This window comes from Anomalospiza imberbis, chromosome 12 (assembly GCF_031753505.1).
Source record: "Anomalospiza imberbis isolate Cuckoo-Finch-1a 21T00152 chromosome 12, ASM3175350v1, whole genome shotgun sequence".
NCBI classification, from domain to species: domain Eukaryota; kingdom Metazoa; phylum Chordata; class Aves; order Passeriformes; family Viduidae; genus Anomalospiza; species Anomalospiza imberbis.
The window spans coordinates 3,255,488-3,397,745 of record NC_089692.1 but is presented as its reverse complement, the minus strand read 5'-3'; the positions used below and the strand labels follow the sequence as shown (position 1 = coordinate 3,397,745).

General features: G+C 42.1%; 5 protein-coding genes and 2 long non-coding RNA genes across 11 annotated transcripts; 2 read left to right on the top strand and 5 right to left on the bottom strand.

Annotated features, from left to right (window-relative positions):
• Positions 1–8,447: 8,447 nt before the first annotated feature.
• On the bottom strand, positions 8,448–20,882 carry SLC7A9 (solute carrier family 7 member 9). Of its 2 annotated transcripts, XM_068202504.1 has the most exons (14): positions 20,771–20,882; positions 19,836–20,179; positions 19,474–19,599; positions 18,078–18,225; positions 16,897–17,139; positions 16,215–16,340; positions 15,777–15,876; positions 14,379–14,423; positions 13,867–13,990; positions 12,610–12,713; positions 11,733–11,829; positions 10,329–10,478; positions 9,596–9,770; positions 8,448–8,683 (listed from the first exon to the last, which is right to left on the bottom strand). In XM_068202504.1, exons 3-14 carry the CDS (start codon positions 19,576–19,578, stop codon positions 8,619–8,621), a joined length of 1,482 nt encoding a protein of 493 aa, XP_068058605.1. In that variant the 5' UTR covers positions 19,579–19,599; positions 19,836–20,179; positions 20,771–20,882; the 3' UTR covers positions 8,448–8,618. The 2 variants fall into 2 exon arrangements, with proteins under 2 accessions (XP_068058605.1, XP_068058606.1); XM_068202505.1 differs by lacking the exon at positions 19,836–20,179 and having other exon boundaries at positions 20,771–20,872.
• Positions 20,883–37,493: 16,611 nt separating this feature from the next.
• Positions 37,494–68,959, bottom strand: CEP89 (centrosomal protein 89). 3 transcript variants are annotated; one of them, XM_068202518.1, is made up of 19 exons: positions 68,742–68,959; positions 66,377–66,483; positions 65,037–65,192; positions 64,033–64,234; positions 62,671–62,776; positions 60,630–60,658; positions 59,391–59,445; positions 57,881–58,099; positions 57,351–57,493; positions 56,945–56,995; positions 55,783–55,866; positions 54,809–54,910; positions 53,549–53,660; positions 52,734–52,914; positions 51,684–51,851; positions 50,725–50,866; positions 49,375–49,464; positions 44,687–44,856; positions 37,494–39,691 (listed from the first exon to the last, which is right to left on the bottom strand). In XM_068202518.1, exons 1-19 carry the CDS (start codon positions 68,778–68,780, stop codon positions 39,466–39,468), a joined length of 2,382 nt encoding a protein of 793 aa, XP_068058619.1. In that variant the 5' UTR covers positions 68,781–68,959; the 3' UTR covers positions 37,494–39,465. The 3 variants fall into 3 exon arrangements, with proteins under 3 accessions (XP_068058619.1, XP_068058617.1, XP_068058618.1); XM_068202516.1 differs by lacking the exon at positions 55,783–55,866 and having other exon boundaries at positions 68,742–68,958; XM_068202517.1 differs by lacking the exons at positions 55,783–55,866; positions 66,377–66,483 and having other exon boundaries at positions 68,742–68,957.
• Positions 68,960–69,657: 698 nt separating this feature from the next.
• On the top strand, positions 69,658–72,195 carry FAAP24 (FA core complex associated protein 24). Its single transcript, XM_068202503.1, has 4 exons — positions 69,658–69,840; positions 70,459–70,598; positions 70,906–71,058; positions 71,712–72,195. The coding sequence occupies exons 1-4, from the start codon at positions 69,729–69,731 to the stop codon at positions 71,952–71,954; spliced, it is 648 nt and encodes a 215-aa protein (XP_068058604.1). The 5' UTR covers positions 69,658–69,728; the 3' UTR covers positions 71,955–72,195.
• Positions 72,196–76,229: 4,034 nt separating this feature from the next.
• On the bottom strand, positions 76,230–78,544 carry LOC137481052 (uncharacterized). Of its 2 annotated transcripts, XR_011003274.1 has the most exons (3): positions 77,572–78,534; positions 76,948–77,079; positions 76,230–76,412 (listed from the first exon to the last, which is right to left on the bottom strand). It is a non-coding gene; the product is annotated as an uncharacterized lncRNA (long non-coding RNA). The 2 variants fall into 2 exon arrangements; XR_011003273.1 differs by having other exon boundaries at positions 76,948–78,544.
• Positions 78,545–79,933: 1,389 nt separating this feature from the next.
• On the bottom strand, positions 79,934–101,440 carry LOC137481156 (hydrocephalus-inducing protein homolog). Its single transcript, XM_068202675.1, has 24 exons — positions 101,270–101,440; positions 100,898–101,017; positions 100,630–100,764; positions 100,229–100,428; positions 98,272–98,396; positions 97,496–97,697; positions 96,885–97,068; positions 96,429–96,528; positions 95,815–95,933; positions 94,550–94,773; positions 94,012–94,079; positions 92,994–93,229; positions 92,144–92,244; positions 91,626–91,761; positions 91,013–91,177; positions 88,656–88,808; positions 86,580–86,818; positions 85,959–86,214; positions 84,839–84,982; positions 84,528–84,671; positions 83,725–84,038; positions 82,150–83,542; positions 81,250–81,459; positions 79,934–80,026 (listed from the first exon to the last, which is right to left on the bottom strand). The coding sequence occupies exons 1-22, from the start codon at positions 101,438–101,440 to the stop codon at positions 83,266–83,268; spliced, it is 3,813 nt and encodes a 1,270-aa protein (XP_068058776.1). The 3' UTR covers positions 79,934–80,026; positions 81,250–81,459; positions 82,150–83,265.
• A 10,061-nt stretch (positions 101,441–111,501) lies between these two features.
• Positions 111,502–142,050, bottom strand: RHPN2 (rhophilin Rho GTPase binding protein 2). The gene is made up of 15 exons (XM_068202502.1): positions 141,786–142,050; positions 131,148–131,263; positions 127,898–128,026; positions 125,100–125,175; positions 124,043–124,120; positions 123,239–123,363; positions 122,146–122,312; positions 119,647–119,834; positions 118,167–118,323; positions 117,580–117,699; positions 117,289–117,483; positions 116,077–116,153; positions 115,192–115,338; positions 114,221–114,376; positions 111,502–112,952 (listed from the first exon to the last, which is right to left on the bottom strand). Exons 1-15 carry the CDS (start codon positions 141,846–141,848, stop codon positions 112,701–112,703), a joined length of 2,046 nt encoding a protein of 681 aa, XP_068058603.1. The 5' UTR covers positions 141,849–142,050; the 3' UTR covers positions 111,502–112,700.
• Positions 136,465–141,342, top strand: LOC137480950 (uncharacterized). Its single transcript, XR_011003202.1, has 3 exons — positions 136,465–137,112; positions 138,255–138,415; positions 140,945–141,342. It is a non-coding gene; the product is annotated as an uncharacterized lncRNA (long non-coding RNA).
• Positions 142,051–142,258: the final 208 nt, after the last annotated feature.

The following is a 142,258-nucleotide window of genomic DNA, read 5'->3' as shown; positions in this document are numbered from 1 at the left end:
AAATTTAATTTAGATCAGAGCAAAGCTGGGACAGAAGTTGGTTGCTTTGCCATCTTCTTGTTCACAGAAATAAAATAGGATTATAAAATATAAAGCATAAATTTACAATCAAACCTTGCTGACCTTATTTAAAACATTTAATTTTTTCAGCTGTTCATTGATACAGTAGAATTTCTGCTACATGATATGCTGTGAACATTTCTCTTCCTTCCCTCTATCCAAGTTCTCTAAGTCCATGAAGGGTCCAAGTTGAAATATTTTGACCATTCATATTTCTCACAGGTCTGTATGAATGTTTGCTTGAAGTTAAGCACTTGAATTAAACTCCTAATATTCAGTGATGCTAAACCTGTCCCAGTATGGCAAACTGATGGCAAATAGGTCTTTCTCCAAAGAATGTGGACTATTTATTTAATACCTCTCACATTTAAAAATATATTTCTGAGAGCTTATTCCTGTATGCTGCTACATTTTGAAACTTTTCAATTGCATCAAAAGCAAAACAATTTTTTTTTTAAATCCACACAAACACATATTACATTAAAAAATGGGGGGATCTATATTTAGATTTTTTTGTCTTTTTTTTTTAAGAAATGCTCTCTAATCAAAACTCTTTATCAAATTTAGTAACTAAATGAAAGACTAGAGCTGGTAGTCCTTTTCTTCCAGTGCCTGAAGGAGCTGACAGGAAAGAGGTAGAGACACTATTTACAAGGGATGGAGGGACAGGACAAGGGGAAATGGATTCACACTGACAGAGAGCTGGTTTGGATTAAGTTTAGGAAGGAATTGTTCCCTGGCAGGGTGGGCAGGCCCTGGTACCGGGTACCAGAGCAGCTGTGGCTGCCCCTGGATCTCTGGAAGTGTCCAAGGCCAGGTTGGACATGGCCTGGAGCAACCTGGGACAGTGGAAGGTGTCCCTACCCATGGCAGGGGGTGTGACTGGATGGTCTTTAAGATCTTTTTCAACCCAAACCATCCCATTAGTTTATGATTCATGATTTTGGACATGGAGAGTGCTGGTAGATTGATGTACCTAAGGTTTAGATGCCCATCACACCTGATGAGGAGCTCAATCCACCTGTCCAAACACAGGATTTCAGCATCTGAGCCCTCATCAACCTCTGGTCTGCCTCCATTTTGCAAAATGAGATGGAGGAAAGAAGTGAAAATGCTTGAAAACAACAGCTTCCATAGTCAGTAAGCACCTTGTGGTGTTAATGAGTTGCATCATTCCTGGGAGTTGCCTGTTCCACACTTGCAAATGACCTTGAGAGATAAAAAGGCACAATTACCACCATTCATTATTGCCACAAGCTTTGGGTTCACTGGCAGTCAAGTCTTCTGTAAATATCTGGAGACAGTCCTCAGCCTATTGGAGCTGCTTTGACTATTCCCTGTTCTGCTGTCAGAAACCCTTAATGACTCTTCAAAATTCAGCACTGCTGCAGAACAGCAGATTATCCACAGGTCTTATCCTAACACACATTTCCTGTGGGAATCCTTAAAATCAGAGGGTTTTGGGCAAGCTGCAAAAGGCAGACTTCAGAGACAGCAGAACTGAGATTAGAGCGAAGCAGTAGACATAAGATTTTTCAGCAGAAAAATTCCCAAGAAGTAGAAAGTAAGGACAAATAGTACAATGGTCAGTGTATTAACACTTGGCTAGAATAACTCCCTAAGCTACAGAAAAGTATATCTAGCGAGATATTTGGAAGTTCTAAGCTTAATAATGGAGCTCTGTGCATTGTATCTTAAGGCTTACAAGCAGGTATTGTATTGGAAATAAGCGAGCATTGTTTTAACCAAAGGTATGTGTGCTCATAGTGGTTGGATAGAACTACTGTCAATATGCTTTTGCTTTGTGTGATTGGTCAAAAAGCTTTTAAAATAAGTTGTAACACTGAGTTCTTTGTCTGCTGCCGGGGATGTGAGCTGCTGGCATTTTCCCATTGTCATAACCGCGCAATGAGGCTGATGCTGGAAAATGAACAGCTCGAGACGCGTTCCTCAGCAGTCCCTCCCCGTTGGTGATTTGTACATAGACCCCCGGCCACGATAATTTCCCACTACACTTCCAGAGCAATCCAAGCTGCCAGGACAAACCTCCCTTGGACTGCCTCACATGAGCTTCTGAAACACTGGGGGTACGTGAAGGGGTTCAGAGTCCTGGGAGGAACAGTCAGGGCAAGGCAAGGCCAAAAAATGCAGGAAAAACGGGGTGCTGAATTCAAGGTGGGGGAGGGCTGAGCAAGATAATGCAAGGCAAGGGTGCAAGGGCAAGGTAAGTCAAGTGGTGGCTTTGCAAAGCAAGGCAAGGGAGAGGTAGGCAAGGCAATGAGAGTCCTAGAAGGAGAAGTAAAGGAAAGGGAACAGCTATAAAAATGGGTAGGGAATTCAAGCTGGGTGATGGGTGAGCAAGTCAATGGAAGTGGTCGAAAGGGCAAGGGAAGGACATGGCAAAGGAAGGGGGTAGTCAGGAATGGCAAGGAAATGCAAAGGAGATAAAGGCCTGGCAATGCAAGGCCTGACAGTGAGACAAGAAAGCACTATGGGCAGGATGGGCATGCAAGGTAATGCAAGACGAGGGAGAGTTAGACGGACAGGCATGGAAGCCAACTTGGCAACTTGGGTTGCCAGGACAAGGCAAGGCAAGTGAGAAGTACATTCAAAATTGTTCCCAGGCCAGGAACAACTATTCTGTCCAGCCTTGATCTCACACTTAAAACACTGGAGCTACATGCTTTCATTCATATACTAAAAGAAGTGTGATTCTGGTCCCAGAACCCAAGGGCAAAATGTGGATGACCTGTCCAAAATTCAGTACATGCAAGAACTAGTACCAAACAAAAGCTGCCCAGAAAGATGGGTCTGACTTCAAATAGGCTCCTAAGGGCTTCCGCTCATGTACTCCTGAAACACTGGGGATATGTGAGATCCTTGAGGGTCCTAGGAAGAGCAGTTAAAGCAAGGGAAGGCTGGGAAAAGCTTGGAGAAAAAATGGGTCTTGAATTCCAGGTGGAGGAGAGGTGAGCAAGATAATGCAAGGCAAGGGAGGGCTTCAAAGGCAACTGCTGGGCTTGCCAGGCGTGGTAAGGGAGAGGTAGTCAAGGCAAGGAGAGTCCTGGAAGGAGAAGGAAAGGCAAGGCTGGACCTGGACAAATTGGAAGGAGAGTCAAAGTGGAGGATGGATAAGCAAGTCAGTGCAGGGCAGTGGAGAAAAGGAGAGCCAAGGAAAGGCTGTAGAGGGGTTAGCAAGGCAATTCAAGGTGTGGGGAAAGAAGGTAAAGGAAAGGAATGGTCAATAGTGGCAAGGAAATACAGGGTTGGGTAGGAAAGGCAATGGAAGGGAGGAGTGGGCAACACAATGGGTGTCTTAAGAGGAAAAGTCCATGCACAGCAAGGCCAAGAGAAAGCAGTAGAGGAGTCGAGGCTGGGATGGGTGAGCGCAGCTGAGAAAGTGCGTAGCTCCAAAGTGTGTGTGTGTGTGTGTGTGTGTGTGTGTGTGAAGGTTTTAGGATGTAAAGCGAAGAAAGCTGACTGCTGATTGCAGAATGGAAGTGGCAAGGTCTGAGCAACCTCTTCATTGAGCACACCTGTGCATCACAGATGTAGCCAGAAACTTCTCAGTTCCGATTCAGACTGCAAGCAGGACACAGAATGTGATGGTGCAATTAGCTGAACAGGAAAGCATCAGCATGTTTCAACAGAAGCAGTTTGTCTGTGAGAGAAGGAGATGGACAGGTTATAAATGAATGCTACAATTTATTAATTAAAGAAAATTTATTAGATGATAAAAATATAAATTTGGAAAAAAAAAGGAAAAGCCACAAAAGAATCAAAAAGGGTCAGTGCCGAGCCCAGTTATCAGCGCTGGGTGAGACACAGGTCTGACCGCTACAGCAGAGGGTCCCCAATGCTTCACACCGACTGTCCTGTCCCAGCGATTTTTATACGGTTTTTCCTGCCGAGGCAGAGTCTCTTTTCTTCCTTTTCGGACTGCACATAGTGATGTGGAGTTCTTTCTCTGTGACCAGCTGAACAAAACCATGTCCAGGAGTGATGAGCACCCATGATCACGTTCCTGGAATGCGGTGTTCCTCAGATCACCTTGAGGAATGACCCATCTCTGGGCTGGCCACATTAATTCGTTTGTAAATGAAGTTCTCCTTCCTCTTGTCCAGGTGGTTTCAACACTGTGATACAATCCCCAACACCGACTTGTGCACTTAAAATCCTTTTATAAGGGTATTTCTTACCAATACATATATAAAATATATGACAATTTTTATCTGCATGAATTATCCCATATACACATAACAGACACATGGGGCAAGAGGGCAGGTCAGCAAAAGCTTTCTGTCCTGGCACACTGAGCTGTTTCAAGTGGAGCTGCTGTTCGGTTTCACTAAGGACTCTGTGACACTGAAAGGATGTGCATTGCCATTTAGCTGAGAAGGAAAGTAAGACTCACCTGTACATCTGGCAGAGTTTGTAGGCTGCAAGGGCAAGGTGAAGGCCAGACCTGGCTTTTGGCTGTGGGACTTTTTGCAAGGAAGGAGCTGCTGGATGTTTTAAGCTTTTTGGTATCTGCGAGATTGAAAGACTATGCTGGTACCTAGAGCTTGAGGGAGGGCGCACATTTCAGAGGATGTGACACACTGGGTGCTGAGTCCAAGACTTTTTGCCTCTTCTTTTATATGCTTTTTATATACCTTTTATGTATCCTCAGTAGTCTTAGCATGCATACTTGTAATTCCTTAGGAAGCAATACGTGGAATAAATAAATAGACTCCACAACCTGGGGTAGTTATGAAGTGGGTATGTACTGGCGGCACCTGGCACAAGCGAGATAGCTCTCCAAAAACTTGTGCCCCGAGCCTCAGTCTGACCCACACCTTTATTCCCAAAGGTGTTCCATATGCAATACATTACACAACTTTCCATGCATATTCAACCCCTGGCTCCGCCTGTCCTCACCTCTCATGCTAAATAGGTCCACGCCCTTCTGGGCATGCGTGGTTTGCTGTGGTGGTCGTATGGGGGTCTATGGTGGTCTCCTGAGGCTGAAGATAGTGGTCTTCCTCATCACTGAACTTTTGAACTTTTCCTCTCTGCGCGTGCACTTTCCGTCCTTTGGTGCTTATCTGAGTACGTCTGTCAGTCTTGATAGGCTTGGAGACAGGGGAGCTTCTTTATCTGGGTTCTTTGCATCCTTGGTCCCCTCTGGTATTGTTTTTATGCAAGAGGCTTCCGAATTTTGCATTTTCTTATGCCCTTTGTATCATAGCAGAGGTTTCTTAAGTAAAAGGTTAAAATTTAACACATAACTCTACAAACTAGAATATAAATGCTTAATTCATTTTGTTAACTTAAGTGAACTCCAAAAATCTCTGTTTCACTTAAGTCTGATAATTTAGTATAGTCCTGGTATTCTGTTAGGCCAGGAGACCAAGCACCCTGGAGGTCTCGCAGTTGGAGGCCAGAAAGCCCTAAGCTATCTTGAGACACCAAGGTCCTCTCTAGAATACATCCTCTAAACTAAAAATTTGGCCCATCCAGGGCAATATTGCTTGAGATGGGAGGATATCATGCTCTTCAGCCAAGCCTCTCATTAGGGCATCTTTGTTAGGTATGCTAATTTGTAAGGTCTAGAAGTTGTATACACGTGATCTACCGTGTGTGTGCATTGTGGCGCATTCCACCTTGGCGAAGTGGTGCACCATAAGGATCCTTATTAAAATACTGAGGTAAAAACCCTTAACCATGTCTGCCTCTTAATTTTTAGGACCAAGGAAAAGGCATCAGTGCAAGCTAGATTTTGAGCAGGGAAGATCATTTTCAGCTGACACCCTGGTCCTAGAAGAGACTGGTGCTATGCACTTTCCTTCCCAGCTCTAGGATCTGTGGCCTTTGGGCATGCCTGCAGTCTGAGTCTAAACTGAAAGGCTTCCTGCTATGGTTCTGTGAAAGAATAAAAGGAAAGAATAAAATGAAAGAATGTTTCCCCACTGCCTCTCTAAAGATTAAAGTTGCCTCTAACAAAATCTTTAGAAAGTGTTTTGTTTTTTAGAAAATGAGGCACCCTGATGAAAGTTATTCCTAGAGCTTGTGGTTGATACACTAGACTTGCTAATACCATCCTTTGGATACAGCAGGTGAGAGCAGTAAAATGTTGATGCATTAAGCAAGCTAGCAGCAGACTTTCTATACATGAGGCGAGCAAAAAACAAATTTCTGATATACCTAGTGAGCTAGCAGTAAACGTTTCCATACATCCAGTGAGCCAATGAACTTTATGAAGTGGACGTGACAACTGTCACTCCCAAAACTCCCCTCAGCAGTCCCCAGTGCTGTTCCATTTGGATCCTGGCTTTGAGACTGAAGGCTTAGGGTGGTACCTAGAGCTGAGAAGGAAAGTGCAAATAGCAGGGTGTGTGCTGGGAGTTTCATGGGTTCTGTTGAAATTGTAGGCAGCAAGAGCTTTCTCAGCTGGCACTTTTGCGAGCTCTGTTTTTGCCAGATGTTTTCAGGTTTGTAGAAGGACTCTGCAAGAGTGAAAAGCTTTGTTAGAAAAAAGGAGTTCGTGTTGCCCTTTGAGTGTGGTGCAAAGAAGAGTAAGGGAGGGGGAAGATCAGCAGAATCTTTTTGTGCTGGCACATTAGATGGGAGAGCAGGGATGTTTCCGACCTGGCTCTGCCTTGGAGGTGGTTTCGAGCTGGGCTCGGAGCGTTTCGTTCTTTTGTGAGCAGAGGGTGCCATTGTGTGGTTGTTGTGATGAGCGCTGACAGTGCCCAGGAAAAGCCAAGTGCTTTCCTGGCCCGGCCCCGTTGGTGTGGGAGCAGTGGGGGAAGAGCTCCACTGTGGATCCTGGCTCTTGGGCACTGACAGCATGGGATCCTGCATCTGGTGAGGAAGGAAGAGGAATCCTTCCATTGATGGCAGTGCAGTTTCATAGGGGGCAAAATAAAAGTGAATTCGAGTGCAGCTTCTTTCTCCTAGAACCTTTTCTGTGGGACCAGCAGCTGAATGTTCTTAGTTTTGTTACTAGACTCCGTGAGGCTGAAAGTGCATGAGGGTGCGGAGAGTGGAGTGCACAGACCTGTGTGTGCTGCACTTCATAAGCTGCAAAGAGAAAGTGAAGGCCAGCACTTACTTTTTGTTCTAGCACCTTTGGACAGGGAGCAATTGCTGGACAGGGCAACTTTAGAAGCTGGGCTTGGCAAGGAGAAATGAATGTGACGATACATGCAGCAGATGGTAAAGTGCATCACTCCACGGGGTGTGTTGCTTTGCACATGATGCGAATTAAACATGGAGACAGCAACCATTTGCTGAGCAGGCACCTTTTTTGACCAGTATTTCTATTTGGTACAGTTAGTTTAGGTTCAGGAGCTCTGCATGATTTAAAGAATGTGACAGTACATAGTGTGAAAGGAGCTCATAGCCCCAGATTGCATGGTGGTGTTGATGTCCTTCGAAGTGAATGTGAAACTCAGCAGCCATTTACTCCTCTTTTGTTTCCAGATTAAGATCATAGATCTGGGCTCGGTGAGAGAGCAAAAATGTAAAGGTATATGCAGCTGAAATCAAAAAACATAACACCAATGTCTCTTGCACAGCTTAAAGCTGCATAGGAAAAATGATGCTCAGCACTGCCTTTCTGTTTTGTCCTAGGACCTTTTTTTAAGGCAGCAGACTCTGAATGTCTCTCTGTGAGACTGACATTATAGGATGCAATATCCAACTTCAAAGACTGATGTTTTGACAGCTAATATTTGGTCTAAGAACCTGAAGATAGAGCTAGAGTGGTGTCAATATGATTTTTGTCCTTTCTGTGATGCTGTAAGTAAGAGCTGTATCATTCTTTCCATAGTGTCATCAGAAGCGTCTTGACGCTGTTGCTGCTAAGTTTTGCCATCTTCATAACTGAAAAGGTTTTTTGATTAATTTTGTATGGAAAATCATGCTACGAAACGCCAGTGTCCTTAAAGGAGACAGAGTCCTGCAACTTCATTTGAATAATGGCAGAGTCCACCGGAGCACAGGCCCACAGGGGTTCTCTGTTGAGGTTTCAGAGGGCACAGCCTCCTTTTATCCCAAATTCCTGGCCACACGCTGCTCTCTTCCTTTCCCCATTGGCTGAGGTGCTCAAAAGGTGCAGCCTTCCCAAACCACCTACCCCATATCCCCCTGGAACCTGGCATTTCCCCACAAAGTTCCCAAACTCAGCCTCGTGCAGACCCCGTCTCTTTCAGGAGTCAGACTGGGCTCTGTAACAAACCTGTGGCTCGAAGCTGGGAGACATTGACACCCATTTCAAAGATGTTAACACCCATGGAATAGTTTGTAAAGACATAAAAACACATCTTTGCTAAAAATTTTAATTCCGAAAACAAGACACCATAACTTATTAACAATGAAACCAGCTTTGCTGGACACTGTAGTCTGGCTTATAAATCTTTTATTATATATATTTGATGCTTTGAAGTACTGAAATGTTGCAAAACTAATACACCAGTAGGAACATAACAATTTAGCAAGCATATGTGCGTGCCAAACTAAATTGAATATACTCCAACCAGCACTTAAAAACAACCTGCTGGGTATAAAAAACTTCATTCAGTAACTTCCTCTTCTGGAACAACTTCCAAAAGCATCTGGAGGTGCATAGTGATGGGCTCTGAGGAAAAGATTTATTGTTAGAGGCTTATAAGAGAACTTTCAATTCAAATTCTAAGTGAGAAAACTATCCTTCTGTGTAGTTGTTTTTTTTTAATCTGTATTCCTATTTCAAAATGAAAAATAAAGGGTGGGGAATAAACAGTCTTAAGATCCAAACTACAGCATTCCACATTTCCAAACTTCCATTAGAGTACAATGCTTCCAATTGCATAATTCAAATTATAATTAACTATAATTATTACATTATAATTAATCATCCTGGGGATAAGAGAGGCAGATGATAGATTTTTTAATGTCTGTAGAACTATTAATGCTGTTGCATTCAGCTAATTCCAGTTAGCCTCCTAGAAATACCTGTGTATCCTGTTTTACCTGAGATAATATCAGTTTCTCTAGGGACTGTGCAATCTGTTGATAAATGGTCATGCTGGGTTCTTGCAGCTTTCACTGTACTCAGCTCTGGGATTATTTTTTTATCTTAATGCTGTTAACATTTTCTTTAGTAAGGATAGTAAAATTAATAATCAGAGGTAAAAGCCCAGTGTTTGGTGGCATAAGAATTTGTCTGCTAATCTTCAGTTAATTGCTAAAGCAATGTTTTGAAATAGAGATAACTGAAAAACTAACATTACAGATTAATTAGTTCTGTTTCTCTGTGCTACTACAGTGATATATTGTTTTTTATGAATTCAGTTTAATTTTTCCTCAAGTCTGACATTACTTCTTTTCCACAGGAAGGAGTGAAATACAGTCTTCAGTAAAGCCCACTGCATGCTAGGGAAATTGCTTCCCTCCACATTCTGCTCCCATGCTTTAGAAGGGATTGACAAGACAGTGAACTTTATTATACTAATTAATCTCAAATTGAGCAAATGTTGAGTTTAGAGCTGGCTACCTGGGGTATACTTACTTGATATTTTTTGTGCCCAGCTGAATTTTAAATGAACAAAAAGTGCATAAACTATAAGTCCACTAAGTATAAATAAAGTACAGTACAAATAGGCCAGTTCAGGTGCACTGATGATTGGTGCCAATACCAGTAAAATTGACACCAGTGTCACAATGACGGGAATGATGATGGGTATCTGCAAGATACAAAGATAAAATCACTTCTTTGTTCTTTAGCTGTTTTTACAGAAGTTGCCTGTATGAAAGAATATTTTTATTGCCTTGTGCATTTTTTACTTTAAAATTTTCTGGAATCAGATGGGGCAACTGAAGGAGTAGCAGAAATATGGGCAGGGAAAACTCTTCTGCCGAATTATTCACTAATATCTCTTATTTCACATTGCAGTGTACAAGTTTGCCTTTTAATAAATGTGGGAACTGACTTACATGCAATGACCTGGGGTCTTATTTTGGATATTCTTTCAGTGGTAGTCTGCTGACTGCAATTACCCATCTCTGAAAATTTGGCTTGTGCCCTGTGGTCTGTGCAAGTGAAAATCAGCATTCTGTAATCTTTTCCCAGTCCTTTTGAGCTTAGTCCTAGTGCAGATCTGCTGTTAAATGGTTGGATTTCAGGTAAGGGGAGTAAAAAACAAGGATGCTGCCCAAGGGTGTTGTTTGAATAGCCAGATATATTTAGTGTGAATTCATGTTACAGCATCTATGGAATGGAGGAAAAGCCATACAGAACTTACCCTGATAGGTCTCTTGAGTTCCTTCCTTGTAAACCTCATAACAATTAGTGCAAGTACAGTTAAACCATAAAATATCCAGACTGCAAAACTAAAGTAATTTATGAGTGAATTAATGTCACCAGGAATAATATAAATAATAGTGATGGCCCCCTAAAAATGAAAACAAAAATTAGTGTAGTCTAATATAGAAGAAGGCTGAATTTTACTTCTGTTTCAATACAGCTGCATGGATAGTGTTCCAGAGTATGAACTGTGAATGCTTTTGCTTAAATATTTGGGTTTAAGTGTATTGCAGCACCTTTAAAGATTGTGACTGCTTCCTGCCAACATGTGGTTATTTTTGTGTGCAATCTTAATTTCATTTTAAGTCAAAATGCTTATAATTTTCATGCATTAATCTGTTTTATTGTTGACTGACTATCTTGAAGACACAAAAGATATTTTTAGGTTTTTAATGTTACTGGAATTGAAAGGAATGAGGAGGTGTCTTTACAAACAAACTGTGGGCCTGAGGGTAGAAAAGGCCAGATACAGAAACGTGAAAGAAGCAATGGGCAGAACCATCAATTCCACAGGAATTCCACTAATTGACACAGACTGTTACTCACTCAGGACTGTGCTGCATCTCTGGATGTAGAGAAAAAGAACAGAGACATAAAGAGAAAGAAAAAGCAGGGGGGGCACACATTAGAAAGGTGTGTATTAGGTGATGTGGGAAGCCTGTACACCTCATGTACCTCAGACAATGGGAAAAGAGAGGGAAATGTGACCAGGAAATTAGGATTAAAAAGGAGGCTGTGTCCTCTAATAAGTTGAGAGACACCAGGAGAAATGTTCCATGGCCTCTCCCTTTATTCAAATAAAGCTACAGGACTCCTCTCTCTCCTTTTTGGACATAAACTTCTAGTGTTTGTGCATTAATTTTCCTGACAAGATCGAACAGATCTTGTTTTGCCTTAAAGATAAGTGAGTAAAATAAAAATAACAACATGTTCTAGATTTATTCTTAAATGTATTTACTGACTGGACTTTTTTTAGTGAGATGTAAATTTTCTACATGAAGGAAATATTCCTACAAGGAGGAAACAGGGTAATGATAGCTTGCTTGCAAGCATCCTGTGAAGGGATTCCCTAATATTAACCATTCATTTAAGTTTTTGTTCTCATGCCATTTATTCTTAACCATTTTAATTTTTAAAGTCCAATTCTGGAATGAATATATTAAATTACAGAAGTTGGGGGTTTCATGCAGTCTTTTTTCCAAAACGCATTTAGCAATTTTCTTGCCTAGACGGTTAATGATAGGTGTCAAAACTGCTTGTAAGAAGCTGTGAAAGTATGTATTACTGGAGAACTTTTGGTGATAGGTGATAATAATTTTTCTGTATTTAAATATATACTTACATAAAATATGATAGCAGGTGCTGGTGTTAAGTGCTTAACACTAATGTAAGACAGTATCTTTAGCATGTGTCCTTCACGACCTGCAACATAAACAAGTCTGACAAAACAAAAGCAAGGCAATGCAGTTAGTGTGGCACCTAGACTTTAAACAGTGTTACTAAGAGTAGACATCCACTAATTTCATCAGTATTTTCTTTGATATGCATTGGGATTTAAAGAGTATTGTAGCAGTTAAAAATAAGGGAAATGAAATAACCAGTATCAAGCAGTGGACTAAAATAAATTTTGAACAGTATTAAAATAGTGCACTTGAAACTAATTTCAGAATCATTATTTTGCACATATAATTGAAAATTATTTTGGGAAATGCTACTGGCTGTGTCCCTTTTAATTAAATATTTCCTTTTTCATGTGTTTCATAGCAAAAAGCTCTATTGACAACCTTTTGTCAGAAAATGGTGTTTACAGCAGCATTGTATTCAGATGCTTTTGAAATCTTAAAATATTTTAAATAGTAAATGGAAGCACTGAACAACTGGTAGAAAGGAATGGCTTCTCAGTTACCTTTGCTGATGTAGTCATGTTTTTGCTAGTAGCTTTTAATTCTCAGCTTTAAAATTGATGAGAGTTTAAAAAAACCTTTTGTGCTATAGTGGTATACCTTCATTGAATTAAGAAGAGACCATGTTTTCTAATTTTTCAAACCTGAATAGCCACTGTTTATTCTTTGAAAATTAAACAATATAGCTAGATTTACAGGCAATTTCAAATTACATTTTGTGTAATGTGGATCAGAAGAACGTCCTTATGTACATGTATATAAATTTTTCCATCCTTCAAAAGCTTTCATGGGAAGATATTTAGAATGGGGACTTACCTGCCTGCAGTAAAACAGGTGCCATTGGCAGATCCAAGGGTCGAAAATACCACAAAGAGAGGAACTATCCAAGAGGCTGGATAAAGGACTCTATCTCCAAATGTCTGGGAAATGGGATTCAAATTAATCACTTTTATCATATTAACTACCATTTAGTATATTCAGTAATGTTAGAGCCTCTTTGTAAGTAAAGTAAATGGGTATCTGAGCTATGTTACCAACAAAACCATGTTGTCTATTTTGTGTAATTACTAAAGAATGCTCTGCCAAATTAATTCATTGACCACTATGAAACGAAGCATTATTGCCATGATGTTTAAGATGCAACATCTGTAGGAAACATTGGAAGGCAGATGTAAAAACTACACAAAAATTAAATTCTGTTAAAGACGCCTGCTCTGGGATGTGTCTGCAAAGACAGAAGGAAGGAAGATGGCAATGCTGCAGAGCACTGTCCACACAGAAAGCTGTTTTCAGCCTCTCTGGAAGGAGTAACATCAGTAGTGACAGCGTGACAGCCTGAGCCTGGCCGCACTTCTTCACTGGGCTAGACTGTATATTTAAATGCTTGTCACATATTGCTTGTTTTCCCCAAAAACTAGCATTAGGAAAATTGTTGAAGGACATCAACAGCTATTTCAGAGACACAGAAAATTTACTGAGTGGAACTGAAGGGGCAGATGTATTTTTTATGGTTTCAGAAACTTCTGTAATTTCTACTTTTACCTGTAAGAGTATGTCTTGCAAAAAATGTAAAAATCCTATCTTTCAAATTTGTTAAGGAAAAAAGCCCAAAAATAATAAGGTGGAGGTGAATGATGGACTATTTGCTGTTATCTCCATAGTAACAAACTTTGATCTACTGTCATTTGGCATGTGCTTCTTTGTCAGAAATACTGGAAACACAGAAAATGGCAAAGCAACTGTCAGATGTTATTTCTCTTTCCATCTTTTTGATGCCTGTGGAAAGCAGTCACCCTCTGACCTGCAATGTTTACAAAATCTTAGCTGAAGACTGCATTACTTTTGCTTCCTCCCTTTATTCCCATTTGGAGATGACAGAACTACTCTTTCAATTAGGCATTACTGAAATTTTAGATTAAGAAATGATAGTAGATAATGGGGGGAAAGGTAGCACTAACAGCTTAGACTAAAATTAATTTTATCCTACGAAAAATTAATGGAACTCAATGACTTAGATGACTTCAATGCACCCAGCATTCTTCAGATGTTCTATTACAAAATTAAGTAGCTTACCACAGCAACTGCCTGGGACTGCAGGAGCTCTGTTGAAGTCATCACGGTGAAATAGGAAACGTTTATCAGAACGTAACAAACCGTGACCAAGGGGATTCCAATAATTATAGACAGTGGTAGATTTCTAAAGAATGGAAAAGTAAGACCCTGTCAGCATTGCTGTATCACTGGTACAGTTGTCATAGTAAACTGTGGATTCTTACTTTTCCTGATATGCTCTTTAGGTGTGTTCAATAGGGTTTTTTTGTTTGTTTATTTGTGTTTTGGGGTTTTTTTTCTTACTGTAGAGCTATGGAAATCAGGATTGTACAAAAGGAAAAATACAAATTTTGCAAAGATACAAAGCCTGTAATAATAATTAGCTAATTAGCTTTGTCTGTTAGTGCTCAAACCTTGAATAATAGAATATTAGTGCATTTAAAAAACAAACCAAAATATACGCTTGCTTATAGAAAAATACATAGGGTTTGATTTCTTGCCAGTAAAAACACTGCTTTCCTACACAGTTTTACCTGTAAGGATTTTTAAGTTCTTCTGTGATGTAATTGAGTTGATTCCTGGAAGGAAAAACATTCATAGAGTATTTCAGCAGTCAGGGGTTTAAATACAACTACATTATGAGGTGAGGTGTTATTTCTTGTGTGATTGTTTTTAATCTTTCTGTTTAAAAAAGGGGGGAAAATGGTAAAATCAATCTTTTAAGCAGGACAAAACCTATGTGAGCTTCTTATCCAAAAGTCAGCCTCTTGATCCACCATCTCTTTTTGCATTATCTCCAGTATCTCTGAGACTCTAAACCTTGGATAAAATATCCCAGAATAATCAAACAAAAATTTGGCAGACATCCTAGGATTTACAAAATTACCTTTCAACTTCAAGCTTTGCAGTATCTGAGTCTTTTCAAATAGAAGCACAAAGAGAAAAGCAAATCTGCTGGTGTTTCACAGCAGTTCTGTAAGTCATACTGCCTTTAGAAAACAGGCATGAAAAGCTTTTTAAGGATTCTACCCATCTGAATTATCATTTCCAAATACCCATTTTTGCTGGAGCATGTAGACCAATTGAAACAAGGTTTTTATATTCATCCACTCTGAAAATCTGAAGAGTTAGTATTTACAGTTCAAAGGCAAATTTTCAAATGTTAGTGCCTGGGGGTTACATACACAAATAATTATTTAGGGATCAGCTTCTTTGCCTTCTTAAAAAGTCCATATGAATGCCTGAATTAGCAGACTTACATGCCTGAGTTGAGATACTCAAGCTTGGGAACAGCCTAAAAAAATAATCTATTTCAAATAAATTCAGTTTCAAAAGCTTTTAAATGGGAATTGCTATGTGGTAGATCAAGTTTATATTCTTATTTGCTATCAAAGCACTGACCTATATACAGACTTTTGCAGTTTGTACATTTAAGAATAACAGTGGATTTGTGCCAACAGACTCTATGCCAACAGACATTCCCTAAGAAAAAATCTGCAAGTTGAACCTTATAATTTCTGACACAATGCTCCTTTTTATGTTCTCCTGCAGTAATCAAACACCACTACATATTTCACAAGAAATGGAATTTGATGGGGTAACCTGCAGGGAAAGCTATTTTGTCTTACATAGTGGAATTAAACTGTTTTATATTCTCCTCATTACTGGAGTATCTAAGCACCTTCAGCACCAAAGCAGTAGTAGTCCTTTTGGGATCTAATATATTTTTTTTCCCTAATAAACAGCAACTAAAAGAGGGTGGAGTTCTGGGGGTTTTTTTTAACCAAAGTAGTGTTCATTCTCCAGAATTCATCAAGACATTCTTAATAACAAGTCAGTTGACTTCTTCAGAGAGTTCTACAGAGAGAGAGAGAGTAAACCAGTTAAAGGCTGTTAAAGTGTAACTGTGAAGGTTAATAAAGATTTCTTACCATCCATCATATGCCCAGAGTCCATTATAAAATGCCAAACTGATAGAGCTAACAGAAATTTTACTGCCCTTGAAAGAATCTTTGAAGTTATCAGTTTTTCCTGCAAATAAGAGGAAGATTATTGATCAGTGTTGAAATTAATTCTTGTAATATCCACCAGATGAAAAAACATTCCATCATATGTCTCATGTTTTGAAACTTTTGACTTACAAAATTAATGAAAACCCTTTTGTATTAATTGATCTCTAGTGTTGCATTTGCACCCATCCCCCTTGTCTGAAAGAAAATGCCATGGTTTCCAAGAGAGGCAGAACTAAAACCCTGAATGAAGAGATTCAGGGCTGTGCCTCATTGCTGTGTCACTTCTGTCAGTGGGGAATTTTTAATGATCATAGCAAAAGCGAAATAATTTTTTTCAAATAACATATAATTTATTACCTTGTGCAAGGAGAACAATTCCACTTACAATAATGATTGTGACAATGATCATTTTAGCAGCTGTGAGAAAATTCTGGAGGTAACTTCCCAGCTTCACGCTCAATGAATTCACAATTGTAATTACCACTACAAGAAATCAAATTATAAATTTTTGCACTGTTTCTCAGAATTTAAAGAAAATTGCCCCTCCCCTTATTTACTGTATTGCTTTTCTGTCACGCTTTTTGTCTATATTATATACAGTTTTTACTTACTGTGTTTGGATAACTTTTAAAACAGTGGGGGAAAACAGATTTATGAATTAGATTTTTATAGTATACCTTTAATAAAAAACATTTTGAAGTTGCACAGCATTCTGATAAATAAAGAAATAATATTTCAACAGTTATTTTTTCTCCCTTTTCTGCTAGAGATAAGTGTTTATTATACAGATGTATCTATCACAATGAAGAATAAAAAAAAACTCAGACTAAGAAAAAGCCATTGTTAAACCTATCCTTCTTATGCTGTTTCATTAGTTATTGTGGGGAGGACTCACTGGACTGTGTCTTAATGATTTCTGGTGTCTTTGTGAGGATGAAGATAAGGCAGTTCCAGGGCACTGAAGTGCACTTCTTGATGGGGCCGGACACAAGTCACTATGCAATTTTGGATCTGGTCTGTCTGAAACTGGGGCTCTTACCAATAGCAGCTGCTGCCAGACACTTGATGACAGCTTGGGGTGGATCACAGCCTGGATAAAAAGGAGCTGAGGCATATTCCGCAAAGCTGAGACAGATGATTGCAAAGGAGCTGGGTTTTGTAACCAGCAAGCTTGTCCAAGAAAACAAAAACGCTGGAATTGGGCCAAATGCCTCCATGAGGTAGGGATATTCTCCCCCAGACTTTGTGATCATTGTACCAAGCTCAGCAAAACAAAGTGCACCTGAATAACAAGAAAAGCAGGTTTAGTTCATGCACTTTTGAACCTGGGACCGCTTGAACTGATGATCACTTTTTAATAGGTGGCAAAGTGAAGGAAATTGATCTGTACGGTGCACCATTACTCTCTTCATGTTTCTGTATATTTTACTGCATATGCAAAATAAAATTTTAACTACTTGTGAGCAATTGAAAAAGATACCCTGAAATTATTCAGATGCAGTCTAAAAATTACTACCACTGATATTTCAGACTTCACCAAAACCAGTACAAACAAACATTTTGATTTCATTCAATTTCTGTTTAAGAAATGAACACTATAAGAAGCATTTAAGTGAGAGCTGCACTGGCTGACATACTTTTTGGAAGCCTGAAAAAACAGACTTTCTGCACAATTTGGAAATAAAATGTCTGCTAAGCTCAACATTAAAGTACAGTGATACTTCCTATTCTATTGCTATATGTGGCATCTTGAATTAAGGTTTTTCTTGTATGCTGCTTCACTTGATACAATGCTCAAAAAATTCTTTGTTTTACTTCTTGAAATATTTTGAGGTGCTTATGCTAAATTTTCAGATAATAGAATTAAAATTACAGAAGTAGAAAGCTAGCAGAAAGTACCTAGCTCACTACCAGTAAGTTTCACATATTGCCAGCTATTTAAGTAGAAGACTATTCTCTTTATTACAGTCAGTGGATGAAGCAGGAAAAACTAAAACTTCCTTTCAAAATAGAGTGTGATTTACAATTTTAAAACTTAATTTGTCATCTATAAACACCACATTTTTAATTTATGGTTCAGTACTCTATGCATACATACAGCAGGATTTAGTTGATTTTGGTCTAGGTGCTATAAGCTAATTTATGAAATGAGAGTTGTATGCAGAAACAGCAGATATGAAAATTTAAAGCAATAGTCAGATTCTTTGTTGAGTTTTTTACCTAATGTTGCCAGAATTCCACAGGCTGCCCAGATGATTAAACAAGGACCCACAGCTTCAACATTGGCAAGCACTGATTTTGGAGAAACGAAGATACCTGAGCCAATAATTGTACCAACAATCATACAGATTCCACTAATGAGGCCCACCTTGAAATAAAATGAAATGTTTTTGTAAGCAATTTCTAGTAATTCACCAATGACTTCTCAATTTCATAGAACTACAGTAATTGTCATTACTAATGTGATTTTTATTTGCTTTTGATATATCAGTTCTATAAAGAAATATATGAAACAATTTTGCAGTTTCACTCTTCTTTCCAAGATCTGTATGTACCCTGTGGTGTACTCCTGCAGTTTTCAAAAGTAATCTATTTCTGTTTTGCCTGCCTATTTCCTTTATTAAATTGTCTTTTGGACTATGTGAGTCTCAGTTATAATCTTGAATGGGTGAACTTGCCCTTTCCTCTCTGATTAAGCAATGACATTCTTTTACAAGCACTTGATGAATTCTGAATTTTTGAAGATTCAGAAATTGTCTTTCATGGATGCAGTCTGTTTGGGTTTTTTGTTTGTTTTTTGGGGTTTTTTTGGGGGGTTTTTTTTTTTTTTGTTTTTTGTTTTTGTTTTTGTTGAGCAGCTGTTTCCCTCTCCTCACTTGAAATATTTGTACCTAGGAATGGTGTTGATACTGCTAGGTGATTCAGATCATGTTCTCCCAAATTTGTAGAGACCTACAATATTACATGAAACCACTGAAACTGAGGCATGTATTATTAAAATAAGTGGCACGGGCTACTTTAATATTTTCTGACAGCTATGGTTACTCTAATAACATCAGTATTTTTCCAGTCTCAGCACCAAACTAAAACCACATAGATAATCTTTTTCCAGGCTACTCAAATTAAGAGAAATTCCACTCCCTCCTGAGAGGAGGTGACACAACTGCTTTCTAAAGCATCTGTAATTTTTTGGAGGAGACAGATTTTCACTTGTGTTCAAGTATCCCTGCCTATTTTCTGGCGATAAACACTAACCAATTGTGAGAAACAATGAGCTGGACAACCCACTACGACTTCTGAAAAGTACATGTGGGGAAAAAAGTTGATGAAATGCCTCAGTTGATCAACTCAAAGTCTTTGAATTATTTTGATATCTGATAACTTCAATGACATATTCTTGGGGGTTTAGTCAGTTTATATCAGAGCTATTTAACGTCAGTATCTAGCTCTTTCTGAAAATGCAAACCAACCACATTGTTGAGATATTAGGATATTTTTGCTAAATTGGGACACAGCGGTGGGTTTTGTATGCTGATGCACATGTACAAATATCCCCTTCTGCCTCCCTCTGCCAACCCCGACACACGGACCAAAGGGGGAAAAGAAAAAGGTTTGCCTGCTTTTGTAGGTTCATCGTTTGGGGCTCATGACTCTGAAGGGACTGTCTGTCCTCTCTTCCTTTGTCCTCTCCTTTTCTTTTCTTCAAACTTTCTTCACCCATTTGTTTTTGTTGTTGAAATTTCTAAGGAAATAACAACAAAATCTTGCTCTAGCATATTAATGTTGCTTGACTTTTGCTGATATATGTGGGTACAAAATAGTGCAGGTAAATATTACCAGAAAACAAACACATGCACACACTTGCTCACAGGAAAAGGACTTCCATCGAACTACCTGCTCAGAGAGGAAAACGAAGAGGAGAAGTGATGTCAGCTTCACCTCCTCCTCTGGCTTGCTGTGGGTTTTCCTTATACCCACCCGGCAGGGAATGTCTGTGTCTTCTCACATTCAGTTTCCAGGATGTCCTCACTGGAACGATCAAGCTTTTATAGCCAGTCCTTCCTTTGAACTCCTCCAAAGGTCCGGACAGATTTTATCTTCCTCCCAAAAGCTAGTTTTCTTCTTATCTAGGAGAACTTCTTTCCATTCTTCATTAAATCAGGCCTTGCCTCAGTTCCTCGGAGATGGAAGCATCTGCTAAACAGAGTGTGGGCTACTAGAATTATCTGTTTAGCAGCTCTTTGCCTCAGAAAGAGTCACCAGTCTTCTCTGTGTTGATTCAGGGTGAATGTCTTCCACTCAATGTTTTGTCCTTTTTAGAACTGGAATGTAAAGAATTTGTTTTCAAATTTAAATTTAGACTTACGATTTTTTTTTTTTGGTGAGGATTTTACTTGTTTCCCCTAGTATTGGTCTAAAATACAAACTGAGACAGTGAAGGAAATTGATTGGGTTATGTCCTGAGTCTCTACAGTAGATTCAGTCAAAAGTCTCTTTTCTCCTAAGACTCTACAACTATAATTACTTGAATTTGAATGCTGAAGATCCCTATGCTTTTATACAGATGGTAACTCTGGAAGGCATCATGTGTAGGAAACATAAGTTGGGTGTTTTTGTAAATTAACTGGCTACAAAAAACTGCAGCATTTGAAATTGACAGACCTATCTCAATATTGTTGGTCTTCAGAAACATTTAGGCTATAAAGTCATCAAGTTTATCTTCTGAATTATAGATTTTTAAAATAATCATAATGAATCTAACATTAAACCTATGATGCAAAGCTGCACACATGAAGAATGCAGGGCTTGGGTGGCTGAACTTCAATGTAGCTTTGTGCCCAGCGTCTCTCTCCTAAAGTCATGTATTTAGATTGCTTCAATCATTACCTTTAGCAATTCTTGCTTTCACTTACCTTGTTTATTTATAATTGTTTGGTGTTAATCAGGTCCAGGAATCCTTGCCAAGTGTATTTCTCCTGTTAGATTTCCCAGCCAGTTACAAGCAAGGCATGTCCATGTCTGAAAACAGAATATGAAGAAGGAGCAGCAGCCTAAGTACAGAGGTTATAAAAGGTAATCATTAAACCCATTCTCTGGCAAGAAGTTTTGAGTTAGGAACCACAGGTAAACCGATAGTCCAATTAGTTTATCTTTAAAAACAAGAAAATCTATCTTTCTTCCTTTTGTGAGAATGTCCAGTGCCTAAGTAGTGTATTACATGGTGAGAGTCAACCATAATTTGGAGAGTCTATTTTGATCATTTTATAGCAAGCAGTAGCTAATTTAGAAATGCTTTGGCAAGATAACCTTGAAGTAATTGTCATATTATGGGTGCATTAAAACCATGTGCCCAGATGTTATGTGACTCCTACTAAAAATAGTTGATGTTTCTATCTTGAGAAGGTAGAGGAGCATAAGCAAAAATATTTCCTGTGTTTTTCATTAACTTGAGGCAGCTGAGTGGGCAGCTGGTGTTCCCTTTGCTTGCAGCTACAAATATTTTCCATTTTTGTAAATATTTAAAGATCTTGCTTCAGTGAAAAATGCCATTCTCTGTTTCTATGCAGCCGTATATCCAGGAAAAAAGGTATTATTATCCTGAATTCTGTAATAAGGTAACTGCTCTCATTTGAGCTAGTCATTCCTAAAACACTTGCAAAAAGACACTTAAACATGTTAATAACTTAATTGTTTTTAGCAATGCAGTTGTACAACTCCTTTGCTGTATGACACTCCAATCAGTAAGTCCTGACCAACCCCTCTAAAAGAGTTTGTCAATAAATACCTACTGTTAAAAGCTAAAAGATGTTCAGGTACTGGCTCCTGGTGTTAACATTTAACATTTGTTGCCTTGTTGAGATAATGGCTCATAAACGTGCAGTGCAGGGCTGGAAATTAAGACCAAATTGTTGGGTCTGAGTATCAACAAAACATCCTAAGCAAAATTTGACAATTGTTTTCCTCACTTTTTAACAAACTTTTTAAGCATGCTGGATTGATCAACAGGAATTCCCTCTGCAATGATGATGTAAATCTGTGACTAAAAATGGACTCTTAAGAACATGTGAAACACTTGTTAGTTTATATTTACCATGTTTTCTGATGGTTGAGCCAGACTACACTGCAAACTTGTTTTTCTCCAAGAATGAGGTTGCCAAGTAATGTTGGTTCAGAAAATAAAATCAAAACTAAACTTTTTTAGTCACTGGCTTTTTCCTCTCTTTGTTTTTCTTGTTTAATTCTCACAGAAATTGGGTTAAGATACAAGAGAAGTTCTTCCATCTTAAATAACTTCTTGTTGAAAAATTACCACAGTAAGAATGGCCAGACAAAACTTTGGGTTTTTTTTTTCTGCCTACAGATAAAGAGAATAAAACATGTTAAAATTATAGTCATGCTACAACCACATGAAAAGGCAGCTATGAACGATATATTCCTTTTTATGAAAGTTTTACAAGGACTTTTACAATATTTTTCATGGTAATTGTGATGTATGACTAAATGAACCAATGTTTTCATATCCTTTAATTTCACAATTTCACATTTCCCAATTTCATTTGGGATCAGATATTATATAATGTACTTCTGTGTTCCTTATTCTGATAATTTTGAAATGAAGGTTTATAATCTGATCATACCTGTGTTGCTCCTGAAATGCCACAGAGACTATTTAAATAGCTAATGTGAAAAGAAAAAAAAGAATGGGAGGTCATATTATGGGGCTAAAATTGTCCCTTGAAAAGAAGCAGGCACATCTTTCACATGATCTCTACCCTGGAACTCACAGACCAACTAAAAACCAAAAAAAACCCATGTGTTTTGATGAAAAGATAATGGGGTGTGTGATCTTTAATGTTCTGTTAAGTAAAGTTTTGCTGAGGAATTTTTCTTAGTTTTAGTGTAGGAAATCTTTGATTAATTTGTGTAGATGTATGTATCAGTTGTCTTTCTTTCTCTTTCAGATCTGTACTCCATTCTGTTTCTTCAGATCCCATAACATGTTTTCCCAACATTGAGAAGATGTTGTTTGAGTTTTTGCCTGAGCAACTGGCTTCTTTAGTCAACCTAATGTCTGTCTAGAGAGCTCCCATCTGTTCTAAAGATGTCTTAAGTCTCTGCAGTGATTTGACCTTAACTAGTCTGTGCTTCTTTATAAAAACAGAAAGTATCTTCATTTATTGTCTAGTTTTGTTTTAGGGGTTGCTCTTCTTGGGATGCTGTAAACCCATTGAAATAGTTTTAATTTTACCAGCAATCCTTCTTTTCCTCAGCCACTGAAGGAAAAAATAAACATTGATTTCAAGGATTCTAATATTCTTTTCTTTGTAGACAAGAGAAATGACATTTTACAGCCATGGGAAAAGAATCCTTCCCTCTCAAATAGGTACACAAATAGATGAACACATGAATGAGTTCAAATTCCAAGGCATTTTTAGGCCAACACTTTGAGGGCTGGTCCTATTTAAACACTGTAGTTTGAACCTTTTCAAAATGCTATTTACCAATTAAATCGTAAAAAGTAATTTTCAACTTTAATTCAGGAAACAGCAAGGGAAAATAGCAATACACCTTTTATTATCATTACTTACTAAAAATGAAGGTTAATGTTTGTTAGGGTTGGTATTTATTGCTTGCAGTAATGCATGTTCTGCTTTGATCAATACTAAAGCAAATGATAAGGATCGTCCTAACTTGCAGTTTTTAATTGTAGCTTAGCAGTATCTCAGAGGGAACACTTTCCATTCTAACCTTCCTGCTTACAGGTTATTGAATTTTAATGAGAGGACCAGTGTGATTCCCTGCATTTGGTCTTCTTTGAATCTGACCATTAATAGATGTGTTCTAAGATTTGCTCTCGAGTACTGTCATTCTTTAAATAACTTTATTTTCCTAAGTAACTGCAGGTATGCTGCAAGTTTATATGCAAAGGAATATAAAGAAATTATATTATTTAATAGCTACGGTGGTGCTGGGTTATGCTACTGGTTTGCAAGATCTTTGCATGTTGTGGAGGTCAGTAGGAAATACTAGGTGATGGTGGTTCTTAACTACTTAATAGACTACAGCTCTTAACAGAATATATGGGGTTTAAATACCTGCATTTTATCCTTACTTAGTTCTTGGTTCCAGTGTAACTGGTTTTTCTTCCGTGATAAATAAGGCTTTTGAAAATATATTCAAGTCTGCTAAAGGTTTTGTGCTAGACCTGCCTGAATAGTGCAGAGTCTTTAGTCCAATGAGAGATTTATTTTGTATCAGGTATTTTTTTAGGCAGAGCTGTTTAGAAACTCTCAATAAACTCGTAAATGCTGGGTATGTCATTCTATCCAAAAGGTCACCAAAAATCAAGAAGTCTCTTCCTAAGGAGGTTCTAAAGGAATTTTGATGGCCCCTGGAGAAAAACAGCTTTCATGTCACACTAGTTTTTAAGTTTTTAACAGTGCTTCAAACTCTGATCAAGATCAATGATTTTTCTGATGAACATCCAACTTCTTGTGGTTTTTTATTTTAAAAATAAAGCCTGACTTAGATCTCCTTTTTGAGTCCAAAACTCAGGTTGCATTCCACTGGCCTTCCACCAAGGAGGGGCTACCAGTTAACATCGGTTTTGGAAAACAAATCTGTCTGGTGCCCATCTCTAGCTGAGGAAGGAAGCACTGAGTATTGAAGCACTCCCCTGAGGTTATGATGTTCTATGCTACTTTTGAAGTCTCATTTTAATTTTATATTTACTGAAACCAAATATTTCAGGTATAAAACAATTCTAATGTCTAAAATATATTTCTTTCTATATTTCATATCTGAACATGTGCTTATATACGTATGTTGAAATAAATTTAGTACAGAAGAAAATAGTTCAGGACTAAAAATGTCTGGAGAGCTCACTGCCTGAGAAACCACATTTTTAGACACAAAGAAGCCTTCGAAGTGCTTCTGCTTTTCTAGATCCAAGCTGACTGACACCATGGAGTTTTTGCCATACTTATCTACACTAGATTTGCAGAGAAGGATCAGTGCGTAGAACTCTCCTAAATGGAAGAGTCATGCCTGCCCAAGGAAGGACTTGTAGTCCCAAGGGAAAAGCTCTCAGAACTCCTGATGCAATGTGCCAGGATACTGGCATGAATTTTTCATGGTGAAAAAGTCTTAGGAGGTAGTCTCTCTTCTGAGCTGGTGAAAGGCAATCTCCTGGCCTGAAAAACAGCATCTTTCTGACTTGGAAATGGAGGTAGGAGAAAAGAAAACACCTGGGTTTAAATGACTTCTCAATGGTCAGGGGAATTTTTCTAGAAAGTGGAAATAAAGATAAGGTGAGTACACATCAGAGCTCTGTCAGTTCACATAGCACTGGTACATACTTACCTTAGTGTGCCTGCTGAGTGTCAGACTCTCCCTGCTATTTACACAACCAGAACAGAGTGCGAAGTGCTCTCTTCTGACTATGGAGTAAAAAGTTAGGCCACTATTTTAGCTGTAGCTGGCAAATGCATTGGAACTACTGACATTTACTCCTGGCAGGAAAATTAATCCACAAATATCAGAGGTTTACATCAAAAAAGGAGGCATAGGAGTCCTGTAACTTTATTCAAATAAAGGGAGAGGCCATGGGCCATTCCCCTGGGGTCTCTCAAATTTTATGAGGACACAGCCTCCTTTTTATCCTAATTTCCCGGCCACATTTTCCTCTCTCCCCATTGGCTGAGGTACTTGATAAAGGTACAGCTTTGTCTTTTCCTTGTGTCAATTAGTGGAATTCCTTATGGAATTTATGGTTCTTCCCATTGTTTCTTTCATCTCTCAGGATCTAGTTTTATTTATCAGCAGACTTACAGTTTGTTTGTAAAGACAAATCTCTCTCATTCCATTCATCAATCAGTGGAATCCTTCCCATTGTTTCTTTTATCTCTCAATATCTAGCTTTATTTACCAGCAGATCCACAGTTTGTAAAGATAAGTCCCTCATTCCTTTCACTCTGAATTCTCCTGTGGTTTTGGTTTCTAAAAGGTGATAACAATGTTTGCTTTTTGAATATATAATCACATTATTTATTTTAAAATATGGCAAATTTATGTTCAGTTATTATGGACAGAATATGCTCTCTAAATTAATCAATTAAACTTGAATGTGACTACAATTCCACAAATTCTGATTTTTCTTCTTTTCTTGGTAGGAATGGAAGAATGTTTTTATGTTGTCTTGTGAAAGGAAGCTGAAACTACTTCATGGTTTCAATTTACCGACTGGAAGATGTGGAAGATTCTGTAACTGGAAGGCAGGAGCAATATAACAGAGCCAGGATGCTCTGTCAGCTGTGGTCAAGGGAAAATAGCAAGTTGCTATTGTCAGGTGGGTAACAGAAAAAAGATAAATTGGCATGGGTAGAGTTATTGTACTAGACTAGAACAGTCAAATAATTTCTTTAGTGTTGTGTCATCTGAACTTAGCACGATGTCTATGAAACAAGGAAAAGCTATGATTTAAAAATTCTTACAGAGTTACACACCTGTAACAAAATATCAGCTGGCAGTAGTGGCCCAGTAAATCCTTCTATAAAGGCATTTTTTAGTCATCCTGGATTTTCTGTAGTGTGCTGAAAACTACACCAAGGATGTGAAAGAAACGAGAACAAGTGTGCCACCTTCATAAGACACAACAGAACCACGGAAAGCTTTTGTGGCTTTTCAGTTAGAGAAGACATCGTGAAAGCTTTGACTTCAGGTTTGTGAACATCCAGAATGTGCCCTGGTATGTGTGAAGCTATTTCTAAGCAAATCATGCCAGCTGGAGAGAAGACAGCAGGCCTTTGTTTGGCTGATTGCTGCAGGAGGTACAAGCTTTAAAGGTTTACAATATCCGTATCATGTACACAGAGTACACTGGAGTTTAGGTTACAAGTCCTTCATTCATGTGTGTGACAGAAGCTCTGCAGCCTCTGCCAGTCTCAGCATTTTGAGTTTCTCAAGGCAGTTGTACACGTCAGATTGTACTTTTGATGTTATTCTCTTCTGTGAACTTATTACTTAGTGTGGTTCAAAGGTTGCTGTTACAGATGACAATATAATTAATATTGGCCTTCACATTCATAGATTAGCTTTTTGCATCACAAGTATTTTGATATGGTACAATTTATACTTATTTTTAACTGCTTTTGTATAGTATAATCTGCCAGTTTATATATGCACTGTATAGTTTACATGAATAGTAGTGTGATAAATATGATATAGGCTTTAGAAAAATGTTAAAATAGAGACTAAAATACTTCTAGGTAAGTAACTCAGAGAATGGTGTAAAGCAATTATTTTGTTTCTTACACCTGTGCTCTGGCCTCTCCAAGTGATAAGATAACGGTGACAGAAATCAAAGCACGAGCATCCGGGAAGGATTTCTCGACTCCTGGCTATCAGGGAGTGGGAAACAACAGGATAGAACTGCAGGAAGAAACAAAATATATTGACCCAATCTACAGAATGTCCTGCAGACAAGCCAGAGGTTAAAACCCCAAACAAGAGAGTTTCTGGAATATCAAAAACTCAAAAGAATGTTTGAATAATGTATAAACCATGAATATGCATGTACCCCCAGCAATGTAGCAGAATCTAGAGAACGATGTTTAAGTTGATCTTGTGCTCTTTGGCTGTTCGCCAAAAGCACCCAAGCGCTGGATATTTGTCCCTTGTTTTATCCCTTATTAAACTTAAAATTCTAAAGCGTGAACTTTGATTTTCACAGTTACTAAAAGTAATTTATTTCCATTCTTGACGTTGACAGAAAAATGGAAAATAATTACAAGTTGTTGGGTTTTTTTTCTTCCTTACTTTTCCCACATATTCTGGGTCTGGCTTTTTCAGTGAATTTTTCTCCCATCTCCTGCTACCTGGAAGCAGGCCTGAGACAAATGGGGCAGTGAGGAAACAAAAGATGCAGCTGGGCGTCGCGACATTCCATTGAAATAGCCCTGGCTGATTGCGGGGATACCGAGCGAAAAAAGGAAAAAGGGTGCTGGGTTTTGCTTGGCCCTGTTTGTATGTACATGTGTGTATATATATATATATATGTGTGTGTGTGTGTGTGTGTGTGTGTGTGTGTGTGTATTTATACACACATATTTATTTATGTATGTTTTTATATATATATATATATATATATATATATATATATATATATAAACTGTTATTCCTTTTCCCATATCTGATTTACTAAAATATGAATATTGATCTAATATCGATATCCAACGGAGACGGACAAAATCTCTCTAACAGTTTAAAGTTAGAAAGTGAATGTTTATTACAACGTCCAGGCAGTACGTGGGATAACTCCCTAGTGGAATAACTCCCTAATGCACACTGCAAAAATCACAGGTCTTGCAAAGCCCTTTTATTTACAGAAGTCTTGAATACACAAAATATGAATGCATATTCATATCCCTGTCACTTCCTCTGCTCTGCTTCGTGTGCTAATTGGCAAAAAGGCTATTGAGAATGCTAGTTCTGTTCCCTGAAATGAGTCGGGGGTCCTTTTTGGGGAGGGGTCTCCAAAATGAAGAAGTAAAATAAGTCTTCCTCGTTCTGACCTTTCTGCCTTTTCAATGCGTATGTGACAAATGAACCCTTGCAGTTTTCCTGTGTTCAATGGATTCCTCAAGTATGGCAAGTCTGCAGCTGTTCTCGTGTCCCTGAAATCTGTTTATCACACTGTTTCTCATGATGAGCACAGCTACCCAAACATAAAGCTGACCAGCAATGAGTTACTAGATCCTGGATATCTTATCTAAATCCGGCTACTGTTAACTATGAACAAAGCCTACTTATCTACTTCCATTAACTCAGCAACCCCTAATTTAACTATCACCTTAACTTTCCTAAAATTCTCAATTGTTCAAAATTAATGTCTCATATCTTTGCCTGAAACCCTGTATTTTCAAACTTATAATAATTTGGAGAGAAGGGGGTCATATTTCCCATTCCAGGAAAGTTCCCACCTTCCTTGGCTGAGACCTTTCTTTTAAAGCAGGACACCACACTAGTTTGAAATCTGTAACTCCCAGAGGTTCCCTCCAAAGATGACACTACAGTCAATATTATCAGATTATGAGCTTGCTTATCCTTTAGCAGTATCTCAGTTTTGTATGTAGTAGCTAGGACTGGAGAAAACTAAACTGGTCAGTGGCTAGTACTGGGCAATACTAGAGCTGCGGGATTTAAAAACCAGCAGTAGCAGAGGAATTCAGGTCATTATTGGGAGTTCAACAGGGGCTCTTCAACACCTTCATACACAATTTGGATGCAGGACTCAAAGGGATATTAAGCAAGTTTGTGATTGACACTAAATTGGGAAGAGCTGTTGAATGCCTTGAAGGCAGACCCTGGACAAAATAGAGGGCTGAGCAATCAGCAACTGTGTGAAGTTTAACATGGACAAGTGCTGGATTCTCCATGTGGGACGGGGCAAACCTGCATGTATGAATGGACTGGGCAGTGAGAGGCTGGAGAGAAGAACCACAAAAGGGGACCTGGGGCTGCTGCTCGTGGCCAGCTGGAGCTGAGCCAGCAGTGCCCTGGCAGCCAGGAGGGACATCCCTGTCCTGGGCCATCAGGCCCAGCACTGCCAGGCCAGGGAGGGGATTTCTCTGCTCTGCTCTGGGCTGGGGCGGCCTCGCCTTCAGTGCTGGGGCAGTTTGGGCCATCACAGCATAAGGAGGACATGAGGCCATTGGAGAGTGCCCAGAGGAGGCCACGAGGATGGGGAAGGGTCTGGAGGGGAAGCCCTCAATGAGGAGCAGCCCAGGGCACTTGGTGTGCTCAGCCTGGAGAAAAGGACATTGAGGAGAAACTTCACTGAGCTCTTCAACATCCTCAGGAAGGGCAGTGGAGGAGCAGGTAGCACCCTCTGCTCTCTGTGCCAGTGATAGGACCCAAGGGAACAGCATGACACTGCATCAAAGGGTATTTAGGTTGGGTGTTAGGAAAAATGTTCTACCCCCAGAAGGTGGTCAGGCACTGGAACAGCCTCCCAGGGCAGTGGTCATGGCCCCAAGGCTGACAGAGCTCAAGGAGCACTTGGACAATGTTCCCAGGCACAGGGTGGGATTGTATCTCTATCACTTCTGCACCTAAGAGTTAAAAATAAGAAGAAAATAATCTTTTAGCACTGAAATAGAAAGAAGAGCCACTAGAAACCAATCCATTTAGAGGCATTTTGTATGCTTTGGCAGGTAATCTTTTCAGCTTCAGAATATCAAAAACTGAGGATAATTCTAGGAGGTGTAGTTAAGGAAAGTTTAATAGTATTATTATTATGACCAAATGTCACAGGAAACGTTTCTGAAACTCACTTTATGAGAGCAACAGGAAAAATAGCTTAAATAAAGGGGTATCAAGCAGTCAGGTCTGAAGACAAAGATGCATTTCATCATAGTGTGAAACACTAAAGAATACAGTGATCAGCAGTTTTTGGGTACAGTCACCAAGGATTTATGAGAAGTGATGAGGCAAGACAGTATTACACTTGCTGGTTTTGCATGGCCTGGCTCTTGGTAGCAGGAGGACCATGGAGGTGACTTCTGTGAGAAGCTGCTGGAACTCCCACCATGTCCAGCAGAGCCAGGCCCTGATGGCTCTGGAGATGGACCTGCTGCTGGCCAAGGCCAGTCAGAGATGATGGTAACACCTCTGGGAAAACACATTTAAGAAGAAAATCTAAACAAAGAGGGTCACTGGTAATTCCAGCTAGAGAAGAGGAGGAGGGGAGAGCATGTGAGGGAAACAACAATGGAAACACCAGGGTCAGTGGAGAAGGAGGGGCAGGTGCCAGAGCTGGGATTCCTCTGCAGACCCTGGTGAGACCATGGTGAGGCAGCTGTACAGCCCCTGGGGATCCATGGAATGCAGAGATCCACGGGGGATGCAGAGATCCACCTCAGCCCCTGGGATCCACGGGGGATGCAGAGATCCACCTCAGCCCCTGGGATCCAGGGGGATGCAGAGATCCACCTCAGCCCCTGGGATCCACGGGGGATGCAGAGATCCACCTCAGCCCCTGGGATCCAGGGGGATGCAGAGATCCACCTCAGCCCCTGGGATCCACGGGGGATGCAGAGATCCACCTCAGGCCCTGGGATCCAGGGGGATGCAGAGATCCACCTCAGCCCCTGGGATCCACGGGGGATGCAGAGATCCACCTCAGCCCCTGGGATCCACGGGGGATGCAGAGATCCACCTCAGCCCCTGGGATCCACGGGGGATGCAGAGATCCACCTCAGCCCCTGGGATCCAGGGGGATGCAGAGATCCACCTCAGCCCCTGGGATCCATGGAATGCAGAGATCCACCTCAGCCCCTGGGGATCCATGGAATGCAGAGATCCACCTCAGCCCCTGGGATCCACGGGGGATGCAGAGATCCACCTCAGGCCCTGGGATCCATGGGGAATGCAGAGATCCATCCACAGCCCCTGGGATCCACGGGGGATGCAGAGATCCACCTCAGCCCCTGGGATCCACGGGGATGCAGAGATCCACCTCAGCCCCTGGGATCCACGGGGGATGCAGAGATCCACCTCAGCCCCTGGGATCCAGGGGGATGCAGAGATCCACCTCAGCCCCTGGCAGAGGTGCCCACACCAGAGCAGGGGGTGCCTGGAGGGGGCTGTGACCCAGTGGGAGACCCAGGGGACAGAGGGCCCTGCTCCCAGGCTGGAGCAGCCTGTCCTTGGAGCACTGCACCCCTGGAAAGAGAGAGCCACTCCACAGCAGGTTTGGGAGGGCTGTGTGCCCGTGGGAGGGACTCGGGGTGCAGCAGGTCACAGAGAGCTGCTGCTCCTGAGTGTGAGCCCCAGGGGAGAGGTTCACAGAGAAATGTCTCCCGTGGGAGGGACCCCACAGTCCTGCAGGGGAAGGGCTCCTCTCCCTGAGCAGTGCCAGATCTTGGATGATGAACTGACCAAACCCCCTGCCCTGTCTCCCTGAGCTGTTGGTAGGAAGGAAGGAGGGGCTGGGGAAAAAAAAAAAAAAGTGGTTTTAAGGGCTTATTTTACTTCTCATCATCCTCCTCTGACTCAATTAGTAATAAACTCACTTTGTACCTCTAAGGTGAGCCTGTTTTGCCCTTGGAGAGTTTTCTCCTGGACCTTAACTCATGAACCTTTCGTTTCAAATTTTTTTTCCTCCTCTGCCCAGATGTAGCAGGGGAGGGTGAGTGAGTGGCTGTCATGGGTGCCTGGCATTTGGCCAGTGTCAAACCATAACAAGCTGGTGGACACAACTGCCTTCTTTACCTTCTCCTTTTGTAGCTGCATTAAAATCCCAATTCAAACACGCTGCTGCCTTGTGCACAGCGATTCCTCTCCACTGTCACACTCCTGCTGTGCTACAGGACTCAGCAGGAAGGCAGGAAAGAGGTGCTTACAAGAGTTAGAAGCAAAGTGGACATGTTAGGATAGGACTTGTCTAATCTAAGTCAGTCTAATGTTTAATAAAGGATTAATTGTGATTTAAAGATCAAGAGTAAAAAAAAGCACTTTCAATACAAAGACGGATCTGTGAAGTTTTTCTTTTGATGACTTGAGAAGGCTGACCTGGAACAGAGGCTGGACAGAGTTACAGAATAAAGCAGGGGTTTGCTAAAAGGCCTCAATGGATCCACCTTGGGCAGCACAAGAGCCCAGCCAGGGTCACACCCAGGATGGACCCAAAACGGTCACAGAATGGACGACCGGTCACGGGGGCTCTCACTTTGATAAGTTCTGGCCCATCTGCATATTGGAGTTCATTGTCCAGTTACAGCTTTAGCCCATGAAGTCCCACCCTTCTTGCTTTTCTCTCTTCAGCCCACATTGTTTATGCTCTTGGGCCTGAGATCTGGATCAGTTGTCCTTGGTCCCCAGCTAGAGAAGGAATTGTTTTGTCTGCCTGCTCTGTGAAGAGAGCTCACCATGCCCTAATATGAAGCTCAGAACTACACACTAAAGCAGCACAGAATCTGAAAAATGTAAAAGCTAAACCTGAGGCATCACCTTTTACCATTCACCGTGATAAGCATTTTTCATACACACATGTGCAGGAGTTCTGAACACTATTTAATACCTATTAGTTCTCCTCCCCAATTGTCATATGATTTTAATCACCTTTCAATTCCAAGCAGAAACCCAAGCATTTCTCAAATTTTGGTAGGAAAATAATCCTGACCTAGGTAATCTAACATCATGCAGTCACAAAGATGTGGAATGACAACACTACAAAAAGTAACTGAAAATTAATTCTTGCACGCTGCATTTTAGCAATGTACGAAGAATAGTACAGAGACATGAACCAGAGTTTCCTTGTAATTTGCCAGAATAATTCTGTGTTAGCACATCCAAAAGTCCAGGGAGGGGATTGAAGGTATTTCAAGGGGTTACAGAAGGTATTTCAAAAGACCAACTTAAAAAACACATTTGCCAGAGAAAACTTCAGCAAAGAAAAAAATGTATTCCACACATTTGCTAGGAAAAAGATGCAGCTTTTTTTACCATTACAGCATTTTTTTTAATAGAAGAGCAATGAAAAGCAGCCATAGAAACTCCACAGAAACTCCATTCAAACTAAACCTGCATATGGAAACAAGCATTTTTATGGTGTTGAACTCCTTGGGTGATAAGATACCAAATGAGGAGAAAACTGAATTTGATGGCTTCAGTGTAGCTGTACAGTGCATAAACAACAGAACTCTACTCTTAGGGATTGCTGTCACCCTGCTTTAATCTTAAACATGAATTGAAACCACAAACATTTTCAGAAGTAGTTGGAATTCAGCTCTTCTTCAAAATGCACATATAAAGCTTTCACTTTCAGAGAAGTTGACCTCACGCAGGCTGTGATCCACATGAACAGAGTACAGAACCCCAGAATCATTAGGGTAGGAAAAGGCCTCCAAAACCCAACCTTTGACCAAACACTATGTTGTCAACCAGACCAGAGTGCTGAGTGCCATGTGCCGTTCCTTCAGCACCTCCAGGGATGGGGACTGTCTACCTGGGAAGCCCCTTCCAATATCTGGCAGTTCTTTCAGTGAAGGAATCCCTGCTGGTGTCCACCCTGAGCCTGCCCTGGCCCAGCCTGAGGCCGTTCCCTCTCCTCCTGTCCCTGTTCCCTGGGAGCACAGCTCGACCCCCCGGCTGTCCCCTCCTGTCAGGAGTTGTGCAGAGCCACAAGGGCCCCCCGAGCCTCCTTTTCTCCAGGCTGAGCCCCTTTCCAGCTCCCTCAGTTGCTCCTCACAGCACTTACTCTCTAGACCCTTCCCCAATTCTGCTGCCCTTCTCTGGACAGGCTCCAGCACCAAAACGTCTCTCTTGCTGTGAGGAGCCCAGAACTGGACACAGCACTCACAGTGTGGCCTCACCAGTGCCCAGCACAGAGGGACAATCATTGCCCTGGTCCAGCTGCACTGTTTTTGATGCAAGCCAGTTGCCATTGGCTACCTGGGCACTCCTGGGCTCAGGTTCAGCCGCTGTGGACCAGCATCCCAGCTGCTCTTCCCCCAGCCTCTAGCACTGCATGGGTTTGTGAGCCAAGGATAGGAGCTGGCACTGCACCTGGACCTCAGCCCATCTATCCAGCCTGTCCAGATCCCCCTGCAGAGCCTTTCTGCCCTCCTGCAGATCAACGCTCCCACTCAACTTGGTGGTGCGTTCCAACTGACTGAGGGTATACTGGATCCTCTCATCAAAATAAAGGATGCTTGGAGCAGGCTCCTCTGCCCTGGAATGTGGTCAAGAGACTTGGACAATGCCTATTTACAAGGCTATCAGTGGTGGGTTGAGAGGGGCTTATGTGCTGCTTTTGGTGTTGAATTAACCTAAAACCAGCATTACACATCAATGCCAAATTAATATCCTGACAGTGAGGCAATGATTTGGCAGACAAGGTGCTAAGCTACCTGGACACATGTGACTGGCAGTCAATCCTATAAAAGTTCAGTCCCACTTCCAAATGACAGGTTCTTCTAACACACCGCTTCTTGGAGTGTGTCTGGAGATTCCTCCTTTGGCTAGGGACACCCCTCAAAGTTACTCTTCAAGACTGAGTGAACAGGATTTGCCCCAAGCCTGTGTGAGTTGTATGGGTGAGTTACATTAATCTCTATTTTATAATTTGTTTTTTGATATCTTAGATGTAATTGCTTTAATATGACTGCTTTGATATAGACCACTATACACTATGCTACAGCATACTAGTAGTTTTGGCTTCTATACTAATGCAGTAATTAATTATGATTAAGATCTTTTGTCTAATAATCTATCAAAATAAATATTTTTTATATAAATATATCTCATTTGCCATCCTTAGTTCTGCAGGACAAAGCTGTACAAATGGTCAATCACACCTCTGTAATTCCTGAAACTTCAGCTGCTGAGTTTGGGACTAAGATTGGATCCAGGTGCCCCCTCTCTGGGGAGTTTAGAAGGCACAGGATCCTTTCTGCACCGCACTGGGAGCTTCTCTAATGAACTTTATCTGAAGTCTCCATTCCACCCATGATGATATTAAACAGGACTGGCCCCAGTAGTGACCCTTAGAGAACTCCACTAATTACCAGCTGCCCACTGGATGTAACTCCATTCATCACCACTCCCTTGGCCCAGCCATCCATCCAGTTTTTAACCAAGGGAAGATGTCCCAACCATGAGCTGCCAGCTTCTCCAGGAGAATGTTTTGAGAGACAGTATCAAAAGCCTTGATGAAGTCTTGGTTGGTATCAACCTTTCTCTCATCTAATAGGTCGGTCATCTGGCCATCGAAGGAGATCAGGTTTGTCAAGCAGGACCTGTCTTCCCTAAATCCATGCTGTATGTGCCATGTGATGCTACCCAGACAGATTTATGACAGTGTCATAAATCATTGAATGGTCTTAAGACTAAAACCCTCAGCTTCCAGAACTCTGAGTTGTTTACAACAGGACATACTTAGAAGATATGAACATCATCTAGACTGAAAAAAAATGAGAGCAGGAAAAAATGAGAGCTATAAAAATGCACGTGGAATCAGTCAAGGGCTGCAATATCAAGATAGTATCTGATCTCCTGTGATCTTAGCACCTTTGGTGATCTTTGACATTTTTTGGATTGCAGGACATGTTGTGCTTTTCCTTAGATTAAAAAGCACTCACTGTGTTACACTGTACCTTTTGCACTTACACTGATCCAACACCAAATGACACTCAGTAAAACCCTTCTGCCAGCTCTTGCAAAAAGTTATCAGCTGATTGGAACTGAGGTGACAGACAGCTCCACCCACCTGGCTTCAGCTGAGAAAGAAATAATGGAACCAAATAATGGGAAAGAATAAAGGGTAAACAATATAGTGTATTTTACTATAGCGAATTCTTACAGAATTAAGAAATCTAAATGTATTACCTCATACAGTATTAAACAGAGCTGCAGTTGAGCCCTAATTAACTACTTGGATCTGGTTGTCTTTCCTCCACAGAGTGATCACAGAATACCCTGAGCTGGAAGGAACCCACAAGGATTGAGCCAAGTTCCTGGCCCTGCACACACACCCTTTGAGTTCTTCCTTCTAGACAGCTTTTGAGACATTGGATTTTGATTAGGTAGTGGTATGGCCTGCTAGGCAATTTAGCTCCTAAAATTATCAGCTTTGTTAGACACTTTAGCAGGACTTTTCTGCTGGTTTTTATTTTTCCTTTATGTTTAAATGTCACATGCTTTAATAAAAACATATTTTCTTTTTTTCAAAAGAATAATTATTCATGTAATGTAAGTAGTCTTTTAACTTTTTTCTACTCTTAAAATCAACGGTCAGCAATAAGCATTATATTGTGTACTTCCTGTACATAGAGATATACTAAAACCAAGTTACAAAACTTAATGCAAGATGAAAAACATACAGAGCATAGGATTTATGTTTCATCTGCAAGAGATTTACAGGAAAACAAATTCTTTCAGCTGTTAATAGAGAATCCACGTGGAAGGAACTAGAGGGAAGCACCTGTCTGATTATCAATTCTACTTGTACAACACTTGGCACGCTTACAAATGGGTTTACTTTTGCTGATCTGAAACAATTCCAGTATTTTACTGTCCAAGTATGTCAAATGGGTTCATATGTATTTAAAATATGTTCATATGTATTTAAAATAACCTGTAACAGGATTTTTGTCATGCCAAAAAAGTGTTCCTGAGCCACAGAAAGACTTTTTCATCCATGGGACGTAACTTTTTATCAGTTTTCTTCCTGTGGAAACTGAGTATGGAGAATCACCCAGGGATTTAATTAACTGTTAGTTTATTTAAAGTTTAATGTAATATTTTAATGATATGCAAATGGCAAAGTGTAGCATTTCTGAACAAAGCCTTAAGAGTGCCACTGTCAAGGTGCTGCCCTTTGAACCATGTATTAAATGTATTAAAACCTACTCTAAAACAAGAGCTGTGAAAAAGGGCAGCAGGTGTGGCAAAAGTACAGTTCTAAGACACTGCCAGGTCACTTCAGTGGAAAGCAGTTAGGCCAACATTGAGAGTTTTGAAAATCTTGCTTCTGTTTCTAAGGAATTACCAATAGCTTTTCCTTGTGAAGCTGCTGATTTTTACAAACTCTTAGAACATACTCAAAAGGGCAATTAAACCCAGATGAGGGTAATATTGTAAATAATTAATCAGTTCTGAGATTGTATTTGCATATTCAGAAATGCTTATATTAAAAATATGACAGGAAGGACTTCATTTTCCAAACCTGCCTTTAAAAAGGTGAAAAGCTGAGGGTATGGCCATGTTCCATGCTCTTCCAAAGTCTGCACACCTGCAGATTGGAGCTTGTGTGGAAACCAGAGGAGTGTGTATGCCTGTCTAACTGATCTGAAGAGGTCTTTCAGACCTGACATTTCAAATTAGTTTTTTTTTTTCAAATTCAAGGAACATACGAGACAGGACTGGTTTAGTAATAGACCATCCCCATGACAATTTCACATATTAATGAAGTTATTTAAGACTGTGCTTACAAATAGTTTCTGGTTGTTATGCTGAGGCATGGAGTCCTAAAATAATCAATTTGAAAAAGCCAGGAGAGTGAAAGGATTCAAAGGTGTAGTTCTTGTTAAGCCTCTGGGCAGAGGCCAAAAGATAGTGTGCTGTTAGAGAGTAGTTCTGTTAATCAGTGTCTAAAAGACTCTGGCATGCTGAAGTTGTATCTTGATGAACTGCTAAGAGTGTTGCACTCGTGTTATTCCTATTATAGGGAACTAATTAAAGTACATCCTAAAATCTTGCCTGCATATACATGACTTAGTTACTTTGGTGCTTTCCTATAATCAGGGCAGTACCTGAGTGCACTGAGGTTCTGACAGTGCTCTGAAAGCCTGGATTTTTTAGCTTTGCACTGTACTGTAGAATCTGGCTTTGAAAGCTGTACATCTGCCTGTCCCTGAACATCATGGTGTGATAGCAAGTGCTGTCCCCACCGTCTCCTGAACAAAGCCATTCTTCTGAGTCATGGCCTTACCATGAAGGAAAACGCTGCAGGAACCTTTCTAAACATAAAAATGATGTATTTCTTTTAGTATTTTAACTTGGTTTTCTGCTCTTTTTGCTAACTTTGATCAAAGTCATTGAAATTCTTCATTATTTCTAATACTACACAACTATGTTTTTTGTATTGTTACAATATTCTGGTACCATTTGTGTTTTGTTATGAAAATGAAACAAAACCAAAAAGCTCATCCAGCAAGTTATATGTAAATCCAAAATAAAGCCATATCACAGTAATACATACTACTAGAAAGTTGATGTGCAATATTGTGAAAATCAACATATCTGAAAGCTAAGACAAATACAGGTCAATCATCTAAAGGCATATACAACAAGCCCTGCTTCAGAGAATACTCTGGGTGGCTTTTGAAGCCACCGAGTCTGAAGCAGGATGAACAAAACAATGTGGAGGAGAGCTGCATGCTGTGCTGGCAGCTCCTCCCCTTGGCAAACCCATGGTAGGAGCTTCCTAACACCTACAGGGATCCTGTAAATCTACACACTGGACAGTTCAGGCACCAGCAGCTGTCATGAGGATGTTTCAGTTTTGCTTCACAGTCAAATTTTTCTCTGTCCTTGAGATGACAAGATTTTTGGCATACAATCTAGTATAAGGACATCCTTGCATCTTAGGAAGTCAAGATGCTTCCTCATGAGAAAAAGTACAAGCCACACTTTTTGGATCATACTCCATCTGGCATTTTAGGGAGAATTTACTGAAACTTGTCCTTTTAATTTTAACAAGCACTGTCTTGCTGCTCACTAGTTTTGTGGCATGGTGTGTCTGTGCTGAACACCAAGCTTACCAGCTGTTTATCCTGTTAACTAGTTACTTGTCTTTTACATGTTAACTTAAGGTTGTACCACATTTTGTCTTAAGAATTAATAGCCTTTGCTTCAAGTAACAAAGTAATATTATAGACTAGATTTACATTATTCACAGTACAAGTAGAGAATGTGCTGCTGTCATTTTGATGACCTTAAAAGTCCACTAATATTGAAGACAGCAAACATTCCATTACACCTTGTGCTGCTGAAAAAGTCAAATTCAGGCACCAAGTTTTCTTCTTGGATGAGATGCAGATTCTTATCACTGACATTCTTGCTGAATTTCATTTTCAGTAGGGGATGAAGTTTTCACATCACAATAGCTAAAATCATGTCCATAAACTAGGTCCTTCTGAGAGTGTGGTTCAAGAACTGTGACAGCACTCCAGGCATTGTTCTTCCTCAGGGACTTCTGTAAGAGATCTCTCATTCTCCTGTTCTCTTTTGCTGTGGATTCCCACATGATTTCAAGTTCCCCTTCTGTTTTCCTAGGAAAAAAATGAAGAGAAATCCTAACTTTAACAATGTTTCAGCAGTGCAGAATTACACTATGTGGATAAGCAAATTAGAAATGGCCTGTATTTAGGTGCTTCAAATTGCCTGATTGAAATTAATTCATTTTTTTTCAGTAAATGTAACGCTAAATAGGATATGACCGGAAAACTACCCATGTAAAACTACCCATTATGTAACAAGTTGGATTAAGTGTGCACACAGCAGTGCATGTGAGACCCAAATACTGTGACTACCACTCTCCACTGACTCAGGCTTCCTGGTGAGCACAGCTCTGCTTCCCACGTAGCACTGCCCTTCTGCCCAGAGCACTGTGCTCACCCCTCCGAGCCCAAAGGGTCTGATCAGTGTCAGACTCTGTGCTCAGCTGATGCATCTTTGTGGGAGCCAAACAAAAGTGGTATCAACTTAGAAGGTAGACAAAGCCCAGGAGCTTGAGTTTCCTTTGACTCCTAGTGTATGTCAAAATAGAAAATAATAAGGAAATGAAGATCGATTGATGTGGAAAGCATAGCTGATGCGTGGAAAGTAAGCATACATATTTTAATACAGAACCAGAGGACACAGTCTCAAGCTGTGTCAGGGGCAGTATCTGTTGGATATTAGGAAAATGTTTTTCACAGAAAGGGTGATAAACTTCTGGCATGGCCTGCCCAGGGAGGTGGCGGAGTCACCATCCCTGATGTGTTTAACAAAGCCTGGATGTGGCACTGGGTGCCAGGGTTTATTTGAGGTGTTGGGGCTGGGTTGGACTCAATGATCTTGAAGGTCTCTTCCAACCCAGTCATTTTGTGAATCTGAACTCTTCTTGGAGGACAAATTTTTAAACAGAGCCAGAGATGCAGAGCCAGAGAGTGCTGACTGACCTGGCTTTGGAATGAGCAGTCAGAGCACACTGCTGCCAAGACAGGGCAGTGCAGCTGCCCCTGCTGCACACACAGCACGCTGCAGTCCCAGCTAAGGCTCTGCAGCGTGGCACAACCTGCTGCTTCACAGTTCAGCTGTTTCCCAGGTCAGCATCTGAGAAGAAGCAGTAGCATCCCAACTGTAGTTACACAAGAGGATTTTGTTTGAAAATTTTGACCTGATTGAAATTTAAAAATGCACTCAGTAGAGTTGGCTGGGGAGAGGGTGTCTTTTTGCTAGTCACAACCTCCCTTCCCTTAAGGAATTTGGATTACAGAGCAGCTTGGTTGCTACAGCTGCTGATGCTCTGTACATCTTTCTCAACACCAAAATTTCCTTGTCTCTACAGCTGGTTTGCCTCTTCAAACACAAGTTTTGCCACGTGGCATTTAAAGCTAGATAAATATGCTGCTTCCAGATGTCTTTAGAAAAAAGGCATTAAATTAATTTCTTATTAATGTAGGCTATTATTAATTAAATAAGTAAAAATAAAAACTTCATTCAACCCCTCACCTAGCCAAAATGTAGGATATTTTAACTTGTTGAGAGTAAGCAAAATCCCAGTGCCCCACTGATGTTTGAGGAAGAAAAAAATACTAGAAGTAGATTCTGAAAGATTGTTCTTTAAAAAAGACATGCCCTCATTGCACTAAATTAATTCAGCCTTAAATCTCAGAAATTTATTTGGGCTGGCTCAAGAATTCATTTTCATCTATCCTGTGACAGTTTATTTATATATTCCTTATCACAAAGGTTTTTATTATGGTTATAGTTTTGTATGTCACCTCACAGATAAGACAGCTCCTCCCCTTTTCCTATGCACAATTGCAAAGCTTTTCTGCTGTTGATCCTCCTCCAAGGACAGTTTAATGCATTTCAAATTTACATTCTGCATTCAAAGCACAGCACCCGTAAGTACCTTGAGGTACTGTTTCTCTGCAGAAGTCTTATGAAATAAACTTTGACCAAAAAAAAAAAAATAAAGTCTATGACCTGTCAAATAAGACTGGAAACATTTATGAACCTGCTTTTTTACCCTAGGATCACATAATGAACTTTGTTTATATCTCAAACCTCTTATTTAAGGAAAGGTTGTGATATTGGTATCTCTTAAGGTTACTCAGTGACTAATAAAGATGTCATTATCAGCTGCCTGAAAAACAAAATGCTACTGCTTTCTCATTAAAGGTTGCTGGGAATTTGCAATATTGTCTAGCAAAGGCTGTAATTACCGATAAGGCTCTAAAGAGCAGCTTCCAGGAAGGAAAATCTGCCTGTTTCTTTTTGAAAACCAAGTAGAAAAATTCTCACCCCTTGGATGCAATGGGTAAGTAGTGGAACTCCTGATTTTTGTTAAGAGGTGAAATAATGCAGGAGGGGAGAAAATTTCAAAGGCAAGCCATGTCTGTTATGTTTGATGAAAGCCCATGCTAGTTTGGAGTACACTTGTTAAAAACAGAACGACAGAAGCAGCACATGAATACATCCCTGTCTCCACAGGCATTCCTTGTGGCCATGCTGTGACTGCAGCTACTCTGCCCTGGGCACACAGGGGCTGTGCAGGGCGCTGTGACCTGCCACCACCCAGGCTGCTGTGCTCCTCTTCAGCTTCATCACATGGGGCTGCTTATCCCAGTGCAGGGGCTCACTGAAAGCACGCTGCTCTTTCCAGATCTGACGTGGGATTTCGCTTTGCTTTTCAAGAAAACTTACCAGCAACAACAGGTATAGTATGCTTTTATGAGAAAGAATTTCATGGTGGTAGCTAAGTCAGACTTGTCCCAGTTTCCTGACTCTATATTATTAAACTAAATGCAAGAGCAAAATAAATGATGTGAAATAGTTTTCTGTCTTCACTTGCTAACAGTGATTCATCACACCTTCTGCTAGATTTTAAAGTAAACTGGCTTTTCTGCTTAAAATGTTGCATGCTACTCTGATTTTCATTATCTAACAGTGAAATTGGAGAATAAATTAGAAATTAGAGAATAAATATTTATTGTATGCACTTATCTTGATGTCTATGTAGGCATTTTGCACAGAAATACTATCAGCTGGACTGTATTCTGGACTAGAAATCTACTCTGTAAACACAGCTAGTCAAAATAAGTTTAAATGTTTGGTACTCTCCTAGCACTACTGACTTTAGTTGCCAAGCTATAGCTGATGAGCAACATCTGAACTACAAATAATTTTCCCCTCCTTACTCCTGTGAATCTGTGAAGGGAGAGAGAAAATAATAAACCTTGTAAAATCGTAAATACACAAAGGAGACCAAAATACATGTTTAATTTCTGGCTGATAGGCATAAAAGAGCAGATACATATTTGGATTACCTTGAGAAACTACTTTGTATTGCAGTACTTGAGAAGAATAATGGAATATGGAGAAACTAGTTCACATGAACAGTACCAGCCATGGTGTTGGTTGGTTTTATTGAATTTATTTCATAAGCATAAAAACTTATTATTTCCTATATAGGTGTAGAATTCAGCTGGCTTCCCAGTAACATTTAAATTTTTTAAATCTACATTTTTTATATAGTAATCAAAGGAAAATAGTGAATCATGAGGTTAACCAAAATACTACTTGGAAGATGATAGCAAAAATTCTTTTTTACTTTTAGAGTTGTGTTCATTATATTATATTCCAGTAATTACTGTTAAGATTTAACTACCACCAGAAAAAAAAGCAGTCACTCATTACACCATTCAATAATGCTGGAGACTACAGAAATGAAAGACATATCTTGATGGGGTTAATCTTGGGCTTGTTTCCATAAACCACTTTTCTCCATTATCATATAGTTAAATGGACTACAGTGGTGTAGTTCCAGGTGCAGATCCTGTTTCTTAAAAGGTCGCTGCAAGTATTAATTGTGTGTGTTTACTGAAGAAAAAATGAATTAATTTTGACTGAAAAGGTAAAAGTGATTTAGTATACTGTATGCAAAGTGTAATTAATTATTTTATACATCTGGGTTACTTCATTTAATTTATCTACTTTGGGGCTAGAAGGGTAAATTTTGAATTATCCATATTGTGGGACTTCATATTGTGGGACCTCTGTCCTACTTTGAAAAAAAAAACCTTTTTACTTAATTGTTGTTCTCTACAGTAAAAAATTGTAACATGAGCCCAGACATATGAAAGTCATTTAATTAGTTTAAAATCCTAAATAAATATTTCCAGAGAAATGTGGATCAGTTCAATCTGGTTTTTAATGCAAATTTCAGAGATTAATGGAATGTTCATTGTACAACTCTGCTACTTACACCTGTTTAATTGCACTGTATAAAGTAACTGAGAAGGTCTGCAGTGATATAAGGTAGATGATACCAAGCCCTGTTTTTGTACTGTCTGATGAAATCTATTTAAATCTATTATTTCACAATACAGTGATGACTCAAGAAATGACTGCTTATTACTTTTCTTCAGTTGTAAACCGAAACTGTTTTTCTTTTATGCTGATAATGTAAATGTGCTATGAAGCTTTCCACTATCAGAGGGAAAAATACCTCTAAAGGACTCTATATTTAAAGGATATCTCAACACTGCAGTCATAATCTTCTATAAATCTGTTACATTTTCTTCTCTTTATTTTGCACATAGCCAGTCTAAGTCACGTGTTAACAGATCAGTAAGATTCAAAAGAAAACAGATCTTTGGTGTACTCATTAGATTCCCTTAATTTCCTACTATTCTGAAAACTGTTGAGGGGTATGAATGGCAAAGTGTTCAGCCTTTAGCAGAAGGTGCTGTTAAAATAAATCAACACATATTTTGATTTATAGAATCCTTTCAAATTATCAAAGATTCACACAGACTGACATCCTTCTCAGACTGATATCCTTCTTAAGAAGTCTTAAGAACAGCAGTAGCCATATAGAATAAATTCCTCCTTCCAAAGACCTTTCCGAGAGCTGGGAATCATGAGCAGGGCTTCAGCATTTTCATTTTCAGAACATACCACAGGAGACTCTGCTGGTGGCTGTGTGCAGGTGCTTTCCCTTGTCCCTTACCTGTCTGCCCTGCCTGGCTGGCTCCTGCCTGTGCCCCACTCACCTGTTTTGCTGCAGCACTTCATTGAGGGTTTCCTGTTTGTCTTGCAGCAGACGCTGCAGGTGCTTCTTTTCTTCCTCATACTGAGCAGTCTTCCTTTCAAATTGTTTCTCCTGCTCAGTCATCCTGAGATTAATATCTCCAAGCTTCCCAGCTGCTTTCTTTTTATATACCTGTAAGGGTTAAAGTTAATAGGAAAAAGGGTGATTATAGGAGAAATAAGGACAAGTCATTACCAGCAAAAGAGTTAGAGATTTTCAGTTGAATCTTTACATCAATGCTGCCTTGCTTAATTATGCCAGGTAGGTTGCACTATGGGATTTTTTAACCTATTTGTTAAGTTGAAGGTATCACACTTCATTTTGTTCTGCATATAAAACTCGTACAGTGTACAATGAATACCATACCTTATGCTTGTTTTACGGTAAACACAATTACCTGCAAAAAAGGTTTGTGTTCCAAGATACAAAGCTACACTAGCACATGTTGCTTACCACTTGCTGAACAGTCATACTTATCAGTACACACCATGAAAAAGTGTTTCTGTTTTGTTAGATGTTTAATCTTAATACTAACAGGAAGAATACCTTTGCTTGCTGCTTCATGTAACAGTCCTCTTGTTCAGTGAAGCACAAGTGATTTTTTGATTAATGGCTGTAATAACTAAATGATAACTAATGACTGGTCTCATCTCAAAAGTAAGAAATTATTTTTGTACAAAGTAACTGCTTTCTGAAATAACATCCCCACTAAACTGCATAAGCACACAAGAAACTGAAAACTGCTTTGTGCATTGTTACACATTTCTAGATGCGGCTGCTCTTGACAATACCAAAATCCAGTATTAACTTATTTTTTCTCATAATTAGAAACAGAATGCTAAAACTCTTATTTTTCTCTGCAGATTGTGATGTTTCCTACAAGCTACAGAACAGAGTTTTGGGATAGAAACACCTCCTTTAATAAAACTGTAAACTAATGTAGTGAACCTTTGAAAATACTGCTATTTTTGTCTTGCCAATATAAAGTTTTATTTCAGGTGCTAATCACTAAGGTTTTATCTACATCTGAATCACGGGAGAAAGACTTAAGTTTGCCTTTTGGAGAAATTTAAAAAAAGGCATTTTTAGACACGCTGTATATAAGGCTATATAATCCTTCCCACAAACTGTTTCCTTTTTAGCACTTGCTAAATGTGTCTTTGTGAAGTTTAATTTTCTAGAGGTAATAGGATAACAACATATAATATTCACCTAGAATATTACTAATTCAATATTTAAGGCTGACTTACATAGGATTTTTATCCTAACTTTTCCCTGGCAGTTCTAATAGAAGAATAAGAAGCTTGCAAGTTAACCAGCAACATCACTCAACTTTTCAGATTCCCAGAGAAGCCTTCAAGATGCAGAGTAATGTTATGGAAGGCTAAAAGTAAACAAGTTCCTTCTGAACAGAAGGTTGCAGAGAGCCAGCCTAGAAGAAGTGCAGAGTATAGGGAAACAGCTGAACCTTCCCCTCTGTCAGTAAAAGCCCCAGCACTTGCCAGGTCCAGCCAGGTGTGAGACCTGAAATGCCCTCTGTAGATCAGATGCCCATAATAATTTCAAAGAACAAGAGCAAACCTCTTCTCTCGACTTTATCACGAGGAAGGCTGGTGAAACCCCGTTTTCCATCACGTGCTCACTGACCATCCAGCTACAGGGTGGTGTGTGTTTCAAGCTGAGGTTTGTGTTTTGAGCTGCACTCTGCCTGAGATGCTTCAGACCTCTGGCCCCTCCATAGCCCACAGCTGCCTCTGCTGGCTCTTCACTCCTGTTCTACCTTTGCCAACTGAAGCTGAGTTCCATGTGCAGAATGGCTGTAAAATCAGAGGGAAAACGTGCACCTTTTTCTTATGGGCCTATGATTATAGTCTGAAACTAGGTATGAGTGATAAATTGTTCTGATCTTGTCTCTATGGATGAATTATAATTAAGTCTGTAAATGCAGCCTGGGCAGGTTGGGATGGTCCTGGGCACACTGACACATGCAACTGCTGGTATTTATAGATCCTTCACACCTTTGAATTGTTCAAGATAACCTATTACTGTTCTTTGAAGTGAAGCAGGTAGCAGCAAACAGACTGGTGGAGATGACAGTTTTCAGGAAGAGTATGTGAACACATAGCTGGAAGTCATAATATTCTCCTCTAAAGCTGGCCATGGCACTCCATGTACATAGCAAGCAGGATGAGGAATGATTATGGATGCAGGTCTGGTACTAAAAAGGACATAATTCACTCCCAGGTGGTAGAGACAGTAAAGCAGACTGAAGATGACATAGAAGAAATATGCATATATGATTTTTTTGGGTCAGGGTATACACTATGCTGCCATGCTGGCTAGTCTCCTTAGGAGGCCCTTAGCTCCTGGGTTTGTCACAGAGATCTTGGAAATAGATGATTTTGTTGCAATCATGGAAAGACAGGTTCTATTCAGCAGGCTCAGAATGCCTGAGACATATAACCAATTTTCCTGGGGATATTAATCTATTCCTGGACTCAGCCTGTCCAGGTCGCTCTGCAGAGCCCTCCTACCCTCCAGCAGGCCAACATATGCTCCCAGCTTGGTGTCATCTGCAAATTTACTGATGGTAGACTCAATCTCCTCATCCAGACCATCAATGAGGAGGATATTGAACAGGACTGATCATTGCCCCAGACCCCTGAGGGAAACCCCTGGTGCCTGGCCCCAGCTGGATGCAGCACCGCTCACCAGCACTCTCTGGGCTGGCCATCCAGCCAGTTCTGAACACAGAACAGAGTGCTCCTGTCCCAGCCGTGGGCTGCAGCTCTTCCAGGAGTGTGCTGTGGGAGACAGTGTCAAAGGCCTTGCTGGAGTTCAGATAGACACATCCACAGCCTTCCCTCATCCACCAGGCAGGTCACCTGGTCATACAAGGAAATCAGGTTGGTCAGGCAGGTCCTGCCCCTCCTAAGCCCACGCTGGCTGGCTCTGATTCCCTGGCCATCCTGTAGGTGCCATGTGATGGCACTCAGGATGATCTGTTCCACAATCTTGCCAGGCACTGAGGTCAGGCTGACAGGTCTGGAGTTTCCCAGAGCCTCCTTCCAGTCCTTTTTGTGGATGGGCTTCACACTGGCACCTCCAGTCCTCTGAGACCTGCCTGGTGAGCCAGGACTGATAACAAGCTCATGTGCCAGCTCCCTCATCACCCTGGGGTGGATCCCCTCTGGGCCCATAGACTTGTAAGCATCTAAATGGTTTCGCACGGCTCTGACTGCTTCCTCCTAGATTATGGGGGGCTATTCTCCAGGGGGCTCCCTTTTCCCATCTCCCAGCTCAGGAGGCCAGCTGTCCCGAGAGCAACCTGCCTTACTGCTGAAAACTGAGAAAAAGATGGGGTTAAGTACCTCTGCCTTCTCCTCATCCTAAGTTAATGTATTTCCTCCTGCATCCAGCGAAGTATGGAGGTTGTCCTTGCCCGTCCTTTCGCCAGTACTGGTTTTACACTTAGAATTCACTACATGTAAATGTTCTTAATTTTATGCCAACCTCTTCTCTATCCCTTACAGCAGTCACAGATCTATTACATTGCAGAAGATCCACATTTAACAAGAATACAAACCACTGTCTTAGTAGGGGAGCTAGACATGAGTGATGGTGAAAAAAGCTAAAAATATTTGATGGCTGTCTTAATATAATTAGGTAAATCTTTTACAGTAGTGTTTCGTGCATTCAGGTATTTTATGAAGGGCTCCTTGCAAATGCAAGCTGTTTTTCAGCTTACTGCTCTCTCTTGAACTGACAATTTCATTTATTTTCTTTGTTGCTAATTTCTATGCCGTGTTGATCCTTACAATGAAAGTGCAGAAGGAGATGGTCTCCATTAACATAGGGATGGTGCACATTTGTGTCATTTGATGCAGGAATAGCAGTGGAGGTCTTGACTGGCAAAGTATAATATGGAGACACTCTGCTTTAAGATAAACTGAACAAACTTAATATAAAACAGCTTTTGAAAATAATATATACATTATTTTCTAGACATAGAAACCAATATAGCAGCTATCTTTCTCCTTTCTTTTTTTAAGATTACAATAAAAATAATCATGGTAGCACCAAAGATGCTGAAACAGAAATGTTTCAAATTTATTTCACTGTTATATTGCAATTACATACTGTGCTTTTTATTTCTTTAGAAAGTTGTAAAGATAACTTATAATGTATTCTCTAGCTAGGCTGAATGTTTGAACATCCTCTGAGTTTCTCAACCTTCTACCCTATGGTCACAAGAAAGTACTTGATGAAAACTGTACACCTGAGATAACATTTTCATTCTTATCAAATGGTAATGGACTTCAAGTTGAAGGAGTGGTACAGCCTCAAAAAAGTAGAAGACAGAACTCTTGGGTTACAAGAGAACAAAAAATGAAATACAAATATCTTTAAATATTATTACAACTAGTCATAATTCTCCAAGTAATGATGACCTGGCAGATATGCAATGCACAAATACAATGGAAGAAGACACTAGTGAAAATTAGGATGATCTGTTTTGTTTTTTCAAAACTTTTAAAGATAATGCATACATAAATCTTTCATAAAAACATTGCCAGAGATTAACTACTTTTCTCACTAAAAAACACCAAACATTTCACACTAGATGTTTAGCTTAGAAACACTGCTTACCTTAACTTTTTCTTCCAATCTTCCTAAGCGCAGACTGCCTTCTATAATTTTCTTGAGAACACCATGATTCTCATTTTCCAAACATCTGGCCTGCAACCATGCAGTAAAAAAAGCTACATGTAACCACTCTGTTTGTTTGTCAGGGCAGACACTGCAATTCCATTTTGAACTCCAACATTCTGAAGAACCAACATAGATAAAGAGTCCTGGAAATTATTTTCATAACGGCTCATTAATAATTTGTCAACTGACTGAATACTATGAAGCAGTATTATTCTGAAATGAAATATACTGTAAACCAAACCAATTATGTGTTTTTTTTCCTGCAGATATAAGTATGCATAGGTGGGGATCCTATTTTTAAGCACAAGACTCATCCTTTAGGTCACATTTAGCAATCTGCTCTCAAACAAGCCCTTGAAATTGGCAGGCATTCAGGCAAGGATATTTCTATTATGGTATGATTAATATTTAAAAGCAGGTATCCCAGAGATTGAGATCTAAGAATCAGTTCTCCCAGTTTCTAGGATACATTTATTGCGCCCAGTTTCACAATCCTGAAGTCCAGTTTGTAGTGGACAAGGATTTGAGCTGTGTCACCATAGCTCCTCTTCTAGAATTAGGAACTAACCGCTGTATCTTTTTATCCAATGCTGATGACAACCTTTGTCTACTACCTGAACAACAAGTAAAAGAAGCTTTATTTTAACAAAGTTTTGTGAAATTATTTCAGATTCCATTTGAAGACAAGAGTATGAATACGAAGAATTTAAATTGTGCCCAGTATCCTGTAAAAGAAACAAAGTAGGCTTACAAAAAGCCCAGAAACCTCCATGCCAGGCACTTCCACTAAACAGAAGTTGCTCCAAAACTCATTCAGCCTGTCAAAATGACTGCTAACCAATAAGGAGCAATAATATGCATATGCATCCACAGCAGACAGACCATACAGATCACTTCAAGCAAAACAGTTCACCCTTAAGACTCAAAAACAAATATTAAAATTTTATGATTGTGTGCTATTTTTAAATATGTGTGGCTCGACATCAACTTCTAAAACTAGGTTAAAAAAATCTTTTAAACTTGGTAAGTGCCACTGCAGACCCTAATGCTCACGTGAATTAAGGCATAATTTTATTACCTCCAGAAATAAGGGTGGTTGCTTTTCATTGCTCCTCTAGAAAATCTTTTGCTGCTCCTATCCTATTTGCTAAAGTCTACTTAAATAGAGCTAAATCCTTAAACTGGAATTACAGCTTTATTCTTTGATAATTCAGACTAATAATAAATTGTGCCAGTAGCATGATGACTCTGTGAAATACCAATGAAGTCCCATTTAAAGGTAATTACCAAAAATACCAGATGATCACGTTCCTTAGCTATCTTCTCCACCAGTCCAATAAGGTTTGCTAGATAATGATGGGCTGTGACTTCTTTTTCCATTGCTTCCTCCAGCTGCAGTTGCAAAAGACCTATTTTCTTCTTTAATCGTCTATAAAGGAAAAGGGAGAATCTTTGGATTGGCAATTAGTAAAGGCCTTAAAAAACTTGTATCCCACGTGCAAATCAACGTGTACAAGTCTCAAACAATCATGCATACTGTTAAAAATGCACTGGCTCAGAATATGTGCAATGCCAATAGGATCATGTTCCAGTTTTTGGGGCTGCTTTTTCTTTACAATATGTTATCTGAATAACAGCAGTAACAATGATTCAAAAGAACAGTTTGTGCAATGGCTACAAGCTCATATTCCTAAAGATATAGAACAATAATACTGTCTTTTTAAAATATTGTGAACTCCTTTCTAAGCAACCAGGTGCATGAGAAGATCTGCAAATAGTGTCTTATCTAACTGCAAATAGTGTATGTCTGCTCATCTTATTTTCAGATAAGTACACCCAATGATTAATTGCTACAGCTAACTACTAACTACTCAATTAAAGATATATTCTTAATAGTCTAAGTCTTATCCTTATACTGTGTATATAGTGTATGTCTGCTCATCTTATTTTCAGATAAGTACACCTAATAATCAATTGCTATAGCTAACTACTAATTACTGAATTAAAGATGTACTCCTAATTTGTACATAAACACAGAAAAGTGAGCATGAAAACAGACAAAGGTTAGCAAAACTTGACAGCCAGGCCTCTAGACATGACAAAGATATGTTTAGATAACGTGGGGTTTTTTTTGCACTAGGTAGAAAATACACATTATGGGAAGTTAGACAATATTTTTACAGATATTTCTGTTGTTTTTAAAAATAAAAGTATTTCTGTACAAGAAAATGAGACTGTGATGGGACCTGTTTGTCTTTTGAGTCATCTGCATCTCAGTTTCCAGGATCTTCTTGTCAGCCATGAAGTTATTTTTCTCTAAGAGCAGTTTCTTGTTTTCAGTTTGCAGTGATGTTATCTTTCCCACTACAGCTTCCACCTCACAGCGCTTCTTCTCCTGCTCCTGCTGTAAACAGCTGCAAAAACCAACAGTGTAGAACAGGTATCATGTACAGATCTACATCACTAAAATGCTAAGGTACAGCAAGATACCCACGTTGAAGTTATGAAATAAGATACACTGAGAATGCTCAGTGTTCACCGGTGACAACAGAGAGGTGTTACAATCTCAAATTATTCAAGTAATTCCTTCTGACTGCACTTTATTTAAATTATAAAAGATGTGGTCCAGATGTAATCCCTTCGTGTTTCTTTTTTTTCAAATCAATTACTACCAATGCCAAAATACAAGGTCTGAGGCCGTCTCAGGATGGCACTGTACCATGAAACAGTAACCTATCCAAAGGCTTGAAAGCATACAGATTTATAGAATGTCTTCACAGAAACATTACTCTGTAGATTATGCTGCACAGCAGCTACTTTGGAGTTGTGATATTTCATGTCATTTCCACATTGTAACAACTGAAGAAACGTAGAACTTCTAGTTCAGAATTTCAGGATTCTTTAGACATGTTCCAAAAACGGGAACGCAACAATGAGAACATTTTATATATAGTACTGATAGAAGCAAAGAGATGTGATGAAAATGGTATTTTTAGTGCCTCCTTTTCTACTGTTCAAAATGGTACAATTAGCAGTAGGTACTCACTCTATGATAAAACACTTCTACCAATGTTTCTAGAACTGGGATTTTGTAATTTCAAATGTCTCTAAAAACTAAGACAGTATTTTTTAAATACTTCTTTCCCTTTCTCTGTGCTTTGGTAGTTACCTTTCTGGATTACCAGCACAAGTTTCTACTGGCCTCCTACCTACAGAGCGCTCCGAGTGCAGCTCTGGTCATGTGCATGCTTTGCCACCAATGTTTCTCCATATGTGCACCATATGTAAACTCATACCTTTTTAAATCATTGACCACAGCCAAGTGCTCCTCTTCTGTTATTCTGCTATCCATTTTGGCTTTCAGCTCTTCACATGTAGAACACAAAGCTTCTAGCTGCTTCTGGTACTCTGTTATTTCTTCCTCTTGACTCTTTTTCTTATCTTCTAAGACTACTATTTGTTTGGTCAACTTTGAAGCTTTTGGAAGGAGGAAAAAAAGTCAACAGTGTATAGCAGAACTAATTCAACCATGGAGTGAAACTTCAACAAAGCCATTAATAGATTAATTCTGAGTTGTTAAAACATTATGTAACAGAGCATTTGTCAGTTTGTGTTTTAACAGTTTGGGCTTGACTTTTTGCTGTTTCAAGCAACTTGTTTTGGAAAAGTGCAGAAACTTCAAGAGTACTTCTTCTCAAGGCTATAAAACTCACTGAAATGCCATTTTACTCTGAAGAATTCTGATTCAGTTTAAAGTGCTCTTCAATTATGCAAATGACTGTATTGCTGTTTAACAGTTCTCCTCACTTTTGCAGAAGAAGTAAATCAAAATGGAGTATTTTTTATAGTGTCAATAGGTGATAATGACATTTTTTTAAAGTATCAGTTGACATCCAGAATTTGATCTCCTATAACGTTACCTACATTCAAGGACGCTTTTTAGGCATAGATAAAGTTGCAAAAAAACCTCCAGCCAACCAAAACCAAAACGCTGCCAAGCTTACCAAAGCAAAAAATGACAACAGAAAACAAACAAAAACCCTATAGAAATCAAAACCTGCAGTACCATCTTTAGTGTAGTTCAGATGACTAGCAACTCAAGCACTTTTACCTTCTTGAACATGTTGTCTGTGACTATCTTTTGCTTTAGCTTGTTGAATTTTGAGTTGCTCCATCAACACTCCATTTTCTTCCAAGACCAGCTTGGCCTGAGTTTGCAGCAGCTTCCTGCAATGATAACTAGCTTGTAAATAAAATGTTACTCAGATGTTAAGTTATGTCCAAAGAACAAACACAACTGATTTTCAACAGTGTAAACTTACAAAATCCTATTTGAACCTCTTTAAAAAACAGATTAAAAATCCTTATTGAAAGCAATATCAGGACCTGAGGTAACCAAATCTATGCAGATACTAACACCTGTATTTCTGCCTCATTGAACGTAGGTCTATGCCACTGGGTCAATCTGCAGAAAGACTTAAGATTATGATGCATGCTGTCTCTTCCAAAGTCCTCCTCATGTAGACAAGGTGTCATCTGAGCCCTTGCACTACCTACCTGTGCCATGGGTGCAGGAAGAATTTTTATGTTCACTCATAGTGGATGCTGTTCCAAAACCTGTTCCAACCTCCTTGTGAGCAGAAGCTCACCCACAGTAAGTAGAATCAGTGCAGGATGCAGACGCCGCAGTGGCAGCAGGGCTGGCACCAAAACCACCCCTGTGCACTCGGACCTGAGAGAGGGAGGAGCTGAGCCCAGCCCCTGAGCCCCAGCCAAAATCTTGAGGGATCTCTGCCCTTCCCAAGGGAAAGCCTTCTCTTAGCCCAGCCAAGAGACTGCAGTCAGCTGCACGCCTCCTCCTCCTCCCAGCCTCACCTTCTCCCAAGTATCATCATTGCCATCTCTTCGGCAACAAATGGGAGAAAATTCCCTGAGGGATAAAAAAAGTAAAAATCCTAACCTCCAACAACTATTTAACTTCATTATGCATTGTCTCATTTAACTTCATTTGCATTGCCTCTCTTCTCAAAAACATCAAATTCTTCTAATGCCACATTCCAATGCTATTTTGTATCAGTGGAAAGCTGATGTCATTGGCACACTGTAAAGGCATGTAACCTGCAATATCTAGGGCAGAATTACACGGGCTTCCAGTGCAAAACTCCACATTCATATGTAATCTTTACTTCAAAATTATTCCAGGCATTGCAGATCAGCCTTGTTCCAACATGACAGCTGTGATGCTATTAATTCTTCAGAAAAACAATGTTTGAACACAAAAAAAAATTTCCTTAAGATCTGTAATTTTAAAAGTTTGCATGAAATAAGCAAAACAATTTTTAACTTTGAAATTAATTTCTAGTAATGTAACTTGCCATTCTGTAGGGGTAACAAAGTTATTTAATTGCTCGTGCAAATCTTCATTCTCCTTCACCAACTCTTCAACTCGTGCTTTAAAATTCTTCATATCCTCCTGGAAGACAAAGGATTTAATATCAAATTCTTTATCATTATTTTGCTTTAATTTTTACATCAAGAAAAATTTTTATAAGTACACATGCTTAGGTGCCTTCTAGTTCTTTTCATAATAGAATATTATCTCACTACTCAATCATCTCTAATTCAGGTGTGCATATTTTATTTCTAAATTGTTTCATTAATCTAGTAAGATTTGATTAAAAATAATACTGATATTGTGCCACATTTCTGCAAGTTGTCGACCCTTAGAAGATAGGTTTAAAAAGCTGAATTCTGGAAATTACTGGATGATACTATCCATTTTCAGTAGGAGTGACACGGATTTGAATATTGTGAGACAACACAGTAAATTTAAAGTAATATAAAAAACCCTTGCTGTTTCCCACTTATTTTATGGCTGAATTTTTTGAAGGAAATACATTTACTTTCAAAACCTAGGAAAGCTGTACTCTGAAACAAATAGCTATGTTTCAAAGATTCAGTGGCAAAAAATTCCTCTAAAAAGCAAAGAGCACCCATTCTTTTAATACCTAGAAGTATTCATTCTTCTACCACAAAACCCACAAGTGCAAGAGCACTGAGTTTCCATCATGAATGAGAAAAACTCTTTCTACCACTGACTAGTTAATGGCTTGCTCCTTTTTCAGAGCACATCTTGGCCTCTCAGTGTAGTGCATGCTCCTAAGTGTGAACAGGCTGACAAAAACAAGCAAGCCAAGTGGGATGAGACAGCACAATAATAATGCAAGGAAAAGTAAAACAAAGTCAATTTAAATTTTAGGCAGAGAACACCATTGGCAAATCCCTTAAAAAAATTCAGTCATTTATTTCTGCTTTAGTGTATATTTTTTCTAAATGGCAACTTGCCTCATGTTCAAGAATAAAATCTTCCTTTTCTCTTATTCTATCTTCATATGCCAAGAGAAGAGGTGACAAATACTTCATATCTAACTTAAAATTAAAAAATAAATACATGTAAATTAATCACAAGCCATAATTCCATCTGTATTTTTTACTTTAATTTAATTAATCTACTTGGCTCTAGATTATTAGCTTTGAAAGCTGTTAAAGGGGTTTCATGTATGACTTGCAGACTAAAGTGCAGAACTTACACAAGCACACAGACCATCATATGCAGAATGATGCTGCAGAAACACTTCACAGTACTGAGTTAGGAGCAAGCTTTGGAAAGGAAAAGACCTCATGCTTTACTTGCATCTTTCTTCTAAAAAGCAGCTTTAACTTATCACTATATGTAACACAGCAGAATATGGATGCAAATGAATACAAAACAAGAGTTAAACACTATAGCATATACTACTGCTAGAAAAAATTATCCCAGATTCATTAGTAAGTGGGAAAGGAACTTTTACACTCTCAAATCTGCATCTTTAAGACTAAATACATACATATGTGATTTTTGGCTATTTTGGCTAAAAAGACAGAGCAGGAGAACTTTCCCATTCTGCACAGTTCTCAGTAACAGTGAGGAAGGAAAATATAAGATCTGATTAGTATTTCAAGGAGAAATTGTTTTTACATATTACAAATGCATTCCCTTTCACAAACTATTTGCCTTCCCCTTGTCAGAAATTCATAGGCTGCTACTGGTTCCATGACCATTCCTACAATCAGAAATATTCTGTTTTCTTGTAGTATAATCATAAAAAAGTAACAGCAAAAGATTACCAATTCAGATCAATAGACCTTGAAATACTTTGAAGCAAAGTGCTAGACAATTCTAAGTGAAGATGGCATTTATGATTCTCAGAGTAACAATACTTTTCAATAGTTCAAAGTTGGTGACTGTGCAGTTTGTAGCTTACTGTACATTCAACTGGAACTGCACATATTCATTACAAAGTTCTGCCATACATATTTTTCTGCAACAAAAGAAATGTTTATAATATTTTATTAGTATGTGATAGTTCTGCAGAGTAATAGCTGAATACTTTGATTCCAGTAAAGAAATTCTACTTCTTTGCTTTGAGAGGAATGAACAGTTAAGTGCAAATATTATTTGACTTACCAGCCATGGTGGTCGTGGTCCTTCCATGGGTAAGCTTTTCAGCTTTGCATTCTAGAATAGATATTTTAAAAGATACTGACATTAATTCCTGCTTTTTGAAGCACCAGCAACTGTCCACTGCAGTCACAATTATCACCCCAAACAAGCTTAGGTCTTCATTACATGTGTTGCATATATAACACACACACAGAAAAACTGAAAGTTCAGTATCTTAGTGATACAAAATAATACTGAATTCTTAATATTAGACTTAATGATAAAGACTTATTTTAAATTTCAGAAGAAGCCTGTGCAATTTGTAGACTTGATAGCAAATCTGGAGAAAACAGTCATAAAAACTCAAAAGATTACATAACAGACAACAGGACATTTCAGTAGAAACTGCCTTGATAACCAGGACTCTCACCTCTTCTTGAGACAACGACCTGAATTTAGTTTGATAACGACTTAATTCTACATTTAAACGATGGACCACCGTTTTCAAAGCATCATTTTCATCTACCAGTTCTTGTGCTTGTTGTCTGAGAGAAAGTAATTCTGCTGCCTCCTCTATTAAAACAAATATCCAACAAGAAAGTTACATTAAAATTCAAGAAATGTTCACAACAATTTGTTAATTGCAATGAAAAAAAAATTAAATAAGCTAGAATAATAACCAATAACTTCTCTCAAAATACTGCTATGGAAAAATCCCACAAAAAACTACTAGCAAAAAACCCATTCTTTTTCAAACAACAAGTAATTTTTTTTTATCATGTACATATTGTTTGACAAAAAGGAAAATTCTACAAATGTAGAAATACTATTTGGCAACTACTTCTGCATACATACTTGTCTAAATCAATGACTTGAAACCTGCTGCTAGAGGAAAAGGTTGTAAGAAATTAGAAAAATTGAAACAAGATAACTACAGAATAGCTTATATGTTTCTCCCACCTCCTCTATGTGAGTTCTCTGTAGCTTCTCTAAGTCTTTTGTTTTCTTCTTCTAGTGTCTTCAGCTTTAATTGCTGTTCTTCTAAGTGCTGCTTTGTTCCCTCATATTGCTGGACCACAGCTTGGTATGCCTTGTTCAGAGACCAGTTTTCTTGCTGCAGTTCTCTGAACTTTTCTTTGCTTATATTTTCCCATACTTGCCTTGCCCGAACAGACACATCTGTAATGCCACAGAACAAGGTATTTATGAAACATAAACTTTATAAGAAATTTAGAGATTTTAGAAGAGCTAAGATTTTAGTTAGAAATAAGCTTTATAGGAATTAATTAAAATAAATGGGTAGGCCTTGCTTGATGAAGTTAAGAGTTAGTAGTTAACTAATAATTGATTGCTTGTCAATACAATGTTTAGTTAGCTGGGTTTGTAATGAGGAATATAGAAACTGACAAATAGCTTTTAGGAACATAAGACAGTTGTGGGCCTCTTCTGTTCCTAAACCAACTACAGATAAGAAATGGGAGTTCTACCAAGGGTTCATTTGTCACATTTGCATTGAAAAGGTAGAAAGGTCAGAATGAGGAAGACTTCATTTACTTCCTCATTTTGGGACCCCTCCCCATGAAAGGGACCACCGACCCGTTTCAAGGAACAAACTACGCATGCTTAATAGCTTATGAAATGATTAGCATACGGAGCGAGGAATGGGATGTACCAAAATGATGAATATGTATTTGTATTTTGGGTATTCAATACTTGTATGGATAAAAGGCCTCTGTAATCACCTGAGGGGCACGGTGTGTATTTGGGAGCTATCCCGCACAATGCCCAGCACCACAATAAACATACGCTTTCTAACTTTAAACTGTTAGAGAGTTTTTGTCCGTCACAGGTGGATATTGGTGCTAGATCAATATCCATATTTCTTTAATAAATCATTTAAATGATATCCAGACTGGAACAGGAGTTTCAGCAAATAACACCCCATTTTTTCTAATATTAACATTATATATGAGTCATACTTTATAAGATCTAAGTCAGCTCATGACTCCCAAAAGGTAAGACCAGAAACAACAAAAAAAGTGGATATGGATAGAGAGCTGTGGAGTGGCTGCAAGTTCCCATCTTTTCTCTCAGACACTAAAAACATTCCTTCTTTTAATGGAAAAGATAGTGTCAGCAGACCTCTTTCTTCCAAACATCAGTGACTGGAGAGGTGAAACTGAAATGTCCACTGCAACAAGCGAAGTGTTTGTGCCCTGCATGGACTAGTCAGTATTCTCGATCCCTGCAAATTTTAATCACCCATACAATGAAAGCTTTGCATTCCTTCCCACTGAACAGCTTCAGTGTTACTGAATAGAAGTTACTGAACAATTCTTACAAAAGTAAACTTCTAGATTATCTGCAAAACTCTGGATATAGTGCTGCATCAGTAAAACTGATTTTCATATACATATGCATATTAATAAAGTGAAAATGTCTAGCAAAGTCACAGAAAAATCTAAAGTACCTGGGGATGGTGGAGGTTTGCCATGTATCAGATTTTCAGCTACTAATTTTTCCTCCTAGCAGAGAAATGAAAAATGAGATAATGTGCTTTTACAGCATTACTGCTGACAAACTTAAGAAATAAAACTTTTGAAGAATTTTCTTTTATATCAACTAAATTGAAGGTTGATTTCACTGCTGATAATACACAACTTACCATCTACTCATTCAGACATCATTTCATCAATTATCACTGCCATCAGTCACTTGTGGACACCTGAAACTCACTATTATCTTTAACAGCCAGAAATGTACCGTTCTCAAAACAGTTTTTTTTACAGCTGACATAAAAGTCTCAAACACAAAGCTTCTTGACAAAACAGGAAAGGTACTCTTCCCACTTGTTAGTTTGTACAGAGTAAGACTTTGGACTAATCAATTATGTCAGTCCCTAATTGGGTATCAGCAAATCAATTAAAATGTAAAATGTTTTTCAGAGTTGAAAAACTTTGTTCTTGCTTTACTGGAAAAAAAACCCCAGAAGTATTTGTACGTTTTCAGAAGGTTCTTTCACCAGAAAGAATTACAGTGTCATTTATGCTAACGTATTTACTTGAGGTGAAGGTGATGTAGAGACTTTCTCCATGTTTTTAAACAGCAGTGAAGTTTTGTAAGGATGTGCTGTCATGTAATTTAACACACTGATGATACTGAGTGACACCAACGACTAAATGAGACAAAACTCATGAACAATTTCAAAGAAAAAGATATGTGGTTAAGAACTTGTAGAAAAGAGGTTATGATAACAATGGAAGAACCGACCATTTTCATAAACAATCTTCTGGCAAGTTGATCTGAGAAACTAAATTTTTGGGTATTCCTTTTCAAGCTTAAGAAACCAGTCAGATCAGCTCAAATAGGAAACTATACAAAAGTACAGTAAAGTCATTTCAGAATCTGAATTATTAACAGTATGAGCTACCTCTTGCTATAGCATGTTGTCTCTCATTCTCAGATTCTTTCGTTCACATGAGGAATAACAGATGACATACTATAAAAAAATCCAACAACTTTTGTATGACCCATTTACCTATATAGTTGCATTTTTTAAAAAGGAATTATTAGCCATTTCTGTACTCCAAATGAAAAAGATTCCATAGTCGCAATAAATTGGTTTTCTTTTAAGTGACTGCAAACCTATCAGCTTTTTATAACACTCTATTTTCTAAAATGCATAAATCAACCTTTAAAAAAGTCTTACCTTTAAATTCAAGCCCAGATTTTGGTCTTCTGTTAATGAAAAACAGATCTTTCAGTCAATTAGAACAAAAATTATTTTAAGTCCATAAGCTGTAAGGGTTCATAAGGATATGTATGCACACATATAAGAAATGCAAGAAAGTCCTTCCCAAACCACAGATTAGATCACTAATTTTCCATTAACTCTTCCATGGTGTATCAGGACACTGATGTGAGACCCCGCTTTACCTCACACTAGATAGGTGCAAGTATGGAAGAAATGAAGCTGTATTGCTGGCTTCTGTTTTAAGTTTAGAATTTGATGAAGAACAAATGAAATATTGTCACAGATTTTACTGGACTCAAATCCTATTGCATCTCTGAACAAAAGAAGTGTAATTCTGACAGCTTTCAAGACCTGCAGCACTTACTATGTAGAAGAGGGATTAGAAACAGTGTGTATATAGTCTACATTTTTTCAGTTTAATGCCTTCACTTCCCAAATGGTTTTATCAAAGCAAACCTTCTTTCTGAATATTGTTCTCTATGAAATACAGAAATAAATAAGAGTCCACTGAAACAATACTGAAAAAATGCTGGGATCCAACATGAATAAAATTTAGAAAGACACAATTTTTTGCAAATTGACTCATTTTTGCTTCCTCTTTCCTAGCCACTAGCTACAGAGTGCTACCATCTCTGGGAGATAAGAAAAATCTTACAGAGTAAGGGCCTGACAGGCCTCTGCTCACTTCTGTTCATTTCTGTCACTTCAGCTCACCAGAAAGCACTCTGGGAAAGCCTCAGCGAAGAGGATGACAAAAAACAAGTTACATAACCTAAAAAACAAGTCATCTAAACAGAAAACAAGTCATATAACCAGTGTGTGCTCACCTCTTTGGGATTCTGATTGGTCAAGGGTACATATGGACACTGAGTGATCAAAAAGGTGAATGTGTAAAAGAACATGTGAACAGCAACACCTGCAGTGGCAGGCAGCAATGCATGTTTGTTCTATTTCATGAGAATGGAAACAGTAAGAGTTTACTCTCTGAATACAGCAGAGAAAGGCCTGGTTTTCTGCAATAAACCATTTTCCTTTGCAACTGCTATGGGGAGTCCGTGTTTTTTCATTCATCATTGCTACAACCATCCTCTGTAAAAACTGCATTTTCCAGCTCTGAAACTAATTCTTATTTCCTTTTTCCTGATTTGAAAATAACAGACAAGATAATTATGCAAGAAAACTGCTATACCCGTAGATTGGTCTTGCTCTACTGTTATAATTTTTCTGTTCACAATATTCTATTGTTAAAAGAAAATAGCCTAAGGACAGATCCAGTAACAACACAAATGTCCCTAATCTAACAAAAACTACTTACTGAAAAAATTTATTTGTGAAGCTTAACAATTCAGTGCTTAGGTTGATAGCCTGAGACTCATTATCATGTTTTTTTCTCTAGTCTGAAGAAACATGCTGCCACCAATAATGATACAACTTTTGTAGAAGGTATGAACAACACTATCATGCCATTTGATTATTAAAAAACTCAAGAAGTTTTCACTACTGTTTTTCAGACACAGCATTTTTTCATACAAGTGACTAAAATTGTTTTCCTCTATCTCTAGCTTTTTTTTTTTTTTGAACATTACTATTTTCTACATCTTCTACTTTTTCCCTTTTTTTTTTCTGAACACAGTAGCACTCCAAAAAGTTCCAGATTACAAACCTGACTGCTTCTGGCATCTATATCAACAAAAACATAGTAGAGAATGACTGCACTTTACAAGACAGGAGTTCACAAAACCTTCACCCCACACCCTCATTTTACAGTGGCTGACAGTTCATTCCACAGTGAATATAGACCAGTCTTCCCTCTTTAAGCAGGTTTTTAATTTTCTGTAACTATTGGAAATTCTGAAGTATTTAGTAGCATTTCTTTAACTGGCCTTTTAAAAAAAGAGTAAAATACTACAATGCAGCATTACATTTATTTTATTAATTTTCCCAAATGGTATTAAAATGAATGGATGGCATTTTGACTTAAAGTAAGTTTACTTACCTTCTATTTGCACACTTGACTTATCCACCACCCCCTGGCACTCAGTTTCATGGGAAGAAACCTCTTTCTTGTCAGCATTAGGAATAGGAGATGGTGGAAACTCTTCCTATGTAAAAATAAGACAAACCTCTCTAAATCATGAGATCTCTGTTAAAGTAGCCCATGGACCTTGGTATCTGTATGACACATTTGGTGTATTAACGTCCCAGTTACGTTCAGAATTGCTCACAAATACTTTAAGAGAGCAAATCGTAAGATTTGTTTCTTCTCTTGTTTTCTTGGGAGGTTTTTGGGAGGTTTTTTGTGTTGCTGCTGTTAGGGCTCTATGTAAATAAAATCGAAACCTTACAATGACCAACAGGAGTTAGCAAGTATGAAGTGATTAGTTCAATTATTCTCTGTCACCTTATTTGGTTACAAGAGTCCATGAAATTATTCTGTTTGCTTGTTTGCTGTGGCATACGTGACCTTGATTATCAGCCATTTATCTGCTGTATCACTGCTGTGAGGGATTAATGAACCACTGTTAACATTATCTTTGCTGGTTTTCCCACTGATCACATGCCAGTGTTTCACATATTCTACTCACACCCCCCCCTCTTTTTTTTTTTTCCTTCCCTTTCTTTCCTCTTACCAGCTACTGTCTCTTCACCTTGGGGTGTTTTATGGATTCTTTCACATTTTGGGATTTGTGGTGTATATTCTAAGACTGATGGTTCTACTTTACTGGTGCTGGGTTTTTTTTGAAGAAGCATTTTTTTAAGAGATCTTTTATTGCCTTTTTCCTACTCAGGTACTTCTTCCTGTTAAATTTTTGTCTCATTTCTGATTTAACTTTAAATGTGCCTTAGGAGTATTAAGTTCATTGCAGGCTATGACAATCCAAAATCATAGCATACAAAAATTCCCTGGTCTTCAAGAAAAGGTTAATTTATTTTGTTTGATTCTGAATCTCCCCATTTCTATATAGGTCTGTGCTCATTAGCACAATACTGAACCATTAACTAAGCTTTCACCATGTAACAGTGCTTTTAACAAATCACCTACTATGTAAGTACCGTGCTCAATATAAATAATTGGACATTTTACAAGACTATGCATGATTATTATACACAATGTAATTATGCATGATAATTATATACAATACAAGTGTGCTCCTAATAACCAGAGAGAAAGACTCTGTGACAACCAACAAACCTACCTAACTCATGTTAAGAGTAAATGAATCACAAAAATTAGCATGTGAAATAAATATTGAATACCTGTCTGAAGAGTAAGAAGGGAATGCAAAGCAGCTGAAATATTAACGTGCATTAATATATTAAAACATGATAAAGGAACTAATGCATTTAAAAATCTTACCTTTTTAGTTTTGCAGGGAACAGCATAAATAGCATTGGTGCTAAAGCTTCCTTTCCCTTTCTCATTACTCTTACAGCTGGACTCTGCCTCTTTATCAGCATCTGAAAGATATGTATCCATGTCCTCTTCTTCACCATAACTGCCCGTTATTTCCAGGGACTGTAGAGGAGACCTGTCACAACCATCAAGTTTCCAGTTAGAGCTGCAAAAAGTAATTTAATGCCTGTTTCAGCACTGTCTGTTCTTCTAAAAAAACCAACACTAGCAAAGCAGAACCATCAGTCTTACAATATACACAAGTCCAAAGAGACAGACATCTAAGCTTCTGTTAGCTGCAAACAAGGAATGTAGTTGTCTTGCTTTCGAGACAAATTTCAGGAGAAAATACCCTGGAATGAGCATTTCCTCTAAAGACAAAGGGCTTCAATAACCCCCTTTTCTTCTGCAATGAGAGAAATGGATACCAGGGGGTGAAAGTGAAAAAACCCCTGTTTATTAACAAAAAAAATAAGGGTGCCTGCAAGGCACAAAACCAGGAAAAAAAAAAAGAATAAATGTTAAATATTGAAATTGTGAAACTATACCTCCCCCCAGAAGCCCTATATCAGCCTTGGCTGCAATTACTTCCCCCTGGTTGCAGTTATGACTGCAGCCAGCAGTTTGAAATAATTATTTTAGCACAAAGGAAATATCTTACATGTAATTCAAGTGATTCCTCAGTTCATCACATGCTGTAAAATTGATCATAATTTGACAGAAATAGTATATGATTTTGCTTACGACTGTTGTACAATCAAAATCTTCCTCTCTGAAGATTGTGTGTGTGACATCACTTTACAAGAAATGGAATGAGGACTGTTAGACACTTCAGACTGAATTTATGATATGGTAAGAAAAAAGTAAGTAGCTGTGACAACAGGAGTTTGCTGTGACTCTTTGGCAAAACTGATTATCGAGAGACTCCATTCCTAATTTAAAGAATCAAACCAGAAAGCACACACTACCCTATTCTGAGCTCTGTGACTGTTGCATATGGTTCAAAACATTCCTGTTCCAAGAAGGTGGAATCACTTTCAGAAAGGGATCTCTGCCGAGGCTGAGGAATAGCAACAGTGCGCCCTGTTAGCGTTGTTGCAAGGATTGCTGCTGCTAGAGCAGACCTGGAAGAAAACAGAATAGAGCAATGAAGCAATACTGAGGCTTTCTCTGTGCTCCACATTTGATACCTTTTCCTTTGCAAAATGGCTTTGCTATTTAATCAAAGCAAAACGTTCCCAGTTAATAAGCATAAATAGCACTGAATGCCATGGGACTGGTTATAAACTATAACCTCCCAAAGTAAAGCACAAAACACCTTGGTATTGTAATGCAGCTATCCAAGAGTAAGGTGCAATATCTACTGGTTTTACCAAATTACATGCATGAAAATCTTGGAATACACTGAGCTACTTTCCCAAAATTCGCATCAATAATTTACAGTATTTAGCATTCACTTTAGCCATAACAATACTACCTTGTGTTGTGTTGGAAAGGTCTTGCATGTCCCACTGTTTTGTCTCAATTATTCCCTACTCTAAGCCTTTTACTGATGACTCTGAAGTTGTTAATAAATATTGGCACACTGCAAACAGGACAAGCAAACAGAAGTGCCTATTTGTGTGATGCTGTGGAGTATGGAGAAAGGTATGATGAAAAGGAAAAATAAATAGCAACTAAGATAAAAAGAGTGAAATGCTGAGAACTGTAAAATGAACGACAAGAACTAGAGGCCAAAAAGGAAGAAAAAATTAGCTAGAATTAAGCAGAAATGTTATAGACACTAAAAAGGCCAAGGAAAACAACCAGAATGCAGAGAAAGCATAGAATAACAACTGTAAGAAACTACAACTTAAAAGAAAAATAAGTTGAATTTTTCCAATCCAGCATGATGTTACATGCCAGTTTTTTAAGTCCTAAGGTTTAATTCATGTTTTCTAATGAGATAACATTTCCTGACTCACAGCACTCGTGCTGCTGCAGTCCTACACTCTACTGCAGCAGCCAAATTAAAAATTCCACTAACTGTAAATAGTCCATTCATCTTTAATTGACTCAGGTAAGTCACATGTTTGTAACAGTTACTGTTCTGAATATTTACCATGCTTAGGAGTGGGGAAAAATGTTCAGAGTGTGAAACTGCCCCCCTTAAAAATATATTCTTTTTATGTAAAGTTTTGTAAATATTGTAAAGACATGCAATCCTTCTAATCAGATTTTTCTAGTATGCTACAATATCTGATGAAACAACAAAAAATATATTAAAAAAGAAAAAGCAATTCAAAAAATCCCAAAACCCAACACATACCTGGGCCTTTCTGGAGAAGGGTTTGGACTACGAGGGGGAGGGGTGCGGGGAACTGCAGGTTTAGGAGCTATGGTAGCAGCAGGGACCAGGCCAAGAGCTATATGTTTCTAAATGATTTAAAATAAAATTAGTTGACAATGACTTTAAGGATTACAATGAGAAAAAAACACAGAACTGAATGTGCACAGAAACTAACAACGCAAAACGATACAAAAAGGAAGAACAATTACATGCAATTAATGTAAACAGAAGACTTGAAATGGCATTTCATTCCCCTTAAAGTCAGAACACCTTGTAAAGCTGGCAAGTTCATTTAATATTTATGAACAGCTGCTCTTGAAGGTTAGAAATGTAATTTACATGAGACCAATGAATGTACGTTTTCTATGCACTATATCACAATTTGCAAAACCAGAATTTTAACTTACTCGTCTTTTTCCTATAGATATACAAGAAAAATTGGACTAGAAAATAACTTTTTTCAAAATATTGGAATGCTGCTTCAGACTAACAATATTAGTCCCTTTCTTCTACATTTTGTCAATCCTCAGTCATAGCAGTATGAGATGGAAAAAAAACACCACCACTAAGTCTTGCAGTCAAAGGTTCAACCTTAATTATAAAAAACCAAAAAAAACCAATACATTTTTTTCATCAGCAAGCACAGTAATTTTTTTTTAATGGTATAACATTAGATACCAGCTCAGAAAAACTGGGACCAGAGTTCCTACAAAAGTACTGTGGAGGAACCTGTATACTGGTTGAGGTTGGAAGGGAGCTCTGGAGATCACAGAATCACAGAATAATGAGGTTGGAAGAGACCTCTAAGATCATCAAGTCCAACCTATGCCCTAACACCTCAACTAGACTACAGCACCAAGTGCCATGTCCAGTCTTTTTTTAAACACATCCAGAGATGGTGATTCTACCACCTCCCTGGGAAGACAATTCCAGTGCTTTATTATTCTTTCAGTGAAAATTTTTTTCCTAATATCCAACCTGTACCTTCCCTGACGTAGCTTGAGACTGTGTCCTCTTGATCTGTCAGTGGCTGCCCGGTGGAAGAGACCGACCCCCACCTGTCTACAACCTCCCTTCAGGAAGGGAACTTCAGGAAGTTGTAGAGAGCAATAAGGTCACCTCTAAGCCTCCTCTTCTCCAGGCTAGAACCCCAGTTCCTTCAAACGTTCCTCATAGGGCTTGTGTTCCAAGCCCCTAGATTGGAACACAATCTAGACCTTGAGATTGTCTAGCTCAAGTTTCTGCTCAAAGCTGGCTCAACCACGAGAGGGTTGCTTGGCATCCTGTCCAGTCATGCCTTGTGTACCTCCAACCTGGTCCAGTGCTGAACCACATCACAGTATTTTACTATTATGTTTAAGTTGAATTGTCTGTGCTTGAGTTTCTGCTCATTACCTCTTGTTCTCTCTCTAGGCATCAGAATAATAATAAAGTCCGTGATAAAGTCCGTGATAAAGTCCGTGATAAAGTCCATCACCTTCGGGTAGATGTTACTTTTCTATGGAGTGAAACAGGCTAAGTTCCTGCTATTTCTGCTACAGATCTTTTCCCTCCCAATTATTCTTTAATTCACTTCTCCAACTGGAGACTGAAGATGCGAACTGGGAAATATTTCTGGTTTTACATATCAAATAATCAAATAATTAAATGGTGCATTAGAAGACTGCCTTTTTACTCAGTCTTGCAAATGCACTGCTCCCTAATTCTGCATGCTTGTCTGGCATGCACCATTTCGTTTACTGCAGGCTGTTGACTGCAGACACGACTATGACTGACCCTACTAAGACTACCAGGCAACACAGCTGAAGTCAAGTCATCCCACGGTAAGAGTATGGCAACAACAGAAGATCAATACTTTCACGGTAGTAATAAACAAAAATTCAGTTAGCTCAAGCACGTTGGAAGAGAACACCCGCACAGCTGCTGACAACCGTACAGCCTTTGGCTGCTCTGAGCCTTCGATCAGAACTTTTATCCGTTCACTTTACAGCACCGAACGGGTGCTCCGAGGGTCGCCCCGGCAGCGCGGGGAGCGAGCGAGCTGCGCTGCCAGCCCGGGCCCGCGCCCAGGGCTCCCGCAGCGGAGGGCGCGGCAGGGGAAGCTCGGCGTTCCCGAAAAGCCGGGCAGGCCCGGGACCGGGCGAAAGCAACGCACCAGCCCCCGCATACCACTTTGTCTAGGCTTCAGCTTCATTTTTTCCCCCCGGTTTTCACTTCGAAGTGCTCGGCGATCACCGGCATCAGCCGCGGAAACCACCCCTCGTCCCAGCCGCGCACTGAGCCCCGTGTCCTGCTGTCCCCGCTCACGGTAACGGAGCCCCGCGCTCAGCACAGCGATACTCACGAAGGGGCCCCTCCGGCCTCTCCTGAACAGGAACGCCATCGGGACGGGACGGCTCCAACCACCGCCCCACAGCCGCTTCCTCGCCGCGCCGGACGCTTCGCCCTCGCGACCCGCCTGGCAACAAGGCCACGGCGGATTTGCTGCGGGCCGCGCTCCTCCAGTCAGCGCGGGCCTTGCTCACGCTCGCTCGGCCGTAGCAACCGCCCCGGCTGAGGCGCCTCCGCTCCTCCTCTCCCCCTCCGCTCCTCGGCTCCTCCGCCCCTCGGCTCCTCCGCTCTTCCTCCGCCCGCGGCCTGCGGAGCTCCCGCTGCCGCGTCCCGGCCCCGCTGTCCGGCGGGCCCCTGGCCGCTGCGGGCGGCTCCTCTGGGCCGGCCCCTGGGCCTCTCCTCGCTCCCCAGAGCGGGGCTCCGCTCCGGGATGTGTTTCGGTGTGCGTGTTTGCGGTGGGACCGGCCTGTCTGTGGTGCTTGTACTTAGAGCATACCTTAGCCCCCAAGGCTCGTAATAGTCAGAACACCGCGTAAAGCTGGAAAACCTAAAATAATCTCTCCCAGCAGCTACCTTGTAATAATTGGTCTGGAGACTTCCACCAGCTGAGGGACGGAGGTGCCTCTGGAGTTGGCTTTGTGATTCAGGAAGATTTTCTCCCAGCAAGGGTGGATGAAGGTATGGAAAAGGCAATGTGGGTTTTTTCACCATCTGTGTTTTAATTCGGGCGTTTTTCAGACTGAGCAGTGAAGCAGAAAGTGGAATTTGCAAGCCAACACAACAGCCTGTAAAAGTGAAGAGTTGCTGGCCGATTTTGATATGTTCACCTTAGCTGCAAGGAAACTTGAGGAAGGAGGTAGTGTCTCTTCCAGAATATTGCATCCTAAGTTTATGATTAAAATTTATAAGCTTGGAACAGGTTTGTAAAATGTGTTGCTACTTTTCCACATTTCTTTCTAGAGTGTAACTGCTACTGAAGGAGGATTTTAAAGGAGGTCTGATGACAACAAAAGCAAACTTTCCTGTGACAGCAGGATCTATAGTTGTCCCTTACGGGCATGTGATTGGAAATGAGAAGTGGAGAGGGTCAGAGCTAGCCCAAAGGCTACAAGGTAAGCACAAACAAATTGAAAGAGGAAAAGCAAGTCAGGCAAAACATCCCCCTCTATTGCCCAGTAAGGTTAAACGGGTGGAATATGCTTTACTCTGTGCCTGGCTGGTCCCATGTTTGTGGTACGGACTATGTTAGCAGGCTGAAAGATCCCGTTTGTTTGGCACGTATCTGTGAGATCAGCTCAGTTTTCATAGCTGCAGAGCACTGCAGGGAAGCAGCGGAATCTGCTGTTGTGGGGCTTTGCAGATAGGCATCTCCACTGAGCTCCCTTGAATTTACATCTATACTGTGCTACCATCTTGCTGGCACAACAAACTAAATTGTGATGATCCCTCCAGAAAAGCGTGTGATATTTTTGTTCAAGTCCAGAGTTTACTGAGCAGCTCTAGTACTTTTAAATCTGTAGATTGGAACTGCTATTAATTTACATTACTAAAGACATCAGACAGTAGTTCTGATTGCTTGTAATAGATTTACTTAAAGGGAAAAAAGGCTTTTTATAAAGTTCATTATCAAGTCACTAGAATTACTGACACTTTAGGAAGGCTGTATTGTGAAATAATTGTTAGTATATTTTTAACTACTGTATTTTTTCCTCTAACAATCTCACCCTAAGGGAAAGTTAGACTCATCTTTGAAGATGCCTTGGGACTGGTGGACTTTCATCTTTCAAACAGAACTTGCATTTTACTTATTTCTGAAGCAGATTTGGTTGCAGGGGATGAATTCAAACGAAGATTGGTTAGGTTTAGAAATGTAAGTGCTATATAAACAGAAATGTTTTCACTTAATACTTGTTTATTCCATGCTTCTGAAAACGTTATTCTTGTGTTTTTTTAAATTCTATTGGTGATGACCTTTTGCAATAATTTTCACCTGGAAACAGAAAAATTCTGCAGCTGTGTGATAATGCTGTATTAAACCTCTGTCCTGTTGCTGCAACTGACATTCTTCCTCCAATTTGCTATTAGGCAGCTCATACTTGAAAGAATTTCTCTCTGTTCCATTGCATTAACTTGTCATTAACAAGGTTTTGCCTAATATCTTTTTCCTTTCAATACAGGCCAGCAGTCTTAGGGGAATTGTAATAGTAGAGAAAACCCAAATCAGTGATCAGTACTACCTAGGAGTACAAAAACTTGTTGTACTCGAACTTGGAATGGTGTTGCTTCCTGTGGCGAATCAAGGAGAAGCGTCTCAGCTTATTATTCAACTAGTAAGTTTATATTAAAATATGAGATGTATAGCAGAGCAGGTAGATCTCCCCAATGATCACTTCGTTGCAGAGAGAATACATAGGATCTTGAAGGAGCACAGCATCATTTGAATGTAAGAAATAAATCTTCTGCAACAGTGATACAGTAGTATAGTTCAGTGTAAAGAAGGCTCATTTGGGAACAAAGAAAAAAAGGCTGCAGAATATGATCCTGGATTTTAAAAACGTAATCTTGTATGAGGTGCCACTAGGTAGCATTAGGCAGATGTCACTGTCAAAATCAACTTGAGATTTTGCTTTCTCTAAGGTTAGGGAAACTGTTTTTAAATTGTTTCTTGTTACCCTTTCTCTGACTGCATCCAAAAGGTGACAAAAATACTTGTTTTTATTTGTTGTTGCTATTAATTGTTGTTGCTATTAATTGTTGTTGCTATTAATTTGTTGTTGCTATTAATTTGTTGTTGCTATTAATTGTTGTTGCTATTAATTGTTTCTTAGTAAGGTTTTGTCCGATAAGGGATGGAGGAGGGAGATTGTATTTACAGCTTCCTAGGGATTGCACGGAGCTGTGTAGGGATGAAGCCAGGTTCCACCCTGGCCGCCGGGCTCTGGCAGAAGCGCTGGGTGTCCCTGACAGCTCTCTTTGGCTCCAGGTGCGGGAGCAGAGCAGGGATCGCGGCGCCAACCCCTTCCTTGGCAAGCAGCGCGCTCAGCCGGCAGAAGCCGCGGTGCTGCAGGCGGTGCAGCGCATCCCCGGCCTTGGGAAAACAAAAGCTCTGCTCTTACTGCAGCGCTTTGGAAGCATCCATCGGCTCTGTAACGCAGCCATCCATGAGCTTGAGCAAGCACTTGGACAAACAGTAGCACAACAAATTTATGCTTTTTTGCATTCCTGACGTGCATGTGCAGTGGTTTTTTGGCAAAACCAAAACGTGGGTTCTTTCTTCTGAATTATAAAAGTTTGGTTTTAATAATCACCTATTAATGCTGATTTCTGTAATCATGGCTAGCAGCAACTGGACTCTGATGCTTCTTTTTTTACATCTGCTCCGTTCCTATAGATTAAGCTGTGCAAATTGCCTTGGAAAGTCTGTATTTTGCATCTATCTGGAACAAATAAAAACCAAGAAAGCTGTCTTTTTCAACATCTGTGTTTCAAAATGAAGAGCAATCTGCCTGCTTACTTTGGTCTTCCAGAAGAAAAAAAAACACCATATGAATATGTGCATAGTAACTTCTCAGTAACTGGAAATATGTTACGTGTGTTTAAAAAGGTAGCATTTATTGCTTTAGAGTAACACCTTTGATTTACAACTATTTTGAGTTCTTTTGGAAAGTCCTGCTGGAATACAGGTTTGACTCCACGCTATTCAGGACAGTTAATCCTTATTAAAGTGGGATATAGTCCTTCCATCTGCAAAACAAACTCAATGATGCCTTTATTATTTTGCCCCTTCCTCCCTGCCAAGGATTTTCAGAATCCTAGAGGAGCTTTGAGAAGTTTTGATGAAACACGATGATTGAATTAAGAAGTACAACAGCAGGCTAAATAGAAGTAATACTAATTTCTCAAATCTGTGAGAAATTTTGTACCGGTTCATCTAAGTAGCAAAGGATTAATAATTCATATAAATCATAAAGGTTCAGTAAATCATACGTCAAGTTAAGATCCTACTTGCTATTACATTTTCAGACATTATGAGTTAGTAGCTTCAGAACTGCAACCATCAGAATTTCAAATTTAAATGTATTTTTAACACTGGTTAAGACTGCATAAGAAATTACAGAAGGTCACCCTTTTGAAAAATTTACCTGTGCATGTGTAATTTGATATATGTTACATAATGTATTATGTACATCAGGTTTTTATTGTGCAATTTTATTGCAATAAGTGCAGCACAAGCTGCATTTTATTTCACCTTCTCCCAACAAAGTCACTGACTGAGAGTTGCATTTCCATGGCAAAGATCTGCCTTTTGAGAAACTTCAAACATAGAAAAATCATTTTTACTAGATGTGTACAAGGCCAGGCCTCATTGAAGGCCCAGCTTTTCTCACAACTCTGCATCATCTTTAACTGAAAAAGTATTAAACAGTGTGCTCATGAGTCTGGCATCTCAGCCAGAAAGGCCAGGAATTAGAGGGAAGAAGGCAGCCTATAAAATCTGATTATTTTTTCTCTTCCATTGGCTGTCAATAATGATAATCAGGATATATCTGTACATGTTAATATGAAGGTGTTTGTATTTACATATGCAGTAATAGAGCTATAAAGACTTTTGAATTCTCTTCAAGGAAAAGGAAATTTGAACAAATAATCTGTTGTAGATATATAACACTGGCTTTCCACAAATCCATGAAAATGGATTTATATGTTAAACCCAAGGGAGTTCATGTAATGCTGTCTTTACATGTCACTGTAGGGATGGATGAATCACCTATTTCTTCATGCACAATAGCCCATCTTTATTCTTCACAGCTCATATTTATATGGTTTTCTAAAGGCATTGTCTTTCATTTTAATTGGTTAGTAACTTAGTGTAACTCAGTTCATTGGTTAGTAGTTGCTAATGTATGTGGCAGTCAAAAGGGAAAGAAAATCTGAAAGCAGGAGTAAAAGTATAGAAAAAGTCAAAGGGTTGTAATAAAAGAGATACTGTTACATTGCATTAAAGTAATTTTCAAGCAATGAACACTGAGGGAAAAAAGAGGAATAAATTACTAAATATTTGTAACATAACTGTCAAGGACTTGAAGACTTTTCTTGATGAATAACTTACATAAGCAGGATCATCCATGACTTTGGAACTATATTAACTTTTAGAAATATGCAAAACATTGATTGTTTAGTGTTTGAGCAACCACACAGCTGCTGCACAGAAAGTGCCCAGGAGCTTCCTGACAGCTAAAAAATGGCCAAGTTTTTTTGTAGACCTAGAACTGTAACTGCTTTGTTTTTGTTGTTGACTTGTAGTTCACTAGTACCTGGAGACCATAAAAAAGAAGATACAAGACTATTTTAGAAACAGCACACAACCCCCATGCCACAGGGAGTTCAGCGGCAGAGAGTTCCAGGTCAAGTCATTGCAAATCCCAAATCTGCATTCACACGGGGCTCTGGGACTGATGGGCCACAGACATGACCCAAATGGAAAAGTAGGATACATAGGTCAGTCCACACATCAACACTGTCCTTCTCAGAGAGAAGGTGCAGTTGTGGTTGAACTGTGACCAAATTTTAGTCATAAAGCTTGTTGAGAATGATGCCATTGGATCCAGAGTAGAAAATCATTGGGAACTAGATGGTGAAAATGCTGCTTTTTAGAATACAAACAAGGAAAAATGATAGCTTTGTTATCCAACAAATATTGCATTCCAGGACGGATAGAATCTAGTTTTATATTTATGCTGCAAACCTCACAGGCCACTTCACAAGAGGTCCGAGCAGAACTCTTGCACTGCTCAACAGTTCTGCACCAGCAGATGGGAAAGCAGGAATTCCAAACAAGATTCCTCGGTGGAAAGACCTGTGTTGAAGTCAAGCAAGAAGAAAAGGACAGTGTTGCAGAAAGGAGGAATTGTTCTATTTCTGCATCCAGAATTTTCACCTGGACGTGCCTAAAATCCTTTGCTGTAAATGTTTGCAGCATTGGAGTACCACAAATGCTGTGGGCTTGCCAGTTGTTGATAAAAAGGAAGAGCAGGACTGAGGACATGCTAATTGTAGTACTAGGGCACCTGATGACTCTACACAAACCATTAAACTTTATGCAGAGAAAAAGTCAAACTCTGTTTAGTCAACTTGGAGAGTTTCATGTAAATAATGTAGTGTTAAGGGGAGGAGGGGGGCAAGGGGAAAGACTTACCTGTTAATAGCAGGTCACCACAGCTTACTTAGTGAGTTCAGCTTCAGGCTGGAAGCTCTCTTCTGGCTCACGCAGAAGAGCTGGCATTTCAACCCACCAAATACGGAACAATGGAGAGGGGTTCAGAACCTACAAAACAAGCCACTGAAGAATCACAAGAGACTGACAATTCACAGGAAGAGCCTCTGAGCATTTAAGGACTGAATGCTCCATGTCACACACACTGTAACCTGAAGACAAGATAGAGCAGTATAAATCTGAGTCACAAAATCAATTACCATGAAAGCACAATCTGGCAAGTTTGTGATCACAGCTAGCAATCCCCATTCTCTGGCACAGCTGGCATGTGTGCAGTTAGTTGGGAGCCAGAGAGCTGCAAAAACGGGTGCTCGTGGGTATGCTCCTCTTGTTAAACTCAGAAGCAAAGTGGCACAAGTTAGAGCACTGATTTTCACTTTAGAATACCTTTGCCTTTGGGAATGCACCTCACAGAGGCTGCTCTTCTGGAGTTTGAAGTCCCATTATTGATGGGAAAGCATCCAGAAGGTAGAGGAAGAGCTGCAGCACCAAGCCGAGCCTTGCAGGGTTTCCTTGCACCTGGCAAGGAGCAAGTGCTGAAAGGCTCGTGCCACCCTCCCCCTGGGTCACTTGGGCTCCTTGCATGCCCCAGCAGCTTCCTGGTGCCTCTGAGTGCAAATCCAACTAAGATCCAGTCATGTCCAGAGATAAAATCCTGAAGCAGCTCCAGAGGTGCTTTGTTGCTTTGTCGCTGTGAGTTCTGCAGTGCCAAAGACTGTAAATGTGTGGGTTTCCAGCCAAACCTGCTCGTATTATAGCCCTTTAGACCTGTCATACTGCATTGACAATATTTAGATACTGTATTGGCAATAAGTTTAGTCGTAATCATCCACATCATCAGTGTCATACATCTCACACCTGACCAAGAGTCTTCTCCCTACAAGTCTGCCACAATCCCCAGTGTTATCTGGGCCAAAGTACCACCAGGGGAACATGCTCGCTATCAGAGCATCATCCATGATCATCATAAGGGTGTCATTGGCTTCATGATATGGGTTTAGAGTACTAGCCATCCAATTCCAGTGGCAAGGGACATGGTGGGACTTCAAGTAGTGCTTAAGGCTGGCTATAAAAGCTCCAGGTGTTTGACAGAGGTGGACAGAATCCAGTTCTCTGTCCTGAAAATCTTCATCGGGGAGAAGAGGAAGACCGCGCAGGATCTCATTATATTTGCACCATGCCTGGGCAGAGAGCTCAGCATTCACAGATTTCTTCACACAGGACATTATTCTCCCTGCTTTATTGGTAAACAAGGAGTGCCAATGCCGATCCTCGAGGTTCTTATGGCTCAGTAGGTTCTTCAAAGAGCTTCCCAGTTTCCCTTGAACTTCTCAAGGTTTGTCTTCTGAAGAATACATGGATGATTCAGTTTCTTTATCCTCAGCTGAAATCCCAAGGTTGGCAGCATCACTGCAGAAGAAACCACGTCATTCCCATCATACAGGTATAGAAATGGGCTTTTTTTTTTAATAATAATAATTTTTTCTGCTTAACCTCTGTATTCCAGAACAGGAGAGAAATGCTTTGTGGAATCATACACCAATCAAAAAAGTAAATTAGGGTTGTCATGAATAAGGACATTTGGAGATCACAAAGTTCACCAGTTCAGTTGCCCTTCTTGCCATTTACACAGCAAGTGAAGAAGAGTTTGCTGGTGCTTGGCCCTTCACTGACTGAATATTCTGCTCAAGAGCAAATACCACAAGCTCTCCAAATTCAGCAAGTGGCCCAGAAATCTTATCATCTGATTATGACAGTGTCTATCTGAGAGCTCAAAGGATGGAGGATGGGCTGGCCATAAGCAAAGGCAACTTTGGGAGGGAGCACAGCTGCTACTCCTCCAATTTCCCAAGTGGAATAACCCTCCCACCTCTTCCACCAGAGCCAGCATGCTGCTGGGGAGCCCCTCAGCTGAAGAGGCCCTGGGGAGATGTTGGACACTAGCCTGTTGTTCAGCTGTGACAATCAGTGACTCCATCAGTGACTCCAGGACCACAGATGATGACAGATGATTCATCCCTCTCCCTTTTTTCTTCCTCCAGGTTTTTTTCTTCCTCTTGCAGTACCTCCTCCTCTTCTGAAGGAAAAAATTCTCCATGAATAGAAGACATGGCACACTGCTAATCCCATTTAAACTGAGAAGTCCCACTTCCCCAGCACTGGCCTCTCCCAGAAACAATAGATGCTGCTGCTTCTCTCAGAATCCTCATGTTCATTCTCACTTAGCTTCCTCCTCCCAGGGGATCATGTCATCCCCTACAATGTCACACACATCCAAGCCTGCCAAAAGCCCTGCCAGCCTCTCTTACAGCTTTCCCGAGCTTTTCTGCCTAGCCATCATCGTTCCAGGCCTAGAACAATGTGCTGGCAAGATCTGCAGGATGTTTTCTGGGCAAAAGCCTAAATGGACTCAACTGCTCAAAAGTCAGGAAGCAACCAGAGAGGCCAAGGTGTTGGTCTGGCAGCCCTGCAACTTCCAGACTTGTGGAGATGGCTGTGAGCTGCCCAATGTGCAATGGTAGGGGGGAAAAACAGGGGATCTTCCTGGGAGACAACAGACAGTGCTCACCTTTCAACATCCTGGGTAGGTCCTTGGTAACCCTAGGGAAGGTCCCCTCTCCTTTCAGGAAGATTTCTGCCGGTTCCAGATGAGCCACTTGGATCTTGAAAGTCTTGCAGAAGATTCCTAGCTTTCCTGGCAGATAATAGACTTTCAACACTTGCTTCTTGCCAGGTACAATGGAGCCCTGCAGGGACAGGAGAGGAGGAAGGGACTGCATCAAAGGTTTGATGTGGGATGGCTCAGGGGACAGACAGGCTGAGAAGACAGGTTCTCATCTAGAAGAAACCATCAGAGCACATCACTTTCTAGCTCCCTTGTGTCCAAAAGCTTGTTCCTCCAACCCTGGGGTGCAGTGTATGCTCCTGAGCTCTCTCTCAAGGCTGCAGCCCCAGCACAGCCTGATGTGAGCACAGCTCTGCTGCTCGTGGCATATGCCCTCTGCCAGCAAGGACCACGCCCAAAAAATAAAAGCTCTTTTGCCAGGCTCTGTGGAAAAGGAGTGAAGTGCCTGCACTTGCAGGAGGGCCAGGAGCTCCTGTCACAGCACATCAGCAATTCCAGGCTGGTGTCCAAGGGCCTGACCCCTTATTCATGATCCCAAGTAAAACACCTTCTGCCTCTGTGGTTACACCATCCTGACTCATGGTTTCTTGCACACATACATCTCTGGAAATGCAGGAGCAGAGACTAGGATGAGTTCTGGGGATGAGAGTGATGGCAGGAAGGGCCATCCTCCTCTTTGGGCTTTCAGAAATGCTGTCCAAGCCCCAGGCTGGGCTCACAGCAGCGAGGTTGACGGGAAACACGGCTCCGGGTGACAGGACACAGCTGCAGCTTTCCTTGGCTCACCCCTGCACACCGGGCCGGAGCCTCGGCTCCCCATTCCTGTTGCCAGTGCAGGGAGAAGCGGCTGAGCAGGACAAGCCCTGCCCCTGGCTCTCCTGAGTTACTCCAGCACACAACACGGCTGCAGCCAAAGGGAGCCCGGCCAAGCTGCCGGTGCCAGGATGCTGCTCCAGCTGCTGAGAGCACGGCCCACGCAGAGCTGTGTCTGCAGGTGCCCGCAGGAGGAGGGCACCAGCGTGTCACCCCTTGCACGAGACACACATGGAATAATGGGAAAGCCCTTTGGCTTCCCCTTTGTTGCACTGTGTTTTTGATTGTAATTCGGTCCTAGGAGTCAGTTTATAATCCCCCCTACCCATTTTGCATTGTTATGGCAGAGTTTATTCTCAGTGGATTGTTCCTTTCCCCCTGTATTGTTAGTTTTGCCCCAGTTGTCCATCTCCCCAAAGACCTGCCCTTTTGTTCCCTGTTCTTCCTCCCATTGAATGTCAATCCCTTCCCTTGCCTGCCCCTTTCTTTAGAAACTTCCCTATCAATTTTGTATCCTTTGAGGCCCCATTGGTTTAAGTTGTTCTCCCCTGTAATCTCCCATTGGTTTAAGCATTGTATCCCTGCCTTGTGTTCCCCCCCAGTTCCTCCCAATTGATTCAAGATTGTACCTGCCCCTAAGACCTCCCCTGTTTATAAGCTGATGTATGGCTTTGATCCGTGTCTTTCTGTCTCTGGTCTTCCTGGGAATAAGCACCTTTGGAAAACATACAGAAGACCTCTCCCTGTCCCTTGTCCCTGCCCTCGACACAGTGCACCCGTGCTGTAGAGCAGCTGTGCCCTACAGCCGCAGCCCGGATTGAACAGCTTTCTGGAGGCTGCCCGCTCTTGCCGTCGCTGTCGGGAGCCAGTCGGGCTGAAGAAATCCGGCACCAGCACCCCTTCCCATTCCAGAGAGGGCCAAAGGCAGGAATACTGCTAAAGCTCCAAGACATCCAGCAGGACTGAGAAGCTAGGATGGTGGCATGCTGCAGCCTCTTCTCCGTGCTCTTTCAGCCCTGCCCCTCCCTGCAAAGCTGCAGGAGGGAGGGACCAGCACAAAGGCTGTGCAATTTCTGGCAAAGGAGCTTCAAGCCCAAGCAAGGAATATGGAAATGCTTCTTAGTGCTGGCAGCAGGGAGGCAGGGATGAGAAATAAAGTGACCCTCAGAAGAGCCAGCAGCACCCAGCTCCAGTATCAGCACAGCCAGAGAGCTGAGCACTTGTGCCTCTGGCAAGTGTGCCTGCCAGCCAAGGCCATGGGGGAGTCTATTAGGTGAGCAGTTGCTTGACCTCTCTGCCCCAGCAGCAATTGCTTACAGCCCTGTCTCTCAGGGCTGGGTTTGGGGTTTCCCCACCACTTTTTTCCCTCTTTTCTCCCTTTTTTTTCCTTGAACTATCTCCTGGGCCACCTGACACAGGGCCAGAGCCAATGACTTGTGCTACTCACTGTGGTGGGCATGACCACAGGCACACCAGGCAGAGGGTTTGCTGCAGTGCCAGTGCTGGAGTTTGGCACCACGTAGGTGAATTCAAGTACCCCAGTGTTCCTCAGGGTGACCTCTGCTTTGAGGACTTTGTTAAACACCTGCAGAGAGGACAGAGGAGTGGGAAGTTATAGATACAGGCCTGATGCTGGCAATCTCCTTCCTCTTTCATGGCCCTGAAAGCACACAGCCACAATGCAACCCCACAAGTACAGAGAGGTGGTAAAACCATGGAAGGGCCAGTAATAAATGAACCAGGGGACCAGGTCCTCTGCACTCTGAGGGGTCACCAACAGCCAGGAGAAACAGAGGAGGTGGCACTGAGGTGTGTGAGATGAACCCTAAAGGTGATGAAGTTCAAGAATGAAAGCTGTTGGTTCTAGGTGTTGTTGTTTGGGTTTTTTGGATTTCTTTAGGTTGGTTTGTTGGGTGTTGCTCTGAGCTGGCAGAGGGATGGGGTTGAAGACCTGTCCAAAAGGAAGTAAGAGGAGAGGGGAGGGGACAGAAAAGTTGGTATTGGAGAGGCTGGAAGTTCCCGAGTACCCATCCAAAGGGAAAGGGAACATGGAGCGCCCTGGCCGAGTAGAAAGGGGATAGAAAGATTGCCATTTTGTTGGAGGGTGTGTTTGCGCAGTTCTCGGGGAGGGAGCTGCACACCCGGCTCAGCTGAATTGTTACTAATGAACAGTTTTCTTTTGCTTCGACAACCTTGTCCTCATTGAATTGTATCTAAAAGTTAGTGCGTTTCTAAGGGAGGTATTCCAGAAGAAAAGGCACCTGCATGCAAATATGGGCAAGAAACATACAGGTGACAAGAGAGACACACGGGACAGCACAGGCAGTGCCAGCAACTGGAAGTATCTGTGGACTTTGAACTGAAAAGAAGTCAAGTGGAGATTATTCTGGGACATTGTCTTCAGCTACTGAAGTGACTGAAAGCCCAGCTTCCTCCCTGGATTATTTGGTGGATCAAGAAAGAGCAGTAGACAAGAGCATCTCCTTGGAGCTCAAGCTTTAGGAGCAGGTCAGTGGAGGGATATCTCAGGGACATGTCCCTCCAGACATCTTCACTGGGACCCTTGTGTTCCCCAGGAGGCAGTGTTGGGTGCCTTGAAGAGGACGATGTCATGTCCCTTGGCCAGGGGGGAAGGGAGGGGAGGGGTGGAGATGGCCATTACAAACCAGCTTGGATGCTGGACATATCTCTCCAAGGATGTATTCTAAGCCCCAGAGCCAGCAAAGGAGCTGAGAAGGGGAGAGAGCCGGGCATCGAGGTGGCCGTGATGCCAAGAGAAGGATCTCTGCCAGGAGAAGCCTATGGTACCTGCAGCCCCCAGTCAATCTCCTCCACATCCAGTTGGTAGCTGGGGCATGAAGCCTGCCCGGTCACCACCACCTCGTAGGTGGGGCCTCCCTCCACGTGGCACAGTGCCCTGACACGGGCCATGATGTTGGCATGGCCAAAGAAGGTGAAGGTGACCAGCTGGCTCTCTTCTGGCTCCAGCACACCCCACAGTGGCAGGACATCAAAAACCTGGAGGGAGGGGAGGAGAGATTGAGATGTTGAGAGTGGAAATGGATGCAGAAGAGCAGCTGTGTCTTGGAATAAAGTGGAGTCATATCTGGAGGGGCCTATTCCCCAGACACAGCCAGAATCATCCTAATCTCATCCTGTGTCCATGCCACTGACCAGTGGAGGGACCATGGGGAAAATCTTCTCCCAAAATCCCTTATCCATGAGGATACACTACATTGAAGTCAACTGGAATGTCTCCTGGCAGCAAGAAGCTCTCTCTGCTGCAGAACTTGTCTCTGGAAACACTTCTCACTGCCTTCAGAAAAACAGGAGACTTGGAGGTGGGAGCCCTTGGAGCTGGGGGAAGACTCATCTGACTTCTGAGGCTTTTCTCCCTCTCTCTGCTTTACGTGCCGTTCTCTCAAGCTGCTACAGCCAAAGTTCCTACAAAAATGTCCTGTCAACCACCTGATGAGGTAAGTGGGAGCAATGCCCTCCACAGGTGCTGCATAGGGAGCATCCTGGGGCAGCCCTACAAAACGTCCCACATGGCCTCTCCAGTGACCACTTGCTTCAGCAGAGCTTTGTGATGGACTTGGAGGGATGTGAGACCCCTCTGTGGGCAATGCTGAGGGCCACCAGTGGCAGTGGGGCTACAGAACCACTTCCCACATTGGAAATATGGTCGTGAGACAAATTCCCACTTACCTCCTGCATTCCCAAGTTGGGGTGCTCCATCTCTGAGAACTGACTCAATCCCCTCATCCTCAACGGCCTCTGAGACTCCCCAGCAGTGGATGACAGCACCTGGAAAAAAAGGACCACGGGCTACAGTGAGCAGCTGGCTGGTCTGAGCAAGATCACTCTGCTGCAGGCTCCACCACCTCAGCACACCAGGAGCAGCTGGAAAGGGACCTGGGCACAAATCAAGTGTGAAAATGTCCAGGCCATCGGTCGAGTGTGGGACCAAGCCCACCCCCAGATGAGACCTGGGCTCCATCTGCACTTCCTACATCAAACTTGGGTGAGGGAACTGGGTGCCCCCAGCACTCAGGCAGGGAGGGCTGGAACTACACAATCTCTGAGAGTCCCTTCCAAGCCAAAGCATTCCAGGATTCCAGGATGGCCACTTGAATTTCCCTGGTTTACTTGTGCATACATGACAACAACCAGGAAATAAAGATGATTTTGTGCTTCTATCTGAAAACATTCAGCCACACTATCTGTTGCATCTCTAGGGCTTTGTTTCTCCTGATTCAGAAAAACTGTGCAGTGTTGAAACAACTGCTATTTGTGTGGGAGCAGGTACAACCCTTCTCCTAAATGCCAACACTGGGCCTTTGAGAAACTCTTCTGCTTCCTTACATCTTTTTTTTTATTGCCCCATGAGCAGCCTCTGTTCCCCCTGATGCAGAACAAGGGGCCACTTCCCACTCCAAAGTAATGTTCACCAGGCAAGTTGGCAGATCAAAGGCCTTTTTCCTTGTTTGGAGGAAGAGACAGTGACTTTTCAAAGTCTTGCATTATAAAAGACAGCTCTGGAGCTGTCACTGCAATACCAGCTTTCAGGTGAAGGCAGAGATGTAAGCGCTCTAGCAGGGTTGGGAAGGGGGTACATGGAGATCAGGACTCTTCATGAATTGACACACATAGGAAGCTGGAGGCCTTCTCATCATGATGCAGATAAAGACCTCATTTTACATTGTCAAGAAAATAAGCCAAAAATCCCAAACTCAGCATAGGTATGTAGGACCTCAGCCAGCTTCTCTGAGCAAAACTTTCCTATTTGTCCCTCCCCAGACACTCCATGTCCAGCTGCCACTTTCAGGACACAGGACAGAAGGACAGCAAAAAGGGAGGTTGGCACGAGTACGACTTTTTGGTGTCAAGTTGAGGAGGCAATGCAAGTGGTAGGTGCACAAGAAAATCCACCTCTGCTTCCCGGGAATTCTCTGCATTTGCTGGCTGCCGGGCAGGATCCTGCATCCTTCCTGGGGTTTTGGTTGGCTCCTCCACTCTTTCAGTCTTGGAGTATCTCCTTGGAAACACTCCCTTCTTCTTTGATGACTGGGGTTTGACTTTAGGTGGGGAAGGGATGAACCTGGAAAATAACATAACAATGGTCATGGAGCTGTAGTGGGAGAGAGAGGTGCCTGCAAGAGCAGCTCCTCACCGCGACGTGGCCCCGGGCTGGGTGCTGGTGTGGTGAGCTCAGAAACAGCCACTCCAAAACCAGGCTGGAGCAGGTCCATGCTCGGAGCAGCACAGGGATGATGCTCATACCTTATGGTGTTCACCTGGCCATCCGTCAGGAATGACCAATGGTAGTGGACGGGAATTGGGCTGCAGTTGGTCATTTCCATATAGAGCACTTGCTCTGTGTCATTTATGATGCAGCCAAAGTCCACAGCCTTGGTCTGGAGATGGAGATTCGGGAAGTGAACTTCTCCCCGAACAGTGATCTGCTCCTCATGAGGATGCTCCATGAAGCGGATCCTGAGAACGCTCTCTGCCACCCGGCTATTCAGATTGTTCTCATAAGATGGGTTAAACTGGATGCAGAGATGAAGTTCCTCCCCTACATCCAGTGTCATGGGCTGCAAGGACATGAGCAGTAATTAATCACCTGTGGGATGACGTCCCAAGGTCGGACAGCAGGAAACAGTAAACATTCCAAGTGTGACCCCAGCGTGGGTTTCTCAGTTCACCCTCATTTCTTTACAGTGAGGATCTGTCTGCAGCCACCACGCTCTGGCCTGATATTCCCTCGGGCTCATGTTTCTGTGCTCAGCAGCAATACAAGGGGATGGCTGCTGGAGAGCTGGCATGCTTTGCAGAAGACACCTGTACTGCATGGCTTGCCTCCATCTGCTCTCCCGCTCCCCTCTCCTCATGTTTTAGAGCCAGCATGGATGTTACCAATTCAGATAAGATTTTGATTCCTTCAGCAGCTCTCCTGCTGCAGCTCAGGCCAACCCACTGCTGACACTACACAATAAACTTCTCAACTCGAGCACGTCCCAACAGAAGTGCACCACCACATCCCTCCTCCTCCAAGCCCACTGAACAAGCCCACAGAGGCTCACCTTAGAATCTGCAAGGAGGGGCTGCTGGTCCACGTTGCAGATCAGGAACGGCTGCTCCAAGTCCAGCACAATGCTGAAGGGCAGGGAGCAGGTGTTTTTTAAAGACAAAGGCTGGTACTGCAGCGTCAGGACATCGCCGGGTTTCTACAGAAACAGGAGACAAGGGAAAACAACCTCAAGTGGCCATAGACCTCCTTTCCCTTCCCATGCATTGCATATTTTTCAACCCCAGAAGTGCATCTATTTCTATTTACTTCCAGCTAATGGAAGAGTTACCCCTTTAAATGCCAGGGTGCAATCTGGAGACTTACCTTTTCCACACGGAAAGTGATTGCTCTGGAAGACATTTGCAGAACAGGGCAAATGAAGTTGCAGGTGACATCCACTTGCATTATCTGTTTCTTTGCCTTCTCCTTCCCCACCAGAGCGTGACACAGCAGCCGCTCCTTCACCTCCTGCATGCAAGATTCACTTGTCACCCAGTGCATGCTGGCAGGCCCAACCGCCCACACTGGCTTGCCACCCACCCATGGGCCCTATTCCTGTCCCTTACTATTAGGGACTGTCATTAGTCTCCACTCTCCTCAAAAGCTCTCTTTTCTTTCTGTGCCACTGCCTATTTATTCTAAATATCTGTGCCCAGGGGTCCTGGAGCCAGGGAATCCATACCAGACTTAGCTGGCAGCTTCTCTGCAGAGTTTCATTTCCCCTGGAAAGAAAGGTCCAGGAAGGAGAACACTCCCAGACTCTGCTAAAATCTCCCCCTCTGAGTTGCTCTCCAAGGGTGCTGCAAAACCTGGCTGCCCCTGGGACACCAGGGCTGGCTGAAAGACTGGGGCAAGCAGTAACAGAAAAGTTGACCAAAGTCAATTTGTCAATTCTAATGATCCCTGGGAACAGTTTCCTGCCCAGAAGGACATCACACTGATCATTACAGCTGTGTTTTCACACTGTGTTTTCCCCCTCCAGGCCTCATAGCTAGACCAGCCCTCTGCCCATCTTTGTCTTCAGAGGAAAAGCAGTGCTGCTCCCAGACACTCCTGCCATTCACAGGGCTTTTGTTTTACTCCTTGCTTCCTTCAGAAAAAAACACTTGACAGTAGTTTAATTTGCTTCCTTCCTGGGCTTCTAGACTAAGTGCAACTTCTTTTCCCTGCTCTTCCTTTCTGCCTCAGCACATGATGTGAGTAACCCCTGCTTGCCCAAAGGAGCAATACTTTCTTCAGCCTGAATTTTGGGATCAGCAAGTTGGGTTTATGGTAGCTAGGGAAACACAAAAGAGCCTTAGCAATTGATGGTGGCCAGCAAGGAAAGCAACTGGCCTTAAAACAGTTTCCTGAGGTCACTTGCTCCTTTTCCCAGGCAAATGTCAAGGGGCTGCAGAAGAAGCTGCAGTGGAGGGGAAGGCTCAGCTCATGTCAGGGGCCTCACCTGGGCAGTGCTGGAGCAGCCTTCCAGCACCATCTCTACAGTCTGGCCTGGCCTCAGGTCCACCTGCAGCGGCCGGAGCTTAAACACGGGGCTGCCAGGTCTGGGGATCTGGGAAACATCTTTCCTTTTGGTGCCACCGAGGGCAGGGGGACGAGTCCTGCGCTGGAAGGTGCCGAAACCTTCTGTGCTCCAGTAGAGTCGATGGATGTGTCGTCCTCTGTTTGTCAGTTTGAAATGGAAATAGCAGGGAGTGAAGCTAGAAGAGAAGCAGAGGTGGAAAATGTCATGGGAGCTGTTATTTCCCTGGCATCACTCAGCTTCAGCTTCACCCTGATGGCATTCCCTGACTGCACACTCTGCAATAAAACCTCTGCCCAAAAGGCTGCCCAGGCTCAAAGCTTCAGCCCTGCCAGGTCTTCCAGCTGCCCAGGTCTTCCCATTTCTGTGGCTTTCCAGGATATCTAGCAACTCTCAGATGACATGTTTCTAAAGGAATTCCTGGGGCTTCAGGGAAACAGAGCTAGGACATTGAGTACTGAAGAAGATCTAGCCTGAAGGACTATGGAAAAATTGTTCCTTGCTGAAGGCACAGGAGAAGTGGAAGCTTCTAGAGTCTCCTACCTGAAGTGGGACTTCAAGTTCACCCTCGGAGTGAGAGGTTTGTCCGTGACAATTGTGGTGCCCTTGCCCACAGCCTGGAGAGAGATGATGGTGGTGGTGCTGTTCTCAATGGACACCTTCACCTTCTCCTGGAATTTCAGTGTGTCATTCAAGTGTGCGATGACATGCACGGGCACCTCAGCATTAGGGGGGACCACTCCTTTACTGGGCTCAACCCTCCAGCAGGAGCGTTTCCCAGCCTGCAAGACAAGCCAAACACAAACTTAGATGGAAGCCACGGACCCTGCTCTGCTGTGAGGTGCAGCAAACAGGAAGGCTGAGATGAGTGTAAAAACCATAAATGTTTAATTTCCCTAAATGTAAGCTATGGTGTCCAGCACAGCAATTCCCCAGGTGCTTATATAACCTGTATTTTACCTTCCTTGAGCAGACTCAGGTCATCAGCCCCGTTTTGCTCAACCCAAGGGATGCTCCTCCTCAGGAGAAGGTTATTCCCCCTGCCAGCTCTCTTTGGAGTGTTTGCCAAGGGAAGCTCTTTACTCTCTGCTGGCTCCCCGACAGCGGAGCTGGGTCTGTACAAAGGCTCAAGGCCAGAGGAAGGCAGGACTGCTCAAATCCCAGCCCAGCAGCCACACAGCTGAAGGACACTGCTGAGAGCCTGAAGAATAACTACAAAGACAGCCGAGCAAAACCCCAAAGTCTCCTTTCCCAAGGGGCCATCAGCACTTCTCAACATCCCCTTAAGGCCTGCGGCCCTCGCTTCCCACTGATCATCAGCTGCAGACAGGTGCCCCAGTGCCCTCTGCTCTGAAAAAGACACCTCTACATGGTTAGAGCAGAGCAGGAAAGCAGGAAGCAGAAAAAAACCTGCAAGACATGCACTCATGGGCATGGCATGGCCTTCCTAAGCCTTCTGGTCCTCTGGTTTCTCATGGACCTCCCTCTACAGATGGGGTAAGAGAGCTGGAAGCTGCCCCAAGGAGGGAGGAAAGGCCTTGCACCAGCACAGCTGTACAGCCACAGCTCTGCAGGTCCGGCCCTGGTCCGACCATATGAAACCCATCCGTTACACACCACGACCACCCAGCCAAGGTGCATTGCTCCCTGCAGAGGCTGAAAGCAGAATTCCATTGTGGAGTCTGGGAAAGCTGTCCTGGCAATCATCCACTCTGGGGTAATGTTTATCCCCTAAACAGCTGGAAAAGCAGCAAGAAGAAAATTTACCCTGCTCCTCCTTGGCCCAAGAGGCTGAGCCTGGACTCTCACACAACACCCGATGATTTATCCACAAATACAAACAAGTCCACAGTGTCAGGGCTGGCTTTAACCAGGTCCAGAAGTTGAACCCACACAATATACAGAAGATCAAATCTCTTTTCAAAGCTTTTTTCAAGCCTCTCCCAGATGCCCCATCCAGCAGGGAGCACATCCCACTCAGCCCCAAGCCATGTACCCTCCCTGACTGCTCCTCCTGCCAGAGGAGCAGCTGCAGCTCCAGCCCTGTGGTTTGTCACCCTGTGTGACCTCCACGAATGAAACAACCTTCCTCTGCAGGTGGTCTCCAGAGATATTCTGCAATGCTACAGAGACCACAGGCTCTGGGGGTGCACAACCCTCACAGGTGCATTTGTTTGCAACAGCCCTACTGGTTTGACCCACAGGAGTGGTAAAAGTTGGCTTTGCACGAGCACTTTGAGGGCAGATCTCACAGCATGGTTTCTGCCATTAACACAAGTTTGGCACAAAGCAAATGCAGATGGCATGGGGAGTCCATGGGGAAATCCGTGCCCTCTCAGAAGCAAAGAGCCACAGGCTTCTCTTGATCTCAGAGCTCCAAAAACATGACTTGCACAGCTAAATATCTTCCACAAAATAAAGAGAAAACTTGCAAACATGATCCAGACTCATTTCTGCTCCAAGCTCTCTGCAAACTATTTCACAGAGGCGTGCCTGAGATCCTGGCTCCTCTTGCTTGCACTCACACAGAACAATACAGAAACATTGCATACAAAAAACAAGTCAAGGGCTGCTAATAGCCAGCACTTTTCCCTGGAAAACAGCCCCACAGACACTTACCATCGTTGCCTGGAAGGTTGCAGGAATGTCACACTGATTGGCGAGGTAGATAGTTTTGGAACAATCTTCTAAGACTGGGATAGAGCCAAAGTTTATCTCCCTCGGATAGACATAGACAACGGGTCCCTGGCCAACACATTCTAAATGGATTTCCTGTTCCAAGAAGAAGGTAGGAAAGATCAAAAAAAAATATGCAACAAGGACAGTTTTCAAAACATAGCCAGATCTAAGAGCATTCCTAGACTGGGGATAATTATGGCTGTTTGAAGCTGTCAGTGATGCAGACTGAAATAGAAGGCCTGGAGCAAGTGTGGGGTCTGCAGTGATCCCACCTGAAAGCCCCAAGCTCCCATTATCATCAGGGGACAAAGAACTGCTGTTTGCCATGCTTGCTTCTTCACACCCCCTCCACATTGCGATTTCCTCTACCTGCTGCCTGCTTTATTCACTGCTCCATCTTGGCCCAAACCACCTTCCTAACTTTTGCTGCTGCACAGCCATCCTTGACACTAAGTTCTTTAAAATTCAAAAGGCTACACTGCTTTGTGAAACCAGCACAAGTCAGAAGCAGAGGAGGCTCCTAAGAGTAGAGATGAGGCAAGTTAGCTGCCTTCAATTTGTGCTTATGTGTAATCTTCATATAGATGAGTAAGGGATATTAATTAGTAATTGCATAATTCAAGCAGTATTTTTTCCTTCAAAAAAAAAGTCTGAACTGATTTAATAGGGGTCTGAAACTCAAAAGGATTCTTCTTGCAGAGCTGGCACAGACGGTGGGACAAGGAACATGGATCCCTTTGCTAAACTACCTGCTCCCACCAGTGGAAACCAGGACAATTTATTCAGTCTTGTTGGATTTCACTGGTCCTAAATACCCCAACTCTTACACAGGACTTGAATGCGTAAAACTCACAAAACCAATAAGATTCACTGGAGGGCTTGGAGTATGATTGGACTAGAGAAGAAACCAGCCTCCATGATGCAAAACCTTTAGTGATGTCTGACTTGAGGGAATGGCATTGACAGCTGCCAGAATGACCTTCAGTCAGAAGGAGCAGCATCCAGAAATGCACATTCCTTTGGGACATCCATGAGCATGCAAAGAAGAGCCAGAAACCATGTAGCGTGGCTGGTACCTCAAGAATAAGGAACTAAAGTCCTGCATGATGATGGATCTTTTATCCCTCTGGGAGAAGGGAGAAGGGAGAAGGGAGGCCCAGGGGGCTGCAGCCTGGCTGATGCTGCCCAAGGCTCCCTGGAAGAAGAAGCTGGAGGGAAGAGCTGTGCCTCACCAGCTGGCTTAGCTTCCAGGTGACAGTGGGGCAAAAGCAGCAGAGGCAGGGCAGAGCCCTTTGGAGATGAGCAGAATAGCAGCTGGAGGCTGCCTGGCCCGGCTTCAGTTCGTGTGTGACAATGGGATATATCCTCCCTGAGAAAAAGGCTTATAAAAACACACAAACCCTTCATCTGCAGTATTCTGCAAAAGGACAAGAACAGCCCTGCTCAGCAGAGCTCCAGGCAATGCGACACACAGGAACGAGAATAAAAGCAACTTTGTCCTCAGGGTTATTGCTACATACACACAGCCACATCCTGCAGCACTGCTGGCTTTGGTGGGGTGCTCCTGTCACACATCAGACTACTTAGGGATGAAGAGCCTGGCAGATTGGGCCTGTATTTTGTAGTCACTTTTGCTGTTATGATATTTGCCTCTTTTAGGAGCTCTTTTAGAATCTTCTTTAGAATCCTTAGAATCTTCTTTAGAACCTTCAGAGTCCTCTTTTAGGGGGCTTTAGTTCAGGAATTGCTTGCTTATCCATTTCCAAACTTGGTGGAAAAAACAAGCAAAGTCTGCGCTCCAGACATTCCTATATTTTGGCTGGCCTTTGGTTGAGGAGATATGATGGGTGTGTCTCAGATTTGAGGGACCTGGCTTTCAGAGAAGCCTCAGTCCAGCTCTGCACAGAACATTCCTTCAGTGTGGTCTTGTACACAGTGCTTGCTTTAGCAGGATTCAGGGAGGTCCCTGTGTGATCCTGAACAGCTGTAATGAAGCAGCACTCGTGTTCATCTGATAACAAGGCACAGTGTGAGACCCAGGCACTGGTCTGGGTTTCAGACTGGGGTTGTTATCCCATCTTCCAGATTTGTAACCGTATGCTGGGTCAGGCACTGACATTGTCACCTATGAGGCTTCCACTCTTCCTCTTTTCTAGGCATAAACTGCTGCTTGTGCCACCAGTCCCTTCTGTCCTTGTCCACACCAGCCATAGATCACAAGTTCCTGGAAGAATCCCTGTGCAGCTTACACCCACTGGGATGAGTTGCTCAAGGCACACAGCTCCCCTCGCTCTCACCAGTGGGGATCCTCCTCTCCCAAACACGGCAAGCTCAGCAGTGGTGTCGCACTCTCCCAGCAGGCGGGCCTGGAGTGCAATTGGGATCTGCACCGACCCGTGAGCCTTGATAATCCCATTTGCCATAGAGGTGCAGTACCATGCAGCAGCCTCCTCTTTGTCCTCCTGGAAGGGACAGAATCAAAAGCAACTTCAGAACTGAGGAAACTTTAATCTCCTTAACCTCTACCACAAGAGCAACTCCCACACACTTGTAAAAATTCTCAGGAGAAAGCAAAAAGGCAAAAAACAAGATGCCAGGTGTAGGTGCTGAGCATCCCCAGGGGTTCCAAAAGTTGCTGCATCCACACACACTCACTTTGGTGCTGACAGCCTCCCTGCATCAGATTTTCACTGCCCTCTAAGCTCTACCGCTTGAAAACAAGTCAAGGACTAGAATCTAAACAACTTCCTCAAGATGTTAGACTGCTTCCTAAGGTTTGTATTTAGGTTCTTGTTCTCAGAAAACCTTTAGCTTGGAATAGAAACCAGCAAGGTCTTATCCAAACCCTTTTATTCCCCTAATAACCCGCTCAGTAACATTTGAGGGGAGGAGATGGATGCAAGGCCAAACCTGAGGGAGAACACAGTAGCAGCCAGGAACGTCACTGTCATTCACAAGGGTCAGCTTCTCCTCATAGGGGACCTCTAGACAGCAGTGCCCGAATGACACGACAGGGTCGAGCACTCGCAGTGCAGGAACAACGCATCTGGGCAAAGAAATGACCCCAAGGCAATTAGAGAGACTGACAGCATGGAGGTAGCAAACCAATGCAGCAGGGTGGTCACAAGCCAGCACATGTTCACCACTTGCAGGAGGAAGGACAGAACCCTTGGGAAGTTTGTTACATCTCAAGCACCAAATCGCAGGGCAAAGATTAATGTTATTCCTGCTTCCTTCAGAAAAAGGCCTAGGGCCATGCCTGGCTGTGAGCAGGGGGCATCTCAGCATGGGCTGCTTTCCTAGCACTCTTCTCATGTCTAGATGGGCAGATCCAGCTCATTCAGCAGCACTCCTCCTCTGGAGCTGCAGCCAGGCAGCGTGCTGGATGCACGAGGACAGACAAGCAGCTGCAGGAAAGGTGTTGGCACCTGGCTGTGAGGGGCAGTGCCAACGCCTTCTCGCCAGCATCATCCACGTCCAGCACCAGCTCCAGCTTGTACTCTCCAACGGTGTTGGAACACAGGGTGACCTGGTAGAAGAGAAAAGAAGTGCAGAAAGTATTTGCTCACTCCCAAAATCTCATCACCCATGTGTGCTCTCCTCCAGTTCTTGTTCCATGGTAGACAAAGGGAGGATTTTGCTTTAATTCTTCTGCTGGTCCATAAGTAGAGCACAGTCTTTTGGAGTAAAAAAAAGCCCTCTGGCAACATCATATTTGCTAAAGAGACTAATTTTTCACCTGACTACAATGACATCAATGCAGAAGAAGTCTGTTGTCTTGAATGGAACGAGTCCAGCTTTACTGCAGGAAGCTGAGGGCAAAGTGTGGCCCAGCACATGCTGGGCAGTTCATGACTGCAGAGTATTTTCTGTCCCCACTGAAGATCCCTGAGGTGAATACAACTCATCTGCTGCCCAGGAGACGAGAAACAAGACCAGGAAAAACAGAAAACTGCTTTCTACAATGATATCTCTCTCTTTAACAGCAACCTTCTGTTTTCATCCTTCCTCTGCCCACTTGCGACCAAAGAAATCGCTCTCAAAAAGCAGAAGAATGGCTTCAATACTTGACATATGGTATGTGATCTCAGCTTGTGATTTTGGCAATAAAACGGTGCTCCTTGAGGAACATCCCGAGGAAGCCAGCTAGCAGAGGCCTCTCGCCCGTGCAGATCTCTCACTCACACAATGCTCAAAGTGCTCAAAGCTGGCACCAGAGCTAAAGCACTCCCACACTCCAGTGAAGCTTCAGCCCCACCGACTGGACTCTTCCCATACCTTGATATCCTGGGATCCCAGGGCACGGACGGTCCCGCTGCAGGGGCTTATGGTGAATTCCCTTGGCCTCGCAAGACCTCGAGCTTCCTTCCTCCAACACTGGCTACTGGGATCAGGTATCTTAGCAGAGATGTCAATGCTGGGCCCTCCCAAGCCATCCCCAGGAATGTGGAGGTTGAAGGCCATGGGTACCAGGGAGGTGTTAGACAGGCAACACTTCAAGGTGCGAGGAAAACCTAAGAAAATGACGCAAATATCCATTTAGCCATCAATATCTCATGATTCCTGGTGAATATCCTGGTAGGAGAAAACTCTGCTTGGATTTTGCTTCTTTGTTATCTGAACTACAGCTCCTTGCAATGGATCTATGGCTCGGCCAGCCAGCTCTGTGTGGAGGAGACATCTCCCACAGCTTGCTTACCAAGAGTCATTTAAACCCAGATGGGGAGGAAAAACCAACTGCAGGCACAGCCCAGGGCTTCTCCATGCCCATCAACAGTGATCACTGCCAGCTCCGGCAGTGACTCCAGCAGGGAGGCAAGAGAGGCACAAAAAGGACAATCAGAACAAAACAGGCACGAGAGAGGCACAAAAAGGATGTCACAATCTCAAATGCCACCGAGGCAACCACAGGCAGACAACATTCAGCAGCACAGTTAAAATAAACAAAGCTAAAACAGCTGCCCCCAGCTGAAGAAACCTTAGGAATGAAATCAGCTTAAGTAGGATGAATCTGCTATTACAGAACCATATTCCTGCCTGGTGCCTTTTTTTATTGTGCCACTTGTTCAAAGGGAGACAAGAAGTGGCCAAACAGCGATGCTGACTTTTTATTCCTTTGGTCCCATTTGCTCTCACGGTGGCAAAAGGGTACCTGAGGCACCAGCAGCCCTGGAAGTAACACCCTGAAGGGGCTGTGGTGGAGGAATACGAGTGATGAATGCTCTTATGTTCAAGTGCTCCATTTCAGCACCACACCAACCTCTGACACTGTGCTGCAAGCCCAGGGCACACTCACCAAAGGAGATGTCACCGAAGTGCAGGGCGGGCACATCAAAATGGAAAGTCGGTCCCATCACCGAGCCCCTGCGAGGACAAAGGCAGGGAGGCAGTGCCTCTGTTAAAGGGAATCACAAAGGCTTCGGGTGGCCTTAGGGAGGGGGTGGATAATAGCTGCTGTCAGAGCCACCCTGGGTTTCAAATCAACCCAGCAGCCTGCGCTCAGCACAGCACCCATGCTGGCCCACTTCCAAAGCCCTGGGGACCTTGCTGGCTGTTCAGGTGGGACATCCCAGAGCAGCTACTGCACAAAGCTGATCCATCCCACCGCCTGCCACAGCCTAGGCAGCAGACATCCCTGCAGGGAGTAGTCACTCCATCTCCCGGCTACCCACCCAGGGCAGCAGGCACCCCCACACTAAAGGGATGCCAGAGCCAAAATGAAGACGTTAGACAACACCTTTTTTCTCTGCTCCACCACAAAATTAAGTAGATGGAAGATGATTACCAAGACACAGCTACAGATGTGCCCAGCAAGCTCCCAAAGCCCTCCTCACCTGATAGTCAAGGTCACAGGCTTAGGGCATTCAGTAACACAGAAGCAGAACTCTTCCTCAAACTCCCCCAGCATGGTTGGACAGAAGGAGACCTGGATGGCCTGGAGCCCGTGCGGTGCCACAATGCCCTCCTGGGGCAGGAAGGTGAAGCAGGAGCCCATGGCTGTGCTTGGAGGGATGAGACTGAAGGGAGCCCCAATGGGCCCTTTGTTGAACAGGACCGCCTGCAGCAGCAGAAAAGCAAAGTGGAAATACATGAGGAATCTTCCTTTCTTACAGAAGTCTGAGTCACTTTCAAATGAAACTGTTAACACCTGTAAAAGGCAGAGGATGCCCTGTGCTGCTGCATGGCAGAAGCCAAAAAATACAGCTTTGGAATACAACTTTGTATGGCTTTGGGTTTTTCATGCAAAGCAGTGATAACTTCACATAACCAGAGTTACTCTGGGGTTTTCCCACTGGCACAGACAGTCCACTCTGACCTGCAGCAGAGAGGCGCTGCTCAGCATCACCAAGTTCATTCACAGCTGGCCCTAAAAGCAGCACTGGGCATGGCAGCATTACCAGTGACATTAGCACAGAGCTGCTGCTGCTGCTGCTCCAAGTGTGCCTAGCCCCACCATGGGCAGGGCACGTTCAGCTTCCATTGCAGCCCAACCTGTTTACTGCATGTGGGAGAAAGCAGAAGCAAAGATGTAGAAAGTTCCTTTGCTTCCTTCCCAGAAACACTTTGCTCCTTCTAGAGCCAGAGCTACACCATGGCTGAAGTGTGGTGAGGGACTGCTCAGCAAGGGAAAGCACTGCCAAGCCCTTTGACCAGTGCTGAGCCAGGAGGGTGGATTTGTGACTCCCACGAATAGGCAGCAGGGACATGACTGAAAACTGCTTGTAATGCACTTGAATTCAAATGCAGTCAGTTTGTTCCAGCTGCTTTTGGACAGCCTGAGCACAAAGGTGATTTGTGGCTGGGACTGGAACATGCCTCTGAACATGCAGCTTTTTGACCCAGTGCTGCTTTCATGTGTCAAGCGGTTTTTCCAGGAAGCCTCCCAGCTGATCTCCAGGGAAGAGTGCCCAAAAGAAGGGATTGGGCTTTCATGAACAACAGACACACCTTTCTGACCCCATCCAAAAGATCGAGATTCCAAGAAACCCCCCACATTTGACTAGTATCACAACTACCCAAGTTCCCAGGAATTCACAGGTCCACAAGGCTCACTGCTACCCCAGGAGCCACCAGGATCCACCTCAAGCCTGCTGCTCACCTTATATCTGTGGGTTACTCTGACAGAAACCTCCCCGATGTTCAGTTCCTCAAAGTAGGAGTGGAGCCGGGGCCCGAGGCCTTCCCCTATGAGGAGCAGGGGCAGCCTGTTCTCACAGCCTGGGGAGAGATTTCTATTTCAGTACAGTAATTCCTTCTGCTATCCTGCATTTTCCAGGCTGCCTCAGTGCTAGTCCCTGACTCTGAGCTGCATGGGATCAGCTCCTGATGTCCCAGGAGAAGATCTGGACCCTTCTCTTTCCTCAGGGGATATGGTACATCCATAGAGACCATCCTTTCTTCTACCCCTATGTTGAGAGTGGAACTTTAGGAAATGCCAGAAATTTTGTTCTTCCTCCTTCTGGGTGCACTTCAGAGAGTGTTTTTCCCAAGGGAGGAGGAGCTCACTAAATACAGGCAGCATTCAGAACAGCTGAGAGGGAAAAAGTCAAACTAGAGGAGATGCCCTGGAAGCTGCAGGGACAGTGGGCATGTGCCAGCACTGCCCTGCTGACCACGGACCCTTGCCAGCAATGACACAGGAGCCCAGTGAGCTGGGGGATAATTTGCACCTCACCTTCACTGTGGTGAGAGAGGCAGGGGAAGGAGCCGTACCTGAGATGTCACAGTAAACTGCTCGCTCATAGACCCGGGCTTCCTGGGGCTTGAAGGACACGCTGATCTCAGCCGAACAATTCGGCCCGATCTCGCCCTCCTAAAGCAGAAGGAGACAGCAAAACGTTTCTCTTCAGACATCACATGTCTTGGGTTCAACCACAGTCCTGTAAGCCGTTCTTTACAGCATCAGTGACAAGCAAGGAGTGAGTAACACTCACCAATAACACTGAGAACAGAGTTTGGAAGCTTTAGTCAGGCTCCTGCTGCCTGCCAGGAGCCCACAGGGCAGAAACACTTTTTGCAACCAGCTCTCTGACCTCACCAGAATGCAGATTACTTCTCTCTTGGCACACAAAGCCAGCTGAGGCAGAGATCAGTCAAGTGACCTTATTCAGGGATGAGGAGGAAGAGGAGGAAAAGAAGCAGGAATGGAGGTTCTCAGCCATCACTTACCTTCGGCTCAAGAGAGAAAATGTCATCAGAGAACAGCACAGGATCTTCTTTGACCTTTGCCATCTCACTCCGGAGGCTGCGGGTAAGAAGAGCAAAGCGTTCTTGGTGAGTACTGTCCACTCCCCACTCCTTCAGAAAATCATACAACTTCTCCTTTTGCTGCTGATACACCCTGTGATACTGCCTGCAGCCACAGGAAAGACAAACCCAGCAAGTTGTTTAACAAGCCACGTCTTTGCAGAGAGACGTGGAAGTGCCACGAGCAGCTCGTCAGCAAAGGGTTGACCGCGAGCCATGGGGTCCCAAATGGATCAGAGGGTCACTTCTTGTTCAGTCCACACTTGCAGGCTCAGGAGAGGTTTCCAAAGGCAGCAGCCCTCAAGAGAACCTCCTGGCTCAAAGCCTCTGCCACAGCTGAGGGAGAATCCACCAGCCACCTCAGGCAGCTTTTCCTGACACCGAACTGCTTGGGGGAGGCAGGTGGAGATGGGATGGTTTACTTACCCTAAGCCATTCAAAAGCACCCTGAATCCTCCTGAAATCTCCTGAAGCTATATGTTACTTTTACCCTTGGGCAAAGGATGTCACTGAAATGGATCTTTCAAACCTACCTCAGCTCCAGCTGATCCTCCTCTTCCCCACTATCAACAGCCTTCCACTGGAAGCAGGCTGTGATATTACTGTGGTTGTGGATGAGCACAGTTGTGCGGTTTGACATGGTGATGTACGTCTTCTCAAGGGTCACAGTACTCCTGTCCAGCCGGATGTGGGCATCCACAGCTCTTGCATGAAGGCTTGTGTGGGTGTCTTCACCTGGAACAAAGCAAAGGGGAGTCTTTGCTCAGCTCACTGGCTGATGCAAGCACAAGGAACAAAGCAAACCACAACTAGCAGAAGAAAGTGTCACAGCTTTTAGCTGAATGAGCAGTTCCATGGATCAGTACATTTATCACAAGCTGAGAGCTGCATGTGCACAGCAGGAGGATGTTCTGGACAACCTGCCAGCATTTCACCCTCTAGAACAGACCCCTACCAAAGGCTCCCTCATTTCCAGAGCTTTCAAATCTTCATTATTCCCAACCAACTCCTGGCATTCATCTGGGCTCAGACTTCAAGCTCACCATTCCTGTTGTAGGTGAGTAGGTGAGCGTTTCCCAGGTGAGATGCAAACAACAAATATCAGACATGCTCTCTAGAAATTGCATTTCTATGGAGCTCTACAAGGATGACAAACTACATGACTACAAAGTAGATGACTACAAAATGAACACCATGAAAACTATCATCATCTCCCTCTTTAAACCCATGGCCACTACAGCCTTTCTGCTTAGAAAGGGCTCTGCTCTGAGGGATGCAGAGAGTGCCCTCGGCAGTGCCCAGCTCTCACCTGTGTCGTAGTGCACAACAAGGGACGCAGAACAGTCACCAGTGTGCAGTGGCTGAAATCCCACTGTCACCTGCATGGTGTCACCGACGCCCAGAGCTCCCGTGGCCGGAAAGACAGAGAAAGGGCTGCAACACAGAGACAGCAGGACTCTTGGGGGAGATTTGGGGATGTTATCCCTTTTGCAGACCAGTTCACTTCTGCTCACTTGTGCAAGCAAAGAGCAAACCAACCACAGTCAGCAGAAGACAGAACACACAGGGTCAGAAACAGCCACTGACTCGAGTGTGAGGAGATCCAGCCCTCACAAGATCCTGTGGGATGAAATGACCTCATCTCCCCCATACTCTGCATCCAGCTCTCTGCAATGATGCTCAAGGGTCATTTGCATCTTGCTTACTTTCATCAAGCATCAGCTCCCCTTACTGACAGAGCTGGGCAAGAGTTATGGCCATGAGGATACCAAGGACCAAGTTCTCCTGCCATAATTTAGAAACAGAGCTGACAAGTGAGCAAAGCTGGTAATTTTGGGACCAAGGCTCTCAAAGCACCGTTCAGCTGCACTTTTGCTAAATGCTGTGTGCAAGGAGGCTGGAATCTACTTCAAGTCCCATGGTACAGTTATCTGCTCTAGCCAGATGGTCTTTTGTCCACTGGTGCCTTAACTGCCATGATTAAATTATTTGATTTTGGGAGAATTTATCTCCCAAAAAAGCTGCCTCCCACCCCAAGGAAGACAGAAAAATTACGGCTAATTGAATGGCCTCATCTGTCCACTAACACCTATTGCAGGAAGAAACCCAAATATCATCTAATCTTAACATATATTACTTTTAAGTGATGGTGTTACAGCTGACGTCAAACAGCATTAACTATTCTAATAAATCCAGTCTCTTAGGTTAAAGCAGCTCCATCTCTGTGCTGAAAAATACAGAGTCAGCAGATCACAAGCTCCATCCTTCCCTCTGTCACTGCACCCAGGCTCTATTTCATCTACTTCAAGATTTAATTCCTGAAGTTCAGAAACTCTTTCAGTCCCTATCAAGCAGGATCCAACATGCTCTGTAGCGCTCAACAGAACAGCTGGAAAACTGTTGCAAAAGGATACCAGACTTTATTGGGTATTTATTGGTGGTGACAAAACAAGATCTGGAAATCCCAGAGAAAAACTGTGCATGGATTTAGAAGTTCCTGCCTACATATTTGCAGAGCCAAAAGCAGCAGCCTGTTTGAACAGCATCCCAGGAGTCTGCTTAAATAGCTTTGGCAGGCTTTGGTGGAAGCTCCTCTCAGACCCTCACGTTTCACAGCAGAAAAGTCAATTTGCCTTTTGACCTCTGTTTTGCCAGGGGGAAAAAAAATCAAAGCCACTCAGCTGCCCCAGGTTAGACAGCAGGTCTGTGCTGCATTCCTGATCTCAGCTCCTACAGGAAGACCTCCAGGATCACATAACCCTCAACTCACCACCAGTCAACTCAACTGGTTTCCTTGCAGATACGGTGTCAAAAATGCATTACCCTCTCCAGTTCAGCCAACAGGAGAAACACTGATTGTCTCCTGAGACTGACAGGAACAGCACAGGCTGTCCACAGCACAGCTCACATGAGGCATCTCATGAGAGGACCACTGGAAAGCCATGTGCCTGTGGCCTTCCAGAGAACGGCTCTATTTGGCTGACAGTGGTGAGTAAGCATTTCAGAAGCTGCTCGTGCTCAGGAGGGTGCAAGCCAGCTACTAACATGTTCCAGCACCCTCCAGGAAATCTGGGACAGAGAAAGCTCAAAGGCTGCATCCTGTTGAAAACATGAGAAGCAACAGCAAACCCCACACATCCTGCCCATTTCCAGACAGGGCTGCAGGGCAGCCACTGCCATGCTCTCCTTCCTTTTGCTGCTCTTTCCCAGCTCTGTTATCACCCAGGGGTGATATCCTTTGCACAAGAATAGATGAGCTGCCTCACCTCTGGGTGCTCAGCTGGTAACGAGCTGCCCGGTTACCGACATTGCGAACCAGCAGAGTCTTCTGCGTGCTGTACTTGACTGGACACTTGGAGAAGTCCAGCTGGTCAGGGAAATCCAGGATGGCTCGGGCACCAATGGCCCAAATTGGCACAATGAATCCTTCCCTTTCAGTGGTGCAGAGGAGTTGGTGGAAGTAATCCTGCAGGAAAAGAAACTCTCTCAGCACAGAACATTTATCCCCATGTTCAGCATGGACAAAGAGTATCTCCCAGTTCTAGATCCCGTACAACTCCACTGAAACCAGCACAGGTCCTCAAAACCCAGGCCAGATGCCCTGAATCCAGCCTTGCAGGTTCACTTTCCACTGAAGACACCAATCTCTCGGGACCTCCAGACTCACCTTGTTCTGCCCAGGGCTGAAGAGGATGCGGACAGTCGTAGAGAGGCCCGGTGGCACCTTGCGGCACACGTCATTGGGGCCCACCAGCTGGAAATAAGGTGAGCTCTCCAAGGTGACCTTCATCAAGTGTGGAACCTTCAGGAGAGATATGGAATGATGGTTTTGCCACTTGCAGAGACAGGTGGACATGCCCTGGTGCCATCCTTAACCACCCTTCTCCGCTCTCCTCTTCCACCACAGCGTTAAACCTCCATGTCCCAGCACTTACCTTGTCCCTGTTCCTCAGAACCACAGGCACTTCACAGACCTCACCAGGAGTGTAGTTCTGAAACACCACCTCTGGTGGGCAAGGCTGAAATGAGCTCTGCTCTGGGTCAGCTGCTGGCAACTGCAAGGAGAGCCCAGAGAGAGCAGGGAGAGGTTCAGCTACTGGGAGGAAGATTCTGCTCTGATCCCCAGTCAAGTACAGACTCTGGGTGAGTACATCTGCCCAACCCACACCAGGCAAACAGTGGCTCTTCCACCTCTGCCCTGGGCTGATCAAAAGCTCCTGGAGCACACTGAACAGGGTCAAGCCAAGCTGCTCTTTTGGCATCCTCCTCAATGATCACATCAAACAGCAAGGGCAGGGAAAGGCTACCTTGTGATGGGAGGTCTCACGCTCGTCTTGAGGCTGGACAATCTGAGGCAGACTCAGCGTCTTAGCTCTGGCCAGCCTCTGCTTGGTGCTGAGAGACATCTCCTTCTGGAAGGCAGAGGGAGTCAGCTGAAAGGCACAAAACCAGCAAGTCTCAGAAATGCCCTTGTTCATAGAGGCTTTTCTTGTTCACTTACTACTGATTAATAATTTGGGATCACAAGGCACTAGGACAGTTCTGGGAGCCCTGGAAGTTACCTGCTGAAATACTTAGCACCAATAAATTAATAGTGCAGAGTGCAATACACATACTCCAACCACATGGCTCTGTCCCATTAATCTCTCAGTGATTTGATGTGACATGTTTGGGGATTTCTGCTCTTTGGGCATTTGTTTCCTCATTGGATTGAGGCAGTGACCTTTCCAGAGAGTGGGGAGGAGCTCTCAGAACTCCCCTAACTCCATCCCTGCACAACACTCAAAGCTCACAGTGAGGAGATAGCACTGCTGGGTGAGTCCAAGAGAAGCAAGAAAGCAAAGTTGTACCAAGAGTGAGGTGCACAGGAATGTGTCCCAAGTTTTAGTTCTCCCTGTTCATTAGCATTTGTTTTGTCTCTCTGGGCTCACAGGCCCCTCCACAGAAGAAAACAGAGGGATCTCCTTGACAGAGCCTCAGCAGTGGGGCATCTTCAGTCAAGTGAGCTCCAGACACCAAGGGACCTTTGTGGCCCTGACTCCAGCGCTGCCTGCAGGGCTGGATCTGTGCCCACACAGGAGATGAGAGAGAACAGCTGGCTTGGAAGCTCTTCCAGCTGGGACCAGCCGTGTCTCTCAAGGCTTTGGGCAGAGTTTGAGCTTTCCCCCCCTTCTCCCCCCGACATGCCCAGGTGCCCAAGGGCAGGTTGGTCAGAGCAGCACAGGTGAGTGCCCAGCCTGACAGGAGGAATTGCTGTGGCAAAGGGAAAGGGACAGAACACACGCTCAGGGCTTCAGCTGCACATTGGTTTAACATGGCTCCAGTGGCACAGCCTGGCAGGATGCTGGACTGTCCCTGAAACATCACACATTGTTCCCTACGGCACCAGGACAGCCCCCACCAACAGGAGCAGGGCACAAAGAGGTGGGGAGGGGGCCTTCAGCTTCACAGGCTGCTGACAACAGGGGCAGGGAGAGGAGGGACACGAGGGGAGTTTCCAGCCTTAACACAGCCCAGTGGGTACTCACAGTAAAAGATTTCAGCATTTCCTGGGACAAAAGACGAGGTGACGGTGTCTTTCTTGGCAATCCAGAAGCCATTTTGGAAGGAGGATGTCACAGATGAGCGATAAAGCCTCAACAAAACTGGAAAGAGCAACAATGGAACTCTGAAAATCCAGAACCCAATTCATGGCAGATTCAAGGGATATACTGGTGCTAAAAAAATTGATATTATTTGAAAGTAGCTAAGTGCTTGTTTGGCATAAGTAGCTAGTATTGTTAGGCCTCTAGCTGGACTTTATTGGAACTATATGGCCATATTGTGCAATTCAAAGATGCATCATACTGAAACCTGAAGCTAAAAAGCTGAATATTAATAATAGTTAGTACAGACAAAGCTGTAGCTTAAATATTACTTAAAAATAGCTCGAGTGGACCTCCTCTTGTTTAGGCTAAACAACCCCTGTTCTCTCAGCTGCTTCTCACAGGACTTGTGAGAGACTGGAATGTTACGGCTAATGGCGTAAATATTTCGATAAAAGACTTTTTGCCCATTGTGACAAAACTGCATAAAGAAGCTGCGACCACCCAAGCCCACCCTTCCCTGAAAATGCCTCCTGGCTGGAACTTGGGACTGTGAGTTAAGTCACCTAAGGGAACCTGAGACAAAATAAAGGTGACACAACTGTCCTATTAGCTCAGGTCTGGGGAGAAGTGAGCAAAGCTGAGGGAGAAAACTATACCCACAACAAAGCCAAACACAGCAGCTGTCCTGAAAATCAGCTCTGTCTGCCTGCAGGCTGGGGAGGTCATAGCCTCCTCTGCAAAGTGACCCCAGACCCATCCCTGAGGCCTTGCACCAGATGGCTGCGTGGCATGCCACGTAACACAACAGACCTGAAAATCCAGAACCCAGTTCATGGCAGACTCCAAGGATATACTGGCGCTCAAGATTTTACATTATTGAAAAGGAGCAAGAGACAGAGTCCAACTTGCCCCACCCCAGGGAGGTACCTGGGCAGTCCCACCTTGCCCAAATCTGCATTAATCCATTGGGGTCTTATGTGTTGTGAGACCTCACCACAGAGAAGACCAGAAGAGGATTTCATGGGATGGGATGGGATGGGATCCATGGAATGGTGGTATTTTCTACTAAATCTGTCCCCGTCACTCTCCTTCTTCCCCTCTTCCCAGCCCCCTCCCTCCCCCCTCCTCCTTTTTATATTTCTTTCTTTCTCTCTCTTCCTCACATCTATTGTTCCATAAAACCCAGACTATCGACTTTGACATATGGTCTCATTTTGCACCTTAATTCAGGGGCATCTCCCTAATCATTTTAAGAACCAGATCATAACAACCCACCAAAACTTGAGCAGAACTCATTCACCTTAAAGCAGCTGAAGTAAATACTATAGGGAAAAATGGATAGACTAGTATATTTAGGAAATGTTGCATTCCTTCAGTGAGAAAAAAGCACCATCAGTAGACTATATATTGTTCATCCACTCAGCTGGACATGCCACCGAACTGAAGAGTGGCATTATCCCATCCTGTATTTCCCTTTGGCATTGTCTTTTAGAGCACAGACGTGACAAAACCAGAAAGCACAGCTTGAGTCAGTCTTTACCTTCAAACGAAATTCAGGACTCGCTCGCAGAGACCAATGCTCTGTGAATTCTCAGGACTCGCTCGCAGAGACCAATGCTCTGTGAATTCTCAGGACTCGCTCGCAGAGACCAGTGCTCTGTGAATTCTCAGGACTCGCTCGCAGAGACCAGTGCTCCGCGAACAATTCTCTTGGTGAATCGCCGAGTGCGGCCGCCTGAACGCGCCCGGGCTGCGAACAGCCAGCCAGGAGCGAGCTCCGGGCAGCTGAGGCCTCATGGCCGCCACAGACGCTGTGGCCGCGTTTCTGGTCACCAGGCAACCGCCGGGGGCCGGGCCGGGCCGGGGCCGAGCTGGGCTGGGCCGGGCCGGGCCGGGGCTGGGCTGGGCTGGGGCCGAGCTGGGCTGGGCCGGGCCGGGCCGGGGCTGGGCTGGGGCTGGGGCCGAGCTGGGCTGGGCCGGGCCGGGCCGGGGCTGGGGCCGAGCTGGGCCGGGCCGGGCCGGGGCTGGGGCTGGGGCCGAGCTGGGCTGGGCCGGGCCGGGCCGGGGCCCGAGGCGGGACGCTGCGGCCGGGTGGGGCCGGGGCGGTGGCGCCGGGCGGGCCTCGGTCCCCTCTCCATCCCCCCTCGGTCCCCGCTCCATCCCGCCTCGGTCCCCTCTCCATCCCGCCTCGGTGCCCCCTCTGTCTCGCCTCGATCCGCCTGAGTCCCCGCTCGGTCCCCGCCTGTTCCAGCCCTGGTGCCCCCGCAGTCCCCGGGCACAGCGGGAGCAATTCGCTCCCGGGCCCGGAACGGGACGGCCCCGGCGGCAGCGCTCAATATCGCCAGAGCCTCGGCCCCAGCTCCGGGCTGCTCCTCCACATCGGAAAACCCCGGCTCTCAACAGCTCCTGTAGAGCGCAAAGCCCCGTGGCAATCAGCGGGCTGCAGGTCCCGGGCGCTAACATTTAGCTTCTCTTCTTCTTAGGGACACACAAGTAGCAGAAGTCATTTCCTGGTGTAAGGGTTTGTCACCTAATCTGCAGCCAGGAATTAGTGCTCCAGAAGACTGACGTTATTACATCCTGTATTTTTCTTTGGCATTCTCTTTCACAATACAGATATGCTTAAAAAAAAAAAAAAAAAAAAAAAAAAAGTACAGTACTTACCAACCTCTATCTTTGAATGAAATGCAAGACTGATTTTCAGTTGTATTCCCAGCATTGTAATAAAAACACACCAGAACCATAATTGTTGCAAGTTTCCTGCTTGCATTAAAATTGAGGTTTTAATATTCTTTCCAAGTTTGTCTGTAATATATATGATGCCTTAGGTTTTAGGTTTTACACTTTTCAGATTCTGTGCTGCTTTAGTGTGTAGTTCTGAGCATCATATCAGGGGATGGTGAGCTCTCTTCACAGAGCAGGCAGACAAAACAATTCCTTCTCTAGCTGGGGACCAAGGACAACTGATCCAGATCTCAGGCCCAAGAGCACAAACAACGTGGGCTGAAGAGAGAAAAACAAGAAGGGTGGGACTGCATGGGCTAAAGCTGTAACTGGACAATGAACTCCAATATGCAGATGGGCCAGAACTTATCAAAGTGAGAGCCCCCGTGACCGGTCGTCCATTCTGTGACCGTTTTGGGTCCATCCTGGGTGTGACCCTGGCTGGGCTCTTGTGCTGCCCAAGGTGGATCCATGGAGGCCTTTTAGCAAACCCCTGCTTTGTTCTGTAACTCTGTCTAGCCTCTGTTTAAGGCTAGCCTTCCCAAGGCATCAGCAGGAGCACAGCTGCAGGGGATCCAGCGTGTGCTCTCCTGTGGTGGGTGGCAGAGGCAGAGCTGGGTTTGGCAGTGCTGCTGTGATTGAAAGCAGAGCAGTGGGACAGTTACACAAAGCACTGAGCACACGAGGTCGTGCTTGGGGGTTGCTGGACAGGTTTGGAATGCAGTTAAATCTGAGCTTTGTGTGCCTCTACAAAGTTACCCCTTTGCTCTCTAAGGCACTGAGAGGAACCAGTTCTCCAGCCAGGCTGAAGAGCCACAGGCTCTGGGGTAGCAGAAGAGCACCCAGGAGTGTTGAGAGAGAAGGAACAGGTCACTAGATGGTTTTCCTTCCATTCCCTTGAGCAGATGCTGCCAAATCCATGCCTTCACTGCTCCCCTCAGCCTGGCAGGGAGGGTGATTGGGCTCTAACAGGATGGGCTGTGTCACACTGCTGGTACCAGGGCAGGGGCTCCAAGCTGTGTCTCGTGCAGAGAAGCTCAGAAGAGGCAGAAGAAAAGACAGCAGCAATCATGTCAGCCTGTCAGAGCCCAGCCGTCACACAAAACAACAAGATCCAAGATGGTCAAAGCTGAATGACCCAAAAAACTCTGCCTAAAATTGTTGTACAGAGCCTGACAGTCATGGACAAGGCCTGCTTTAATGGAATAAAGCCACTACAGAGGGGAGAATGAAATGAAGAGAAAATTACCGTGTGAAGAATTTATATCTGATTCTGACACTTTCTTTTTCCATGTAATTATTAATGTGTTTTTTTAAAGTCCATTAAAATTCCATTCAGATGAAGATGAACTATAAGAACAGGAATAAGGGTAATGCATTGAAAGATCCTGTGTTGACAATCCATTTTAGGCAGTAACCTTAATCAAGGTTCACTTTACATTATATGGTATTCTTACTGTATAGCAGAATATTAGGGGCCACTTTCTGCAATCCTAGGTAGATCTTCAACAGAGTAGTCATCTTATCTTTTGCTTAAGGTGGAGAGGTTTGCAGGTGCTCTGAAGGAGGTTCAGATGACAGCCCTTTAAAACTAAAGTTGAGCAACAAACCCGCTTCATTAACGTAGAACCACCCAGCACGTTCATTTCAACCACACCATCGTACTTGTCACGGAGAGGTGGAGAAGGATGGAACTGAGTGCAATTCAACTTCCCCAACAGCAGCAGCTCAGTGTGGAACCAGCCCTCCATTTGAAGAGTCCCTGCTGCACCTGACCGTGTCTACACCTTGTGCTCTTACCCCTTCCCTTCCAGCAAACATCAGACTTGGAGGATTCAGAGCTAGGGTGTATTATTACCAATAATACATTTAATCTGCTAACAGATAATGCATGCAACACGACCAGGAGAACAGCTCGATGGATGAGGCAGGTGGGCAGGGGATGGCAGTGGCCTGTCCCTCGCGGGCTGCTGGCCCTGCTGTTGGTGTGCCTCGGACGGGACGAGCCCCCTCCAGCTCCGTAAAGCCAAAGGCAGGTGGCGATGCCCAGTGCTGCGCTCCCGGAGGCTGCACGCAGCGCTCCAGCAGCCGGGGCTGGGCGGGATGCCGGCGCTGTGGGTCACAAAGAGGATTCGGGGACGGGGCGGGGGTCGAGGATTTCCTGCGCGGTGCTGCCTCCGTGCAGCTCCCGCGGCGCGGAGCTCGCCTGGCGCTGCCCGGGGGCTGCTCCGCGCAGCGCCCGAGGCCACCGAGGCTGCGGAGAACCTCGAACCGCCCGCAGCTCCCCGGGGCGTGTTGGGAAAAGCGCTTTTCAAGGATGCCCTCCCTGTCCCCAAGGCCCTGCCCGCCCGCAGCGCTGTCGCACGGAGCCGAGCGGCTGCCCGCGGCCCGTCGGGGTGCTGCCGCATCCAGCCGCATCCCTCTCCCGGCGGGCGTCACCCCAAAGGACGGGGCAGGGAGGGGGAAGGGGGCTCCTCCTCGCCGACGCTCCGGGCACTTCCCAGCCCCGGCGGGCGCGTCCCCGGTGGCCCCGCTCCGGGCCCGACCCCCCCGGCCCGGGTCCGCCCGGTGCCCACCCCCGCTCGCCCTCCCTCCCTGCCCGCATCCCTCCCTCCCTGCCCGCATCCCTCCCTCCGTCGCTCCCGGCCGGCCGGAGGAGATGCCCCGGCGCGGAGTTGGCGGCCCGGGCGCCCGGCAGGAGCGCGGGGAGCGAGCGGCGCCGCCGCCCCTGGAAAAGTTGTGTGCCTGCCGGGGGGAAGGCGGGCAGCGGAGGGAGGGGGAAAACCACCACCCCAAAGTGCTTCCACCAATTTCCCAGCGCTAGACCTGCCTCCGAGATCAGCCCAATAAGAGCTGTCAGGGGAGGCTCCCGGCTCACTTTTCCACATCGCTTCACAGTTACGTTCGGCAGGCAGGCACGGCAGCGCGCTCAGCCCCGGAATTAGCGGATTTATTTGGAATATCCCTGCTTTCCTGGAGACGTGCGGCTGCCGCTGGCTCGTGCGAAGGGAGAAATTAATAACTGCACGCCAGCATGCAGGCACAGAGAGCCGGGAAGCCCAGCAACCAGCGGCTCCGCCAGCACCGGCAGCCCCGGAAAGCGTGAGAAGAAAATCGGGAGCACCCTGCCTGTTCCCAGGGAGCGCCTGATGGCTTTTTACCTCACCCTTTCAATCCGCGCGTGAAGTGGCTGTGGGCGAGCGGCTCCCTTGCTCCTTGGAAGAGTGAGTATTCATTTTATTCAGACAATTTGTGGCTGGCTGCCTGGCAGAGGCTCTCGCTCCGTGGGTTTCTGGCTGACCTGGGCTCTGTGTGCGTGCAAGGCGCGCTGGGCGAGCGCCTTCCTCGTCCCTAGGTGCGGTATTAGACTGAACGGGGGTCCCTCATTAACTCGGATGTTTCCAAATTGCCGATAATGAAAATGTCGTCGGATGCGGCGCCAACCCCTTCCTTGGCAAGCAGCGCGCTCAGCCGGCAGAAGCCGCGGTGCTGCAGGCGGTGCAGCGCATCCCCGGCCTTGGGAAAACAAAAGCTCTGCTCTTACTGCAGCGCTTTGGAAGCATCCATCGGCTCTGTAACGCAGCCATCCATGAGCTTGAGCAAGCACTTGGACAAACAGTAGCACAACAAATTTATGCTTTTTTGCATTCCTGACGTGCATGTGCAGTGGTATTTTGCAAAACCAAAACGCGGGTTCTTTCCTCTGAATTATAAAAGTTTGGTTTTAATAATCACCTATTAATGCTGATTTCTGTAATTATGGCTAGCAGCAACTGGACTCTGATGCTTCTTTTTTTACATCTGCTCTGTTCCTATAGATTAAGCTGTGCAAATTGCCTTGGAAAGTCTGTATTTTGCATCTATCTGGAACAAATAAAAACCAAGAAAGCTGTCTTTTTCAACATCTGTGTTTCAATACGGAAGAGCAATCTGCCTGTTTACTTTGGTCTTCCAGAAGAAAAACCACCATATGAATATGTGCATAGTAACTTCTCAGTAACTGGAAATATGTTACGTGTGTTTAAAAAGGTAGCATTTATTGCTTTAGAGTAACACCTTTGATTTACAACTATTTCGAGTTCCTTTGGAAAGTCCTACTGGAATACAGGTTTGACTTGACACAAACTTATTTCTCTGGTCACCCCTTCAGTTGACGGGGTGTTAACAAATTTATTCCCATGTGTCTGATATCTAAAGTATTGGTTAATTTATGTTGTCCTTATGAATATAGGTTGGCATACTAATAATAAACTGAAAAATATTTTGATAGATCAATTATAACTTCTAATGTGTTAATTATACTATCAATTATACTATAATATACACTACAAAGAAAATAATATGGGAAGCTTTGAATAAAACTCCTTATTCATACTACTCTTCCAGTGTTAATATTTTGAAAATTTATTTGTAAAGAGGATTCGTATTTTAAGTTATATTTTTATCCTATATTCTAAGGGTAAAATTGCCTTTTTCCTTCAGGAGGTGTGTGAAAAGCATCTCTCATACCATTTGGGAATTTGGACCACAACAGGAAGACAGCCAAGTAGGATTTTCCACTCCCTGTTGTGGGAGCCTTGGCACCTCTGGAAGTCCTTACACTGGTTAACATGGACAGCAGGTGGACCTGCTGCCTGCTATTTATATTGATTTTATACATGGGATGAAAATTTGTCTGTGACTTAGACATAATTATTTCATTTAGTGAATACTAAACATCAGAATTTCCAAAAGTACAGGAAAAGATACTACTTTTTTTCAGGCAACTAGGGAGTACTTTAATCCTCTTTACACATGGGTTTGCTCAGATTTTATTCCCTCTAAGGTTTTGTCACTTTGCTGTGATGACTGGATTTCACATCTGAAGGCATGCTGCTGTTATGTTGCAAGACAAACACCTTTTCCCTACGGCAAATGGCCATCTGCTCATGCATTAAATAGAGTTCAGCTGAAGTAGTAACAATTAATATTAATGGAGTTACAGGCTGTACTACTAATCCATTGCTAACCTTTCTTTTTGGGGCTTTACAGCAGCCTTGTACATCCTTGTGGGTAGACACTTGGTACAAAAATTCCTGTGGCTCGAGCAAGAACATGAGGCACACACTCCTTTCACTGCTAGTTAAGTTAGCTGTTGGCTACTACTCAGTGTAGGATGAGTCTTTAGTTAGCTGACAGAAAACTAAGAGTATTTGTATGGCACCTGAGAGCTCCACATTTTAGTTGAATTGAGGAGTGTGTTTTAAATTTAAAAAGCCAAGCTTTCCTCAAGGACAAGTGAGTGTGATGATGGGAAGGGAAAGACAATTATTCAGGAGCTAAGAGGGAAAGTATTTCCAGGAAGACTATCATAGTGGTTTAAGAGAAATGAAGAGCTGGAAGATCATGATTGCTCTGACTTTGCTTAAGGTTTGGTTACTTGGATAGCAATTTCAGCACACAGACAAAGTAAATCTCATCTGTATGGAACACTGTGAGGCAGGGCTGTGCAGATCAGGGTCTGGCTGCTGCTGCTTGTGTGTGTAATAGAAGCACTACTCCCAGTACACCTAAAGAGTAATTGCTAAGGATAGGCAACTCACAAGGAATTTGCAACTTATTTTTTTATGTAGCCTTTACAGGGAAACTAGAAGTATGTTTACAGTCTTTGTAAGGAAGTTAGTGGCAGGCACATTCTTCTCTCTCAGGATTTTTTCAGAGGAGTACAGAGGAAAGAAAGAGAAAACAATTTCTATTTCTGCTCCTTGTTTTTCCCATGTGGAATGTGTTTGGAGAATTGTTTACCTGGGGTGATTGCTTGGCTGGGTTCTGGTGAGGACTGTTTGAGCTGATGGCCAATCCAATCCACCTGTGGCTGGACTCTCAGAGAGGGGCACGAGTTGTGAGTTAGATGTGGTAGTTAGCAAAAGTAGGTTTGTAGTTTTAGTATCTCCTTTAAATATTATATTAATGTATTATAGTATAGTTATAATAAAGAAATCATTCAGCCTCCTGAAGTGGTGTCAGACATCATAATTTCTTCCCACCAGGTTCACCTACATTTACAATAGAAGTTGGTTTTAAACTCTTAGTTGATATTGCACAATACAGGAACTGTTCTTAAAAGTTTCTGAGATGTCTGTAAGCAACATTAGAAAAACACACAAGAGGTGTGGCAACAGTAAAGAGCAAAAACCTGTAAATTATGCTTTATCATCCAAGCTGCAACAGTATTAAAAAGCTACTACTAAATGGCAACATCTGATTTTTATTCTTAAATAATGGTCATCAAGATATTTACACCTACAACATAAGAAATTAAAAATACATGACAACTTTAAAGTTTACACCAAGATGCAGACTTTTGTGTAAATTTTAAGTATCTATCTACTCTGTAGATGGCAAAGTTAACTAACACTACAGTGTTAGCAATTTTCAATTAATTTAAGGAAACAGAAGACTCTCAAAGAAATGCTCACCCATTATTTTTTGTCCCCCTCCTTACTATAGATACAGTTTGCTCATTAATTTTTCCAAGGGCAGAAGGATTTTTTTTTTTGCTTGATGTGACAATAAATAAATATCCTGCCACTTAGCCCAAGCACTTTTTTATCATATTTTAAAGCATCACTGCAATTTATGTGCCCTTGAATTAATATATTATGTCCATTTTGAGATCTGTTTCATAGCTATCCATTTTATCAAGACAAGTGAGATACAGGTCTTAAGGTAAGTAGGTTAAACAACATTTGGAATAAAGCTTGTTTTTAACAATTGAATCAGCAGGCATTTAAAATGTTACCTAAATCAGAGAGTAAAAGCCTTTTGGAGTTTAAATGACCTTTTAGATATTAAGCCTTGTAATTCTCTTCCAGAATTAAATTATGTGTTCAGTAGGCTACACCTAGTGCTGTGAAGAAGCACCTCTGCATAAAAACACAACTCTATGACACTGTTGTTTGGCACAAGACTTGTTTCTCTGAATATTATTATTCCTTCTCACTTGTGGTTTGTTAAGATAATCCTTCAAAGTAGTGTTAAGTGATTTATTGACTCTAAGAGCAAAATCGTTCTTTAACGTGTCCCCTATTATTTTGCATTCAGCATCAAGTTTATAATAAATACCTCCCATCTAGCATAGTTTTGACTATTTTTATGAAAAATCAGTCATAACTGTATTTTGAAATCCAAAAGGAGTCCAGTCCTCATGTAAGCAATTCTATAATCTACATCTTGTTATTGCATACCTCCCAAATGACTTCATTCTAACCTTCAAATACTTCAGTTTTAGTTTCTGTCAGCTTCTGACCATAAGTGGCTCAATGCACAGCAAATGAAGTCACCAGTATTTGTCTGAGTTTATACATATGTATGTGAAGACAAAATTGATCAGTATTTTTATCTACATTTTAAACAAAAGTCACATTAACAGATACTTCTGAAAGATTCAGTACAACGAACTTTCTGTATTGAAAAGTGTGAAGGGAGAAAGCTTCTTCTTAACCTGAGAACTTCCAGCCACAGCTGAAGGAAGGCAGAGTGTACTTGCAGCTTTCTGTCTGTTTTTAGTTCCCCAACTTAGAAAAGGGAGTTTTAGTGGGGCTTTCTTGGTCTGATCAATTTTATCCTCGTCCATGGCTAAACAGATTAACGAGTATGTCTTCTGCATTCCCATAGAGTAAGTTGCACTCTTGCTATGCTGTAGGAAAAGGAGAAGCATTGTAAGAATCAGTCATCCAAAACGGGTCAAAATTTTGACAATAACAAAAGGTTACTGTGCAAACAGTTTTCCAGGGCAGGCTGCAGCAAGCTTTCTGTGCTAATGACATCACTGAGCACCAGGCCCTTCAGAGTGCTGTGACCCTGGGATTTTGCACATGTATAGACTCAAAGGTATACTCTGCAAAGTATAAAGGAACTTGGCATTTTTTTCTTGGGTTGTTAAACATTTACTGTCTTCTAGCATAACTATTTAATGTACACACTACCCTCCCTATAAAGCTCAAGTGTACAATTCCTGCACAGATGTGAAGGGAGTACTTTTTTTGGACAGGTTTTATAATGATCACAACTACAGGAGCTCCTGTGTGACATTCCCCTGGGGTACCTGAAAGGCATAGCCTTCTCTGTCTCCTCTTAGCTTTGCCCTGAAGCAATTTGATTATATTCTAGCCTTTTCTTTCCAGTTGCAACTTGGAATGGCAGATGCACAATTTCTTATTTTCAATAAGGAAAACCAATTTTTACAAAACAAGAAAACATAACAGCAGCAGGGGCATCTTAATAGCTTCTCAGGCAACACTACTTGAGTGTCTAAGCTTGCCAGGGAATGTTAAAAGCATGAAGCAGTGGATTTAGCTGAGCTACAGGCTCTTTCACACAACTAGTAAGTTACTTAGAGCTTAATATTTTTCAATCTTATGATGACTTTCCCTTAGTCTAAAGCTTCTGTAGTAGTTCTGTAACTGACTGGACAGTTAAAAGTTCACCAAAATAAAAAGAATACATACAATAATCCATGATCTAATACAAAAGCCACAGATCATTTAGAATAACAGTGCATAGAAAATAAACGTGTGATCTTGGATGTTCTATTTCATCCCATTATTGTTTCATTGTGGTTTGTCCACCGCTGAAGAGGGTAATGCCTTCATCCTCTGGGACAAGTTAGGGGAAATAAACTAGGTCTTAAAATTTTTCAAACAATTAATCTAAGTAGCTCCACTACAAAAAAAGGCCACCACCCAACCAACCATTCTTACGCAGACAGACTGCTTTAGCTTGCTAGGTCACAATGGTTTAAACAGATGGTTCAAAGCTGAACACACATCTGAAGGCTTTATATATTCACAGGCTGAGTGGGATATCTGACTACATGAAAGTAAACATTAATCAGGAACTGAAGGCAGGCAAGTGAAAAAACTCTAGCATATCAAATCTGCCAAACATATTTGCCTAATTACATACCAAAGATGCCGCTGTATCCTGGCAACTGATAACCTCAATCTCCATGGGCTGCTTTCCCACACTTTTCAATTTTTCCAGCACTTCACTGACACCAAGCCACTTGCAATCTATGCCACCAACTGAAACAATGTAGTCACCTTCTTTCAGGCCTGCTGACTGTCAAAAAATTGGGCACAGGTTATTATCCAGAATTATAAAGACATGTAAAATGTTTTTGTCATCACAGAGTATCTGCCCCAAAGGCATTTCACTCTCTAGATGCTACAAACCCCTTCTCCAGCCACACATGTACAACTTTCTCAAGTACACAAACTACCTCTGGAGTTACCATTGATGTGATTCTGCTATACTCAAATGTTGGCTGGTTTTATGTTCTTTTCACTTTTCTCCTTAAGTAAATGAACCCTGGGTTTTGCTATGCTATTGTCCCCAGAAGACATTTTCTGCAGTGTTTAATTCTTTTTCTTCATTATTTTTACTTGTATTTCTGTGGTTACTTCTGCCTTTTCTATAAGTAAACTGCTTTTCACTGCATGTTGCTTTATCCCTTTGGACTTTCCCTGAAAGAACATCGTTACAAGCCAATAAAATATTCTTGCCCTTCTTAGGCAAACACTACACCTTGCATTCCCTTCCTGATCCTTATTCTTGTTGCTACCTTTTAAAGTATTTATCCCTTCTAACTTCCTGAATAAGACAGGAAGTAACATTTGCTTTTATTATTTGTGACTTTTTAACTATTAAGAATGAACAGAGAAAGAAATCAACTCGTTTCATGTGATGTTGGGGATATGGGTACTTTAACAACCTGCAGCATATATAGCACTTAAAATGCATTCAGATTATATGAATTTACTATCCTAATGTACAGAACTCAAGAAATACTCCATCTACCAGTATGAACTAGCTAAAGGTACATTTTAATGCTAGAGTCTGCAGAGAAATTGTTCAAATCCCACCAATGTACTTACTGCTGCAGAACAAACCGGATCAAGACAATAAACCTGTACTGGTGAACCTCCTTTCAGACTGAATCCAAGCTCTCCTGCTTCATGGTGGAGGCAAATGGTACGTGGAGCTGTCCATCTCTGCTTGGCTGAGAACACTGTCAGTGGGCCCTGGAGGGAACACAACAGCAGGCATATTATGGTTTACTGTCACTTGTAAGTGAGCATTTCTGGCTTTGTAAGTCGTAATGCTTTATGCTCATCTACTGTAGATATTCCTCAGGTTAACTCCCAGCTGATTCCCAGGAAATGCAAAGGGATTTTTTGACTGTTCAGTTGATACTCCAAAGAGAGTGGGATAAAGGCAACTGCCAAGTTGTTCCAGGATCTCTGTTAAGGTGTGCAGAATCTTCTGGCTGCACAGGCTGTAAGGTTCTATATTACTCCATTTCAGGGGAGATAAACTGATTCATGAAACATTGCATATTCTGATCCTAACCATAACTCCCAGTTCCTTCTGCTCACTGACACATAGAGAGCCACCTGAAAGACTGGCTCTGTCACATAAGTCACACGTTCTGCATGCCTGTCTCCACATACTAAGTATTTCTCCCTCCCCTTAAGTTGAGTGCAATTATCTGTTGAGGCTTCATGGGACTTTTATGAAGATTTTCAAGACTGAATGTTGTGCAAGCCATATAGAAATGGCACTTCTATTCTTTGCTTCTCTCAAGCTGACTTACACCTCTAAAGCTAGCAGTGATTTCTCCAATAGCTTCTGAAAAAAACTCAATTACTGCAGGATCATTTTTTCAGGCTAAAATACTCGTGTCCCTTCTCTCACTTAAGAGTGAATTTATAGTTGCTATCAAAATGGCAGAGGTTGGTCAGCATTAGTATGTTACATACCAGCTTGTGAAAGAAGTCTTTAACTTTCACCTTGGAAAACTGAGGAGCAATTGTTTCGATTTTATGTTCTGTTTTAGCTGAAATAAAAAGAAAACAAAATTAATTTTCAGTATTAGTTAAAAGACTTTGAAGCATTTTTAAGTATTAGTTAAAAGACATCAAAATTTATTTTTCTTGCATTCCAAGCTAGATAGGAATTTGTCCTAAATTCTTACTGGGCTGTGGAAAAATTAATCTTTGTGGAAGCTTGTTAGATATCAGAACTGCCTTAAAAATATCTTTAGAGCTAATAGTAACAATATAGAAAACTTTAAAAAAAATCCATCAGAACAAAATTTTGCTATTCCCATTTTTATTTTATTTTCCTTTGAGAAGTTTTTAAAACCAGCACTCAGTTTCCTACTGCATCCAAAGAGGAAAGAGTTGTATGAGCTGGTCTAAGGTAGAAAAAAAAAAACAGCCATCAAATTGAGTAACAGCCCAGTCTAGTACAAGAGCTGGGCCCAAGAAACAGTTACTGTAGTTTTCCCCCATACAAATTTAACTTTTCAAGTTTCCCCATTTTTTCTAGTTCACAAGATAGTCACCAAAAAAAGCTGGATTCTAACTAACCACCATTGTTATCTACCCCAAAAAACAGCATTGCTAGAGACAGAAATACTGTAAAAGAATTCTAACAAAATAATATACTGATCAAAATATATTGATCTGTGACTGAGGAAACATGTAAGGAATCGGAACTTGTGGAAGAGGTTTTACAGCAACTTCTGTGAGCCAGAGAGAGGTTTGATAAGAGGATCCATGTTTACCCCTGAAAAAATTTCCGACCAAGGTCACTGACATAGAAACCAAGGAAGAAAGAAGGATAAATAAGAGAAGCCTGCAACTGCCTATTGCAACAAGCACTTTCTTTGTCCCTCATGACCAATGAGTGAAGTGTAAACGTATGAGTTTTGTAAGAATGTATAAAAAGCATGCATGCTAGAATAAAACCAGTTTGAAGCCTTCTGAAAATGGAGTGTGTTGCTTTGTATTGTGAGCATCTCAACTATGACAGGAACTCTACAAACGTGCAGTATATATTCTACGTTATTTATGTTCTGTATGGAAGCATATTATATATGTATTGAGACATATAAACTAAAGGCCCATCTCCATGAAAGCATATTGCCTGAGGTTAGATATCCTTTATTTCTGGCTTTGTACACTTACGGAGTATATCTGGAGCCTGAATTAGACTTAGGAAGTCATCTTCTGTCTCTTGCTGAGCATATTTGAGGAGTGAACGTTTATGTGCAGCTGTCAGAACCTCCTGAAGAACCTCAATGTTGCGAAGCTTTTTGCAGAGCCCACAGACTCTGAGAGCTTCTTCGTGGTAAACAATGGCTTTGCGTAAATGTGCTTTCCCTGAAAACATTAAAAACCACTGCTTGTCATCCACAGACAATAAATACCAGGTAGTTTTCAAATTGTAGCTAGTAGCTGTGTGAAAGTGGCAGTTACCTAATTGTTTTCTCTGAACTTTGTCCTTTAAAACAGCAAGAACCATCAGCCCTTCAGGCACGTAGTCATAGAGCTGGGACAAGGCTTTCTCCTGCTGATCTTCATCATCACCAGGCTGCACTGTAATGATGGATAAAAAACTTAAAGCATACAGATCTCTTGGTCCCCTGTTCCTTTAAGGTACTGTGTACTTATTACTACATTCTCTTCCAGTGCAGTAAAATACTTACATGCGTGTATATAAATATATAAATAAGAATTTCAAGTTTCTGGTTTTATCATCTACAATATCTAAGTAATACTTACATGCCAAAACATATATATAAATCTGAACTATTTAGTAGCATATAATGGATATGTAACTTTTCTTTTGTTTCTGTGAAAGTTAGTTTACTGAATTTTCACATTTTTTCTCGAAAGACAAAAAGAGCACAGCCTCATATTTGAGTGGGGAAAATGACCACAATTTAACATATATTAAAGCACCAAAGTTCTTGGCTTCAAGACTTATTCACAGACCAAATTATAACTGTGGGTGTGTGCATCACTTTTTTTTATACAAACATATAAAGAAGTATGATTCTTACATTCATGGTCACACAGAATGGTGGCAGTGAAGTAATGTGCCAGAGCTTTGTAATGGTCTGACTTTATTTGTGCCAGCTTAGACCAGGAATAGGGAATATTCTCTTTCACTGGTTCCTGATTCATTGCAGTGTTAACCAGCATGTAAACTTCTCCCACCTAAAATAAAGTAAATAATTGAAGTATTAGAACTTAATATGAGGTATTAGGAACTCAAGTAACGGGTATCATATTCAGGCTTAAGATAATTTCATATACAATCACAACAAAGAAAGGAAAAACATGCTTAGGATAGGCTGGAATTAAGTTTGGAAAAAAAAACTGTAATGTCTTATCTGGTTTTTCCCTCACAAGAAAGGTAAATCAATTTTGTACAAGAACAGATGGACTAAATCAGTCAATCTATACGGATTCATAGTTAAATAAAAACACCATATAATAAACAGGTCTTAATTTACAAATATATCTCATTAACTCAGTTGAAAAAAAAGTGAAGCATATTTAAACAGTAGGATTGTGCTACACTTTGAAACTGTGGGGTCATACATAGCCTTAAGTTTGTGTGCTCTAGTTAAAACTGGGATATTATCCTTTATACAGAGGAAATAAAATAGGTTTTCAAGCAGTGAATGCTGCTTTAATGGATCAAACGACTCCAACTGACAGAATCAAAAATCTTTCCCCTGCAGCTGATCAATCCCACAGATATGTCACGGTGGCTTTACAGGGTTGGTATGCAAGGCTTTGCCTTTTTCTTGTATGGAACCACTTTTGTATCTGCTACTCTGAAATAACTGAGAAAGCACAGGAATATCTTCATGGTATACTAATTTTTTGGTACATACCTCAATCAAGTATTAACACTGCCTTCTGGGGCAAGCCCATCTCATTTTCTGGCAAGTCCCAAGTACCAATTTGAGTCTGTCTGTCAAGCTCCCTCCCTCAGTTACAATTTAGCTATTCTTTTGGATTAAGCTTTTTTGGTTTGCAAACCCTTCAGCAGCTGGGAAACAAGACAGGTTGTTCAATACTTAACAGGAAACCACACAAACACCCCGTGACCTTTGTATGCTGTTCTGTGGATGAAATCTCTATGTTTGAAAGACCAAAATAAATAGCTTGTTAAAAACCTTCAGCAAGTTCACTGCCTATTTCTGTTAATCTCCATGAACTATAAATTAAATAAATTATAACAACTCTAGAATAATATTTAAATTTTATTATTTCACATTTTAATATTCTGAAAGGTTGTGCTTTTAACTGTATTTTGTGAGCTGCCCCATGTTGCTTTTGGTTTCCAGTAATGGTTGTTAACATTTAAACTTAATAAATATTAATATTACATATAATAGTATATATAATATTACATATATTATATAATATTAAATAATAATAATAATTAATACTACTACAAGCTGTAGGTAATAACACAGCACTGTAAGCAGTTATTTTAAAGACTAGATTTAAAGTCCTGTATTTTACCTTGGCAACTTCCTGTGTCATTTTTACCAGTGTGAAAAACTCATTGCGTATTCCAGAAAGACCAATCTGCTCAAAAACACACTCTCGAGCTTGTGCAAGCATCATTTTGACTAGCACATTCAGCATAGCTGGGCTCATGTCATAACTTGGTGTGTGAGTAAAGGTCTCCTTTAAGTAGCTTAGAACTCCTGCAATGACAAAATGGTTTTGTCAGCATTACAAAGGTAAACAAATCAACTTAATTCTAGTATGTACCACAATAATTAGGATTTAAAGGACATTTTCTAGTATTGCACGACCACAATCTGAAAGAATTCTTGGTGCATAAGAAGTTAGACTGACCTACAGGTTTTGTTTTCCATTGCTATCAACCATCCCCAAGTACAGTTGTCAAAATTACACTTCTGAGGAGCAACAGAAACTGCAGGCTTTGAGGGCACTGCCTTCAGATTTGCTTGTAAAACTTCTTGTGATTCACCATAATAAGACTGTGCAGAACTGAATGTGACTTATACGTGGGAGTGGCAGGCTATGCTTTACAGAGGGGACAAAAAAGGAAAAAATCTGCACAGCTGTAAGGAGATGACAGTAGTAGATCCTCTGGATAGAAGGAAAAGACACAAACATGTAAACTTAATTAAATATTAATCTTTTCAGATGCTGCTAAGTGCATTGTGTGTCCCAATGAAAGCTCCATTCCATGCCTGTAAACTAGAATTTTTATTTATAGATCTATAAATATATTTAATAGGGTAAAAATAAGATTGTTCTCTAGACATTTGGTTCCACCAAAACATTAGTAATCTCTATCATATATCAAATCTAAAACAAACACTAGCTGTAGTGCAATACTAAGTAACAGTTTCATGGATGGAAGCAGAACCCTCAGCAGGCATGTCATCAGACTGGTTCAGTGAGTTCAGCTAGCTGGGGAATGCTGACAGGCCTCCAGAAGTGTAACACTAAGGCCTCTGCCTTTTAAGCATTCCAGCTTCTGTAATCTTACTTCTTGCCACCACACTTAGTTCTGGCCACGTTGTGCAGTATTTTGCCACTAAACGGTGCCTGTGATTTTTGATTTTCCATGTTACACTCATATCTCAGTTTTTAATATGCCATTAAACAAATTTGAAACGTGGCCATTCCTACCTTTTTGCACTAAAAAAATTAATCCCAAATTTACCAGGACATGCCTGGTAAAGTACTGATAGAGTGCCCTACCAAAAGGAACTGAAAGTATAGGAGGAAAAAAATGTGGTGTTTTTTTTTTTTTTTTTTTTTCCCTCAACATATTTCTGCTTATGTTGAGGATAAATTCTGTGCAACATCTTTCATTCAGCACTGGGAAACGGTTCATACAGACTCTGTATCGTGCCTCTGCCAACACAATGAAGTGTTACAGCACCATGCACAGGTACAATGAAATGCCTCCTGAGCATGTTGCTGTGGGGCCCTGCAAAGGTAACTGTGGTAGCAAATAACACATTTCAGTTTTGCATTAATGCTGTTCTGCAAACATGCTGAAGTGGAAAACAGTGATTATTTTTTATTTGCAAAATGGAAGGAGCAGCAGTAAAATGGAGAAATTTCCCCAACTATTGACATTTCTTTTAGATGAAATACAAAGGTTGAGAAAGAGTTTATTTATTTATTTTAAATATGCATGAAGAAATACTAGACTTTTTTTGATAGCTGTGTATTCAGAGGAGGGGAATTATGAAAATTCAACTCTGTGCTCCACAGCTTTTAGTTGATAAAGCTACCCATACAATGCAAACCAATAGTCACAGATGTTAGTGCAGAAATAAATCTTACAGTACATACTAATAACAAAGGACATGTCTTTAAATATTACGTGTAACACAAGATGATACTTACAAAACAAATCAGAAAATCTATTTTAAAGCCCCCAAAGAAAACAAAAGACTTTATAACATGTTAGTTCAAGGGAAAGGATCCCCTTTATTAGAATTTCTATTTCTCCTTGCCTGGGACAGAGATAGGTTATTTTGAACCTGTTAGCCTTTGGAATCTATGGAAAACATGTAATCAACTTCCAATGAATTGCAACTTTCACCAGAGGAAAAAGCAAGGTTAATTTTTAAGACCCTCATATGGAAAAATATGCTTACAGGGTTTTTATCCAACCTGTCAATTGTCTCTTGTACAGGTTTGACACCAAGGTGCTATCATGGAGGTAAAAGTTATGCTGGTGAAACAAGGAATGAAGCAGTTAATGCTACTGCAGTAACTCTGACCTTTGAACTGCACTTCAGTAATCATTAACCACAGTATTCACTAGCTTATCTGCATGTTCAGACTGCACTTCCAGGTTTTGATTTAAAGCTTCATCTGAGCTCTTCACTGGGCTTCTTGAATGTCCCTATTCCTCCTTTTTGTGTGTAATCAGGCCAGTAGAAGATGCAGAAACCTGTATGACATCGGAATGGGATTGGGAACATTTGCGTGAAGACCTTTCCAGCATTTTAAGATGTGTACCTGCAGCTTTCTGAAAAGCATCAACAGCTTTTTCAAGTCCAGCCTGGGTCTGACGATTGCATCTTGTTCCAATCTGTGTGTACAGAGCTCCGATGTTGAATAAAACACTGGCTTTTTCAAGCAACAGATTTTGCTGACACACTGGGACACCTGTGAAGGAATCATACCTTGGGAAACAAATATTAGAAGAAGTGTTAAGATTAACAGAGTCCATTGAAAAAAACAAGTACTTTCATTCTGTTTTTCTGAATGAGTAGTGGAATTATTAACTGTTCTGCTGCAGTGAAAATGAAGATGTACAAAAACCCATAACGTTCTGCAAGGATAATCCACATAATTAACCAAGCCAAGGAGCAGCTTTATTTGAGACAGTTTTCAGCAGGTTTTACAGTAGGGCCTCCATAAGCTCATGACATTTCATTCAGAAGTGCCCATAAAACATCACAGAGGTGGAGAGCACACTGGGGAAGTATACATATGTGCTGCTACAATCTCCTACTGAGGTGTTGCCAAAGATCAACAAGCAAGGCCAGATCCTCTACTGCTTGTGTTTAAAGTTTCTATTTGCAGGTCTAACTAGAAATTTAACAGTTCCTCTTGGCTACAGGGTAGTCAGCTTTTTTATCATAAAAATTTTTATTTCAGAGTCAAATTTTGCTCACAGATATAGTAAATACTCCCTTATAAAAAAATAAGTTGCTTCTTTCTCTCTTCTGGTCCAAGTGGTCTTCTTAACAAATTGAAGGAGGGGAATTAAGGTCTGGCCCCCTTCCTTGACTTCATTTTGTACACCTAGGTTCAGAATTCAGAAACATCTGTAGCTATACAAAATGAAGATTACTTTCTCTCTTTCTCCCTTCTGCTAACCTGTAGCACAAATCATAATCTGGCCAATGGTTTCACTCTTAAGCATGTAACAGGTGTACTGTATTCAGGTTTACTCTTAACTAAAAAAAAAAATTGACAACACACTGCAGGGATTCAAGAGGAGACACACTCTGACATACTACAGATTAAAAAACAGTTAATGATTAACCAGTGTTCTGGGGGAAAAAGAAATGACTGAAGAGAAACATGAACTACACACACTTACCATGTAAATAAAACTCCAATGTGCCTGGTGGGTGGGAAAAATCTGTTTTCTACATAACCAAGTTGCAGGAAATAGCTTATCAACATCTCAATGCCAGCTTCATCTCGGCTAGGAGTGCGGCAGGCCTTGGAATACAACAGATTAAAATTAAGTGCATTCTGTTGAGTTACAGGATGAATACTGAAACCCCAAGGAAAAAGCTCTGCTTCCTTTGGACTTCTGCATATCATAGAAATGTGTGGAATCTGAGAACAGTAAGCTTAAAGCCATATGGATTCATGCCAAATGTTTTTCAGCTGCACACAAGTAGCACACAACCTTTAAAAAAGCAAACAGAATCTGTTTGGCAAGTCTCAAAGTTAATTAAATAAAGACTGTAGGTATTTTATGAAAGCTACAGAGAAGGCTTTTTTTTCTAGCATAGTACAGGAAACAAGCAATAGTCAGAAATACCAACCATTCTACTACAATATTTTGCCAGGTTAATCCACTGCAACACTCTTCCTGCTAAATTTAAAATACTTTAAAATAAAAAATAGTAGGCAAGACAAGTCTTGGATTAACAAAATTTACGAAGTTAAATCAATAGCTCAATCATTTTGCATAACTTTATCTGTTTCTTCACTTTTTCTCTACTCAGATTGTAAAGCTCTTGGACAATGGACATTCATGCACCATGTCTCAGAAATTAAGTCAACTGGAGTATAGTAAGCTTTAAGTAAAAATGTGGTATTTTGATTTCATACAAATGTTATTTACAACTGTATATTAAAAGACCTCATAGTACACCATACTTGAACTTACTTGTCTCAGATCCATGAGATCTGCTATTTCATCTTCATACTCTGAACTGTCTTGACTATAATGTTCCAGAATAAAGTCCTAAAGAGAGAAAAAAAGATAAAATATTAGAGCATCTAAAATTAGCCTAAACTATTTTTCTGCAGTTACAAGCAGTATGAGATTGATTCAGTTGTGATTTGAACGGTGTCTACTCCCTTTCAGTCAACATACAACAATGAGACTACAATAAGACAGCAGAGTTATGATTTGATATCTTAGACAAATTTCACTGTGATGTAAAGGAACCAAATATGTGCTACATTAGCTCCAATTGGTTTTAAAACAACAACACTTAGTGGCTTTGAAAGGGACAAACAAACCCCATTATCCAAAATGACAAGGGGACCAAGTGACCATAAAAACTTGTTAACAGAAAGAGACTGCCAACTTCCTGTGAGCGACACTTGAAATAACAAAGCTGCAATGACATGAAGTGGCACCATGATCTGACCATGGAATTTAACCTACAGAAGTAAAAATAGAGACAAATGCTACAGTGATACAAGACTGTTGACTGTGAGTTAAAAATCTATATTGCACAATACACAGACATTCAGAAAATACAGAGGATGGTTCAAGTAGCCAGCAAGTATATTAGACAACAAACAAGGAGAGTTAATGCTGCAACACTGCTTCCCATCTGAGCTATCCTGGTTAGTGTAAGTTGGTGTATCACTACATCATGCTGAGTAAAATCTTCATTACTACTTCCTTTCACACTTACATCAGTAATCAATACTATTAAAAACAAAACCAGAGAAGGAATTTTTATTCTTTGGTTTAACTCTGTCTTCAAAGTGGAATTTCTTTGGAGTCCAAACATTTTTGGACTTCTTGTCCTAATTAGGTAGGAGCAATGACCCAACTCAGTGGTAGTTAATTTTTAACGTCATGATCTTGATCTTAGGACAAAACAAAAAATAATTTGTACCTAAATGACTTCTGTTTCTTTAAACTAATCTGAAATTGAAGTTATTACTGTTAACTATTCATTCTGCAATGAGTATGTAAAATTTACCTTGAGGGGGAGTGTAAAGTCTACATCTTTGGTTTCCTTTAGGCCAAGAGGTACCAGGGGAATACTGAAAGTCTCTCTATAGAAAAAAAGCAAAAAGATTCACAATTTTTTTTCTGCTTCTGTTATAAATGCTTTTGTTTTATTTGATGACAGGAATTTCATACACTGATGAGGTAAAGAGAAAAGTATACAGTTCCTTCCTGCACAAGAAAATCTGCCTAATGGCCTGTATTTCTCAAGAAGAGATTGAAGAAAGCTACTTGCCTGCACTTTTTTTTTTTTCATTATTTAAGCCTATTTTTCCTCCAGGCAAAGGAAAGGAGACTCTCAAAGGCTGCCTTACTGCAATTTAGCTCCACAGCTGCTAGGAGATCTGTCACAGTAAGAGCCATGGTATGTATTAGCAGTTATATTCAGTATTTTGCATGTTACCAATGGTTTTGTATGTAGCAGTTATCTGTGCAACACAGGGAGAAGCAGGGCCAAAGTGTACCAGCTTTCACAGTGAAAGGTCTAGGAGTAGAAGCCCAAGAACTGCCTAGCTTCCAGGCAATGCTAGGTGTTAACCTCCAGACAAGTCAACCTCTAGAATATCAAAGGGCAATAAAAAAGATCACAATAGCTTCCAGATACATAGCTGGTTGTTTGGATTTAACAGAGCAGTATCAAGCAATTATAAAGTTCATCTAATATTTTCATTTTTCCTGAAAACAACTTTTTGACTGTCTAACCATTGTTTAGAGCATTCCATTACCAACTACAAAATCCCACATTCATTTATGGTCTTGTCAGCAAAACCAACTTTCTTATTGGTCAAAATTCCATCTTGAGAGGGTGGCAGTAGAAACACAGCTTCCTAAGCAGAGCAAGAGTCCTTCATGATCCAGAAAGTGGCTCTGCTAGCTTCCAGGACTTCCAGGACACAGAGTCAAAACACCATTTCAAGTGGTGCAAATGATCTGATTTCTGATGAGGCTTTTAGAAGAAACCTCAACACTTTAACCACAGATTATATCAATGCTTTTTCCTCGAAAGGAAGTGAGACACATGGAAAAGAAATCCTAATTTAATGATTTAATCCATTCTACTGCCATGCACATTCCCTGTAGATATCAGCATTGGTCATTCAAAGAAAGTGAATTTAATTTTTTTTCTACAGCTAAGGTGCCACACCCATGGAGGACTGAACAGTTAGGGAGGTGATCCTGGATTTCCAGAACTGAGTAGAAATAGCATCACCCTTCTCAATCAGGCTGACATGTGTGCAAGTACTGGGAGGGCCAACCCTTATATTGTTTTAACACAGGCTAATCCAGTAAACCATGGGTGTGACCTTATGCTAACAACTGTATGCACAATAGTCAGAGAACAACTATTAATAGCTACTTACTGTTAAAGACTGGAGCAGTTACAGGGACATTAATTATTTCAGCTGATGAAACATAAAAAGCATTTAGAGCTTAGAATGAAAAGCATAAGAAAGGCAAAACACCATTCAAAATAGATTGGGAAAGTAGGATCAGGAGAGAATAACAAGCATATTGCTGTCCAGCCTCAAGGCTTCTGGCTGCCTTGGGGCCTGACCTACTGCTCATCCTTCAGTGAGAATCCAAATATTTTTAATTTTTTTAGCTAGAAGAAGAAATAGTACTTGTGGAGCCCTGCTCTCATTTCCACAGCTGTAACTGCTCTCTGTGCTCACATGCATCTATGAAGACCTGAAAAAACTTGAACAAGAAACCCAAATCTCAAAAAAAAAAAAAAAAAAAAAGAAAAAAGACCAAGCAAAAAATCCCAAAATTTTTTTGCGTCAAACAGTTGTCAAAGTTTGCCATGGGGGTGGAGGGTAAGAAGTTTAGCACAAGTTGCTGTTTGAGAGAACTACAACATAGATATTTTGCATCAAGTCAGCATTCAGTTGGAAGTTACCTCCCTGGAAATGTGTTTCATCCTTTTTATATTAAGAATTCCTTGTAAGCCACCTGGAAGTTTAACACCTAACTGAGAACAGTGCTAAAAGGGACACAAAATTATATCCCCATCACATGAAGCATTTCAATTTGTACCTTGAGCTGCTGTTAATCAAATAGTAAATATTTTAGGTTTAGGAGGAACATGACATGTAACTGATACAGAAATCATTTCGGTATGCAGGCAATGAATACTCCTTAACTTTGAACTTTTATCTTTGAGGAATCCACTGCAATTTAAAGATCAGTGTGCTCTTCAAAGTGGAGAAAAATATCTTGGAAAAATCCAACTTCATCTACTAAAAACTCCTCTGCTTTACCCAAGGATTTTGTGGTTTTCTGTCACTGAAGAGCACACATTCAAGATTACCTAGTGTGCTTTAAACATCATATCAGCATTGTGTCTCTGTTCTCCAGCTCCAGAGAGGACTGTTATATGCACCACATTTGAGAAGAGATATTGCTTTATGGCTAAGTTTGTTCACTCCAGAATGCACTGAGCCAATTAGCCATTCCAGTACTGGAAATTCTGCTAAGTGCCAACTGCTTGCAGTATAGCTCCAAGAGCTTTCAATTCTCACAATACTCCTCTCTTCAAAGGAACTTCACATCCAAGGATTAGTGGCACATACATTTCCCAAGAGAAGGACAAATATGCAGACTAACCCTTAGTCAACAAATCTACCATCAAGTATGTTCTCTTCCTATCAAGCTCTCTGCTCTTTCGCATGATTCGTGTCCAACATTCACACTCGCCTAGAAACAGTTTTGTTTTCAAGGGTAAACAGAAGATCTGTTAATAACTGAGTAACTCAGCTTTATACTTACTCTGCATTTTGATAAACTTCTACTGAGATATTAAGTCCTTCCAATTCTTCCTTTAAGATCTGCAGGTCTGAATTTACAAAACTGAGTTCCAGTAGTACTTGCTCTCGTACTTTGTTGTTGGTGGTTGCTCTGCAGAGACATATCAATTTTTTATTACTCAGGAAAAGGTTTTCTACAAGCTTGGTTGACCCCCTTCAACCTCCAATGCAAGCATTCTCAGCATTTTTAAGATTTCTTTTTATCTCCTTAAGAGATTATACAAGACCTCATGTTTCAGAATTTATTAGTTTTTTTTCTGTCAAGAGAGTGCTTGGGATAGTTTCCAGACAATAATAGCATGCAGCCATGGAAGATCTCCTAGATGCCAAATTTTCCGTGTATGATAAAGGGTCAAGCTCATTTTCAGATACATTAATCAACAAAACTAAAGCATCTTAATCAGAATCACTATCCTATTTTCAGATTATGTGATAATTATTTTTTTTTAATCAAAGAAGATAGGTGGGTGGAGGTGGGAGGAGTCAGGAGACATTCTTTAACAGAGACTTCCCCACCTTATAAATTGAATAAAGATCTTTTGAGACTTCAGATCTTAAGAATAAAAGAAAATAACTTTCCCCAAAAAGTTATTACAGAAAAAAATATCTTTCAATCAGATCTTTTTAATACAAGACAATTTTCTCTATAATTTGATTTTGTTGTTTGCAAGTTTACTTTGCCATTTATGTGTTTAAATGGCAACACTTTGAACTGCAAGCACAATGGTAGTTAGCATTTAACACCCCCAAGCATTTCTTTGTGATTATTTATTTGTGTATTATATCCCAATTTCTAACCTGAGTCTCCATACTGACAATTTCATTAGAATATTACTCTTTTCAAGATACTTAAATCATCTGTATCTATAAATCCACAGGTAGGAGTTTAAGATAAAAGGTATTCATGCTTACGATACTGTACCCTTATATTAGAGTCTGAATCTGAAGACAGTAACAAACTTAAAGTTGCAGCATTTTGCATTTACCTTTATTTTAAGACAAATTTCACCATCATAAATATTTATGAACAACCATCTCATAAATCTAGGCTCCACTTGGAGCAGTTCTCCAGTTTTATGGAGCACCTTGATGAAGAAATAATTATTCCAAAACTAAAATTCTGTATTTGTTTTTCATATTATAAAGGAGACACCTGTGATTTTTCTATGCTGTACTTTATTGAATACCTTGGATTGCTTGAATTAAGCAATGTTAACATCTGTTGCCTTGATAAACCAAACTGGATACAAACATATGATGGGGTGGATCTTCCTTGATAAAGGCAGCACCACACAGATAAATGGGCAAGTTTTGAAGCATTTTAATTGTGATGTATTAAGGCTCCATGTTTGGTCTAGCTTACCATCCTCCACAGGAGGGATTCTAGTACCTTTTTCAGAAGCCCCACAGTTCCAACCAGACTGACTTGTCGATTTGCTCCATGGCTATGAACATCCATGTGAATTTAATTTGATTACCTTTTCATGTTTTTTACACTGTAGACATACCTTTTAGTAACAACCAGCAGAACACAGCTACAGGGGCAATGTGAAATTGTTGAGATAACACTACACTGAATTTAATTTTAACTCAACTTCCAGAGCAGAAGACAACAAAAAAGGAGAGGGTGACATTTAGACATTCTAAGAACAGAAGTCTTTGCTCTATATGGATCGTGTGCTTCAAGCCTAGCGCTTGCTTTCAGCCAAAAGTAAAGAAACCTGCATTTCCAGTTTTTTCTCAAATTCTACTCCAGGAGGCTTCTTGTGGACAGCAATTGGTTTATTTGTTTTAGAACCTGATGAAATTCAAATCGAATCTGCAAACATAAAGCTTGTTTATGTTTTTCCTTAGGAGACTGTAGATATAACTGATCATGTGAACTGTCTAGTGGTCAGGTTATTTTTAAAATTGCTTCTTTCAAAGAACTAGCTAGTTTTAATAGTTCAACAGGTGTAGATTCATTTTAGATTTCTAAAATCTTAAAAATAAATTAGTTCCTCTACTCTTAAATGGATTTAATTCCCACCCCTGTAAATAGCGACGTCAGTATTTCAGCAGTTAATACTGGCATCAGAAACTGAACTTTAGGATATCTAGGTTAAATGTTACCTGTTTTCACATTAGATATTACTTATCTCTTTAGCCCTTCCAAAACACTCCTGAATCAACAAGCAGAAACATTAACTGAGTGGAACTTGCTCAGTTTCAAAAGCAGGTATAATGCAAAACATACAAAAAGCAGTAAAATTCTAAGTCTCACTCCTTAAGTCAATTACCAGAAAACAAAACAAATTTAAGTCAGTCACAGAGACGAAAATTACCTAAGTTTTCAACCTGTCACATCACCGGCAAGAGTGGAGATAAAAGCAGTTAACAGACAACAGCCAACCCATTGATTAATACCAAGTTTAAGAAAATTTAATTTATCCAAGCATTTTCACTTCTTTAAGTACATTTACTAGATTTTGTTTTTGAAGACCCATTGCTGCTCCAGTTGCAGAGAAACAGACTCTACAGGAAACTGCTGCAGATGAGAATTGGGATAGTTTTCAGTTCTTCTGTGTAAGATTGGAAATCTACAGGCTGTTTGCCGAACAGCCTTAAGGCAGGGTCAACACAAGGCTGTTCCTATGGGGACAGCCACATATGAAAACATATCCTAACAAAATGTAATAGATGAAGTTACCTCAAACTGTAGGAGAATTTGGTGGCAACTGGTGGTAACCCAGCTCAAATTAGATGTGTGCTACCCTGCTACTCCTGTATCATTATTACAGGGAGTAAAAAAGGCAATGAATGGATGGTCCTTTCTACTATGCAGTACAGAATTAAAGGATCTTGGAAAAAGCCAACTGCATAGTGGCAATACATTTATTTGATCTGAAGAGTAAAAGGGACTCATTACAATATTCAGCAAGGTTCACTTGCCATTATCACTAGCAATAAAGCTGAACAAAGAGAGCAACCTAAGAAAGTCTAACATTTAGCTCATTTACTACAACATAGTATGAAAGTGCACTTGAAAGCAAACGACTCTTTAGAGCTATAGCTTGAAGAAAATTCAGGGAGATTCACAAATCATTCTAGAGTAAGAGATGCAGCATGTTTGGAGAAAATGAGGAGAAAATACAATAGCTAAAAGACTTCTACAAAATTAAAATAAAATTAAACAACTGTTGCTTGGGCAAGAAAACTAAGAAACCACGTACCTTAAAAGATTTTCAGCACCAGCTCTCATTCTCACTGCTCTTAAGATCTGTTGGTTTAGAACAGCTCTTTGATTTTGCAGTTTGCTTCGTCCAGTCTCAGCAAGAGGATTACATCCCTATAATTAAGAAAACAAGTTTTTTGTTGCTGTTGGAAGAAACTTCAGACAGACTAACATGGAATTTAAATGAACTTTAAAGGTTCATTTAAATTCAATGTTAAAGGCATAGGTTCTGTATGAATACAAATTAGTTACCTTGACATCAAGGATGATCTGACATCAACAACAGTATTTCTTGTCTCAAACTTGGTCATTAAAACCAAAAGGGACCATGACCATAGTACATTTTAACATCAAAATCCAGACAGAAAATATTTGTTTTAAACCTTAAGTACACATGAGCCAGTCTCTTCTCCCCTAAAAATATTTTCAAGGTATTTTGCAAATGCAACCAAATTTGACAGAATGTTATGAAGTTTGTAGGATTTTACGAAAGCAGTATCTGGAAGACAGCAACTCTCATCAAAGCTTCTGCCTTGTAAAATATCAAAGTTCCATACTGGGATATATGCAGCCTAGAAGTACAACTTTGTCCAAAACAGACTGTGGTGCTCAAAGTTTGGGGCCCAAAAACGTGCTCCCAGTTTTAGGATCTCTGATCTTACCTTCTGGTGTCTCAGACCTTCAGTACAATTCCTCCCCCTCCTTCCCTAGGCTCCTTTCTTTACATCTCAAACTTACCAAAACAGAGCTTAACAGGGTAAAATGATTATACCCTCAGACTCTCATCAAATTAGGCTCTTAAAAAGTAAAGCATGAAATCCAGAATTCACAAGAATGCTCCCATGTATGTGCATATCGTACACAAGTACAAGACTCAAAACTCAAACTGTTGAAACGTGTTTGAGCAGAACTGAGCCATTGCATTCTAAGCTAAAACTGCTGCAGATGAATAGGACTGCATGTTTGTCCTTTTTTGATTAAGGGAAACACAATTTTAACACCTTTTTAAAATATGTTAGAAATTTCTCTTGCACAATTTATTCTTTGCCCCTGCCATCCCTTTTTTAAAAATTATCAAATGCCTTTGAATCTTAATACTCAGAAGTCTGCCAGCACATCCCTGCAGCCTTAACTAATAATTCTGAAGCTAATAAAATCACTATTTTAAGGCTTACCCTTAAATAAAGAATGTCCTTTTGAGTGGCCTCACTGGGTATGATTACAAAGCTTATCAGTCCTACTGTATTGTCTGCTGCACAAGAAGGACGCTCAGACCTCTCCGAGTCTTCTTTCAACTACTTCAGCCACTAAATTGTGTACTATTTTGGACCTCTCCCTCTTAGTTTTGACTAGAAAAATTTTATTTTGTTATAAGAGCATTTAGAAGTCTATTAACAAGCTCTAATTATGAGTGGCCAAGCAATGAAATACCAGCAAAACAAAAGTCAGTATTTAAAAAGAACATGACATTCTGATCATGAAGTTCAGTTCTCGTTTTTGTTGTCAAGTGAAAGCAAATTGACTTGACAACAGAGAAATGAGCAGATCAAACCAGAGTACTCTAGTTCAACTGAGAAGACACATAGCCCAATAGTATTAATTTCACATACCTACTTTGAAAAGCTTGTAATAAATAGGTAAAATGGCAAGAAGCTTGTGCAAACACGTCCAGAACTACCATTTGCCATGTAACTTCAAAAAACACACCACATTGAACTACTGCATTGAAATACCACTCACAGCATGAGCCCGCAGCTCTCTTCATTGAGAAATCTCTCACAGCAAGCTTGACATGTTGTGTTGGTTTGGCACAGCCTAGTTTCTGAGCAGCAGGGGAGAGCCACCAAAGTAGCTTCTGTGACAAGCTGCTAGAAGCTTCCACCCTGTCCAACAGAGCCAATCTCTGATGGCTCTGAAGATGGACATGCTGCTGGCCCAGTTAGAGAGGTTGGCAATGCCTCTGTGCTGACACATTTAAGAAGAAAATCAAAACAGCGCAAGCAGTTTTTCCCAGGGGTGGCGAGGTGCTGTGGCCACCGCCATCTCGCTGCGGCCTGAGTCGAGCCCTGCCTGCCTGGCCGCTCCTGGCCAGCCGTGCTGAGGGAGGGAGGGCAGGGGCACTGGTGGCTTCTCCCTCCTGGCACCCTGCTTGAGGAGAGGCACCAAATAATGCCAGCGCCACGGGATCCGCCGCTGCCGCTGCAGTGCCGGCAGGGCCGCCTGGCCGGCAGCGGAAACATGGAGAGCAATTCTCTGACATGGAACCTAGACGAAATCAACCTCTCAGCACCGTGGGGTCCTGCAAGAGTCTTTGAATTGGTGGAACTTTTTGGTGATGGTACCTACGAGCAGCACTTTTTCTTCTAGTCAGAGAAGAGGAGGAAGTGAGGGCATGTGAGGGAAAACAGCCTGGCACCACCAAGGTCAGTGGGAAAGAAAGAGGGGAGGAGGCTTTCAAGCATCTGAGCCAAGATTCCTCTGCCAGCCGTGGTGAAGACCATGGTGAAACAACTGTCCCCCTGTAGTGCATGAAGTCCACAGGGGATGCAGAGATCCACTGGCAGCCCGTGGCAAAAGCGCTCGCGCCGGAGCGGGTGGGTGCCAGAGGAAGCTGTGATCCAGTGCGAGACCCAAACAGAGAGAGAGGGCTCTGCTGCCAGAGACAGAGAGAGAGAGAGCAAGAGAGAGAGAGCCCTTGCTCCCAAACTGGAGCAGCCTATCCTCAGAGAACTGCGCCCTGTGGATGAGTGACCCACGCCACAACAATTCTGGGAAGACTGTCTGCCTGTGGGAGGGACCCCACAGCACAGAAGAGGAAAGACTTCTCTCCCTGAGTGAACAACAAAGGATCTCGGGTGATGAAATCACAAAACCTCCATGCCCTGTCTCCCTGCGCTGTCGGTGGGAAAGAGGGAAGGGCTGCGGGGAAAAAAGGCTTATTTTACTTTTCATTATGCTCCTCTGACTCTGTTAATAATAAATTTACTTTATACCTTTAAATTTGAACCTGTTTTGCCCTTAGAGTGTTTTCTCCCAGTACTCATCTCAACTCATGAACCCTTAGTTAATTTCTTTTTTTTTTTTTTTTTTCTCTCCTCTGCCCAGCTGAGAGCAAGAGAGACTTTCGTGAGTGCCTGGTTGGCCAGTGTCAAACCATGACACACACAGAAGATGAACTTTCTACTGGAGGGAATATGGACATGCAGCAAACTCATTCATCTCAGATTAGAAGCAGTCCTTTAACTACCAAATACTTTATGCTCCTTTACACACAACAAAGACATAAGCAATGCACACTTTAGTGTATAACATGGTCTTGTAGCCACAAGTTGCTGTCTGCTCTTAGTCTGGTTCTTTTTCTGGGATGAAGCTGTCCTTCCCCACTTTGATTTTCCTTCATTTTGTGTTGTATAGTCTCTTCTACTACTGCTATTCAGTTTTATCTCCTTCCATTCTATCCATGCCATTTTTCATTTGAAACTCAAAAATTATTTGCTCTTGCATTTATTTTGAGATTTAATTCTCATCTCAAACCTGTTATCTCCATATTTATGCACAGGTATCTCCTTCCAACTTCCTTCTTAACCACTTAGTTCAAGCATCCTTCTAAAATGTATCCTTGCCTTGCCCTTCATTTTTTCTGTAAAGCTGCAGCTTCCTCCCAGAACTCCCTGGCCCTTTTTGTGTGCCAAGCATGTTTGATGACATCATTCAAATACTTCTTTACAGCTGCTCTTCAGAAATATTTCAGGAAGACCGACTGCCTGATTCCCAAGCCCATGAAGCTTGTAGATGTGATCTCTTCATTTTAATGAACTTTTGATCAAGCTCCCACTGAACAATGAGTACAAAACTGCAGTGATCTGAAACTCTGCAAAGAGAAAAAGCATAAGAGATGTTTCCCTCCATTTCAAGTCCCCAGGCACTCTTGTCCATAGGGAGGAAAACCAGCCCTGGGCCCTACCAGGACAAGGCACTGACAGACCAAGGCATCTGTATAACCTCCCGTGTGCCTGCAAGTGTGACAGTTTTGATAAGAGGCTTCTTATGGATAGAGGAGTCTGTTTTCAGGATACACCCACCTGTTCAAGCATATGGCTCCCATTAACTTCACAAAGCCTATAAGCAATTAATATTGTACTTTTTGGGAAATGTTGCTCTTTACATCTCCTGCACAGGGGATGAGGACACTCAGCTGGTTTGTGTTCATTTGCAGGCTTAAACTCTTTATTGTAATCAAGCTGCCATAAAACTGATGGATAGCGTGGGAAATGGATTTATAGAAAATTCTCAAAGCCTGACAGAAGGCCCACATAGTGTGTATCTGTATACAAACTTTGAGATAAGAAATGCTGACTTAGAAATGTCATAGAATAGTACAGACATTGCTAAGAGAGAAATGGAGCTAGAAAAAAGTTTCAAAAGATAACCTTAAAAATAAGACTAGATACTTTAGAGAAATAGAACTATGAAAAATGCATTATAGTGAGACCCACAAGAAGTAATTTTAGATGATTGGCTTTAAAGCATTTACAGCATAGTGTAGCAAAAATAAGCCAAGAAACACTTATCATGTATTGTAATTAAGAAATAATTAACTTCTGATTGTGATGTTGTGAATTATAACACCTGTATTGTCTCACCCTTCACATGAGACTGAAAATAGAAAAAAAGTTTTTAAAACACCTCTCAGTTACCCCATCTCTAAGTCAAAAAAGAGCTTAATCTGACAAAGGCAGACGTAGAGAACCGTGAAAATAACCCATTCTGAAAAAAAACCCTCAAGAAATACACAGTCTGGGAAAGATACCCCTTGTGTAAAGCACAGATTGTGTGTACTAAAAAGTTATTTAGCAAACAGGTCCAAGCAAGTGCTTAGTTTTGTCTTCCTCGGTGTAGAAGATCCCTTTCCCAAACAGCATTTCTACATGGTTCACATCAAAAGTCCAGTCATGATGAATGCAAAAATCATGACTGTTTGCCAATGAGTAATGGCAGTAAGTATTCGAAATTAACATAAATATGCTTTACAAAGTAGTGGTTTGAACCTTTAAGATGAGCCACAATGTCTGAAGGTGACACAGAGTTGAAACTGGGTGTGCCTCCTTGCTTAAAGGAAACAGTCCTTTCCAGCCAGTGCAGATTGTCAAGCCAGCAGTGTACACAAACGGCCATATCCTCCAGGTACTTAAACATGCATGTTTAAGTAACAAATATGTATGGAACTTATGCACATAACTTCTTTGGTTCTAACAGCAGTCATAGAAAACAGCGTATTTCACACCAGTATTTCTAGAACTGATCCCAAGTCCTGCTAAATTGTCATTTCCTTGCCTTCTTGCAGTACTATAATTAATGGGTTTTTGCATGTTACCACTAGTTCAGTTTTGAAAATTTAGCTATATACTGCAGATCTTTCAGAAGCACAAGTTTTATCTGAGCGTTTTGTTGTTGTTGTTGTTTTGCTTTAATAAAGAGGTTGGGAAGATCTGGTCTTCCAGAGCCTGGTCTACTTGTGCTATGAATTAAGTATTTTATAGTTCTAAGCACCTGGCCCAAAGATTAATATAAAGTTAAAGAATTAATTACTGCATTAGACTCCAAATATGTATTTCCTACATGAACTCCATCTTGCCACAGCACTCACTAAGCAAAATTTAACATTCATATTTCATCAGAGACATCTGTCTCTTGACTAACTAAGTTTCAGATGATTCTTAGTTTCACATGAAGGCCTACTTTCTGTTTCAGGTTTTATGAATTTGTATATAATGAGTGGACTTTGGATGACAAGGGTTATGAATCATTGATATGTTGTTTCTGTTCTGCCGGATGAGAGGAAAGAGAACAAATAGCCAAATAAATATTCCTGTGTCAATGCTAATGTTGATGGTTGCCTGGCTACTAATGACTTAAAAAGAACCCCCAGGAGCTAAACCCCAGTGGAAGGACAGGTGTGGCAGGTTGGTAAACTGATACATTAACAACAGGTGGGGGGAAGCCCTGCAGAAAAAGCTCAGAAAGAGGGGAAGGACACAGAATTAATTAGGGAAGTGCTGATTCATGAGCTTGTTACCATAGCTATCATCATCTTCAGTCTGGTATCTCACTTATGGAGCTGCTTGCTTCTGCTTTTAGCCTTCTTCCCCGACACAGGGGACTAATATACAGTCATTCTTTCTGAATCAGCTTGGTCTCTGTGATAAGTATCTAGCCTCACAGATGAAAGCAAAGCTTTAAGAAAGAGAAAAAAATTATGTACCTTTGTTCAACTGATCAGAATCTAAAGATTTATTAAGCTAGCTGTCCTACTGCTCTGCCTCTGGGTAGCACAGTGGACTGCTATCCAGAACAGCCAAACTGAAGCTGGGATGTTTCATGTTGAGCCAGCCAATACCTAGAGAGCTGCAGAAATGTTAACCTTGGAAAATTAACTGTGGCTTTTTCTTACCATTTATTGCAACTTTCTGACTGGTGAGAGAAATTTGAAAATAGGGCCAGTGTAAGGTGTTACAAAGCAGCAAGCCAAGGTGGGAAAAACAGAGTAGAAAGAACTGGCTAGGTATCTCTTCCTTGCTCTGCTCCTACCCACCAAAAACACCAACCAAGAAAAACAAAAACCACCCCCAAATAAGCAGACAAAAAATAAGGCAGGCATAGCCCAGGTCATCACGCAAGCACTGGATCCCATGACTGGGTGAGTACTGTATTATAAATATCCTGAGTTCTGTATGTTGATGTGTCTCAGGGATATTTACTCTGCAAAAGCTTACTGGTTAAGTGGGGTGGTGTGCTATTAAAAAAAAAAAAAAAAAAAAAAAAGAGAGAACAGCTTGAAAAAGAAAGCTGTTTCTCTCATAAGCATTCAAAGGTAACTAAAAAAACCCAGGGAGACATTTGAGAGGCCAAGCAAGCCACAGAACCACGGCAGGTGAAAAAAACAAGCATGGTTGGGAAAAGTAGCTCATGTAAGCAAAGCAGCACATGACAACCGACCTGCTTTAATTATTATTGGTCTGTTGAAAAATACTTCCTGTCTAAATGCTCTACTTTTAAAACAAATTGTTCTTTCCTCTTAACATTAGTTTTGTCATTATTTTCATAGACAAGGAAGACTGGGGGCAGAATTTGGATGGATGTGTGGGACATGCATTGCTGATTCACTGATTGCTGTCAGTAACAGTAAAAGAATGTGAAACTCCACACAGAATAGGTCAAGACATGAGACTCATGGTCCAAGAGCACTCACACCACCTAGGAGAACAGGTACAGTGTGCCCTGGTAATGTACACTGAATTAAGCCAAGATAAACAGAACAGTAGCAAAACCAGTTCCTGGTACATTATCATGCCAGAAATTAAAAAGTTCCAGGCAGAAGCTCTATCTTCTTTTTGATGGAAAGTAGGGTGCTTCTTCCATTTTGCTATACCTTCTTCAGGACCCCACAAAGGATATTTTTTGTTGTTGTCTGTTTTGCTTTTAAAAGTAAAACTCTTCTCACAAGTTTGGTTGCAGCTCATCAAACAGCTCAAAAGGGTTGTTTTGGAAGGGCAATATAAGAGGAAGTGAATGGGGCAACAGTGATAGAGTTAAATGTACCCTATGTGGCTGCACAGGTAACTTCCTTAAAATTAGGTGATTAAAAAAGAAAAAACACCAACAAAAGACACACCAGCATTGAGCCAGCTCAAAGCATCTTACAGCTTTAAAGAAAAATTTTGCATATATAAACGATAGGTCTTTGCCATGGGGAAAAAGGAGATAATGGAAAAAGACAGGGTAAGGGAAAAGGTCCATCTGGAGCAGTTCTGACATCACTGCAAGGGAATGGGGAGGGTAAATCTGAGGAAGGCTGCAAGTGGACATCAGTTCCTGGCACCCACCACATCTCAGACTCATGGCAGAGTCACTTTTTAGTGGGACAACAGAGGTCAAAGCAGGAAACACAAGAGTGCATCTGTGTCCCCATTTCTGGCCAGTCACAGTTTTACGGGCCCCCCTCCCCCTACATAAAAAAAAAAAAAAAAGACACTAAACAAAAATTAAGTAAGTTGCTTTACGTACTGCATCTTGGGGATAGTGAGGACTGCTTTCTGGTATGCTGTATTTAAAACTTCAAAAAGCATAATGCATAAAAGAACAAGAGAGACTTTGAACACATTTCCCATAGTAATCCATTCATCAAAAGAAATCAAGAGTCTAAAACAATTGGATACTGTATGAATTGCCCAATTTTTCTCAATTATAAAATTTCACTGTGCACAATATTCTTAGAAAGTATGAGAGACAACCTCACTGTGTAAGTAGTGCTTGGAAGCCAAGTTTGAGCAGGACTGATGCAAAGCAAGTGTTTTCACCTTTCTACACAGCTTACAGAATAAAAAAAGTCAGTTAAGTACTTACCTTTTGACCTAAAAACACAAAGACTATCCTTGGAAATTGATGTGATTCTGCACCAACAAAAGTGGTAAACTAACCCTCAAATCTTTTCAGGAAAACAAACAGTGTGATTTAGAAAGGAAGGAGTAAACAATACCAAGATAACTCAAGAGGGGAATGGGGGAAGACCCATAGACACCCATCAAAAGCTCTGCCACTAATTTCAGTCACATGAAATCACCAAGTACACCATTCACAGAGACATTAGATACCACATTTAAAGTATCTCCTTGGGTTCACAGCTTGTATCTGTTCAAAGACTCCAGGAGTGGGATTGTTTTGGTCCATTTTTTGGTGTTTTATCTTCCCCTTCACCTACAACTTCTAAATCAGAATTAAAGCTCTGACTTTTGAGACCATTCAGCTAACATATAACAAGGTATACTATTTTCCTTCTTACTTTTAGGGACTACAGGTTTTGAGCATGTAGCCTAATCTAAGGTTTCTAACTTTAATAAAGACACTTATGAGCTGGCTGAACCTTTCCAAGATCTGAGGGAACAGAGGCAAGAATGTTTCACTGCAGCATGTGGCTCATTCAGATTTTATCAGATCCCCACTTTTTCATTACTTATGTCTTAAAGCAGTAAGTAATAAGAAAGATGCTCCTGATTAGGTATTAAATTGATCTTACAGTATTTTCATATATGACAAAAATTTCATTCCTGTCCAATAGGCTTTACACTGATCTAATACTGTTTCAGTGACCATAACTGCAACATACAACTTAATTTAAAATAAACTCAGTCGTTTAGCAAGTCTGAGTGTAGAAGATCTACTACTCATAGGACCTGAGGCACAATTTGGCTGCTAAACTTCAGTTAACTCTTATCAGCAACTTAGTTCATGAAAAGTCAACTTTTTTACTAACATGCCTCAAGGCAGCCTATGAGCTCCCGACAGTGTACAAAACATAGCTATGAAAAATAAGTAATTACAACTTGGCCACATTGTATGACTGGGAACGACTGCTAAAGACTGGAAGTCCTGCTAAAGACTACTAAGACAAAAGTGATTTACTCGCCAAATATTACAGTAGGATTACTCAAATGAGGAAGCCAGAGAAGATTTGGTCCAAGTTTTGTTTCAGCCTGTCTAGTTATTTACAAGGTGGTAGCGATTCCTTGCAGCATGGCTTGGCTCTTTTCAGCTAGAAAGAGTTCCTCTGCTAAAGGGCAATGCTGTTTAAGTTCCTGCAGGCTTCTGAATTCGATAAATACTGTGGCAAAAAAATCAAACTGCCTGTAAAGAGGGCAACAATCCAGATGGTTGCTGAAGTGCGTAATGGGGCTATTTCTGCACAGAGGCGAGCAGCAACAACCTGATGTATGCAGCTTTTTTTTACCCCCTCCATAGACTACACGGCTCATGGTCCTGGATCCAGAATCTACACCAAAACTCCCCTGTACCTACACCCGGACTTGAAACTTATGGACGGGAGTTACAGGTGCTGGGAACTTAAAAACAGCACGGGAAGGGCGAATCAAAGCTCTCCGAAAACGGCACTTACTGCCCTTTACCTCCAGTGAAGTTCACAGAACCCCACAGGGCTGCATTGCAGCCCTGTAATACTTAACTATAATTACTGTTGTGCAAAAAGAACTCAGGTGCAGGTTACGGCATAAGCCGCCCAGTCAGTCTGAAAAGTAATTAGGGCAGATGTTCATTAGGAACTTCCTAATGAATCTGTTAACTTCGTACCTTACTCCAGTAAACTTTCTTACAGGTACACAAGCAATTTACTAGAAAGCGCGCGGAGACGCGGCGAGCAGCAAACGGGGAAGAGAGCGTGGGGGGCGTGGGGGGCGATAAATAAAGGCAGCAAAAAGAAGGCCGACAAGTGCATTTGACTCATTTTGGGAAGCTACGAGGGCTCCTGTCCTTCAGGGCGGCGCCCAGCTCCGAAGCAGGGGAGCGCCGCCGGGGTCCCCGCGCAGCGCTCGGCCAGCTCAAGGCGCGGTCCGTGCGGCCGCGCTCCCTCAGCGCCAGGTCCCAGCTCGCCTCCCTGCCCTTGGCCCCCAAGGCTGCTCCCCACGGCCGTCGGCTGCCACGGGACGGAGCCCACAACGCTCCGCCGGGAGCAAGCACACCGCGAGTGGACCCCAGCCCCGATCCGCCCTCGGGAGGCGCTGCCCCGGGCACACAGCCCACTGTGCACGCAACCCACCCGCCCCGGGCTGGCCACCGAGCCTCCCACCTTCCGAAAGTAGCCGTCCCCCGCCGGCTCCGCCGCCTGGCGGGGCAGCAGGGCGTCTGTCATCTTCGGGCGGGCCGACCAGCCAGCCGTCTGTCCGTCCGTCCGCCACTGCTTCGAGACGAGCTCTTCTCCGTGCAAGCACGACCCTGCGGAAATGCCACCAGCGCCCCGCGGCACCGCCCGGCCCCACCTCCGCTGGTGGCGGGGAGGAGCCGCCCCGCCCCACGGCGCTGCTCCTCCGCCGCCCAGCGGTCCTGTGCAGGTCCTGGCAGCGACCCCCGCGCCTCTTCCCGCAGCAGCCCCGCCGGCGTGGCTGCGGCGCCCCTCGAGCGGAGACGGGCGGTGGCTGTGGCTGACTGAGAGCGGAGCCCGGTGCCCCGCTGTGCGGTGGCGGCTCAGCTCGCTCCTCCTCGGCCCTCCGGCCGCTCTCCGCTGGACCGTGCCGGAGTCTGCCTGGCCGCCTCGAAGGCGCG

Bases quoted from the DNA above. Each gene is read 5' to 3' on its own strand.
- SLC7A9 (XM_068202504.1), bottom strand. From the start codon at position 19,578: ATGGGTGAAGAAAGTTTGAAGAAAAGAAAAGGAGAGGACAAAGGAAGA. The intron at 17,140-18,077 runs GTAAAAAACTCA...CTTGTTATTCAG, and splicing joins TGGAATTCTGGCAACATTAG to GTGCACTTTGTTTTGCTGAG. The intron at 14,424-15,776 runs GTAAGAAATCTT...TTTTCCTTCCAG, and splicing joins CTCTGGGCATATGATGGATG to GAATCAACTCAATTACATCA.
- CEP89 (XM_068202518.1), bottom strand. From the start codon at position 68,780: ATGGCGTTCCTGTTCAGGAGAGGCCGGAGGGGCCCCTTC. The intron at 53,661-54,808 runs GTTACATTACTA...CATTGCAGGAAG, and splicing joins TTACCCCTACAGAATGGCAA to CTGCTGCAAACTCAGGCCAA. The intron at 52,915-53,548 runs GTAAAAGTGCTT...TCCTTCCAAAAG, and splicing joins CAGACAACATGTTCAAGAAG to CTTCAAAGTTGACCAAACAA.
- FAAP24 (XM_068202503.1), top strand. From the start codon at position 69,729: ATGACAACAAAAGCAAACTTTCCTGTGACAGCAGGATCTATAGTTGTC. The intron at 69,841-70,458 runs GTAAGCACAAAC...TCTCACCCTAAG, and splicing joins GCTAGCCCAAAGGCTACAAG to GGAAAGTTAGACTCATCTTT. The intron at 70,599-70,905 runs GTAAGTGCTATA...CTTTCAATACAG, and splicing joins GATTGGTTAGGTTTAGAAAT to GCCAGCAGTCTTAGGGGAAT.
- LOC137481156 (XM_068202675.1), bottom strand. From the start codon at position 101,440: ATGAACAAGGGCATTTCTGAGACTTGCTGGTTTTGTGCCTTTCAGCTG. The intron at 101,018-101,269 runs GTAGCCTTTCCC...CTCTCCTTGCAG, and splicing joins GTGAGACCTCCCATCACAAG to TTGCCAGCAGCTGACCCAGA. The intron at 97,069-97,495 runs GTAGGTTTGAAA...CTGTGGCTGCAG, and splicing joins GAGGATCAGCTGGAGCTGAG to GCAGTATCACAGGGTGTATC.
- RHPN2 (XM_068202502.1), bottom strand. From the start codon at position 141,848: ATGACAGACGCCCTGCTGCCCCGCCAGGCGGCGGAGCCGGCGGGGGAC. The intron at 131,264-141,785 runs GTGGGAGGCTCG...TCTTAATTATAG, and splicing joins GGGACGGCTACTTTCGGAAG to GGATGTAATCCTCTTGCTGA. The intron at 114,377-115,191 runs GTAAGTACATTG...ATTTTTTGACAG, and splicing joins ATCCGGTTTGTTCTGCAGCA to TCAGCAGGCCTGAAAGAAGG.